The following is a 134,385-nucleotide window of genomic DNA, read 5'->3' as shown; positions in this document are numbered from 1 at the left end:
AATGATGATTTGAAGTGCACTTTTTGTGGGCAAACCTATCATACAAAAGATATATGTTTTAAAAAACATGGAGTACCTGCATGGTTCGTTGAATTGAAGAAAAAGTTACGTGCCAAGGAACGAGCCGCTAATAGAGCAAGTGGAATCCGTGCATCTGTTGCCACTGCTACTAAGGATGTTGTACCTGTTGTGCCCCCTCTAGTGATCTGAGTGAAAACTTGTTGACTATGACTACTCATAGTGAAACCTCAGCCACTCCAAGTAGTATAGGGCGTGTTCTTTTAGCCTCTGATATGGAACATCATACAAGTTGGATTCTAGACTTGGGTGCAACCGATCATATGACTTTTGATAATAATTTATTTACTAGCATGACAACAAGTTCACGGAAATGTATTGCAACTGCTAATGGAACAACAACACCGGTTTTAGGGGCCCGCACTGTGAACCTCACGCCGACCCTTCCCCTTCATCACTACCTGTTTGTTCCCTCGTTGTCTCATAATTTGTTATCTATTCCTTAAGTTATTGAGCAATTAGATTGTGTTGTACTTATGTATCCGATGTTTTGTTTGCTTCAGGATATTCAAGCCAATGAGATATTTGGGTGTGGTACTAAGAGAGAAGGGTTATATTATGTGGATGACGTCGTTCCTGGTAGAGCTAATGTAGTTCGAGCATCCTGTACCAGTAATTTGCAAGAAGTTTGGTTATTGCATCGTCGGTTAGGACATGATTCGTTTGGTTATTTAAGGCATATGTTGCCTAGTTTATTTCATGAACTAAAAGAATCAAACTTACATTGTGAAGTGTGTATTCTCACGATGAGTCATAGTGCTTCGTTTCCTCCTAGTATGAATAAAATATTATTTCCTTTTGATCTTGTGTGCTCTGATGTTTGGGGTCCCTCTCCCATTAGTACTTTGTCTGGAATTAAATGGTTTGTTACCTTTGTTGATGATTGCACTCGTATGACTTGGATTTATGTGATGAAGAATAAAAGTGATGTTAGTATGATGTTTCGGTCATTCTCTCAAATGGTTGCAACACAATATTCCTCTGTTATTAAGGTTCTCCGCTCAGATAATAAAGGTGAGTATATTGGTCCCGAGTTGTCTGGCTTACTTCGGGATCAAGGAATTCTACATGAAACTACTTGTCCTCATACCCCACAACAAAATAGGATTGCTGAGAGAAATAACCGTCATATTCTGGAAACTGCCCGTGCCTTGCTTATTGGTGCGTCCGTACTTAAATGGTAATGGCCTAAAGCTGTCACCTATGCCGTGTATGTGATTAACCGTATGCCATCCCAGGTTGTGGACTTTTATACACCTCTCTAAGTGTTGACAGAATTTGTTCCCGTAGTATCAACCAATACTCTTACTCCTCGTGTATTTGGGTGTGTGGCCTATGTTTATATTCACAAGATTCATCGTAGTAAGTTAGATCCATGTGCTCATTGGTGTGTTTTTCTTGGAATTGCTACTCAACATAAAGGGTATAAGTGTTACCACCCTGAAACTCATCATATGTATGTGACCATGGATATTAGTTTTTCTGAATCTGAGTTTTTTTATGCTTTAATTCCATCACCTTCCAATCACCAGAGGGAGAATACTAGTGGTGATCTTGGCTGGTTGGAAATATGTAACTCAAGGGGAGCATTTGTTGAAAAAGAAAGTTGTGAATGCTCTCAGCAAAAAAGCTATGAAAGCTTTTGGCAAGGCACTGCTGAGAATGGAGACAATGGCTCTCGGCAAGACACTGCTGAGAATTGGATTATTATGTAGCCGCCGAGCACCAAACCCACTGGGTCTTCTCGGCAACAGGCTACCGAGTGCGATGCAAAGTGTTAGCAGAAAGCTGCCAAACCAGTTACGCCGCTCTAGCAACCATTAGTTACCGAACCTACACCTCTCTCTCTCGAGCTCGATAGTGCCACCTAATTTGTCTTCTCTGAATATCCCTGAGGTAAATACTACTGATGCTCATGTAACTAATCCAGATAATATTATGAGTACATATAAGTTGCCGCCAAGGCAAAATCGTGATGTTCCTCCTGACATATTTTCTCCTGAAGGAAAAGTGAAGTATCTAATACCTAATTATGTGTCATGCTCAAACCTTGCACAAGAACGTCAAGCCTGGGTAAATAATGTGGAAGCAATCCAAGCACCAACCCGAGTGGAAGAGGCCTTGAAGGATCCTAAATGGGCTGCTGCAATGGATGAGGAAATGATGGCACTACATAAGAATGATACATAGAAGGTAACAAAGCTACTTGAAGGAAAGAAACCGGTTGGGTATAGATAGGTTTTTACGATCAAATACAAGGTAGACAGATCGATAGACAGGTATAAAGCGAGGTTAGTAGCAAAGGGTTATACTCAAACCTATGGTGTTGATTATCAGGAGACTTTTTCTCCAGTAGTGAAGATGAATACGGTGCGAGTTATGATTTCTTTAACTGCAAATTTGAATTGGCCACGAGGTGATTGCTTAAGTCTGTAAAGTGACCAAATATTGTTTGGTAGATTTACTCTCAAGTTATGATGAAGATTGAGGGATTTACTAATGTTGATTGGACTGGTGATGTGACTAATAGGAGGTCTACATTTGGGTATTTCACATTCGTTGGAGGTAATTTGGTTACGTGGCGAAGTAAGAAGCAAAATGTGGTATCGTGGTCTTCTGCCGAGCCCGAGTGTAGGGGTATGGCACATTGTGTGTGAGATTCTTTGGCTATGAAAGTTACTTTGGAGTCTTGTTTTCAAACAGAATGAGGCAATGAAGTTGTATTGTGATAATAAGTCCGCTAGAGAAATAGCTGCGAATCCAGTACAGCATGATAGGACTAAGCATGTTGAGGTTGAAATACATTTTATCAAAGAAAAGCTGGAGAAGAAGATTGTGTCAATACCGTTTGTGAACTCAAAAGAACAACTTGCAAATATCCTTACCCATGCTGTGTGTAGTAGAAGATTCGGTGATTCGCTTGTCAAGTTGGGCATGAGTTATATCTATGCTCCAACTTGAGGGGGGTGTTGGAATAAGTCAATATTTAGGAGAAAATGAATGTAAATATTTTGTAATTATTAGAGTCATGTTTTAGGAAGGATATTATGTCCTTTATTGTTTTCGTAGAGAACAATGATTGTATTATGTGTATATATTCAAAATATGAAATACATGAAAATTTAAGCCGTAAAATTTCTATTAAAAAATGAGGTCAAACAAAGAGAATTTTCCAAAGCATAAAGCATCTTGTTTGAAAGCTTGCACTACCTAAAGGAATGATTGTAATGTATCGAAACCATTGATAGAGAAAATAAAGCTGGAAAAAAGGTATAAATAATTATAACAATATCGTGGGAAGTTGAATTCGAAATAGCAAAGGAACTTCTACCGCAGAGAATTTTCATTGTGGGAACATGATCAGGTACACCAAGTGTAATAATATAATTAGTTGAAAATTTGAAAAAAAATAATTCTACCAATAATATCATGACACTTGGTATATATACCAAATCATGTTCCCGACACATTGAAAATTTTCTCCTTTTACTGATTGAAACTATGTTGGCCATCCAGTTCCTGTAAAGCCAACATAATTTTCAGCAAGAAAAAAAAAACCTAGAAGAAGCATAGTGGAAGCTACGAGGCACTTTGACAACGTCTAAGAACTTAGTGTGTATGACAACATTGAAGACATAAAGTTCCGGGGATAAGTCTATTGTTTCTGCCATCTTTGTGGGAGATTTGTACGGGGTGTTTATGCTAGTGTGTGCACTTGTGGTAACCAATTAGGGGACTATCATCATTACTTGTTTGTGTGAAATACCTCTAGATCAAATATTTGGTCACGGGAGATTGTATCCATGTGGCAATCCTTGTATTTGTTATTGCTATCGTTATTAATGGAAAATCGTTATCGTTTCTTGTAAAAAAAAATTACAAAAATAAAAATTCCTACATGATATGTATAATATATGTTGAACGCGTCTGAATATCAAAATCATGTAACATGGAACATCTAATTATAATATATATATATATTTAATTTTCTGGTATGTATAATATATGTTGAACGCATCTGAATATCAAAATTATATTTTTTTTATGACATCTGAATATTTGAGAAACTATTTCTTATATGCTATTAATCATGTAACATGGAACATCTAATTAGGGTTTAGGTGTAAATAATATCGTTTGCTAAAAAAAAAAAAGACATACGATTAACTATCATATATAGTGTGTATGACTTTTTATCATTGGTGAAGGTGGATGTTTCAGGTTCATCATTCTACTCCGAAGAGCTAATACGCCTACAAGTCCTCCATTTACAATCCACAACGGTAAGTACAAGTATTATTGTTAAATGGATGATCTTGTCAGTTGTCACTAGCTTTTGATCCATGAGTGTCTACCATAAAAAAGGTTTTGGGGACTCATTTCTCCACTCTAAATTTATTTTTTAATTGGGAAAATTTAAAATAGGTCCAATTTTATAGGTCTACTTCTGAAATAGGTCCAATTTTTAATGACTTTTGACTTTTGAAATAGATTCAATTTTTAGTTACTTTAACCCATATCAAAATACCCCTACTTTTTAATTTAGATCCCATTTTGTGCATTCAATGTAAGAAAGAAAGATATGGCATCATTTTCTCCCATTACCACATCACATATAACTACTTTTCCTGCTGAAGTAACAGAACCATTGGTAGGGATAGGCATGCTACTTGCTGCTTTAGTTTAACGGTCAATCGAGTGTTGTTACTCTGAAACCTATCTGTATTCTGTATGCCTCCACATGGGGATAATGGCCTTGTCCTGAATCCTAAGAAAAGCCAAGACTCGAGTTAAGAAAGACTTCCATGGAACATATTGAATTCATGTAAACCCTCACTCATGTAATTCTATAATTCCTATTGAGACGTAATGTGAGAGATATAGAGTTCGTTTAATTGTTATGTGTTTAAGTACCCTAAACTCCTCATAGGCAAGCTTTTTTGGGTTCCAAAGAGTTTTTATAAACCGACTGTACACACAAAATTACTGCAAAAAATAGTAGAACACGCGCACAAAATAAATTTGTATTTGGATGCACATATCCCACCCCTTATGAATAAAAATAATAATTATTGTTATCATTTTTCCTTTTTTTAGGTTAATTTTATGCTGTAAATAGAATATGAATGTTACATTTTCTTCCTGTACAAGACTATGTACTGTATATATGTGACTCCACGAGGAAAATAATATATATGAGCAAATTCTTGAAAAATAAAATATTGTCTGTATATATCAATATATGTTATGAATATTAATTGTTACACCATAGAAAATTTTGAGGCGGCAATAGAGGTGCCATGGACCCCACAAGTGCCCATAAATAACGACTCTGTGGAGGATTTCACCAATATTAAGCTGTGAGATTTTTTTTCAAGAGGGTTTGAATTTTCAATCTTACTATTTCCCAAGAGTCTTTGATCACCATATCCTCAAGTGTGGACATGTGTTGCCAGGGAGATGCTTTGGTACAAAGAGTGTGTGAATTGTATGAGAAAATCTCAAGCCTAGAGAGCCTCAAACCCTCCCAAGATGTCAACATGCTCTTCACCCAACTCGTCCTGACATGCATACCACCAAGTCCAATCGATGTTTCCAAGTTATGCCGAGGGGTGCAAGAAATAAGGTCAAATCTTATAAGGCTTTGTGGAGAAGCAGAAGGACTTTTGGAGAATCACTTCTCAACAATCCTAGGCTCATTTGAGCACCCTCTCGACCATCTCGACATTTTCCCTTACTATTCCAATTACCTCAAGCTTAGCAAACTTGAGTTCAACATCCTTAGCCAACACTTCACCCGTGTGCCTAGCAAAATTGCCTTTGTGGGTTCTGGCCCTCTTCCCCTTACTTCAATTGTCTTGGCCTCCAATCACCTCACCAAAACCTCTTTTGACAACTATGACATCGACACATTGGCCAACTCAATGGCTCTTCGCTTAGTGTCATCCGATCCTGACCTATCAAAAAGGATGGTCTTCCACACCACAGATATAATGGATGTCACAACTGCCTTGAAAGACTATGAAGTTGTGTTTTTGGCTGCTCTTGTTGGCATGGACAAGATGGAGAAGCTGAAAATTATCGATCACTTGGCGAAATACATGGCTCCAGGAGCAACTTTGATGCTAAGGAGTGCACACGGCGCGAGAGCTTTTCTTTATCCGGTGATTGATCCTTGTGATGATCTTAGAGGGTTTGAGGTTCTCTCTGTGTTTCATCCCACCGATGAAGTCATTAATTCGATTGTCATCGCGCGTAAATACGCATTGCCTGTTCAGCACTCATCATCAATTGATTCTCAGGAGATTAATAATGCTGGTGCCATTAGACTTCCCAGCAAGTGTTGTGAGATTGAAGCCTTCAATCCTTTCCATAAACTTGGAAACATGATTGAGGAGTTGGCCTTCGAGGAGCAGCTTTAATAAAACATCGATCCTGTGATGATTTTTCTTTATATGCCTTCATCCATGTTGCTTGCAGGGAAATAAAATCCATTTATTTGGTTTAACTGATATGTGTTCAATGCGCGTGTATCTGACCTGTGTTTATATAGCTACTTATTATCGTGACATATCCAATATGTGTTATGGAATCCAAAATTATAATAAAATCACATGGAAATTGGATCCTTATTTTGGATACATATTGTTTGTTGTTTCTTCTTGCACTTACGAAAATGAGAAAATCCCAATTCAAATTGTTAATAGTGGAACTAGAGGAGGAATGATTTTAGCATAATTTTAGCACACCCTAGTTTCTCCATTCCTTTCTTCGCTCAAATTGTTAGAAATAAACAAAGTTGTGTGTGGGGAGAAAAAGAATGTAGAATTCAGTTAAGGTTTTTTTTTTTTTTTTTGGGTGAAACTGCTTCAAAAATCTAATTTTGCACCCCTCACAAATGTATTTCTATTTCTAAATATAGAAAGTTTGGAGTGCAGAATGAGAATTTTGGAGTAGTAATAAAAATTCCATTTTTTTAATGAACAATTAGGGATAATGCAGTCAGTTACAAGATGAATTAGCAATATTCCAAAATTAAGGCTGAGAAGGATGTATCTCATATTATTCCAAAGTTTTCCAACCATTGATATATGATTGTGCACTAGCATGCCCATTAATATTTACTCTGACTTCTGTACCCCAACCAGTTGGGTTTAGGTTAAGAAGAAGAGGTCACAGCTTGTACTTATTTCAAATAAAAGTTTGCATTAGAGCGTTTTGAACCCTCGACCTAGCCTACTCATCCTCATCACTAGGCTAATTCATTAACTTAATAAAATTGTCTCTTATGTAAAGTATGGATAAGCATGTAGGGTTTTCTTCACAGTTTGAGTGGAGGCGATACCTCAAAGACGAAAAGATTGAGAGAGACCAGAATTTTGTTGCGTTCTGCAGTCATTTCATTATTATGAAATCTGCAATATTGAGTGATCCTCAGGTGAAATATTTAATGTGTTTTTCTGCTTTTTTGGACCACAAAAGGCTGTCATTGTAGGTTATCTGATAGCAAGTCGTTTAGGAAAACGACAATTGATTTGCGTGGGTCTGTCTAACTGTGATTTGTTCAAAAAGTTTCACCATTCGTGGTTGGTCTCCTCTCCCGATCTTTCTTGCTTTCCCATCACATCCAATCTGAAAAGGCAAAGATGTCTGGTTTTTGAAGCTCCACTAAATTAAACAAAAAAACATTTACCCTAGTTAATGCCTATAAATTTAAAGAAAATTAATTAAAAGGGTTAGGAAATTTTGAGTTTTAACGATAATGATAAAATAAAGAGTAAAATGAATAGTATTATAATTAATTTTTTAATATAAAAATATGATTTTTCGTTAAAATGAACAGTATCAGAAATTTTTTCATTAAAATTTTCTATAATGTATGAGCCCCATTGGATATCAGCCCTCATTGGATATCTTTCACTGTGCTTTGACTAAGGTTATATAAAATCTAGTGACTAGAGATTTCTATAAACTTCCATCTGCAATAAATTACAAGATCCACTAAGTAGAGAGGCATGAATTTCCTCCAATGCTAAATATTAATTAATTATCAAATTAGCAGAAGACGAAATATTGTCAATGTCAGAAGAGAGAACTGCAGAACCTTATATTACAGAAATATTAGGGAAAGGTACAGAGTATAGACTTTGAGGCTACGAGTTCTCGTACATAAATTTTTACCACATTCATTTTCCTATTATATTTAATTTGCTAATAGCTAGCAAAGTATACTTGGGGAAATACGGCATGGAGAATTCGGAATTTTTCTTAAAACTATATTCATTGTTCGGATTTGATCTTATAGCTCATAGCAGTGTACTCTTTCTTATGCAATCAAGTTCGAATCTCTCACCCCTTAATTTAAAAGAATTAGTGCACATAAAATGTCACTTATATGAAGAAAAAAAATCTTAAAACAATATATTGTTCACTATTTTGGGTACATCGATCTAACTTACCCTATCAAAAATATTACATTAACCAACAAGATTTCAGTTAAGTGTACACAAATATTACATTAACTAACAAGATTTCAGTTAAGTGTACACAATATATACAGATGTTGGTGTTGGACAACCTTGTTAATTAGGTTAGAAAATTAAAGAGAAAATTTTCGGCAGGGGCTAGGGTTTGTAAATTGTAAGCTTATGTATATGCATGTCGAGTGTGTGTGTGTGTAGTGTCGAGTGTCGACATAAAGGGAATGTTATCCTGCATAAGTGCACTTAAAATAAGGGCCCTTTTGGTGTGGTGAGTGTTGTCATATGCAGATCTGCAATATCAATCTTTTTCTCCTAGTGTCGACATGGGGTTCATGGGACTATGGGAGAAAAGCACAAATAAGTTTATAAGTTAATTGTATGAGAAAATCTCAGGGCATCGAGAGTCTCAAACCCTCCAAAGATGTCAACATTCTCTTGAGTCAGGTTGTGAACATATGCCACCAAGCCTTGTTCATGTTATTGAAGTGTCCAAAGAAAAACAATTATTAACTCATTGAATTTTTGGAATAGTTAATCAATAGTGAAGTACGATTAATATATAAGACATTATTTCAAATCTTTACAAAACAATATTGAGATTTTATATGTGTTCACGTTCAATTTTAAACAAGTGTACATGATTCCATCACGACTTACATCATAATAAGTCACATTATTTTTTATTTATTTGTATTTTTTCGAAGTATAGCCTAAATCATTTTGATTGATGAATACTTAAAGCACCAACATTTTATTACAAATGGAGTTTGAATTGTGCGTGTTGGTCTTTTTGGGTACATGCATATATAACATCACCTAATAGATAACAAAATCTAATCATGGACACGAGTGAGTTGACAATTCTTATCACCAACAAAAATTGCTCTTCCTCTTGCATCAACTGACCAACTATATGTTGTATCGGCTGCACAAGAGTTTCCCCAATTATAGAAGATTTAGGAGAAATTTTTTGTATGTCACTAGTTTATTACGTGACAATCGTTTATTCATGAATAATACGTTTTTTAGTAGAAAATATTTAGTTGATGGTACTGTTTGTATGAAAGAATCTCTTCAAATTCAGACTCGTTCACTTTGTTGCATGTTTCTTACTTATCAAATAAAATACGAGCTTTTTTACCCAACAAATAAAAAATGCATAAAACAAACATAAAAGTGACAATTTTCTTAACCTATCAAGTACATTGAGCTATTAGTCCAACCCGCCATATTAGTGTCCAACGGGTATATGTACTTCACCACAACTCGACATGTAAAATCATGAATAAAGTTATTAGGCTTGATTCGCTCCAAAACAGTTGCAAAGATTTCAATCTTAAGATTAAATTTGAGACAAAGGTCATAAGACGTCCAATCCACACTAGGCAAATCAAAATTGCTTGGTCGGAAGACATGCACTTAATTGCCACTTAGCTTTGTCGGTCGACATTCATGTGCACGGAAGTCCTGCCTTGCACGATTCATGTTCTGACTTGAATTATATATCTCAAGTACCTAGCAACTAAAGAATGTATCTGGAAATTTGAGTGTTTTAACCATTTAGATTTCAATTTTTGTTTTTAAATAAAGACCTAACAGTTAAAATGATAGAAGCATCGAACCAGTACTATTCAGTTTGTGTATTCTATGCTGACCCATGGCCATGGGCATGAATAACTGTTCATATGTTTGGTTCTGCAATAGTTGCTTAACTGTCATGAATAAGTATAACCACTCTCTTCACGATTTTTTCCAAATGCAAGTTGTTAACGGTTTGGATTGAAGCAAAGTCACTTTTTCAAGACCAGACAGCTAGCAGCCTCCAAAGTCATAAAAATGTGGGAAAACTGCATCATTCGTATAGGCCTAAAATATTTTCAATGTTTTTTTTTTTCGGGTTCCGTATCTTTAATTTTTAAATAGTGTGGGAACGGTGCAACCTAGTTTGATTAGGTTGAGGGTTAATTGATGAGGAAAATGAACAAGTACAAGAGGAAAATGAATAAGTCTCAATAAAATTGTCGAGAATTTCAACATGATTAAAGGAAAAAAAATATATCGCATCAAATTTACAAATCAAAGACCATCCCCAACTAACAAGACCAATTTGATAACAATTTCAATTTTCAATTTTAGGTTTTAGCTTTACGATATTGATGCTTGATTTATCTAAGACCGGTTTTATGTTATAGTCTTAGAGATGCAATTTAGCTCTTTTATGGCTTGATTGAGGAATACTTATTGTATAGATGATTTTGATGTATCAGTTCGACTCGTTGTGAGTTGGAATAATTGGTTGCTAATATCCCCTTTGTGGATGCCTTGATTTAGACCCAATAGAGTTCCAAGACCAACTATTTTTGGCACGTCCAACAATTATTTGCCTTCCTCTCACAAGGGAAGGATATACAACAATTTTTTTTCTGGTAGAGAGAGTGCACTTATTCAGCTCAAAAGAAAAGGATGGACTCAGCCCAAAGGAGACTATCTCTTAAAAAAAAAAGGGGGAGGGTCCAGGCCCGCATTGACAGAAAATATTACTTACATAAGAGAGAGGGATCATAGATACAGAATATACATACATGCAAGTCTTAACATTATTACAAGGTTCACAAATACCATATGAAAAAGAAGACATTAGACTGAAATAATCAAAAGGCTCTAACGCTACTTAGGTCGAATGTTAGAATCGACCAAACACCTGATACAATGATATCACATACCATCATGAACATTTCCAGTTCCAAAACCAGTGTCAAATATCACAGGTCCTCCAATGCTCCCACCGACGCCTTCCATGAGAGCAAACCTCATGTCCTCAGATGGTTTCCAATGTCTCTTCCTCTGGTTTATGAACCAGTTGTTGATCTGCCTTTGGTCCAATCCAGTCATCTCAGACAGCTGCAATTTCTCCTCTTCCTATATACACATGTTTACCATCGTCAAATTTTGAAATAGTCCTAAACACACATACATGAAACTAAACTTCCAATTCACATTATATATACACACACACAAAAAATTTGGGGGCGAACTTGCATTTGAAATAAGCCTTTATGTTCTATTTTAACCATGGCTAGGCTTTTGCTCCTAATTTTCATGTTTGGGTTTTGGATAAACCTCTGCCTATCCTGTATACTATCATATGATGTTTTGTTCATTTTCCAACAAAAAATGATAATTTTCATGTGACATGTCATGATAATTGAAAGACACTTGTGGATATATTATAGAGAGAGCTTCCCATTTCTGTGATCTATGGATGAATTACCCATTATAGTACAAGTTTGTTTTCCATTAACTTTAATTTGAACCAGAAAAGAGATGACATTCTTATGAAATTACCGTAGGATATGGCCACCTATAGTGAATAGTCCACCAATCCAATAGGGTAGTCCTGGCATCCTTCGGTAGCTTCCCTTTCTTTCTTTTCTTTAAGAACTCCTTCCTTAAACTGCTAAGGTAGCCACTGTACTTGTTCAGCAGCATACCTTTCAGTTCCCGATCACCACTAGAATGAGCACCACCGATTTCTTGACTCTCTGCTGCTTCCACCTCCCCACAGCTAAGTTCCTCCTCTGAACCGCCGACCCCTTCATCTGCATTACTAAAAATTAGTCAGCAGTCCTAAGTTAAGCATATAATATTACAATTTACGTGCAAGTCTCACTGCCGACCCCTTCTTTAATTTTGGCACGACCAGTAAAAAATTAATGTATCAAAAAAGGAATCATAACTTAGTGTTTTAGAGAAGAATTTTTGATTGGAGCTGTTATTCACGATCCAAAAAATCGTCTTGCAGTCCTCATGAAAAAAAATGAAAAGAGATAAGTGCATTTTGCAGTGATAATTACTTTTAAGTGAAAGGCCAAAAAGAAGTAGATTACTTTTAATCTTTATTAGACGACCATGACCAAAGATTTATGGATCGTTTAACCCTATCCCCCCATTTTCTTCTACCCAGTAGTACACCAAATTTGCATACTTTGGATGTAGCTAATTAAGTTGACTAGAGTAGGATACTTCTTTCCATCCAAATTCGAGTTTGAATCTTTTTTTATAATTTAATTAGATTAATTAAAATATCTCTCAAATTAAATAAAGTACCCGCAAACTTGAACTTAGATTCGTTCACAACCTCGTCCTATTAGAACCACCCTACTATTAATTAGGACGATTTACTCATGTTTAGAAAATTAGGGATTTTATGTAAAACTAATTAACGGAAGAAATTCTCTCTTCAAGACCTTTACATGATCCGGGCATTCGCCTTAAGTGATTTTATGGCAAAACACAAACTCATGTTTCTCTTCATAAGTGATTTTGGTCCACTCAAAATAACTTACAGACGGTCATAGAAGGCTTTGTGAAATTACTTATGAATGTGTATTACTGTGAGAGTGGAACAAGTGATATCCGAGACTCCCAATGTGTTAAAAGTTGTCTCACATCAGTAAGGGATAATGTTTACTATATGCTTATGTGATCTTAGGCTACTTACTTATGAATGTGTATTACTGTGAGAGTGGAACAAGTGATATCCGAGACTCCCAGTGTGTTGAAAGTTGTCTCACATCAGTAAGGGACAAAGTTTACTATATACTTATGTGATCTTGGGCTACTTCTCATATTGCGAATTAGTTTTACTGTGAGAGTGGAACAAGTGATATCAAAACAGGTTGTCCTCGTGTGAAGTCAAACGGCCACACGCGCTCAACGTCACCCAATTATTATCCATGTGTAGACTTGAAAATCGACCACGTATGCTGAAACGTGTTGAAAATTGTTCATCATCGATGAGGGACATCGCAGTGGAGTTATGAGGTCTTCAGGTCAAGCATCTCACTTTCCACCACCAAGTCACTTCACTTTCAAATAGATCTCTCACTCTTTCTAGGGCATCAGAAACACCATCATGTTATGCTCATCCCACGTGTCATGATTTGTCCATATATAAAACAGAAACCAATTAAATGAAAGCCATGTACAATCTCGTACGCATACAACCTCCTTTGGACTGATGAATAAACAGATGTAAATGCATGTACATACGTGTCTTCTTCTTCATACAATTAGAAGAAGAAAAAAGAAACCAAGAACCTAGACTGGATGAAAGTTAAGGGAAAATGTTTATATAAGCTACTGAGGGTGGCCTAGTGGTGAGAGTGGTTAGGGCTATGATTAGAAGTAGGTTCAAGGTTTGAAACCCTCCAAAAACTAAGATTGAAAGAGGAAAATGTATTTACAGCTAAAGAGATTTATTTACCAGAGTGATTGTCCCAGGTATTTGGGAATGTCCCTTTACAGAGGTTGCTAAGTTGAGTTTGAATGTTGACCAAGAATGTTGTTGCTTCATCGAATGGCTTAGATAGCTCCTCCTTGAATCTATGGAGAACCCCAATATATGATTCCTTGCAAAACAACGAATACATGTAGAATCTCACAAATTTAACCCTAGTTTTCTGTACATTTTCCTTTCTTTTCTCAGCAATCAAACAGAACTTAAAGAGTACAAAATATGACAAAAGAAATAAATAAAAGTGAATAATTAATCAATATACCATGAACTCGTCAAGTTCTGGATCAGCTCCTATCTCACCGCAGGTGCTCATTGGGTGGCTTACCCTTCCAATTTCTTCAAGCAGATTTTTCATCTCCGCTGCTGGTGCTCCAACCTGTAAAAGTATAATATTTTATGAAAAACTCAAAACAACCAGATATAATTAAAACCCTGCATACATGGGCAGAGCTATGAAGAGACCAGAATGATCCTGGCCCATCCTGAATTTATTTTTATTTTTTTTTCACACAAAAAACTAGAGTTATTCCTTTGATTTTCAAAGATTTTTCACAGAATTAGGGCTCCAACTAGAATATTTTCCTTCTTTCTTTCATGGGGTTCAAATTGATGTTGTGACTCCCATGCAATTAACCAACGTCACTGTGAGTTTTGTGGGACTTAGGTGATCAGAAGAGGTAGAGAGAGAAGTAGGCGAGATAACTAGTTTTTACTTTTATATTTGCTTTATTCTCCTCCTCCTTCCTTCCTCCGCTCCCCACTTACAAGGACTTTAAATTGTATCTAAGTTATGATACTGGGCATGGGTGTTGAGTTGAGGAAAATGATGACAAGAAAGACGTCACACCAAACCAAAATAACGGTGGTCGTAGCTTAGGACGCGACGGACCTTTATTTTTCTTATGGTAGGAGAGCATTTTAGGATGAGATTTTTAGACCTCTCCTGAACTAAAATTCTGGCTCTTGCCTACATACTGTTTGCTTAATTAACGAATAAGGCCCAATGGTGAGGGTGTGTGTATATTGATAGTCAGGAGAAGGTTACGTCTAGAGTAGGTTAGGTTTAGAGTTCGAAAAGTCCAAATGGAACCAAAACATTATAAAAGAATGCCTAGCCACTACTATTTCCATTTTCATATTTCAATTTTCGGGTTACAGTGAGTACTTAACACAGGAAATCATTACTGTACTGCAAAAATTAAGTAAAGATAAGAGAATATTCATGCACTGGTGCATTAATTAATTAACCTTTTGCCATTCTAGGTATGCAGCAACTAAATTAGAGAAACGAGGGTGACTGGCTATCTGGGACTTGATCAGATCAGACATATGATCGGATTCTAAACCCTCCGTCCCAAATAACAGCATGTTATGATCATCCACCACATGACCACCGCCATGAAACCCACCACAACTGGCGCTGCTAGTACTAGTAGACATATTTTCAACTTGCTGATGAACATTCACATGATCATCTGAGCATGCAGATGTCACACCTGCGATCATCCTGTAAAATTCCTCCATATGTATATCGTTCTCAATGAAAAATGCCAAAAATTAAGCAACAATAATGTAGTGATATTTGCGAGTGAGGGTGCAAGTACAAGGGAGAAAGAGATGGGTACTCGGAACCAAAGGTTTTTTTTTTCTTTTTCTTTTTGTTTTCTTGTGTGGGAAATTTGAATTTTCACATGGAAATTGACAAGACTTTACTTTCTTTTCCAAGAAAAAACCTGAGAAAAAGGAAAGACATAGAGAGAAAGTGGAGAAGGAACATCAAGGAACTGTTGTTTGTGCGTGGGAGAGAGGATAAGAGAGACTTCTATTACACAGCGGATGGTAGGATGAAACGGTGTAGGGTTTTGGAGCCCCATATTTATGGAGATCCACCAGTCACTTTTCCTCAGTGCATTGGAACTTTGGAATTGCCTTTAACCGTGACATGACATTCTTGCTACGTTGCGAAACCCTATTGGTTTAGAAACTAACCCTGCAATGGTTGATTGGTCAGAGTTTTCAATGTGATCCTCATACAACACAAATGTTACATCACATGTCTCTATATCAATGATGGGTTATATGTATTAAAAGATTAATAATTTAAAAATTAAAATTTTTCATCACTTGTATAAAAACACGTGAAACACGTGTTGTACCATCCATATTTCTATCACAACTAAAAATTTCTTCAAATTTAACTCTTCATCAAAGACTTTACTCTCCTTAGACAACATTTTGCCTAAAATCTAAAATTTTTAATCTAAAAAATTTAGGTTTTAACTCATAAATAACTTTTTTGCTCCAACCATTCTGGCATAAATTTTTTGCCTGAAATTATTAAAGAATAAATGTAGGCTAATTTTTTCTTTTAAGTAAATTTTTTTTTAAAATTATGTACACTATCATAGTTTAATTTTATGAACATTTTAACCTATAAATATAGAATAGTCACAAATTTTTGGTGAATTTTGAGTTAATTTTTTTTAATTATTTTAGTTGTTAGATTTAAATTTGGACGTTATATCTTCTTTTTTTTACCGTTAGATTTGATTATATTCGATCTCAACTGTTGGATTCAATGTATTTTAAATTTAGATTTTTTTTATAAAAAAAAAATTTGAATTTGAACCGTTAGATCAACCAACGGTCCAAAGAAACCAACTGTAGGATTAAAAATAGAGTTGTTGGGCTCGTCTTATATTTTCTTAACTTATTTTCTAAATCTGACAATTTCTTACACCATATGTTAATATAGTACGAAAATGATACAAAGATAATGGATTTCGAATTAACACGATAACTAATCGGATCGTTGTCACTCAATATGAACCTACTAATAACGGGTTCTTATCGGACTTACACACGAGTAGCCCGTATTAACCTACTACTAAAAAAAGGACTTGGATTGTATGCCCTCCCATTTCGGTGCCCTCCCATTTCGGTGCCCTCCTTGTGCCCTCATGTTTGTGTGGTCACGGTTAAGCCACGTCAACATTTTATATTACTATTTCTTTTTGTTTTATTATTTTTATAAAAAAATAATATAAAAGGTTGACGTGGTTTAACCGTGACCACACAAAACATGAGAGCACTAGGAGGGCACCGAAATGAGAGGGCAGACAATCCAAGTCCCTAAAAAAAACCTTACAAGTTACTACAGTAGCAATAATACTTAATCTCACATAATTGAGATTTTAAAAATTTCCAAAGCACATTAAAAATTATAAAGCAATTTAAAAATACTAAAATACATTCAAAAATTCATATTCATTTACAAGTGTGAAAAATGTGAAAAAATAAGTAAATGTTTGTGATCATAGCCTCTACGTTTTAACGATGAGTACATTGTCATTTAAATTTTACCTTACAAACCCTCATGAGTAGTGTTTTTAGGAGGACGTTAAAATAAATAATAATTCATAATAATTAATGTACAAGTTGAAAATGTGAAAGAATATATAAACGCTCATATTTACATCTTCTACGCTTATACAATAGTTACATCGTTGTTTAGATTTTAAAATCCATCAAACCCTCATGAATAGTTTTTTTTTTTTTTTTAGTGCAAAATTCATAATAATTAATGTAGAAGTGTGAAAATGTATAAAAATAAAAAGCACAATCGCTCATGATAACAAGCTTTACAACTTTTGTGAATGACTCAACTCCAAAATCCGACACCATAATCAACAAACTCTATATTTATATTTAACCGTTGATTGTCGTTTACACTCTATTCTTCTCACTGGATTTTGTTTTTCAAATTCTCTTTTTAAAACATGATCTTTTAACAAATGCAGAAAAATGAAGGAATATCATGTTCCAATGTTTACGATTAACTGAAATATGAGTTGATATTATATAATTTGTATAGACTTTATAAACTCCAAGCAATAATTCCACTAACCATAAAACTCTGAGTGTGATATCGACGATTTGAACTCTTCATCTGCTAAAAGATCATGTTTTTAAAAAAGAAAATTTGAAAAAATGAAATTCAATGAGAAGAATGGAGCGTAAACATAAACGACAATCAACGGTTAAATTTAAATTTATGGTTTATGAGATTATAGTGACGAAATTTAGAGTTAACCCCTTCACAAAAATTGTAGACTTTGTCATTACAAGCATTTGTATATATACCAAATATCACTTGTATTTACAATTAAAATACTCTATATGTCATTTTATTTTTTTTCTATTCATTATTGTTATGCGCACACCGAAGTAAGAATGCATGGTTTTCTTCCCTCTTGGTTCACTCAGAATTATCAAATTTTATAATCCATGATTAGCAGATAATAGCCAAATCTTGATTATTATATCGAGGAAGATAATTAATTTGCTAATGGCGTATGTGGAAAATTGGAAATGGTCTACTTCTTAACGGGTTGGATAAAGAGTAACGGATCATATTATCTGTTAATATTAACGAGTCGATTTCGAGTCATGACATATTATTTGTTTATGTTAACAGGTGTTACATGATACGATTCGTTAAAATATCGAGTAAGTTATAAAAACTACGAAAACACAGATATATGAATGCCAAATCTATGAGAAATTATTAATAGTACTATACTACCACGTCATATGTGATACTTCCATTTAAAATTTAACATGTGTACTATTTTATTACAGATGAACTTATAATTTATTTTAAGAAATTAAAAATAAATTAAGTACCTGAAAAAAATACCCAGCGCCAGCGACCCTACCCCTCCGTCGGAATTGGATCCTCTCCAAGGCAATCCCTCGGATCCTTGTGACCGGTGTTAGTGGACCGTTAGATTTTTATCCAACGATTACAAACAGAGACTCTTTAAAAATTATAATAATTATAGTCGTTAGATAAAAATTCAATCTTCACTGACCTCGGTCCGAGGTGGAGGATCCAATCCCCCTCCGTCGCGGACAAGTCCCCATCTCAGTCCACTACCTCCACGGCTCCAACCCGACTTCAAGCCACTGGTGGCCATATCCTTATCTCTTCCCCTCTTTCCCTATACAGATTTCATCTAAGACTAACTCTTAATAGAGTTTAGGGTTCATCCAATATCATGAACACATGAACTTCTTCTCTCATCAATTCTTTATAAACTACATAACGCCAGTAAATTCACCCAATTAAGTGTTTTCCTAATCAAAATCCACTTAAAGGTACTCACAAATCTGTAAGAGACGTCGTTTTACTAACATCGCTGCCACCAAAGGTACTCAGAAATTGCAGAAATGACAGCACCAAGATAGTTAATGGATTGGGATTTCAAATTCGTTGTTATATTCATTGGGTTTTCAAATTAGTACACCAATATGATTAATCCACAAAACCCTTCAGTGGGATTAATCCACAAAACTCTTCAGTGGGTTTTCAATATGATTAATCCACACCACAGCCACGGCATGGAGGCGGAAGACTGGGAGGGAGACTTGTCAGTAGGGATGGGCACTTGGAACCAAAAATCGAAATCGAAACATGAATTGAATCAAACCGCACCGAACGGTTTGATTTTGCAGTTTCGAAACAGGTTCAGTTTCGAAACCGAACTACGGCAAAGAAAACAGTTTGGTTTCGGTTTTGGGTTTTCAAAACCGCAACGAAACCGTACTATATAATAAAATTAATAAATAAATGTTATATTTTAAACTTTTAATTAGTTCAACTAGGTTACTAGACTATCATTATCATCTAATTTTGCACTTTGACTCCTGAAGGCTGAAACACATCTTCATCTCCTTAACTCATCTTCTTAAAACTCATCTTCTTGAAACTCATCTTCAATTATGCGACCTGGTTGCTTCTGCTTGCATCTTTGCGAGTCTGCGACAGTGCTACCTGGTGCAGTTTTGCTAAGTTTTTTGGTGCAGTTTTGATGCTGTTTTTTGCTGCATTTTTTTTGCAGTTTTGCCACTTTTTTTTTGCTGCATTGTTGTTGCTGTTTTTGTTGCAATTTTACTGCATATTCATTAATTAATATATGAGGAAAATAAAATCGTCTTATACATAAATAGTTGTATATTTTAAATTGTACATTTTTTTCTCAAAAACCAAACCGAAACCGTTTGAAACCGCACCGAACCGAACCAAACATGTTGGTTTCATTTTGATTTTGACTTCAAAACCGCATCGCACTGTACCGTAAAAAGTTTCAATTGCAGTTGTGGTTTCACTCGAAACCACACCGCACCCACCCCTACTTGTTAGGGATGGAGGGTGGGATCGCTGGTTTTTTTTTTCCTAAGTATTTAATTTATTTTAAATAAATTATAAATCCAGCTGTGATAAAATAATACATACGTCAAAATTTAGATGGGACTACCACGTATGATGATGTAGTACTGTACTACTTTATAATTCCTCCAAGTCTATTATTTTCCTGTTTTATTTTACCGCCACAAACGTGGTTGGAAAGTGTGCGAACAAGAACCAGATGGTTAGATGATTACACTGCTGTTTAAATTCAGGTAATTTTACCGTCAGTCAAATACCTGGTTGGTAAACGACAGGGATTCTCTCCTGATCTTTTTCATTAAATTTATCAATTCAGATTTTTAAAATTTGATTTAATGATAAAAACAGAAGTATTTTTAAAAATTATAATAACTTTAGTTCTTTGATCAAATTTCAAAGATTTAAATTGGTAAATTTAATAAAGTTGGTGAAAGGGATCTGAAAAGGATTTATGTCCATTGGTAAATGTGGGAACCACAAACAGATAAATAGAGGATTAACCTGCTGTTGCATTTGAATCCACGTAGAAAATTTAAAATTTGACTGGTCTCAAGGGAATAGGTGAATTTGCTGCATGCATGCATGTATGGTGTCATGCTTTCTCTCACACATGTGGGATGTGCACCAATACTTGGATGACCTCAACCTGTCTACACATCACAGTTTGAGACATAATATTTCATTCCTGTCCACTATTTTCCAAGAGATCCATAAGTTGTTTTACGTGTACATTCTTGCAAGTGTTTAGCATAATAAACAATTTTTTTTCGTTATTTTTAATATTTTTTATTCAAATATATAATTTTTTTGAAATGTCATATGAACTTATACATTTTTCTAATTTTTCATATAAAGTAAAATTTTAAGAAACTTGAAACATCAACTTTTCAAATTCTTTAATTTATCATTTTTCTTAACTCCGCATCCAAAATAAGTTATCTACAAGTTTGTTTGAAGGTCATTTCAGACCTTTTAACTCTCCACACCCTTCAAGATTATTTCGGGCATTTCAACTCCATTTAAGAATAGGATGGATCATGCTGAATTCTCAAAATTTGCAATTAGTTAAACTTCATGTTAGTGAGCCTGAGCCTAATGTGCTTTTTAGTAGTTCACCATAAGTTTTTGAAGCCAACACGACATGTATTTTTACTAGCCCAAATTTTTTGGTTCGTACCAAAGAGAATTGGAGAACTTGTGAAAAGGAGGTCAATTTCCGAGACCAATTTATTCCTCCATCTCTCGGTATAAATATATCCTTGTATTAAAATAAAAGAACTTGTGAAAATGAGGTCAAACGTCCGAAGGAACCCTGAACACAAGTGCACATGACTTATTTTGGATGAAAAACTTAATGGGGTTAGAGTAAGATGACAAATTAATGATTTCATGATATAATAAATCACTTAAAATTTTAGTTCATGACAAATTACCAAAAAGTGTATAAGTTCATACGATTTTTCAAAAAAGGTGGAAGTTTCGAACCCGGGATACTTGCGTAGAAATCCAACAACCTATCAACTAGGATATTGAACCACATGCATAGAGGGGAAAACATATAATTGAAGCTATCACATCCTGGCCAGGCCCCCACCACATCACGGGCTCGACTCCACCGTAGCACGATATTGTCCGTTTTGGGCCCCCACCACGCCCTCATGGTTTTGTTTATGAGAACTCACACGAGAACTTCCCAGTGGGGCACCCATCATGGGATTGCTCTCACATGAACTCGCTTAACTTCAGAGTTCCGATGGAACCCGAAGCCAGTGAGCTCCCAAAATGCCTCGTGCTAGGTAGAGATAGGAATATACATATAAGGCTTATATGATCATCACCCTTGAGCGATGTGGGATCTAACAATCCATCCCCTTTAGGGGCCCGACGTCCTCGTCGGCACACTTCTGGGCAGGGATTGGCTCTGATACCAAACTTGTCACATCCCGGCCTGGGCCCCCACCATATCCCGGGCTCGACTCCGCCGTAGCACGATATTGTCCGCTTTGGGCCCCAACCATGCCCTCACGGTTTTGTTTTTGGGAACTCACATGAGAACTTCCAGTAGGTCACCCATTATGGGATTGCTCTCGCACGAACTCGCTTAACTTCAGAGTTCCGATGGAACCCAAAGCTAGTGAGCTCCCAAAAAGCCTCGTGCTAGGTAGAGATGGGTCAATCAACTTGTTTTTATTTGTCAGTTCAATGCTTAACTAATCGGGTCATTATTGGATCACACATTAAGAACCCACTAATAACGGGTCCTTAACAGGTTTCCCACGGGCCACGGGTATCTCATTTCAACCTGATAAGAAAAAAGTTAGTTTGATAATTTTAAACTACTAAAAAACCTTACTACAATAGCCATGGTATTCAAAAACTCCAAAGCACATTAAAAATACCAAAGCATTTTCAAAGTACCACAGTACATTAAAATTTCATTTACAAGTGTGAAAAATGTTAAAAAAAAAAATGCAACGCTCGTGTTCGCATCCTTTATGCTTTAACAATGGGTATATCATCATTTGGATTTTTAGAACCCTACAAACCCTCGTGAAAAATGTTTTTAGGAGGATTTCAAAATATATAAAATACATAATAATTTATGTAAAAGTGTGAAAATATGAAAGTAATATACAAACGCTCGTTATTGCATCTTCTATGCTTAGATGATGGTTACAATATTGTCGTTTAGCATTCCTCGTGATATATTTGATATTAACAGGTCGTGTTGTGTAATATCGATTAAAATTAACTGGTAATATGATCCAATCCAAACTCGACCTCATTATTAATGGTAATATGACCTGACGCATTGCCCATTGAAAAAATTATATTTTAAATCAATAAACAATCAAATGAAAAACGTAAGTGAGATCAAAGAATCGTACGGCTATTGTTGTAGTAAGTTTTTTAATATTTTTTTAATTAATTTAGAATAAAACATATACAAATGCTCGTAATGACAAACTCTACAACTTTTCTAAAGAGGTCAACTCCGAAATTCTTTACCATAATCCCATAAGCCATAGATTTAAATTTAGCCGTTGATTATCGTCTGGGTTTACACTTCATTCTTTTCATTGAATTTCGTTTTTTCAGATTTTCTTTTTTAAAAACATGATCTTTCAGCATATGTAAAAATATAAATAGGTTGGGTCGTTGATATCACGTTCAAATTTTTATTTAGCGTTATTATTGCATCCTCTATATTATTAATGTTTATCATCACAAGCACTTTAATTCTCTATATAATCCTTAACAAGGAATGCTAACACCTTTCCATTTGAACTTTTACTTCTACCTTTTTTGCTTTCTTTCTCATTCTGTAATGTTGCATGGCGATTGAATTATCTATTTTCTACTTTTTAAAATCAATTCTATAAAAAAAAAATTAACAAGATTTGTGATCATTGAATCATCTAACATTATCTCCTAAATAGACAAAACATGTTATTAAGTTAAACAGTGAACTTTGACAACATCAATCTAACAGTTATACGATTTTTAATTTGGTTGATTTTTTGCAAGGTCTATCTTTAAAAGATGAACCGAAAAGTAGACAATTTTGATTCTCGTTCAATATTGCAAAATGAGCAAGAATACCGAAAAAAGAAAACGAAAATGTCGGACTGAGAAGTCTGCTAAAAAATATACACCATCATTGGCATATGGAAAGTCAGAAAGATTACTCAGGCAAATAGTTCACTCCAACAAATTGGCTTCTCCCCTTCAAATTTTCAATGACCAGGTATTGATTTTGGAGTAGAATTATCTCCCTTCTTTTTTTTCCTTCATTTCCCTCCCCTCGTATTTGAACAGTCACAGTTAAACTACATCAACATCTTATATTAAATTTTTTTTTATAAAAAAAAGTAAAACAAAATAGAAAATATGAAAGAAGGAGATGAAAATAGAAGAAAAAAGAGAATCCTAATCCTTTCATTTTTACCTAGAGAAATAGTTTTCCACTGTCAAAGTATAGCCTTCTTTTTCATTTATTCTAAGCCAGCTGGTCTGACGAAACTAATCCATGTTGGCTAGCAGCAAAAAATACAAGGAGTCCCCACCTTTTTGGATGTAATTATATGCTCTCATTATCAAACAAAAAATAATAATTGAGAATTTAAGATAAAGACTACAAAATAGTACATTTGCGTACAAAGGAAATACAAAATAGTCCGTTTTCCTGGTCTGGGATGGCAGCCTCCTTGTCCTAAACTTTTTGTATTAAAAAAAAAAAAAAACTGCAAATATTATGGTTATTATATGCTTGACGAGATTGTAAGTAGTTAATTTTTTTTTTACCGAACAGTAATTAGATACATTATGATCAAATATCAACACATGAACAATGTATTATGTATTCGAACATGAATCCACTTAACTGATGATTAAGATTAACAACTGACGAGGCATTTCTGATAAACTGAACTCTGATTTCCCTTGGAGGCTAGCAAATATTTCATGGTTCCCGATTTACTTCGTGTGCGCTTGGGATAGAAACAAAGGGAAATTCATTTGCTGTGTTTTTTTATGGTAATATGCATGGAGTGCACGTGCTAGAATGGAATTTATGATTTCTCACATGGCAGTCTGCTGATGATATAAGATTGTACAAATAAAAAGGCTGACAAGCAAAGCCACCTAGCGAAGAGAGGCTTACATAAAACAAAAAAATCATTAATTTTAGTATCTCAAATTTATCACTCGTCGACAACAATACATATTGTAGCTGTATTAATGATCACATGCTAGGTTTGGGAGACTAAAGTAAAAGCGGATACAAGTCTTTATTCAGCTAGCTAATCACAGCGTAGAAACTATGTTGTGAAATTCATACTCTCAACAATAATCAAGTGATCAATTTAAAAACGCGAAGATTAAAAGCATACTAAATTTGGGACACTAGGATCAAAGTGTACTCGTTTCAGATAAGTTCTTATTCAACCAGCCAGCCTCAGTAGGGTTTGAGCTAGTAGAAATCGCTTGTGACCACGTGAAATTGAATTCAGATACTGCCATGAAAGAGTACAGACATGAAGAGAAGAGAAAGGCAGCCAGATCAGTTAGGTTAGTAATTGTAGTACTTTCTGCAATATGAAGCAGAAAACCAATAACAGGTGGCCCCAATTGCAGCTGCAAAATCAATCAGAAAGATACAAAAAAATTTCACCGATTTCTGATGATAAACATTGCTTGTTGTCTTTTGAGCATTAGTTACCCTAAAAATGTAGGGTTTATTACTTGCCCTTGCAAGATAAGGCATCTAAGGATTTGCAAGGAAAAGAAGAAATCATGAAGAGGGAAATCGATATGATGGTATGTTAAGTACAGTCCATCAATCATATTGTACCTAAAATTCATGTGAGGGGTTCACATTCATGTGAACGAGTGATGTTTCGATGTCCTGGTGTTAATATTCTAATCTTTCTTCTCGCGCAATTGAAATCATTTCATAGAAGTATTTTTCCTACCGAAGACTAGTTCTCATGACTTTTGTCAAAGCTTGATTGGCCCATTAATTTTTTAGAGTTTTAACGAAACACTTCCGGTACTATTCACTTATAACGAAAATAACATTTTTACTCTAAAAAGTCACTCATAGTACTATTCACTATTTATAACATATTTTTGTCTTTTTTATTAAAACTCAAAGTTTTTAAGCCATTTTCATTAATTTTCCTTTAATTTTCTCCAAAATAACAAAAGAATAAAATGACAAATAAGTGTGCGGAAATCACGACTCAGATTTAATGGTGCATTTTAGCTGCTGATCTCCATAGGTTTTTACCTCAAAGAGGATACAACATTTTAAACATTATGAGTAGTTTTTCTATGATCAGAGATATGGTTTGATGAGGTGTGAATGTGGCTGACCACACAGGGCTCTTAACATATAGCTGTTACCCTATACGCATTTAAGTACGGTATGGTTTACCCTTTTCTCTATCTCTCTCGTTACACTCTTCTCTCTTTCATCACATAAATGGAGAATACAGTGATATGCCGGCCTCTGCGTTTTCTTTATAACCCTAAACATGAACAATTATGGAAATTTAGCAAGGATTTTCTTGAGAGACTACAAACCACAAAGTACATACTACACTGCATAACCCTAGCTCAATTACAGAACATGTTCGATATAACCATTGTACAAAATACATACTACACGACGCATAACCCTAGCTCAGTTACAGGTAGATGTTCAATGTAACCATCGATAAACTGGGCATGGAAGCCCTCAAATCAGATTATCAGAGTCTAGACTAAATATAGAGCTATTAATCCCAAGATACTGCCTAATACTTTACCGCAACGATTACACTTGAAGAAGAGCGACTTCCCTACATACTAACACCCAGCTGCCTTGAGGAAGTTGTCAAAGGGACTAGCAGGAGGCAGCCTCATAGCCAACCAGGGATCCTGTGCCGATGCAGCTCCATGAGCAGGCCCAATGTCACTCGTTATCTGCGTGAAAATTAACATGTTCCAACATCAAATAAAGCATAAAAACAAGTAAACTGCTACATTATACCTAGTTGCTTTCATGAAATGAAAATTAAATATCAGAGAATCTGTAAAACCAAACTGTCCCCGTGTGGTATCGCAACAGTTCTTCCATAAGCATGGCCACAGTCCAATTCACTTTAACAATCGAAAAAAATAAGTAGGGAAACCAAACAAGTTCTGAGACCTTCTGGAGTGCTGCGCGTCCATCTGCAGGAAATGCTGGAAACAATCTGTCACGAACACTGCTCTGATGATTTTCATGGGCCAACCAGTTGGAGAGTTTCTTCCTTGTCCCTGTGCCAAGGGCTTCGCACTGGCTTGCCATGGTGTTGTAGGGGAGAGGTGATGTAGAGACAGCTGTCCCTGCTACTTGACCAGCTACCTCAAATGCCTGAAAACAATTTTGTTCAGTTTTGGTCAAATGTACAAATACATTAAGAATCTGACAACGGTGAAATCTTGTTGAATTTGTGGTTGTGTTGTTTTGTACAAAAAGATGCTTGTAGACAGGGAGGTGAGAAAGGGAGCAAGTGCTTACCGACTCTATCAGCTGTCCAATGCTGATAACATGGGGCGGTATAGAGGAGGATGTAGGTACTCTGGGAATGAAACGTGAGAGGTCAGCAACAGATGCTTCACTTGTCACATCATCCTCCACTGATGAATTTGTTGGAAATTCCTGCAACATGAGGTGGAGTCATTGAGAATACTCAAACCTTCAATGCTATAGCTGTTATCATTGTTGTTTTTCTTAATTGGCATGATACATGGTTGGGATCAATGTGGAACATAGCAATCCAGCAGTAGCAAGGGAAGCTAGACTAAAGAGTATACCCCATCAAATGATGATTCCTTCGAATGGACTGGCATTTGATTTTGGTCACAGTCAAGCATTGACTGTGGGCCAAACATGAATGCATCATCAGGTGTGAATGACTCTGAAAGTTGGTTCGCCACATCTTCTGCCTTCATCTTTAAAAACAAAATCAAACAAATCAGAACGTGTCTGGTTATGCGTGCATATGTTTGAGAGAGAGAGAGAGAGAGAGAGAGAGAGATGGAGAGATCCATAGTAAACCATCATACCTCACAAACCTTTGATAGAAACTGAACTAAGATTTCCATCATGATATTATCTGATTCGTATATTTTGTTCCGCAAATCAGATAGTAACGATGAAGCCATCTCGTTATCAGTAACAGATCCATATTTACTAACATCTGCATCAGGCTTTACATAAATTTGAAGATCGTCACTGATGCCTAAATATGGATCAACCTGAATCTGCAAAGATAAGAGGAGATTTGTTATAATGATAATGTGAAAGCCCCCATCACTTAAAAGCTAGAAAACATCATACTATGATTGCTGCACATACTTTTCAAGTAGCAAGAGTATTCAGCATCAGGATAAGGTATACTCACATCATACGGTATAAATGACTTGAGAAGAGGAATGTGATAGATCTTAGCCGCAAACATCAACATGCCAATCGAGAGTACAAGCATAGATCTTTGACATGCTGGAGGCAACATCCCTGCCAAGCATTTAAGACGTTTAGGCACAAGTTAACCTTTTTATTATCAGAATTAATGACTGTTTAAGGAATTATGCTGCCCATACCATTGTTAGAATCAAGGGATACATTCCTCAGAGACAGCAGAAGTTGAAAGAAGCGAACCATAAGGTTGTCAGTTGGATTCTGCAAAATTAAAAATTCTAACAAATTTGTAAACAATTACAGAAATACTCAACCATGTCGTCGTGGCCATGCTAATAGAGGTATACAAAGGTGAAGTGAGAAGCAACAGAAACATAATACACGACATAAATGAAGAAAAAAGAAGTAACGCTAGAAAAACTTCACCTTCAAATGTGAAGAGATAAGCACTAAAGTAAAAGAATGAGCTATAGCCTCAATATTTGAAGGCAAATTATCCAAGAGATTTGTTTGTATCCAAAGAGCAGACAGCAAGTGTGATATTTGATCCTCATTAAACTTCATAACATACGGATCCTGAGGAAAACAAATGCCCAAAAGTATACTTAGTAAAGCAAGCGAAGTACTCTCCAAATGTTACCAGTTATATAATAATTGAACTTCTTAGTATCTTACCGGCTCTGTTAAGCTGACTGTTCCAGCCGTCCTGTCAATAATTGAGCTAATTTTGTAAACATTAGGGGAATTTTTTCGGTTACACCCCTGCTTCCAGACTTCTTCAGCAGTCTCTCTATCTCTAAAATCATCACAAGCAGTACTGGTCCCGTGCTTTTCGGCTTTGGGGCCATCTTTTTCCTTCCTCAGCTTTTCAAGTCTTGCTGTGATTGATGCAAAGGTAGATGCTGTATTCGACTGCCATCCTCTTGATTGGTATCCAAAACCAGATTGTAAAGATGAAGATTCGTGCCGGGGCTGGTTAGAAGTTGGAATGAGAAGAATAGAAAATATCTGGTGTGCTCCAACACGAACCTCAACATCTGGATGCACCATGACTTTCAGAAGTTGGACAAGAAGGGACTCAGGAAACACCTACAAGATAAAAATAAAAAATGGTTCAGTATGCCGTACTTCGAAGATGATAGCAGAAAACAGTAATGTACATACTTCAATGACATGACTCATATCTAGTAGATATAGTTGCTTATAGAACCATTTTATCACAGTACTGGAAGCATTTTCTTCAATCAAATTAAAAACATGAAATTACACATCCACCGAATTACATCTCCCTTGCGTACAAATCCAAATCCAAATTATGTCATCCAAAAGTATTGAACCAATCACTTTTAGCCTTCCCTAATAAGACTTGCAAGTATGTCTTTAATCAACCAACAGTGAATCTGAGTAATTTCCAAGAAAAAAGACTGAGAAGCAATGCATAAAAAACTCCAAAAGCAACAAAAAGTTTAAATTTCCTTCACCTGCTGTGTACGTGAAGAGATCAACGCTAATGAGATCATATGAGCAACAATCATTAAAGATCCAAGTGTTGCCCTAGCAACAATTCCAGATGGCAGATTCTCCAGAGTTATCGCCATCATGTCAAATAGTGGCCGAACATTGCCAATCTATTAAAAAACCAATGCAGGCTTTTAGTACTAAAAGAAGCACCACATACTGCAGCAAGTATAAAAACCACAAGTATAGAACTTACGCCTCTCGAAATTTCTAGTAAGCAGTCTTCAATGGAATTTTGTAGCATGATATTAATGTTTGATTCTTGCTCTCCAACTGATTCAGCAGTGGCTTGAAGACTCTTCCTCAAATGCCTACATAGGTCAGAGACAAATCCAATTTCTGCCAACACTGCACCAGATCGAATCTGGCTAGCCAAAGCACTAGCAACTTGAATGACAGAAGATTTGAGTTGTGGATCTTGTGAAATGTTTTTGTGGTCAAGATGACGGATCACATAGGTTAAAATCAACTGTTGATTCCCTGAAGCCAAATGCTGACATTAGAAAATAGCACCCGCAGTAAAGGGTTTGAGTACATATGTAATTTTGCAATGAATATCAAGATACCTGAAGCCTCCATAAAGTATGACATATCAGACAAAACCAGCATGGCCAACCCTTGCCGAGGAACCCAGTGGTGCCCAGAATCAAAGTAGACAAACATTGGATCCAATACTCGGCGCATCGTTGTGCTCTCCTTGGATAACTCTATCATTCTCTGAATACAAATTTGAGCCCACACTTTTGGTGTTTCAATCTCTTCTCTGAAACAATGAACAAAAAGTGTTACAAAAGGGCAAATGGATCAAAAGATAGCATAGTTTACAATTACAAGTATCGACCAACAAGTACAAAACTCCTCCCTTTTAAACTTTCAATAACTCCTACCTTGTCAGAAGAGCAGGATCCTTCTTTTCTGGTCGCGGCCTGATGATCTTGAACCTAGGACTAGCATCATCACCAACTACACCAACTCTGCTTTCACTTCGAACCACTTCATCCACCCAATTATGATGTAGCTGCCCTCTCTCATCATCTTCATTATGTGTATCTGGCTCATAGTTATCCAAGGTGACATGAATAATCTGCACTCACAAGAAAAAGGTTAGCAATGCTCAGTATTAATGAAAGAGTGGTGCCACTGGCCTGATATCTGATTTCGAAAAGACTAGTGCAACAACTAATTAGACATTTAAATGTCCCAAAAAAGTTTGTATAAGATAGCAATAATCACTGAAACATGTTTAATAGCTTGAAAAATGATACTGGAAAAAACTAACCTCATCAAAATCAACAAAAATATATGAAAATTCTGCCATGAATTTCACCTGCCAAGGTGGAAATCTATCAAATTAACATTTTCCAACTGAAAACAACAACAGTCCTTAAGAGTTTCGTGAAATCAAATCATAAAACTACCATGGCTGAAAGGCACTGCAAACTTGATGCTCTCAAGCTTTGTTGATCTTCACCACTTTGACGTGCAAGCTTACATACTTTGTGAACCAAACTCTCAATGGTATGCGTGTAAGTGCAGTCTGTCTGTTCAGTGATTGCATCAATAAATAAAACAAGACATTAATCAAATGTATTAATTTTGTACATAAAACTGAATCATTTCAATCATTCATTAACAGAATAAGAAATGTCACGGGTAATATCAACCATTATAAATACAATGACAAGATACATAAGGTAGAATTTATCCTCACTGTTCACAATTCCCCTTTGACAGACAAATTCCATGTATTACACTTAAGATGGTGTGGCATTCATGATCTAACTTCACGCATAATTCTAGAGCATAACATTGAGCTTTAGCTTAAACCGAGAAGATCTTCTAAAAATTCCATATAATGTATAGGGTGGATACCTACATCCACAGGACTTGTGTTATGTCATGTTAAGATAGTCAAATTAAGTTTTTATTTTTGGTGGGACAATAGTCAAATTAAGTTGGGCATAGTTTGGATGACCATAAAGCTGCAAAAGTGGTTTCTTTTTATTGTATCTAAGAGAGTCCATTGTCTACCTATAGACTTGCGACACTACAGCATTGATAGGCAGATCAAACAACTATTTCGAGAGTGTAACTTCGGAATCACCTGACTATAGATGAAATTAGTTAGAGTTTGGCATCCAAGTATGCGCACAGTATCTTGCTTAGAGTTGTCCAGGAGCTCAGTAACCACACTCACCAGACTGACTGCAAAACATGCCCTGACAGATATGAAACATATCAATTCAACAAGAGAATTACATTAAAAAAAAAAAAAATCAAGAGAGAGAGGGACATTTAAAGCACATAAAACATAAGAACATATCCAATAATATATAAGAAAGATACGTTGTTCTTTGCCAATCTAGAAGAGAACAAAGTGAAATTGTGACTTGAGTATAGAGTTTTCCCAGCAAGCCTAATCGTACAAAATTCAATACCAATACAACAATAGTTTCATCCAAGAGGTATATCAAACAGACCCTTTTTCCACAAAAATCAGTAACAAACTTCTATTCAATGGTGAGAGAGAAAGGAAACAGCTACTTACATCTGCTCCTTACACAGGCAAAGCAACTTGTTGTAAGTGTCTGCAACAATATTGATGAATTTGATGTGCCCCAGTCTAAGCTCTTTGTAGCACCTATCTTCAAGATATTTAGCAATCTGTTGAAAAATAAGTAACACCTACTGGATTAATAATAGCCTCAACAGTAAGCAATCAGTTTACGGTAAGCTAACTTTTACCGACCAAGAAATATAAAAAAGGGATAGAAAATTTCATACCTTTGGGATTCGAAAAGGGTTTTTGGCAGCATATTCACATAACTTAACAATTTTTCTTTCATTGGGAGGGCCATCCTGAAATTTTTGGGACACTTAACTTCAGTATGCCAGCTACTGTAAGAAAAGCATACATAATAATAACTAAATTCGATCTGAAATAGACTAGCAACTAGTTCCTTGGGGAGCATGCTCTGTTATTTTCTAGTCACAGAAGCTTTCAACGGTCGCCAATTTTGGCTTAATTGCGTTCTTGGGTCCAAGTATTCTAAACCTTACGTATAGATAATTCGATAGAACAATATTCTCTTTCCAAACAATCAGGTAGTTGCATCATTCTCAATCCGATAACATCATAATCATTTAGACATTGTGTGTATGATTGACAGTCTTAGTTCATAGTTTGATAACACACACACATATGAACATATACCTGGTACTTACAACGAAGAACCATTGGGAAACTAAGGATGATATCCAGGTTCCATCTAGATTTAATAATTAACAGAGAAATGAAAATATAAAAAGTTCAAAGGTAATCCCTTTCAAGCATCAGAACCAACTTTTTTAGTAACTCCATTAGTTCCAATCTAAAATTAAGTAATAACCTTCAAGAACGAGAAAACAGATAAACAATTGGAACGGAAAGTCTGACTATTGTTCCACCAATACCCACACCAAGGCACATGATCAAGCAGTCAAATTACCAACTACTATCTGCCGTTCACAACGTACGTGTCAACAATGCCATAACATTAAAGGGTTTAAGCTAGTAGTGTAGTATACTCACAGGAGCCTTGGGAAAGATTTCCGCAAGCAGCTTTTTGTAACGCTTAACAGGTTGTCTAGATCTCGACCTCATAGCAGGGCAGCATATGCACATGCTTTCACACGCCGGGAACAGCTTTCTAGAGATGAGCCCCATTTCCTGAAAATTTAAAAAGCCTGTTCGATTAACCCAACAAAATACAGTAAACAGCAACTTTACAATCCCAGCCGAAAATCCCTTATCATACATAACAAATGCATATACTGTACATACTCAAACACTGACATGATTAGGTGCAATAAGAAAACAGAAATAACACACAACAAGAAATATCAAAAGAAAGAAGAATTCCCACAATCTTCTTATTAAAGAAGAAACGGATGCTAAAAGGAGAAAATTTGAGACTGCAACGATACAAAAATGAACCAAAATACACACACAAACCGTATCACAAGAAAAACAAATACGAAAAAAAAAGGATCACAACCAACATAAAAGCACAAATCAACAACTATTACTCTAAAAAACAGAAACCAAGTAAATAATGATAACCCAGAATCGAAACCCACATAGAAATCCAAATAAACGTGCAAAGCTTTCACCTTTGAGAGAAGAAACAGAAACCCAGAAGAAAATTACAGAGAAAAACACGAAGAAAACCAGCCAAGAACTCACCTTGTTTTTGCAGAGGCAGATCTGGGTAGGGAAAATTTTACCTCCAATGGGATTTAATTTAAACAGGAAGAACAAGTGAGCATGGGAAACAGAGAGTATGAGCTACTTCACTCCACGTGATGTGGTGTCAGCTTTCTCTCTTCTTTCTCTTCCCTCATTCTGGAAAAGGCACTGCTTTGTTGGGTCTGTCAGAACTTGGTAGACAAAACTATCTTTTATTGGTTTTTTTAAATTTAAATATTTTGCTAATCTAGGAGGTCAGATATTGTCCGAACTAAAATAAGAGGTGAGCTTTTGTTAATTAATCTTGAAAACAGACTAATTTCATTGATTAATTATTTAACTTTTCAAGCTTTTGGGAATGGTAGGGACATAAAAGAACTTACCTTTTATTTGAACTCTTTCTGGGTCTCTGGACTATATTTTGAACTTTCAAATATGTAATGATGAGTAATGGGACCTTTTATCCCTATGTTTTTTAAATTGTGTAGGTTGTCATGATAGCAGTGTTTTAAGTCAATGCTTATACGTAAGATGTTTCAACGTTAAAGCGTTTCATAAATTTAAGGCGTTTTATAGATTTAAGACGTTTCAACATTAAAGTCTAAAAGAGTTAAAATAGTTATCGCATCCACCGATTAAACCGTCTCAAGTGACTTAGTCAATGTGCCCAAAAGCAAAAGTTGAAAAAAAAAAACAAAAAAAAAGCCTATTAAAAAATTTTAGTACTATTTTCTGGCAATAAATCCACAATTATTGTATGTAGTTATTTTGTTCGTTTTTTAGTTAAAAACTTATGTGACAAGAAAGAGAAATTTTGAGCAAAAAAAAAAAAAAAAGAGGAGAGAAAAATAAATAGAGAAATGCTAAAGGGGCTCTTTCAAATGTGAGATTCCTCGTAGACTCTTTGACACCTTATATTTGTGGTACAATATTTTATAATATTAGCATGAGAATTGAAGTTAAATTGTGAGATGAAATAAAATTCATAAAAAATCTCACAATTAAAGAGTTTTTTCATTGTATCTCAAATAATTATACAATATGAGACAAGTAAATTCATTTTTGAAGAAATTTTATATGTGATGTCTTACTCCAAAAAGAGTACAAATAAAGTGGGAAAGCCCACGCTTAATCAAGTTTAGGTCCCGTCATTTAATAGATCATAGTGGTATTTTTATTCATTTGTAAGTGAAAAGTTTTAAGTTCGATTATCGCTAAAGACGAATTTGAACTATATTATTATTGCTCATTGTAAAGCTTTGTCCACTCTTCTACTTCCTTAATGTAGATAATCTCATTTATTTAAGCAAATAAAAATAAATAAAGTTTAGGTCTCTTTCCCAATTACAATTAGGGGGGCCTTTGTTTTTGGGTTAAAAATCTTTCCCAAGAATCTTTTTTGTTGTTATTTTATGTAGATGCTGGGACAAAGAGGATCATGTGAACTTTGAAATTACCTTCATTAATACATGCATCTCATTGGCTAAGATAATAATGCCCATATTTTATCAAAATCAACACCGAGGCCAGTTTTGGTCACTTTCGTAAGAAGCATAATTTGTATGTTATGAAAAAAGTTTTAGTGGGCCTAACATGATTTAGTATATCAAGTGTTATAATTTAAGTGATTGAAATTGTTGATGCACAAAACCGGAGATTTTGGAACAACGTAAATCCGACCGTGAATCTGCAAGTAATGTAAATAACGCAAGATGTATCGTGGTTCACCCCAAGGTTTGGGCTACGTCCACACTGATATCATATTTCTTTGAGAAGTGAGGGGAGTGAGGGAGAGAGCTTCTGAGGGTGAGAGAACTTTTCCCATGGCCTAAGAAATGACATCTCCCAATTGTGAGGGTGATGAGTCCTTTTATAGAATAAGGGCTTCTCACTTATTACATATTTGTCCCTTCCTTTATTACATAATTACATTTGAGTCACCCGACTATTTATACGAGGTCTAAATACGGATGCCCTAAGTATAGTATAAACAGTAGTCCCCCAAATCTTCAATCAAGATAGTCTTTTGGCTGGAAACTTGAAATTCAGTCCATGTGTAGGCCGAAGTAACTAGATGTTGTCTTGAACTGATGCTCGATATGAGGCGGTGCTCAATCTGAAATGATGCTCAACTAGAACTAGCACATGTTGCGAGGCTGCTTGGCTCATGGCTTATGTTGCCTTGGTTGGCTCAGCTTATGGCGTTGAAGGTGAGGGAGTCCATTTTATAGAATAAGGGCTCGCTCCTCAATACATGAATGATGGGCTAGAGTTGATGCTCTCTAATGATGGTGAGGGAATCCCTTTTATAGAATAAGGGATCGCTTCTCAGTACATGAATAATGGGTTAGGAGTGATGTTCGCGGCGAGGCAGTTGCTCAGCTGGTGGTGATGCTCTCTAATGAAGGTGAGGGAGTCCCTTTTATATAAAGGGCTCGCTCCTCAATACATGAATAATGGGTGCTCTCTAATGAAAGTGAGGGAGTTCATTTTATAGAATAAGGGCTCATTCCTCAGTACATAGATAATGGGCTAAGTCCCCCAAGTATTTTTCATGAGGCCCATTTGAGGCCCAATATATAGTACATAATGTAGTCCCCTAAGGCCTTGTTTGGCAGCTCGGACTGTACTGACTATTTCTGTCGGATAGGATAAATAGCCACCGGATAGTACTGACTAAATTAGTCGGGCGTTTGGTGCAGTATCGGACTAATGATCGTATTGTTTATACTGTGTTTGTTTGGTACTGAACCGGATAAGAAAAAGGAAGAAAAAAAATCAAATCTTTATTTTTGTTAGATGAACTTTTCTCTCTCCCCTCCCCAGATTGTCGATCGTCTCCCCAGATTTCAGATCTCCTCCCCTCACTCCCTCATCCTCCATCACTCCCTCCCCAAATGAAAAACAATTTCCATATTAGTTTTAAAAAAATCTGTTAATAAAATGAAAAAAAAAGGAAAAAAAATTGATAGAATAATCGACAAGGGAAGTCGTTTGGTCTTCTCTGATTTCGTTTTCGAAACGGCAGTTGTTTTGGCTGCAGATTTCTCCTTCTTGCTTGCCTCGGAGAGCTTGTATGAGGCATTGATCTTGATCACCTTCCTTATCACCGTCGAACTTTTTAGCTGCACAACGGAGTCTTCCTCCATATGCAAAAGTTGAAGAATGTGACCAGAAATCTTGAATTCGAGCACCATAATTGAAAATCCAGAAGCAAAAATATGGAGAAGATGAAAACCCAGAAGCAAAAAATTGAAAACCCAAAAACACCATAATTGAAAACCTAGGTTTCGTCTGCTTAGCTACATTTTCTTCCTTCTTGGGCTCCTCCGTCGCCGAAGCCTCTGCTGGCAGTTGGGAATGAGGGAGAGACAGAGCAGCAATATGGAGTTCGCGTTGGGTAGGAGCAGAGAGGATCGGAGAGAAGAGCATACGGGAGCGCGAACCCGACTAATTATACCAACCTATTGGAGAAGATAGCTAAGCGGGTGCGAAGTGTATTAAAATGATGGGACCAGATGATGGCTATTTCACCCGCAAAGCACCAAACAACTGAGCCCGTATTGTAATACTATCTGATCCCTTATACGAGCTGCCAAACGAGGCCTAAGTCTTCGGTTAATAGAGTATGTTGGCTGGAGACTTCAAATTGAATCCATGTATGGGCCGAAGTGGTGGTTGTTCGGAGGCGGTATTTGTATACCCTGCACTGAAGCTTTGTAGGTGAAGCTTTGCAAGTGAAGCTTTGAAGCTAGAGCTCTGTAAATGAAGCTTTTGAAACTAGAGCTTTTGTAAATGAAGTTTTTGAAGCTAGAGCTTTTGTAAATGAAGCTTTTGAAGCTAGAGCTCTGTAAATGAAGCTTTTGAAGCTAGAGCTTTGTAAATGAAGCTTTTGAAGCTGATTGACATGAGTGATGCTCATGGATGTTGACATGAGTGATGCTTATGAATGTTTATGTATGATTGATATGAGTGATGCTCATGAATGTTTATGTATGATTGCCATGAGTAGTGCTCATGTATAATTTTGAAATACTGTGCGTACTTTTGATCACCTGGTTGGTGGTAATAGCAGCAGGCTGCTGAATAAATTTGGAGTACTGGGCGTACTTTTGATTACCTGATTGGTGGTAATAGCGGCAAGCTGCCGAATAATTGTGGAGTACTGGACGTAATTTTGATCACCTGGTTGGTGATAATAGCGACGGGGTGCCGAATAATTTTTTGTAGTACTGGGCGTACTTTTGGTCACCTGGTTGGGGCTATTTTGGGCTTATGGGCTTGCGCTCTCCACAGAACATTCCAGCCCATTTATTTTGGGCTTTGCCTTTTTTTATTATTATTATTACCCTCTGATGGGGTTTATACAGATGTCTCCGATAGATAAGAAAAATAAATTACATGTTTTCAGCATGTTGATGGGCATCTTCTAGTCCAACAGAAAGTGGAGACAGGAAACCTTGGTGGGCACCTTCTTATCTTTAATCATGTTATCCCGTGGGATAGTGGAGTAGTGGAATAGTGGAGCATCTTCTTTTCAGCTTTTCATTTTCTGCTTTCTGCTTTTCTTTCTGATTTTCTTTCTATTTCTTGACCCTGATGAGTATGGCAGACAAGGAATGATAATAGATTTAATAATAAGAAAATAATCTTATCTTCGCTTTTGCTTTGCAAAAGTTTTTGCTTTCTTCTTTTCACTTTCCTCTCTTTCTATCTATGAGCTGTCATGTATGTGCACCCTCGAATCTGCAGGTTAGCCACGATGGTGATGCTGTGTTGGCATCGTGCCTTCTGGTAGCATCTTCCAATTGGGTTTTCCTCCTGCGTCGGCTTCAGCTTCTGGCTCAGAAGCTGACTCAAAACCCGGCTTTCGTTTAGGCTCACAGATTGGCTTGCCCAGCAGAGTTTCTGGTAGCATTTTTGAACTGTCATAGCAAACAGTTTGCTGCAATATCCTGACATGATCAACATTCACAGCTTCAAAAAGATGTTCCAAAGCATGCAATTTGAGACGGTCTTTCTGAAACGAGAAGCCGAGCCGAACGTTGTTGCAGCTCGAAAGAGAGGGAACTTCTTTCCATAACTAGCAAGTGAAACTGATCTCAAACCAGTAGTCCTGGATAATGCGAGATTTTGGTGGAATTGCTGGGGGGCAGAGCGGATGAAGGAGATCGAAGATGCTCCAGTGACGGTGGCCATTGATGGAGTTACGGCGAGATCGAATTTTGACGGAGATGGAGAGATTGAGACGGCGAGATTGAAATCCTAAACGAAGTCCTAAACCCTGACCCACAACCTGCATACCGATGATGATTAACCAAAACCCGACGACATCGTCTTCAACTACCCAAAACCAAAAAACCAGAACTCACATCCTGCAGTGGAAACCAATGTCGATGAGCAGTCTGGGGACGCCATCATCGGGGAGAGAACAAAGTCCTAAGCTTTTGCAATGTCATGTGGTAGCGTGGATCTGGGATGACGTCGTCGTGATCTTAGAAGAAGTTTGGGATCTCCGCGATCTTCTTCAGTGGTAGCAGCAACGCCGAGGAAGTGGAAGAACGGCGCCGTTTCCTCGTCACTGAATGTTGAAGACAACATGGAGCGTGGATCTGGAATGACGTCGTTGCGATCTTAGAAAAAGTTTTGGAATCTCTGATCTTTCTCTCCGCGTTCTTCTTCAGTGGTGGTCGTGATGGTACTACAGTGGAAGAGATGTGCTGTGATTCTCCCTCACGGTCGGATTTTTTATGAGGTTCACTATTCATCACCAGCCCACCGTCCCCCGCTGAGCCCGATGTCTTTCTATCCATGGAGATCAGGCTGAACAGCTTGAACACGCCTGGAGTCGCTGACGTGGCGCGGCAGACTTTCCACATTTTGAAGTCAAAACTCACCGACTCGGATGCCTTGGCTCGGGAGAACACGAACTGGGCGGAACTTTAGATTATGGTGGTGCTGGCTCTCACTCTCATGGTTGACAGGGCTTTCAGAAAGAGAAAGAGGATGGGTGGGATGGGTGCGCAAACTGAAAGACAGCGATTTTTAGGTGTGAGAGAAAGAGAGAGAAAGAGAATGAACCGTTGGGTTTTCTGGGAAAGCTTTGAGTTTTTGGTTTCTGCAGATTCACGGCGGAGGTGAAAAATTGAGAGAGAATCGACATAACTTTTCGTGTCGTTTTCCACAGACGGCGTCAAATGTTGATGCACAAAATCGGAGATCTTGGAACAACGTAAATCCGACCGTGAATCTGCAAGTAATGTAAATAACACAAGATGTATCATGGTTCACCCCAAGGTTTGGGCTACGACCACACTGATATTGTATTTCTCTGAGAAGTGAGGGAAGTGAGGGATAGAGCTTTTGAGGGTGAGAGAACTCTTCCCATGACCTAAGAAATGACCTATCCCAATTGTGAGGGTGATGAGTCCTTTTATAGAATAAAGGCTCATCACTTATTACATATTTGCCCATTCCTTTATTACATAATTACATTTGAGTCCTCCGAGTGTCACATCCCAGCCCGGGACGGACCACTTCCCGGGCCCGCTCCACCACCGTAGCACGATATTGTCCGCTTTAAGCTTACCATTCCCTCACGGTTTTGTTTTTGGAAACTCACGAGCAACTTCACAGTGGGTCACCCATCTTGGGAGTGCTCTGGCCTTCTTCTCACTTAACTTCGAAATTCCTACGGAATCCGAAGCCAGTGAGCTCCCAAAAAGTCTCGTGCTAGGTAGGGATGAGAATATATATTTAATGATCACTCCCATAGGAGATGTGGGATGTTACAATTCCCCCCTTAGGGGCCCGACGTCCTCGTCGGCACACTTCTGGTCAGGGATTGGCTCTGATACCATTTGTCACATCCCGGCCGGGGGCGGACCACTTCCCGAGCCCGCTCCACCACCGTAGCACGATATTGTCCGCTTTGAGCTTACCATTCCCTCACGGTTTTGTTTTTGGAAACTCATGAGCAACTTCCCAGTGGGTCACCCATCTTGGGAGTGTTCTGGCCTCATTCTCGCTTAACTTCGAAGTTCATATAGAACCCGAAGCCAGTGAGCTCCCAAAAGGTCTCGTGCTAGGTAGGGATGAGAATATATATTTAAGGATCACTCCCCTAGGCGATGTGGGATGTTACACCGAGTATTTATACGAGGTCTAAATACGGAGGCCCTAAGTATGGTATAAACAAAAATAATTTTTTTTTAAATATACAACTCCTTGTATTTTGACACTTTGCGACACATTGAAAAATCGCTCGTATGTCATGGTTATGGACGTAGCCTTGCATATATTATGTATTTAAAAGGGGTGAACTGCCAATTTAATCTATGAATTATCACCTGAGTGAAAATTAGGTCACTAAACTATTTTTGCATAATCAGTCCTTGAATTATACAAATGTGCCAATTACACCCCTAATATTAGATTCAAAGCTACTATATTTAATTTTCTGTCAGTTTAAGTCACGTTATTTGCATGTGATACACATTGGAGCGTATGTGGGTAATTTTTCATTAAAAAAAATAATATATGGAGTTAACTTTGGAGGGTAAATTAGACGTTAGATTCGCAACCTATATGAAATGTTAAAGGCTTATAGGTGAGAAAAGAACGATATTACACTCTAAAGTGTGTCAAGTAACTTAAGTTGACGAAAAATTGGATAAAATAACTTTGAATATAATAGTAGGGATGAAATTAGCAATTTTTAATGAATTTATGGACTTATTTTTTCAAAAAATATAATTCAGGAACTAACAGCTCTTCACTTATTATTGCGTTGATGGTTGAATTCTTTATTTAATGATTAAAGAATGAGTCAAATCCACGCAGTCTATCTTTATTTAATTTTAACCACAGCAAGTGGCCCAGTGATAAGGGCGCGGGTTCCAGTTCCCAAAATACAAAAAAACAAGGAGGTCCCAATTTCAAGGCTCCAAGTTGGTGAGTCTACTTGTATGTGGCCAAGGGGAGGCTGAAATGCATCTGTGAGTTTTTCTGGCCCCCGGAAGTGGTGGATACCCATGGCTTGCCACTAGTTGTCATTTAAAAAAAAAAAGTCAAATCATCAATCATCACATCATGTAGTCTACGTTAAATTTTTGTCTTTATTTTTTGAGCAATTGATTAGCCCAATTGCTTTCTTAAACAACCAAGTAACCATCAATTAAGGAGTATTTTAATTTGATTAATCTAATTCAAAACTAAATTAAAAAAAAAAAAAAAAGAGCAAAGCAATTTTTTTTTTCTTTTTTGCAGGGAGCAAAACAAATTGATGTTAGAAATGCCTAGAAGACTTTTGTGCCACATTGATTTTTGTTCATTCCAAATTCCTTTTTAGTGTAACGACATCAATAAGTTGTCTAACTAATCCACAAGTCATGATACAAAAAATCGAAGATACAATATTAATTAACTAATTAACATTTTATACACATCGGAGTTTAGTTAACTTGATTATATCATGTGATAGTACAACAATCACATTGAAAAACTTAGGCTAAATCGCGAAAATGGTCTCTGAGATTTGCATAACTCCTCATTTTGGTCCCTGAGATTTCAAATCAATAGAAGTGGTTCCTGAGATTGTCTATCATCCATCATTTTGGTCATTCCATTAAAAACTCCATTAAGTGTCCTGGAGCTCTTGGCCGGAAGTTTGGGCAATTTTCAAAGCTTCGTAACTCAATCGTTTCTTAACCAAATTCGACCCATAATATATCAAAATGAAGATAGGAAAGTGTAGAATAATATTACACTTATTTAGAAGCCCAATAGTTGCCGGAGATGGCCGTAAAATAGCCTCAAAGTTTACTGGTTCGAGGAAAAACTCGTCGGAAATTGGGTAAACTTTAAGCGTTCATAACTTCTTCAATACTCAGCGAAATCAAGTGATTCAGAAACAAAAATCATACTTCTCGACGAGACGAAGAGAATGGTACCTTTTTTACGGCTAAATCTCCGTGGTTTGGCCAAAAAATGGCTCAAAAGTAGCTAACTCGAGATCAAGACAGCCACTTTCGAGCCGTTTTCTGACCAAACCACTGAGATTTAGCTGCTGAAAAGGTATCATTCTCTTCCTCTCGTCGAGAAGTATGAGTTTGTTTTTTAATCACTTGATTTCGTTGAGTATTGAAGAAGTTATGAACGTTTAAAGTTTACCCAGTTTCCGACGAGTTTTCCCTCGGACCAATCAACTTTGAGGATATTTTCCGGCCATCTCCGGCAACCATTGGGCTTCCAAATACGTATAATCTTATTCTACACTTTCATATCTTCATTTTGATATATAATGGGTCAAATTTGGTTAAGAAACAATTGAGTTACGAAACTTTAAAAATTGCTCAAATTTCTGGCCAAGAGCTCCGAGACACTTAACGGAGTTTTTAACGGAATGACGAAAATAATGGATGATGGACAATCTCAGAGACCACTTCTATTGATTTGAAATCTCAATGACCATTTTCGCGATTTAGCCAAAAACTTATGAGTAGAAAAACTTATTAGATACCATTGACTCTGGTATCTAATAAGTTCTACCTACTATTGGATTTGAACCAATGACTCCCGCGATATGAAAGCAATACTCTAATCATTGAGTTAAGTAGGTCATTTATCATCACAAAGAAAAACAAATAGGACCTATCACATTGATGGATTATAAATGTAATATTACTTATAAGCAATACCAATCAAACGTATCAAAGAGATATAATGTTGTAGATGGTAATTTGACTCCTTGTCCACATATGGAGGGTGACTAATTAAGGCAGTCAATCATAGATGGGGACATGAAGAAACAGGTTATCGCCATGAACTTTTGTGGACCCCCACTTGAATGTGACTGAACAATAAAGTACGGTAAGGTCGACCCAACCTAACATAGACGCTCACAAATGCACGTATTTTTCAAGGTCACATGAAACAGCAACAATCTTCTTCCTAACAGTTCCAAGTTCCACCGTAAAAAGCTTTCACTTTACAAATTCAATTTACAGCAAAGTCTCCGACCAGAATAGAAATACTACCGTGGAGGTCGACGGAAGGCAAAATTTTGATTCGTTTTCATCACTCGAGGCAGTACTTTGCACTCAACTTATCAAGCTTCTATGCCTATGTGATTCGAGTTGCCTCGTTGTAGAATACTTCATACCATATCTTATCAAGGTCTGTTTTGCAAGGTATTGGGGTAGTATAATGATTATGCCAAACTCTAGTTATGAGACTAAGTACTGTTCTAAAAATTCGGCAGCGCTAAGCAGTTGGTGACCGTTCCGATTAATGCTTAGACATTTGAAAATTTAAAAATGGCATCTAGACCTGTTGAGGTGCCTGCCTAGATAGACCATCTAGGCACTCGCCTAGCTCGTCCAAATACGTCTAGACACCCATCTAGGTTGCGACTCATTTAGACAGAAAATAGATAATTTTCATTTTGCATTATTTTATTTTTTTTAATAAATTGTAAGAAACTTGTTGAATATTAAAATGAACACAAATTATCATGTTTTCATTATGTTTCAATACTTCATAATATATATTATTTTGTAATTTATGATGTAATTATATATTTTTTAAGTATAAACAAACACTTATTTACACGAAATATAACAGATTTACTTAAATCCATCTAGACGCTAGACCCTAATCCACCGTCCGAGTAACGCTTAGCGTCATTTATAACCTCATAAAAAAACTGAAGCATATAACGGTAGGCAGAAAACTGAGCCTAACGTATCAAAACATAATGAACAATAAAAATCGTGCCACGTTGAAGGACCTTGTTCGAATGACATTTCTGGTTCCTTTCAACCAGATCGAAACCCCTAAGCTTTTTAACAAATCAAGGAATAATTTGAACTGTAAGGATGCATACCGGCCTTGTTCGAGTATGAAAGAAAAATGATGAGTGTGTCAAATCTTGGTACCTTGGTTAAGTTCTCCAAATAATTGATGGCCAAATCCATTTCTTCACTGCCAAAGAAATCATAGGGAGGCATAAGGCATCTCATCAAGCTCAACAAGAAAAAACATACTGATCAGACATAAGCAATACTTACACAAAAAAGGTCGCCACGCATTTGATAATGTTGGGCGGTGAAACATCAACACGTATATAAAATGGGTGTAGCGGAGATGAGGATGCTTCGTTGGATGTGTGGGCACACAAGAAAGGATAAGATTAGGAATGAGGATATCCGAGGTAAAGTAGGAGTAGCTGAAATTGGTTACGGTGGTTTGCAAGAAGGTCTACTGACGCTCCAGTTAGAAGATACGACTACGGGACAGAGGTCCAGGGCCTAAGAGGTAGAGTAAGACCTAGGAAAACTTTGGAAGAGACTCTAAGAAAAGACTTAAAGTACTTGGATCTAACAGAGGACATGACATAAAACATAGCGCAATGGCATTCTAATGCCTTGTTTGGCACACCGTATAGAGCATCGGATAGGACTAATTATAAGGAGCCGGTTGTTTGGTGCCCTCCCGTATAAAATAACCGCCGGATTAATTTAGTCAGTCTGCCTATTTAGTCGGGTTTACACCTGTTTAATAAACCCTTCCAAAATGAGTGGATTATTAGTCCGGCTCACTTCCCTCTCTCTTGCACTTCGTTTCCACGACATCTCCTCTCGCCGTCGTCCCTCTAGCCAACGTCGTTCTCCCCGTCGTCATTCTTGCCGGCACTGTCAACGCCTACGACCTCCATGTCTTCCTCTGCTACAAGATCCCCGAGGTCTGGGCGTCGCGTGTTGAAGGCTCTGGGCTTCTTCTACAACTGGATCTTGCAAACAATCGGGGAAGAAGAAGAAAGGAGAGAGAGGGAGGGAGTTTGGGGGGTGCAACAGAGAGATCTGGGCAAGAAACTGTAAAGCTTGCAATCCGGGCTTTGCTTGAGGTTGTCGAGAGTGGAGGAAAACACATAGAAGTTGTTGTGATGACAAAGGATCATGGTCTGAAGCAACTTGAAGAAGCTGAAATTGATGCCATTGTTGTTGACATAGAAGCAGAGAAAGCATCTGCTGTGGCCGCTAAAAATGGACCACCCAGGTAGACATGATAATACTTTATGGTTAAAACTGATCTCTACAGTTTATCTTAAAATAATAATACTTTAAATTCCTCCTATCCGGTACCAAACACAATATAAATAATATGGTCATTAGTCCGATACTGCACCAAACGCCCGACTAATTTAGTCAGTACTATCCGGTTACTATTTATCCTATCCGACAGAAATAGTCAGTACAGTACGAACTGCCAAACGAGGCCTAAGATTCATATAGCTGACCCCACTTAGTAGGAAAATGCTTTGTTGTTGTTGTTGTAGTACGGGAACAGTTGAGGCATTTTTTAAAATCTGCAGCAATGCAGTAGGAGATATAGACTGCATGGAAAACCAGCAAAACTAACATGAAACCAGTATGGAAAGTCAGAATTAGTTATGACTGCCTATGTGATTACCAACTCTACATACAATTATCTTACTCCTTGATGGACATGTGAACTTGTTCATATAAATGGATTCAAATGGGAACCTCTTGGGATGGCAGTGGTCAACGAAATGGATGACCGTCATGCAAAACAAGCACACTAAAGGTCACCCACTTTGGGACGACAGAAAGAACACATGAATCTTGCATTTTGGACTTCTATGTTTATGGTAGTAAAACACAAGAATACATTTTCAGACCTTCAACAGACTAGCCTGCAGACCACTGTCTCCAGAGAGCCCTCGCCAAGAAACCTCAAATTGATATGCAGTAGTTAGGGGTGTAACGTTTTTCTCCGCAGCTACAACCTTGGCTTTGGAAGCAGCTTGAGAAGCAACTTCTTGTACCGATGCCTTCATCTATTGCTTCTTATTTGTGGTATTTCCCTACAAAACAATCATACAAAAGCAATTAAAAATAAGAAGATAATGCCTTTATGTTAGAGATTTCAATAATAAATATATAAATTATTATGATATATATTATGAAAGGATGTTGCAGTGCGCAGCAAATGTATGGGTGCTGCAGTACGCAGAATGTAATTAGTTGAATGGTTACAACTTTTAGTTAAAAGATATGATGCTTACTCAAATTGTATGAGTAAAATTAAAAGATATAATTAGTAAATATTTATTTTCTGAAAATTCTAAATAGAGGACATGTCTTTTAGATCAACACTTTTAAGAAAAGTTGTATATCTTCAATTAAAATGAAATGACTCGATGAATGGGTGCCTTAATGCCTATAAATACCTATTGTGGCATAATGTTTAATACACATTCAGAGATTTATTTCTACATTCATTTCTCTCTACTCTCTTCATCACATTCATACAATTTCTTTCTAGTTATTTCTAAGGGAATATAGTTCGGTTTTGCTAATCGAATATTCCATACTTTGTTGTATCCTGGAAGTGATTTGCCAAGAACCCTTTAGCAAACTCATTCGAGTGGGGGCAAATAACACTTTAAGGAAACGATTCAAGTCGTACCTCAAAGTCATTATTCGGATTATTCTCCATAATTCTACATTTAATCTAACATTCTTAAAGTGTTATTTTCGTTATGGATAACAAATCTGATAACATGACTTTAAAGATTATCAATCAAGATGTCTACAAGTTAGACAAATTTGATGGATCAAATTTCACCCGATGGAAGGACAAGATGCGTTTCATGCTTACTGTTCTAAATGTCATATATGTGTTGGACCCGAAATTGGAGCCTATTCGTGAACCAAGTGATAAAGACTCGGACAATATTGTTGCCGATCGAAAGAAGCGTGAAGAAGATGAATTGGTATGTCGAGGACACATCTTGGGCACATTATCTGATCGTTTGTATGACCTTTATGCACACATTCAATCTCCAAAGGAAATTTGGGAAGCACTTGAACACAAGTACACAACGGAAAAAATAGGTACCGATAAATTTTTAATGTTTAAATATTATGAATTCACTATGTTTGATAACAAACTCATCCTAGACCAAGTTCATGAATTATTGGTCTTGGTCTCAAAGCTTCGTGAACTTAAAATAGTTATTCCGGATCCTATGATAGTTGGGGCTATTATGGCAAAATTACCCCAAACATGGAATAACTATAGAAAGAAACTTCTACACATGGTGGAAGATATTAGTTTAGAGAATTTGCAAAAGGGTATTCAAATTGAAGAGGAAACTCGAAATCGTGATAAGAATTTTGCAAATCAAGATTTCTCTAAAGTTCACATTGTCGAAGGAAACAAATATAAAAAGAACTTCAAAGTCAAAATTGACAAAGGGAAGTTTAAGAAGACCAATTCCAACAACAATCAAAAGAATGCAAATGATGTATGCTACCATTGTGGAAAGAAAGGCCATTACATTCGTGATTGTAAACACAGAAAAGCAAGTGAGGAATATGCCAATAAGACCAATAGCGCAAATATGGTGGAAAACTCTGGAATTGATAACATTGTTGCAATGGTATCAATGATGCATATTGGCATGATTACCGAACTGAATATGGCAGCGGTAATAAAATCCTCCGATTGGTGGCTCGACTCAGGGGCTACTATACATGTGTGCAATGACAAGGCACAATTCAAGACATATGAAGCATCAACGGACAATCAAGAAGTCTTAATGGGGAATCATAATTCCGCCAAAGTTCTAGGAAAATGAACCGTTGAATTTCAATTTACTTCTGGGAAGAAATTGACGTTGCTTAATGTACTGCATGTTCCAGAAATTAGAAAGAATCTTGTGTCTGCAAATTTATTATGTAAGAACGGTATAAAGACTGTTCTAGAGTCCGACAAGTTAATAATGTCGAAAAATGGGATGTTTGTTGGGAAGGGATATTCTTGTGATGGGATGTTCAAACTAAGTATCAATAATAAAGTGAATTCTTCTGTTTATATTGTTGAATCTTCCTCTCATTTATGGCATTTACGTTTAGCACATATAAATTTTAGATCTTTAAAATACATGCGCACACTTGGTTTTATTACTTGCAATGATGATTATAATGATAAATGTGAAACATGTATTCAAGCGAAAATGACTAAGAAACCTTTTCCAACTACCGAAAAAAATACAAATTTATTAGACTTAATACATTCTGACATATGTGAATTTAATGGTGTTTTAACAAGAGGAGGAAAAAGATATTTTATCACATTTATAGATGATTGTTCTAAATTTACTTATGTTTATTTATTGTCTAATAAAGATGAAGCTTTTGAGTGCTTTAAGTGCTATAAGGCTGAAGTTGAAAACCAAAAGGGAAGGAAAATTAAATGTCTTCGTAGTGACAGAGGTGGTGAATATTTTTCACATGAATTTGATAATTTTTGTGAAGAGCATGGTGTTGTACATCAAAAAACTGCACCCTATACACCACAACAAAATGGTTTGGCAGAAAGAAAAAATAGAACACTCACTGAAATGATTAATTCTATGATGATTAATGCTAATACTCCAAAATATTTATAGGGTGAAGCATTGTTTACTGCATGCCATATACACAATAGAATTACATCTATGAAGACACATGTGTCACCATATGAAATTTGGAAAGGAAGAAAACCAAATTTGTCATATTTGAGAGTATGGGGTTGTGTAGCTTTTTATAAGGCACTCGATCCTAAGAGATCCAAGTTGGGTCCAAGAGGAATTAAAAGCATATTTGTAGGATATGCAGAAAATTCAAAGGCATATAGGTTGCTTAATTTAGACTCGAACATAATAGTTGAGTCTAGAGATGTCGAATTTATAGAAAATAAATTTTATAATGACTACTTAGTGTCTGGAAAAGAGAATGATCAAACACATTTCTCTAATCCGTCTACTAGTCAATCTCAAGGTGAGAAAAGAAAACAGTCTGAAACTGTTAATGAACCAAGGAAAAGCCAAAGGGTAAGAAAAGAAAAGACTCTAGGCTCTGATTTTATTTCATCTCAATCTATTGTATTTTAGTCGAAGGAAATAGAACAAAGGTTCTTAAGAAAATACCCATATTGTTGAATGTTGAGGATGATCCTAAAAGTCTAAGCGAAGCATTGACTTCAAGAGATGCAGCCTTTTGGAAAGAGGCTATAGATGATGAATTTGAATCATTAATATCTAATCAGACATGGGTTTTAGTAGACTTGCCCCAATGATCAAAAGCAATAGGTTGTAAGTGGGTATTTAGAAGAAAATACAATACAAACGGGTCTATTCAGACATTTAAAGCCAGGCTAGTTGCCAAAGGTTTTAAGCAGAAAAAAGAAGTAGACTATTTCGATACATATGCACCAGTAGCTAGGCTCACATCAATTAGAATATTGTTTGCATTGGCATCTTTATATAATTTGCATGTGCATCAAATGGATGTGAAAACAGCATTTTTAAATGGTGATTTAGATGAAGAAGTCTATATGGAACAACCAGAAGGGTTTGTTTTCCTTGGGAATGAAAAGAAGGTTTGTAAATTAGTAAAGTCATTATATGGATTGAAGCAAGCACCAAAACAATGGCATGAAAAGTTTGATTTTGTCATTTTATCATATGGATTTAGACATAACAGTGCTGATAAATGCATATACTCTAAATTCACAAATGATTATGGTGTTGTTATATGTTTATATGTCGACGACTTGCTTATTTTTGGTACAAACATGAAAGGTATATCTGAAACTAAAGAGTATCTAAATTCAAAATTCAAGATGAAGGATTTGAATGAAGTAGATACTATCTTGGGAATTAAAGTAAAGAAGCATAGTAGGGGTTACGCTTTGTGTCAATCACATTATATAAAAAAATTGATTCTTAAGTTTAAGCATTTACAAATAAAAGAAGCAAATACCCCTTATGACCATAATGAAACTTTGCTTAATGATTCTGGTAGGTCTGTTGCACAGCTTGAGTATGCTAGTGTAATCGGAAGTTTAATGTATGCCATGCATTGTACCAGACCAGATATCGCATTTGCAGTAAGCAAACTTTTTAGATACACTAGTCATCCAGGTACTGCTCATTGGAAAGCAATAAATAGAATTTTTGGTTATCTTAAAAGAACTATTAATCTGAGTTTAACTTACTCTGAGTTTCCAGCAGTACTTGAAGGATATTCAGATGCAAGTTGGATAACAAGTGCTAATGATAATAAGTCTACATCAGGGTTGATTTTTACAATTGCCGGAGGAGCAATCTCTTGGGCTTCGAAGAAGCAAACATGTATAGTACATTCAACTATGGAATCTGAATTTATAGCATTAGCAGCAGCAGGTAAAGAAGCGGAATGGATTAGAAATTTGTTATTAGAAATAGAGTTGTGGCCACAACCAATGCCATCCATTTCTTTATACTGTGATAGTGAGGCTACTTTGTCTAGAGCATACAATAAGGTATACAATGGAAAATCTAGACATATTAGCTTGAGACATGAATATGTCAAGCAATTAATAACTGATGGAGTTATTAATATTGTTTATGTTAAATCAAGTAATAACTTAGCGGATCCGTTAACGAAAGCACTTTCAAGAGCTTTGGTAGTTAGTACATCTAGTGGAATGGGGCTAAAACCTTTTACTGAAAATTAGCCACCAATAATGGTAACCCGACTTTGTCTAGAACATCACTAGTTTAAAAGTTTAATGGGTAATAACAAGTTATTGTTAAGTGGTTGTGAAAGCACTGAAAATTATTATATAGCTCATTCCAGGATGATCAGTGCAAGACTGCTACGTTTAGGAGGATGAGTTTTATCTCTTAATGAGGTTATTTGTAGTTATGTCTATAGTAGCAGGGACATGGGAAGGAACCTCACCTATATAAACATAAGAAGTGGTGCCGCTTCTACCAAGAGTTGGGTTTTTTCTTGTAAATGTTTATGAAACCAGGATGAAGCACAAGGCCATAATAGTGCTTAATTAGTTCAGAAATTTCTTTAAGGAAATAAGACATAATCATGTGTGTAGTAATTCCGGTTTTAACATAAGAATAGGTGATTTAAACTTAGGTCACCATCGCATTCGTTATAACTTTGAATTACTTACACTAATTAAAGGTTTAATTCGAAAGACACCTTTATTGTATGCATGATTATATCGGTATGCTTGTGATTAATTATAAAGAGAGAAATGTTATTATATTATTTATCATTTTATTGAAATTGGGAAGGATTGTTAGAGATTTCAATAATAAATATATAAATTATTATGATATATATTATATTATATTTATACATACATACATATATATATATATATATAATGACTTGGTGCTGCATTGTGCAGCGTGTGTGTATTATGAAAGGATGTTGCAGTGCGCAGCAAATGTAAGGGTGCTGCAGTACGCAGAATGTAATTAGTTGAATGGTTACAACTTTTAGTTAAAAGATATGATGCTTACTCAAATTGTATGAGTAAAATTAAAAGATATAATTAGTAAATATTTATTTTCTGAAAATTCTAAATAGAGCACATGTCTTTTAGATCAACACTTTTAAGAAAAGTTGTATATCTTCAATTAAAATGAAAGGACTCGATGAATGGGTGCCTTAATGCCTATAAATACCTATTGTGGCATAATGTTTAATACATAATTCAGAGATTTATTTCTACATTCATTTCTCTCTACTCTCTTCATCACATTCATACAATTTCTTTCTAGTTATTTCTAAGGGAATATAGTTCGGTTTTGCTAATCGAATATTCCATACTTTGTTGTATCCTGGAAGTGATTTGCCAAGAACCCTTTAGCAAACTCATTCGAGTGGGGGCAAATAACACTTTAAGGAAACGATTCAAGTCGTACCTCAAAGTCATTATTCGGATTATTCTCCATAATTCTACATTTAATCTAACACTTTATGATAAAATGATATGGTAACGTATAAATCTGGTAGGAACCTAACAAATGCAGTTGAATACGGCTTCATATGTACTACGAACAGAAAGACAAATCAATTACAACAAAAAAAAAAAATCAAGTAAAAGGGCCAACAGAAGACTAATCCTTGCGACCTTAGTGTGATCTTAGTGTGATCTCGAACTGCAGTTATTTCTGTAATTTGAGTACTGCTTCAGACAGGCTGGATGCCGTTTCCATTTACTTTGGTATCCGACTTTCCCCTACAGAAATTTTCAGTGCACCAGATACCTTCTGAAGATTTGACTGGCAATTAACAATTACAATGAGTCAACTTACTAATTCAATGAAATAACCTATGAATAATCATGATACTAAACAATCAAAAACCAATCAAACTCAAACTCCATCTCGCAAAAGTTTGTACTGGCCAACCAAGCACGAAAACCAGATTCAAGCCTGGATTAAGCATGCAAAGGACCTCTAAAAAGTCAAGTATATCCCATGCATGCCTAACTTATAATAATTGTACTTGCAGTAATAATTACAACGAACAGGAAACGCTAAAATGCTCTCTCACCCTTAATTCATGCACACAGTTCAAGGTTTAAATATGCAGAAGGGTAGGAGATTTAAGTAACAGTTCCATGGGTTAATTAACACTACTGAAACGGCCCTCACGAATATAATTTAGATATAGAGAACCAACAACTTCAGATGTGTGTGCAAATTTGCTTACTTTGTCATACGAAGATTTGGCCTCCGTATACTGTTTCTTGATTTCTTGGTTGTGAAGCTCCAACCTCAGGGCAAACTCAGCATCTGCAGTTGGCTATATTCATTCCATCAGACAGATCAAAATTACAATATCAGAAAAGAAACCATATATGAAACAACATCAGGAAACAAGGTCATTGTTTGGTTTTAAACCAACCCTCGAATGATTCTTTAAGCTTTCCAAGTTCATGCTTTTATATAACGATCATCCAAATTCAACGCCTCTGTGCAGTCATCCTCAGCTTCCTGAAATCTAAAGAACAAGATGAAAGTACACATATGCTCCAGGTCATTCGTGAGAAAGTACCCTGTAAGAGCTTTTACACAAGCACATGGCTTGCCTACATATGAAAACTGTGAACATTTACTGAAATCAAAAGTTTAAAACTTGCATTTTGTATTAGTGCAGAAATTGAATGTTCTTTTCGTAAACTCATGTTACAATTAGTCGTTTATGTGTACGGTTGGTCAACAGTTATAAAGAATGGATAGCCGCGATTATTTATCGATACCCATTTAAATTAATATTTGCACAGTCGTTTACCCGTTGAATAGGTATTTTGAAAATTATTATAAGAGGGTGACTGTAGTAGCTTGACAGTAAGAAAAGTCTAGAGTCCTAACCGCAGCCATTTAGTCAACTAGTCTTCACAGAATCCATTGACAGCGGCATAAATGACTGGATTTTTCTTTTCAATTGAAAGTGGTGCATATTGTGGTTCTAAACGGGTATTATCTATGCCCATATTCAATAATAAATGAATATCTCTATTATCGTAACCGCATACCTGTTTATTCGGCTATTAAATTCTAGAATTTTGTCTCTTTTTTAAAATATAGCATAACTAATGGATCAACATATTTTTCCGCTAAATCAACTGCATCAACACTTTCCTAGAAGAATTTTCTCAGGAACCAAACACAGCATAGCATATCCCACCATACGACAGAAATTGTACACGAGGAAAACTTGACCAGAGACACGGTTTGTGGTGGCGAGCAAACATGGAACCTTACAACTTTGTATAGAATAGGCGGGCTTTTTTATGTATGGTTTTGTATTTAAGTTTCATCTACATATACAGTAGTACATCACCATGTATTGAACTAAATTACATGAAGTGCTGCAGGACCATCCTGCAACGCCAGTTTCGGCGAATCAACGGGCAGATAGAGGAGCCATCTTTTCATGTATTGCCTTGTAACACTGGAGACTGCACAGAGGGAGCTTCGACTGCGAATCCCGGTACCTGTATGGATTTGTACAATATGGTCCGGCACACTTTTCACGGGGAAGAGGGTAACTGAAATCGGAATAAAGCATAAAAACAAAACTAATAATTATCAGATAAACTTCACGATATATATATATATATTTTTAAATGGAGAGAGGTGCTTGAAAACCAGGTTTGAGACGTAATGATCTCCATAAATTTTACATTTGAGGGGGAAAAAGGTGAGCATCCGAAGCCTAATTTTATAACCAGCTGCTTGTCGTCAGAAATTTGAGAAACATTTGAAGCTCAAACGGCTATGAAAAGCCTCCAACAGTCGTGGAGGCTGGATATTAAGGGTTGGTTCAGAAATAAGCACGATGATATAGAATTGTTCAAGACCGAAGAGACGCATAGAAGCTGTATCTAGATTTGGGGGAAAAATTACATATAATCGTAGAAATAAGTATCTAGAATTTTCAAATGTTCTTACCTGCAAGGCTTGGAGTCGAATATGGCTGGCAAGCCCATTTCATTGGGGAAGGTTACAACCGATCCTGATGGACCCATCACCCATCGGACAGAATCTGGCGGAAGTATAAAGGCATTTGCTGCCCTCTCCTGCAAAAGAAATGAATTTACCATAAATCAAGAAATCGCACGATACACAAACAGAGGATGCTATTATGCGCTATCTCTTACCTGTGCCATATCTTCTTGCCATTTCTTTATCTTGTCTTCTCGTTTCTTCCTACTGGAATCTTGGCCCAGAATTTTTCTGATTGCCTCAGCCTAAGGCTCAGCCAAATTTGAAAGAAAATGATAACTACTTCTTTCTAACACATGTATATCACAAGTCAAACAAGAAGCAAACAGACAAGCCAAACCTCGGATTCTCTAGTCGCCTTCTCTACTTGCATCCTACGTCTCTCTGCCGCCTCAGCTTTCTTGATTTGCTGCTCCAGTGCACCGGGTTTCTCCTTTAGCTCTATCAGTAAAAACAACAATTACGATCATGAGAGAAGTCAATGTGTATTCAAGACAAGATAATTATGATACAACAACAACAACAACAACAACAAAGCCTTTTCCCACTAAGTGGGGTCGGCTATATGAATCCTAGAACGCCATTGCGCTCGGTTTTGTGTCATGTCTTCCGTTCGATCCAAGTACTCTAAGTCTTTTCTTAGAGTCTCTTCCAAAGTTTTCCTAGGTCTTCCTCTACCCCTTCGGCCCTGAACCTCTGTCCCGTAGTCACATCTTCGAACCGGAGCGTCAGTCGGCCTTCTTTGCCCATGTCCAAATCACCGGAACCGATTTTCTCTCATCTTTCCTTCAATTTCGGCTACTCCTACTTTACCTCGGATATCCTCATGCCCAATCTTATCCTTTCTCGTGTGCCCACACATCCCACGAAGCATCCTCATCTCCGCTACACCCATTTTGTGTACGTGTTGATGCTTCACCGTCCAACATTCTGTGCCATACAACATCGTTGGCCTTATTGTCGTCCTATAAAATTTTCCCTTGAGCTTCAGTGACCTACGACGGTCACATAACACGCCGGATGCACTCTTACACTTCATCCATCCAGGTCGTATTCTATGGTTGAGATCTCCATCTAATTCTCCGTTCTCTTGCAAGATAGATCCTAGGCAGCAAAAACGGTCGCTTTTTGTGATCTTCCCTAGATTGCTCCGGTCATTAGTGTGGATAAGTATATAAATGAATAGAGATAGGAAAGCAAACACAAGATGTACGTGGTTCACCCAGATTGGCTACGTCCACGGAATAGAAGAGTTCTCATTAATTGTGAAGGGTTTACACAAGTACATAGGTTCAAGCTCTCCTTTAGTGAGTACAAGTGAATGATTTAGTACAAATGACATTAGGAAATATTGTGAGAGAATGATCTCGTAATCACGAAACTTCTAAGTATCGGAGTGTGGTATCGTCTTGACTTGCCTTATCTGTCTCATAGGTAGATGTGGCATCTTCTCTGGAAGTACTCTTCCTCCATCCAGGGGTGGTATCTTTAACTGGTGGAGATGCACAAGGTAATGTATCAATTTCACTTGAAGCTTACTTGTAGTTTCAGGCTTGGTCAAGCGCGATACAAACCATGTAGTAGGAGTCTCCCAAGTCGCCGAGCTAGGGGATCTGCTGAAAGAGGTGACAGACAAGGTAAGCAATCAGAGCTCCGGCTGATTGTTCACCTTCTCCCTATCTTGCAGCAGCATGAAGGATAAAGAGAAGAAAGATGAGAAGAGATGATATGGGATACTTTTGCTTTTGAAGAAGTAACTTTCCACAGGCTTATTCTTGAACTGAGCTGGAGGGTTTTCTGGTTTCCTCCAGAGCCGACTGAAGAATTTGAGGGTCAAAACAAGTCCATCAAATCTAGAGTACGTTCGACCCTACTGATATGGGATACTTTTGCTTTTGACAGAGTAATGGATGTATCGGCACGTGTGCTGTTACGCTTGTCTCCACATGCTTCCTTGTATCCTTCGCACTTGCCCTATCTGTTCCTCAAGCAGATACGGTATCTTCCCTGGAAACATAAGATGTTGAAGATGAGTACTCGAGAGCAATGCCAGGTAAGTAATCAGGTAAGGGGTTCCAGGCAGTCAGTTCCTGGCTGGAAGCTTGATTCCAAGTGCTGACTGATTGCTCTCTTTCTCCTTGTCTTGCAGGTAACAACAAGGCCAAAGGAAAAGACAGGGAAAAAGCATGATATGGGATACTCTTGCTTTTAACCCTGATGATATGAGATATTCTTGCTCTAGTATAGCTTGTTTGCAAAGGTATTATCGGGGGGAAAGAAAGCTGAATATTTCGAAAGGCTTCGTTGGGAGTGCCCTCTCAGATATGAGGAAGGGTTGAACATTTTTGCAGGTCTGCCTGTCCGTTGGGGATGGAGGTCGACATATATAGGAGTCTCCCTAACAACAAGTAGTAATGCTATTCCTTTACCCTGCTTGGTCATAGCACGGTAGTGGGAGCTGCCAGCTTCACATGTTTTAACTCTGTCAGAGCACTTTGAAAAAGTGGTCTATCGTATCTGGCTCTCGAGAAGTCTTCGACAGAATGCCCATAATTTCCGCAAAGCTGAGTGTGCGTGTGACAGGTGCTGACAAGGCTAGAAAAGAAGGTGCCTCTTCGATTTCTGAGATCGGCCCTCGTGGTCTCTGAGCAGCCCAGCTTTTGAGAAAGCGAGCGTCTCTTCGATTGATTCGGAGAACGATGCATCTTCGATTTTTAAGAAAGCAATCATGATGGGGGTCTGGCTCTCGAGATTCAGGGAGCAGTGTCACTTCGATTTTTGAGAAAGTAATCATGTTGGGAGTCTGGCTCTCGAGATTCGGAGGGCAGTGCCTTTTCGATTTTGGAGCAAGCAATCTTGTTGGGAGTGTTTTCTCGAATGTGAGTAAAGGTTGGGCATGTTTGCTAGTCTACCTTGCCACGAAGCACAGAGGTTGACACACAGGGATTTTCGAATTATCCAGCAATGGTACTGTTCCTTTACCCTCTCTTCGATTTTTGAGAAAGTAGTCATGTTGGGAGTCTGGCTCTCGAGATTCGGAGGACGGTGCCTCTTCGATTTTGGAGCAAGCAATCTTATTGGTAGTGTTTTCTCGAGTGTGAGTAAAGGTTGGGCATGTTTGCTAGTCTACCTTGCCACGAAGCACAGAGGTTGACACACAGGGACTTTCCAATTATCCAGCAGTGGTACTGTTCCTTTACCCTTGTGGGTAATAATATGGTAGCTAGACCTTCAAAATTTATGGGTCTAAACTTTGTTAGTGCTGTTTCTTTGCTATTCTTTTACCTTTCTTGGTCAGAGCGATGTAGTGGGAGCTGCAAGCTTTACGTGCTCAATTTTGGCAGAGAACTTTGGCAAAGTTATCTGTGGTACCCATGAGCTATTGTTGCGTGTGGGAAGTGGGTGATTCAACAGTAAGATTCATGTGTTTTCTACTTCCTCAGAAGTCTTCGACAGAATGCCCATAATTTCCGCAAAGCTGAGTGTGCGTGTGACAGGTGCTGACAAGGCTGGAAAAGTAGGTGCCTCTTCGATTTCTGAGATCGGCCCTCGTGGTCTCTGAGGAGCCCAGCTTTTGAGAAAGCGAGCGCCTCTTCGATTTCTGAGATCGGCCTTCGTGGTCTTTGAGCAGCCTAACTTTTGAGAAAGCAAACGCCTCTTCGATTTCTGAGATCAACCCTCGTGGTCTCTAAGCAGCCCAGCTTTTGAGAAAGCAAACGCCTCTTCGATTTCTGAGCAGGCGCCTCTTCGATTTCTGAAGATCCGTCGAGTGCAGATTTTTATAGGGGCTGGCATTAAGTTCCAAAGCACACTTGAATCTCCACCAGTAGAAGCTCCATTCTTGCACTTCTAAGATCTTGATTTGTCCAACCTCTTCTCTCTTCAACACCTTTGAAAATGTCTGGCCCCTCCGACCGTCGTTTTGACTTGAACCTTGTTGAAGAGGCAGCCCCGCCTTCTCCAGACAACATATGGCGCCCATCCTTCGTCTCCCCTACTGGTCCTCTTACCGTTGGGGATTCTGTGATGAAGAATGATATGACTGCTGCGGTGGTGGCCAGGAACCTTCTCACTCCCAAAGATAACAGACTACTTTCCAAACGGTCTGATGAGTTAGCTGTTAAGGATTCGCTGGCTCTCAGTGTTCAGTGTGCAGGTTCTGTGTCTAATATGGCCCAACGCCTATTTGCTCGAACCCGCCAAGTTGAATCATTGGCGGCTGAGGTGATGAGTCTCAAACAGGAGATTAGAGGGCTCAAGCATGAGAATAAACAGTTGCACCGGCTCGCACATGACTATGCTACAAACATGAAGAGGAAGCTTGACCAGATGAAGGAAACTGATGGTCAGGTTTTACTTGATCATCAGAGATTTGTGGGTTTGTTCCAAAGGCATTTATTGCCTTCGTCTTCTGGGGCTGTACCGCGTAATGAAGCTCCAAATAATCAACCTCTGATGCCTCCTCCTTCTAGGGTTCTGTCCAGTACTGAGGTTCCGAATGATCCCCCTCCGGTGCCTTCTCTTTCTGGGGCTCTACCGACTGCTGAGACTTCTCCTAAGCAACCCTTGTGAAGGCTCCCTCTTGTTTGTTTATTTTGACTCATGTATATGTACACATTTGTAGCTTATCGGGGATATCAATAAATAAGTTTTCCTTCATTTCAACGTATTGTGTTAAATACACCAAAACCTTCTTCGCTAAGTTCTTTGAATTTTCTTTTGTTGAAGCTTGTATGTTGAAGCTTTCTGAGTGGAGCATGTAGGTTGGGGTAGTGTTCCCTTAATTTCCCGAGTGAGGAAAACTTCTCGATTGGAGACTTGGAAAATCCAAGTCACTGAGTGGGATCGGCTATATGAATCTTAGAACGCCATTGTGCTCGGTCCTGTGTCATGTCCTTCGTTAGATCCAAGTACTCTAAGTCTTTTCTTAGAGTCTCTTCCAAAGTTTTCCTAGGTCTTCCTCTACCCCTTCGGCCCTGAACCTCTGTCCCATAGTCGCATCTTCTAATCGGAGCGTCAATAGGCCTTCGTTGCACATGTCCAAACCACCGTAACCGATTTTCTCTCATCTTGCCTTCAATTTCGGCTACTCCTACTTTACCCCGGATATCCTCATTCTTAATCTTATCCTTTCTCGTGTGCCCACACATCCAACGAAGCATCCTCATCTCCGCTATACCCATTTTGTGTATGTGTTGATGCTTCACCGCCCAACATTCTGTGCCATACAGCATCGCTGGCCTTATTGCCGTCCTATAAAATTTTCCCTTGAGCTTCAGTGGCATACGGCGGTCACACAACACGCCGGATGCACTCTTCCACTTCATCCATCCAGCTTGTATTCTATGGTTGAGATCTCCATCTAATTCTCCGTTCTTTTGCAAGATAGATCCTAGGTAACGAAAACGGTCGCTCTTTGGTATTTCTTGATCTCCGATCCTCACCCCTAACTCGTTTTGGCCTCCATTTGCACTGAACTTGCACTCCATATATTCTGTCTTTGCCAGTTTTAAGAGCCCTTTGACGAGTAGTGACTGTCATCTCCTTATTATATGAGGATGATTCAACAAACTCCTTTCTCACTTTTTTCATTTTAGTATTAGGCTCGCCATCGGAAACAGGTTCTTCTTCCTCTTCAACATAATCAGTAACATCAGAAACGCTTCCTACTCTGAACTTCTTACCGTCCTTGCCCGATCTTGGTATGCCATAATCTGCCAAATCTACACTTGGTCCAATACCACTCCCCTTCATCACTGTTGAAATCTTCCTTTCTTTTCTGGTTTTCCTTTCCTCATCCTCATTGTACTCTGCAGTATAATCTGAGGTGACCTTAGATGTTTTGAGTTTTTCAAGGTATCGAACTTCCATGTCATCATCATCAACTGCATCCAGGAAGCGTCTCTTAGGGACCCGTTTACTCTTGCGAACAAGTTCTTCAACTTTCCCAACATGAGCAACACTTTTAGATGTATCCTTCTGTGGGACTCCTCGTAACCCACTTTCTTTATCGGAACTAAGGGAAGGATTGTCATCTGAGTCTTCCTGCAACAGTGATAGATTTAAATATAGTCTTAATAATCCTTAATCTATATATGACCTTATTAATTAAACAACTAAACCATTTTGTGTAAAAGAAAGTTTGAGAACCTAGGAAACCAAAGAACTCAAGGAATTTGATTGCATAAGCCAAAAAGAAGTAACTAAAAACGAAGGATTTCCAAGGAATTAGAACAGAAAACGGCAACCTAGCAATCAAATATCTAATAAATTTTGAAAATTTTAAGTTATGAATCTTTCCATCTTATTATCTAATTTTCGTAAGCATTTTCTGTAAATGCAGTCCATATTAACATGCTACCCAGCTCAATGTGTCTGCCTGGCCTATGTGGATATTGCAATACCATGGAAATCACATCCAGATTTGTGTCACACAGTGCTTGTCAAATTGAGTAAGTCTGGAAGAATATTACAAGGCAGACTAACCTGAAGAATCAACTTCTGCCGTGGTCGAGGGGTATCTGAAATGCGAGATGATTTTACAGAAGATGGCCCAACAGCAGATGCACCATCAGATGAAGACTTGGCCTGAATTGTGCGTGTAACACCACCAACTTTAAGCTTAACCATTTTCACTTTATTCTCATTCTCTGAGCAATCGGAAACAACTCCAAAAGGCCCAACGTTGTTGGAGCTTTTCCAATTAGCCGGGGCAAGGGCACCCTTGCTGGACCTTTTGGATTCAATCCCCCTATGCCTATGCTCGTCACTGCCTCGAAAAGAACCATCATTTGAAGATTCATCAGATTCTCCGGATCCTCCCCCCTCACCGTTATCCATATTCTGGACAGTCTCAGCCTCCAAAATGTTACTAAATGAAGCCCTTGCGCTGCATAAGTTCAAATCAATATCTTTCTTTTGAGTAATTGAACCGCCATTGTTATTCTCATCACTTTTGCTTACATCTTCTGAAGGAGTTGATGACACATTATCACGACAATCCAAAGGTAGCTGTGACTCATTCCGAGGACGACGAGATGTGTTACTCCTTTTCCTTCTCACAGCACTGCTTACATCACTGAATCCCAAACCTCCAAAACCCTCCATCGTAATAGCAGAGGTGAAACAAAATCCTAGTGCTGCCTTTGTTTTCCCATAATGGTAGCTGAGATAGTCATGAGTGAAAAGTGATTGTAAATATCATACACATCATATGTTCATCATCATCCTTTCATTGCCTTTATCCTATCATACGGTGTTGGGCACACAGCATAAGAATAACGATGGACACTGAAGGATATTCGCTTTACATCTTGAATCTTGCAAACATTGTAACCGAAATAAGACAGTAAGAAATTAAAGAAGCCCTTCTCAATCTTCAATTAGTAGTCAACAAAACATAAATAGTTCAGAACAATTTATTCTCCGTGTGTAGCTAAGAACATGGTAGTTACAAAAATTAAAATGTCAGCCTTAACTTAGCCGAATGGTTCCAGAATCAATTGTAGTTTCCTAAAACTAAACAATGATCATAAATTCATTACAAAAAGAGATCATCAGAAATCATCTTTGCGCCAACGAACAACAATGCTTCCACTGAAAACACAGCCATGGAAATACAGTATCAAGGTTGATTTCGGAAACCTATCTCGAGAAACCAAAATTCAGCAGAAATCAATCATCCAAAATTCTCAAAAGGGAGAATTATATTAACATATTGAATTCCCCATCAAAATTCAGAACAAACCCAAATTAGAAACACCCACTGTTGCTTTAACCAATCTAAAAAACACCCACAATTGAATCAACCAATCTACCAAAACACAATCCATAGAAATTCACATAAAAGAACCCCATAATTGAACAAAAACCAAATAACATAAAACCACACAAATCACAGAAAAAATAATAATTTGAAGCAATAGACTAACAATCGAAATACCCAGATGAGAAAATAAAATAAAATCAACAAAAACTCAACAGAAAGACCAAAAAAATCGAAAAGATTTTACCTTTAAATTGTGAAACGAAAATCCTCAGAGAACCTTGAGATTATTATCACCAACAAGATTGCTCTGATCGAACCAGAATTAAAAGAATACGAATTGGGTTTTGGTGAATAGGTGGCGTAATGTGATTGGAGGACGAGAGGTGCGGAGGAGGAGGAGGAGGAGGAGGAGGAGAGCTGGGTGAAAGTTATGGTTTTTGTTGCAGGGGAGGGGACCAAAGTTTTCACCATCGTTGTAGTAAATTGAATAGTGCTGGGTTTTTTTTTTTTTTTTTTTAAGCGCCTTGTACGTTAACCTGTACCCTCTATTCGAGTTCTCCAATCGGACCGTTGGGTTTGGACCAAGGAGTGCGTAGGCTAGTAAGCGACGCACCCCGTGCATATTAGCTGTCTTCATTTTAAGGTTTTCTTTCCTTTTTCCTCTTATTTTTCCTTGCTATTTTTCACAAGTAAAAATAGCTATTTGTTCTACTTTTCCAGCTTGTTTGAGAGTTAAATAATGAATATTTACAAGGGATTTATCGAAACATATGGTAACTGTAAAATTAATAACCATGAGTTCAATTTTACCGCCACGAAAAAGACTTAAAAGACTCTAGAGAAAACGAACAAGATTTATAGACAATTTTTATAAAATATGAGCGATATTGAAAAAGTGAAGGATTATTTATTGTTTGGTTTAGAACTTGAACACTAGAATGACATTTTCTATTTAGAAATAGCCTTGCTTGGTCAATTTTATGTTCAATTAGTCATATGATAAAGAATGCATGAGTTATGTTAGGGTCAGTCGTTCACGTGCGAATGAGAAATTTTTCATTATAAATTAGTGTGAGACTCACTTTTAAACAACGAATGCTCAATCCTTGAGAAACTGAACTTAACAAACAATAAAGAGAAATAAGAAAATTAGTTTCCGTAATTTTGTGGTGCGAAACTATGTTATTAAAATGTATATTAAATTCTTACACTAGCCTCATTGGCAAAACACCATTTCTTAAAGTCACTTATTATTTCTTACAAATGTGGGTTGGAATAATTGATGAAAGTGTACGTCTGATTACACTCAGGTTTGAATCACTTCAATATTCATTATAATTAAGAGACTTGTTTTCCGGCCACTTTCTGTTTAGAAGAAATTTCAATAGTTTTACAGCTCATTGAAAACTTTTTTTTTTTTTTGGTCAATAAAGCTCATTGAAAACTTAAAGTCTATGTGTTCTGCTTCCATGCTACGAGCAATTGATGACCTTAATTTACGAAACCACAAGAAACACAACAATTCAAATCAATACAAATCATTCAACACTTGTAACATTTAATACTACAAAGCATAGAAGAAATTTTCTAAATCTACATAAATAATCCAAAAATGCTACTAGCTCAAACGTCTAACAGATTAAAATAGTTATAGCTATTGTGTTGTCATAAAAACATCATTTAGAGTTATTTTTTTATTTTTGTTCAAACGATAACATTTCTAAATTAAATTGTTAGTTGTAAGAAAAGCAAAAGATTGGTGGGGATTAAACCCGCATCAAAGTACATAGATTTAACTACTTATCACCAGTGCGATAAACGCTATTTGCAGATAAATTTCGAGCTGGACATTAGATTTCTTTTCATTTTCTACTCAATACTTTTTTGGGGAAAACTAATGAAAAAAGCTTGAAAACTTTAAGTTTTAACGAAAATGACAAAATAAAAGGTAAAGTAAATAGTATCATGATTGATTTTTTAATGTAAAAATATGATTTTTCGTTAAAATTATTTACTTTTTCTTCGTTTGAATAAAATGAAAATTTGATCAAGTTAGTTGGACTACACTGTCAGACAGCAATCTTCTCATCTTGTCCAATCCTAGTTGACACGTACGTTCCAAAGAGTGGCCCCACGTTTGCTGGTCTCGTGGGACCCACCCAATGAACTGGAACCGACAGTGTTGTTGAGTTACGACCGTCCCCGTGAGAAATGAGGAAAATGGGCATCCGAAGCAGACGGGTCAGGAGGGAGAAAACCGACGTGGCTGACGCAGCCACCGCCTGCGACGGGGCAGAAGTATGTGTCTGGTTGACAAGACCGGGGACGTTAGAGTGACCGCTCTGACGACCATTACCAACGATCAATCAGTCAGTCACAAAGGACCCTGGTGGGGTGACGTGGATGACAGATCCGACGGTTGACAGCGACTCTGAGGCACCTCTTTTCCTAGACATCACATACACGACAGTAGCGCGCGATGCGCGGGTGCTCTCTCATTCCTCCTTTTGTGCACCCAATTTTGTCATATCAAATGCTCTCTTCGAATATTTCACCTTTTTCTTTTCCACTTTACCTAATTAATTTTTTCTTTTTTCTTTGGGGACTGGATAAGATATTTTGTAATCATTGAAAATTGACTTTAATTAAGTCCGTTGTTTTTTATGCCAAAATGTGAAATTGACAGAATTAGACAAGATGAATTATGAATCCACAATAGAGTAGATTTTCTAACATATCTTTATACATAATTTACAAATTTGTCTTACAAGTCTCTGCCTTTTTTCATATATATTTCAAGAAATATTTTGCAAATAAGCTGTGAGGATAGCATGGATCGTTTGAAACTGCTTTTAAAATTACTAAAAACGTATTTGGTGAACATGTTTTTGAAACCAATATTGAGTAAAAGAGCTATTGAATCCTAAAAACACACTTCGTGAAGTGCTTTTAAAACCCAAAACCATTTTCTCTAGAAGTGTTTTCAATCATTTTATAAGCACGTTCAAACGAGTCTGGAATCTTGACACAACCATAATCATAAAGCTCATTTACTAATATACAAGAAAATCATAACTAGCAAAACTCATAAGATTACATTGACTCCAGGCACCATACCAGCAGATCATCATTTGACACAAAAGAATTAACGTGTGACCAACTAATATGTGCCTACATCACCTATCTAAAATTACAGAATCTTAAAGACCAAGTTAACATAGAAATTTATGCTATATATATGTGGTTGTCTCTAATAAGATCCACCAGGTAAACTTCCTGGTCCTCCAAGTGTTAAAAACACACCAGGAAGATCACTTCTTTCCTTGGCTACAGATGGATTGGCTCGAACGGGCGAAAATGGTCGAGTCGCCTGAGGTTGCCTGAGGCCTAGGCCGGACCCCGGCATGGAATTCCTCATTGGCTGCTCGGATAGCTTCAAGGGTGGCTCCAAATGATTCGAGTTTGGAAATGGTTTTGCCTCAGAAATGGGAATTTGGCTTGTTGAAGCGAAATTTGGCCGTCTTGAGATGATCTCGGGTCCCTGGTTTTGGCACATTCAGTTGCATAAACAAAGTTAACGTTGATTTGCAAGCACGTTAGTGAATGGGAAGTGTGATTTTCGGACAATTTTTTTCTCCCCCTGCACACCTTTGTTGACGAAAATAAAAATACATGTGTAGAAGGAGAAAAGGGGCGCGCAGAAATCACTTCTCTAATCATTATGTGTCGGTTTTACAATGTAGTTGAAATAGGGAAGCTTACTGGTGCAAATAAGACTCCTCTATAAAGCCTTCCATTAACCATCGCGGTCATTAGGAAACCTGAGTCGAATGCTCCATCAACTTTGCCTTGAACCTCAGCACCCATCTAAGAAGACACAAAACCCCAATCAAAAGCCGAGCATGGTAAAAAGAAGTAGAGTTTCTGTCAATTACCGAAGGAAAGTGAAATTAAAGGAATGCATACCATGTTCTGAATAGGCCCTGCCTCAAAGTGTTTCGATTCTACCGCTTGAAATTGCATACTTGGTCTACCAAAGTTGGCATGAAGATACGGTTCTCGCTTTGGTTCAGTTTGATGCTCTCCTAACAAGTTAAGGTCTGCAGATCTTCGTGCAGAATTTCTATTATCTTTATGGTTGCTTGTGACATTGGGAGATTGGCTATTGCTCGGACTATGATTGAATTTCTTAAACAGTTGAAAACCTCGAGAACCTGGGGAGGAATCAACAACTTTAGGATTCGGGATCTGTTCTTGATCCGAGTGTGATGGTGACGAATGCTGGGAGAGTGATAGAGAATGCTCCTCTTGCTCTGATTCGAGGTCTATTGATTTTGTACTTGTGGTTCTTCTCCTCTTTGGATGTAAAGTATCTACATTTATGTTTGCGAATGAATACTCGTTAACAATGATTTCGTGTATACCTACTAGAAAGGTATGAATTTTATACTATATGATTTCGTGTATACCTGATTTGAACCGGAGAGATTGTTTGGGTTCTGATTCTGGTTCGTGTGTTGTCTCTCGTACTGCTACATGATTCCCCATTAGCATAGTTTTCTGCTTTAAGCATTTACAAAAACACTCCTCGTCATTATCAAAACATAAAGGATGCACTAAAGTACTGCACTATTACAACTTTTGTACCGTGTTAAAATCTGCTCCTTTTGAGATCCTCCGCCTCTCTTGGTTCCAATGGCTTCCAAAAGTTTTGCACATAGAAACATTGTAACGACCTTTGGGATGTTCTGCTCCAAGATGCAACACCAACAACTCATTCAGAGGGCGCTCATCCTCCCCACACCTACAAGTTGAAACCAGAAATTAAGATGGAACCGAACTATATGGACACGGCCAAACTTAAGCTGTATAATTCACATAGCTAATTACCCTCCATAGACGGCAATGTCAGAATCTGTAACAACAGCAGTATGAGAGAATCGCCCTTGTGGCTGTTGGCCGCATGTTTCAAGTTGAGTCCACGAACAAGTAATCACATCTAGGACCCAAACATCGTTGTAATAATGTTTGTCTCCAACCCCTCCAATGACATAAACCTGCAATTTTTCCTGTAGGTCAATTGCTTTCTCTTCTGAGAATAAATGTTACAAGGTGATACTTTAACTTTGCCATATACGAAATCGGTCATTTACTTTGATTCAAAGATGGATAATTACCAAACTAGCGCTAGAAATGTATTTTTTTCTGAAAAGATACATAAATTTACTTGCCTTTGTCCCGATACTAACAGTTGCATGACCTGCCCTGGCACCCGGTGAAGATCCTTGAACAGCCAACTGTTGCAAAACCACCACAACCTCCATTAGACTCAAAAACTTGCAAGAAACTGCACATTATTCATATACTAAACTAACATCAAAGTCCTGACAGAATAAACGGAAACCATACCCTTGACCAAGTCAGTGTGTTCATGTCAAGCATATCTACGCCACCATAATACCTATCACCACGGTCCCCGCCATATACAAGAAGCTTCTTCCCCATCGCAATTGTGCTATGACTGTCTCGAGGAGCAGGAATATCGCCCTTCACCTCAGGAGAAGTCCATCTCATGGTATTGAGATCTAGGACATGAAGATCATTCAAGTAATTTCCTTTACCTTCTCCACTACCCCCGAATATCACTAATTTATCGTCACCAACAAGGGTGGCAGTGTGACTTTCGCGGGGTGAAGGTGGAGTACCTGTACATTCTGGCCGTGTCCATACTTTGGTCACAAGATTCAGTATATGAAGATCATTTACCTTCTTGGAGCCATTTGTTCCCCCGAAAACTATCATCTTGTGCCCTAGAACAACGGCACTATGGCTGTCTCTAGGACCAGGCCCTTGACCAGTTGACACAAGAGTGTTCCAAACCATTTTCTCAAGATCAAGCACAAGAACATCGCTGAAATGCATGCCGCCGCAGCATCCCTAAATTGGACAAACTACAAGGATGAGATCAAGATATAGCAAAACATCACATGATTGTCATCTAATAACCCCGATTTCAACATATGGAATGTAGGATTTCATAGTCTGCTACAAGAGCCAAGCAATTATCGATGTTTGATGACGTCTAATATCTAAGAAATAGGCCTAATAAAGGTTTAGAATTAGTAAAACAAAATATGAATTATGAAACTTTTTCGACTCAGAAAAATGCATACTACGAGCCAAGTACATATACTTTTGCTTCAAATTTATTTCTTTAATTTCCTCTTAATAATGTCCAGAAATTAAATTTTCCAAACAAATATTAATGCAGGAAAAGGAAAAACTAATTTCTTTTTTTTTTATTTAAAAATAAAGGAAGAATGAAAAATGAAATATGGTAATTACTACATCAAGGAAAGCTGGAAGACAAGTATCAGCTTCCGCATAAGTGTCCTTACTAATAAGAGAAATATACAGGAATCAAGGAAAAAGCATTCTACCATTGTCAAAAGAATTAAAATCGGAGGAGAAACAAGGAAACCACAACACCCAGTTCAAAAAAGCAAGTCTGTCATCATCCAATTATAGCCATATTCCAGATAACAGGAACAAGAAAAATAAATATATTACTTAGAGTTTTGACCAAAACATGCATCAAGGAATCGATTTTTCAGAAGAAAAAACATTTCTGCATTATGTCATACTTGAAAAACAGAAGAATTAATACACGTACATGAGCATACATAATATATATATATAAGCACATAGATAAATATCATGCAGTGGAAAATTATTAGAAACGAAGAAAAAGGAGCAAAAGTTAATTTTCATGGAAGAAGATTTAAGCATACCCCAAAAAAATACAAAACCCCATGAGAATAGCAGGCAGAGTGCCCCCATCTTTCAGAAGGATTAAATCCCATGATCTTTGGATAGAGCCACATTGCCTTCTTCCTTGCAGCTTCACCTCCCAAAGACCCCATTTTCTCTCTCTCCTCTCTCTCTCTGGCTTCTTCTCTCTTATCTCTCTCTCTCTCTCTCTCAAGACTTAAACTTGAGTATATGTATTACTTGAACACAGTGTTGGACAATGATGTAGAAATTAGAGAGGGGGAGAGAGAGATGAAAAAAGGGGTAAAAAAATAAAGGACATGAACAAGGCAAAGTGATGTATCAACTATCAGTATCAAAAGACATGAAAAGATGGGCGCTTTCAAGTCCAAGTCGCTGTGGCAACCAACAAGCAACCAACAGAAGCTCGTGGTGAAAGAAAGATCATTTCTTTTTCCCCTCCAGCTAAGGAAGGTTTGTTATACGCTATTTCAAACTAATCAAACGCTTGTTTTAATTTTTATATATGACACAATTTTATAATATATTTGAGATGTTGCTAAGTGATGTTTTTGAGTCAATTATACATTGTTGTTTGTTATAACCTTTATATGTGTAGATATTGTTATAGTGATGTTTTCAAACTAAACAAACACTGCTCTTTGTTTTAACCTTTTTTATGTGACACAATTTTATTATTTTGAAATATCACTGTAACGACGTTTCTGCTATTTATTTAAATTTTTTACATGATGTGGTTTTATTATTTTATACACTATTATAATGGCTTTTCAAACTAATCAAACACTACTATTTGTTTGAACTCTTTCGACACATTTTTATTAATTTGGGATATTCTTACAGTGACAGCCTAAGTTGTAAGATTCTCTACCTAAGATTCTCTACCTAATTGCGTGCTAATTAATCAATTAGTCTTGCTTTCATGTTATTCTCTACAACAAGTACATATATATTGAAATGAATGGGGGATATTTTTTTGGTCGAATAGATGATAAGTCTATATGCTTGGATGGAATTTCCTACAAGTGATGTAAAATCATGGAAATGTGAAATGTATGGTTGTAACTCTTTTGTTTGTTTTTCCTTGTAGTAATTATCTATGAGAAATAGTAAGAAGAGCCTTTCAAAGTGAACTTTTTTTAAATGTTATAAAACATCACAATTTAACGTCAATATTTATATTAACATTATAAAATATTACATAAAAAATACGAAATAGCATAAAATCTATAAAGAATTCAACTTATGAAGAAATTTCCTCATCATTTCTCATTATCTAATGTACAAGTCAGTCTCGTCCACTTTTCACACTTGTCAAAGCGAAATGATGTTTTGTGGGGGGCAGTGGGTTGTGGGGAATGATGAACAAAGTGTTTGGTTTAGTTCAGGTAATCTAGAGAAGAGAGCATGGGTCATGGAGAAGAAGGTAAGTGCCCTTTTTTTGGGTGAGAAGAAGGTAGCTGCTTTACTTTCTATTTTTATATACGATAATGTTAGATAAACAAATTTTTTAAAAATAAATTTGTAAATTAAATGATATAGTTATTGATAATTAAATTATTACGTAAGCATTATTAAAGTGTTTATTTTTTTGTTGATAATACATCATTTAATTTTTTTTTTTTATGAAAAATAAATATGTCATTTAATTTTAAAATTTGATCTCTTTAATACTATTCTTTTATAAACTTACAATGGTATTTTAAAAATATATTTTATCTATTATTTTTCTTTCCTTATTTTTTTCCTTAGTGTGATATGATATTGGGATTGATGGGAGTGGATCTCTCTCTCTCTCTCATAAATTTTTATTTTTCAATTTCAAGGTGCGTGGGTTTTGAAGTTATTGATATCCTGCATCTAGAAATGTGTCTCTTGTTTCAAAGGGTTTTTGGGAGAAGTGTTGGTGTGTTGGGTTTTTGTGTCTATGGGAATTCCTTTTTAGTTTTGGGGAAATGGGACTGGTGTTGGTTTTAGCTCAGAAAGGCTCGGGTGTTTTCTTGAACCTAACAGAATCCTATTCGGATACTTTTTGGTGATTTCTGAAAACTCGTGAATTGTGTTTGTTTATTGTATATCATATGATCAGTTTTTATCAAATATTATTTGTGTTTAATTTTAAATCAAAATATTTAAAATAATTTTTTACCTCACGATGTACAACAAATGAACACGATTTACGAATTCTCGAAATCCTCACAAATAGGATCCGGCTTCTTCTTGAACATTGATCTCTATTTTTCTGAAGAGAAATGACAGTGAGACTCTCCCAAAAGTCGAAATTTTCATCCTAAACCTCATATTTTCAGTATAATAATATATTTAATGCTATACTGTAAAATGATGGGTAGTTCATGAAAAATTTTCTTTTGGAAAAGTCCCTTCACATTCCTCTTTTCTGAAAGTTGCAGTTTCTCCACATACGAGAGAGAGATTCATAGTTTTTTTTTTGTTTGTTTTTTTTTTTTCCTCAGATGAAAACTGAGATTGCAGCTTAACTGTTCACTGTTAATTTCAGCCCAGACCTGCCTAGAACCAATGTAACCAATGTCTCGTGATTTGAACCAAACTTTTGACTTTTTCACAGGAAGTGAAAAAGAATTTGATTCATCTTATCCAACGAAAAAACAAAAGAATTGATTCCAAAAGTAGGAGAAGCATTAGATGAGTAGGTTAAAATGTGATTTTCTCTGCAATTTACACATTTAGAACCGTTAGATCAGACACTTGGGTTGAATCTAACGGATTGAAGTAATGGAGTATGTCGTAGGTAGACCCTCAAGTTCAATCTGCAAAGAAAGAACAGTTTTCTAATTTGCCTGTTATTTGGAAATGATTGTACGTATTTAAACTCTCGTATATAAGAAAGAAATAAGTTTTAGAATCCTGTCTTGTTGTAATAGTAGAGAACCGAATACTAATCAGCTAACCTTTTAAATCTTTATCATTGTATTGTATTTCAAATGTGTTGTAAATAAAGAAGCGAGTTTTCAAACTCGATTTTGTTATAATAGAAGAGAATCGATATTTTAACCTAATCTAATAATTCTAACCCATATTCCACCCAAGCTAACCAGTTAACTTAACTGAGAAGTACAAACTAGGCGGTTCTTAGCAACTTTTAAAATATCGACAAAAGATCACTAATCCAAACTGGAGATTCTTCAAAAAAACAAAAGTTCAAATCAAGGTTGTAGTTCTAACTGCCTAGACATTATAGAGAGATATGATGCACATTTCAAGCCAATATAGGGAGATATAGCTATGTATGGTAAGAGATGAAAGAAAATTAATTCTACAGTATTCTTTATAATATTAATTTTTAAAGAACTAAAATATAATCAAAGACTACATTTAACCTTTCATAATCCGAGATAATTGATATTTAAAAAATGAATAAAAAATAAACTTTGAATTATCGTGTAACATTTTGGACGGTCAGAGAGTCAAGAAGATAAAAAGGACATCTTCCAAATGAAAACAGTTCTAGCATATTAGTTATTTATTCTTTTTTATAAAATAAAATAAAATAAAAGTAAAAACACGTGAAGTATGTGTAAGTAGATTAATTAAGCGAAGTGATTATTGAAATGAAATCATGAATGACAACTATCTTATCAGAAGTAAAGCAAGCATTTAGTTTCTCTTAATTTTGAAAAACTAATGATTATTAGTCAAAAATCAAAGCCTTTCATTTTCAAGTGACATATAATTTTGTTGATAAAATGTTGAACAAGCTATCAAAAGTAAAACCTTTTTATAAAAAATTTATCACCTCATAATTTAACGTTGATTGATGGTCAATATTATAAAACATTTGAGAAAAAAATAAGATGGTAGAGAGTCAATAAGGAGTTTCACTTTAAGAAAATTTCCTTAGCATTTTTCAAGTCGATAAATTAATTATACGAGTTCAAATCCTCTGCACTAAAAAAAGTTATGGCCTCTCTAAAAACGTGACACTTATCCAATCACAAACGAACCTCAACTAGGTTAACTTCTGGAAATTAATTATACGAGTTCAAATCTTCTGTCCTAAAAAAAAGTTGTGACTCTCTAAAAACGTGACACTTATCCAATCACAAACAAACATTAACTAGATTAACTTCTGTTATCTGCAAAGTTTGGAATAAAAAAAAAACAAAAATTAAACGTGTCAAGTTTTTAGAGAGGTCAAAGAGAGTCCTCAACCTTTTTTTTTTGAAAAATTTGAAATAGGTCCAATTTTATAGGCCTACTTTTGAAATATATTCAATTTTTAGTTACTTTGGACCCATATCAAAAGACCCCATTTTTTTTAGTGAAACGTTTTGAACATGAAGATGGTCAAATTCTACAACATTTCATATTTTTGACGACGGCTACTAGTCTACTACTATGACCTGATGCCTAATTGGTTACAAGGACTTTTATTACCCGATGAGTAATTGGTCTTAGCGATTTTATACGGTGATTATGAGTTTTAGATTTTAAATTTTTTAACAGTTAGATCATTGATGAAAAACATTAAGATTTGACGATTAAAACACTTAAAGTATTTTATATTTTGAAGTACCATAAAATTTTTGTTAGTACAAACCGTATATACTGTTGTAGAAAATATTATTAATGTTTATACTATGATGTATTTGGCGATTGTGATATTCACAACACAAGTTTAGTTTCTGATAACTGTAAAATCAAATTAAAAACACATTGTTTAACCAATTATTTATCTTATTTTTCATATTTAACACATTACAAGATCATATCACGTAATTTAAGAGATATAAATTACAATACATAACCGAATATACTCCATATTTTACCCTAGATTCAGAGGTGCTGAAATCAATAGTCTTTGAATAAATAAATTCAATTAAAGTGTTAATATATCCATGCATGGCACAAACACTAACATAGGAGTTTGACGGTAACAGTTTTATTTATGTGTTCTTGGAAGAAGAGGTGAAGCAAGCGTGACGGGTACGTGCTGTTACTGTTAGTAAATTGGAAACCCAATGCCCCCAGATGTATAGCAACAACATAATCCGGTTTTCTAAACTTGCACCCTCCCAAGAAAAAGAGAAGAGTTTTGTATTTGTATATGTACGAGGGAGATGCCACAACGCAATCTGGCAAATTTCTATGTCCACTGTCAGGACTCAGGCTCTCACTGCCTTGCATGCATTATTGTTATCGAAGTTTTTGGCATAGCATTAAACGAAGATATTTTTCAATGTTATCGAAACACAAGACGATACAAGGCGTGTCATAATATAACTGAATGGATACTGAAAAATATCTTATTTCCACTTATATTGTGAGGTTAAGCTTATACCATTTCCCTTTAGTGTAGATAATATCGTTTGTTTAAAAAAAAAAAAAAAGTAATCGTCAACAAGCCCTAGTGGGAATAATTTACATCAACAAAGTCAAGTTCATTTATTTGTTTTTTAGAGCATCTCTAATGCAAGGACTCAAATATTTAAGTCCAAATATAATGCAAAATATCTCAAATGCACATGAAAACTTATATTTTGCTTTCGAGGTAAAGTGGGACCAAAATTTAGATTTCAATATGAGATTTTAGTTCAATGTAAAACTCCATGTCAACTAGAAAAAAATATTAATCAACCAAGAAAAATGAGATTTGAGTATTGAGTCCAATCATCTCCAATGTACATAACCCAAATTGTTTCAATGTTTTCTCCTTCAACGCAATGACTCAAATCTTAAAACTCAAAATGAGTCTTAAGATTTAAGTCTTCACATTGGAGAAGAAAACTAAAATACGTAAATCTGCTACCTTTTTGAGACCCATATATGAAAATATAGGTCTTAGCATTGGAAATGCTCTGAAGAGATGGAGTTTACAAACTGTTAGTCGGTGGGCAAAATCTTGAATGTAATCGGAATATGTTCCCTCTCTCATCATATGATATGTAAAATCCATCCCTCCAATTACAACAGTCTGTGCAAACAAGGGCAAAAGATGGATGCAAGGAATCTAGAAGCTGGTTTTGGTACAGCGGCTACCCGTTTGAAACTATTGATGCAAACTACCACAGCTTTTCATCTGTGTACACGTACCAAAGGGATCGCTAATGTTTCAACTTTTGGTGCTTTTTCTTCTGATTTTTTACTGCATTCATGGCTTTAATGACAAAGCCATGATGCACCGGGGGAACAAGATGCAAAGTTACCATGAACGAGGGAGCCCCCGGAGGAATATTGGAATACGATTCACTACGATATTTCAGCAACCCTGTGACGACATTCAGTTCGCACTTCGAATAAAGCGTGATTGCCGGGGGAACGATTTTGAATAAAATCAAATGCTTTACAAATGTTTCAAAATGTATGTACAAAGTTGAGCCTGTTGAAGCTAATCCGTATCTATATGAGATATTATACAAAGGCGTGCTACAGATTCTAGCCAAGAAAACGTATGAACTGTGACCATGAGCAACAAAATATACCTCACAGTACACGTCGGCATCGTAAAAGGTCTTGCTATTATATCTTGGTTCTGATTACGTATAACAGCCTTTGCACCAGGCCCATAGAAAGTAAAACTGCAGATGGTGCAAGTTCATTCAGACTTGGCTGACATGTAAAATGTACAAGAATTAATAGCCTCAATCATGTAAAAAAGACTACTTACATCAAGTTATTGACACCGAGCATCAAAAGAGAAGAGACTTCTTTGTTCGTCTGATGGATTCAACAACCACCGGCAGAACATCCACGCTGCCCCAACCACCGAAAGGAGCGATAACACTGCTAGAAAGCCAAAATGTGACACGTCATTGGCAATTATTGCAATTCCCCACATTGTAAACTCTGCCAGACTAGCAACAGCAACTTCTGTTGTGCCAATAATATTTGCTTTGGATGATGGAATCCCAGTTTGAAGAATCTGTGCTGCCACAACATCGTACGACATGTGCCCCAGCCTTGATAATACCTGCATACAAAAAGGTACACGAAAATAAAGATAACAAGAAAATGTCTAAAAAGCGTGACAAAAAGCACCTGTTCTCCAATATTCTCTCTAGTACATATAATTGCAAGTGGAGCATCTGCCACTACAATTGAAACGTTTGCTTTGATGACTAGCTGATGCAGGCAGCAGTCACCACTGAAATCTCCTCACAAAAAGAAGCCTCAACATTATCTAAATTATGTACAGATATAGCAGATCAGTCTAAGAATCCCCAAATCTGAAAAGAATTCCACATCATGCTCTCAGATCTAACCTAATATCATAAGTCCCATTCCCAATCGATTCACTACTTGATTTTCTTAGCAGCTCATACGTAACTATCATCCGAATCCCAAATCTTGTTTCTTAACTATTAAGTCCTTTCTTCATAAGCTTTTGTATTTCAGTTCACATTTAGTCTCTTAATCTCATATAGGAAAAAAGAATGATAAATAAAAATTCTTACAATCAAACACAAGAAGAATAGAAGGGGGCTCTGCTGGGAGGAAGATCCACTACAATAAACAGCAACAGCAACGGTGAGAAGTGAAGCTTGAAATATTAATCCCGCTGCTCCTGCCTGGAAAAGAAGCTCCATCAGCTATAGACAGACTATAATGCGACAATGGACTGTAACATGATAACAATGCAAATTAGCCAACCTTTAAGATGCCAAGTCGCCTGACCAGGCTTGCCGACACAAATGTCGCTGCAACACCCATAAAAGCACAGAGTCCACTAAAACCCCCAATAATAGATGGATTTAGACCTGTTGTCACAATACCTTGGAGTTAGAATGGGGCTTACAAAGAAGCCAACGAAAAGGTTTATATAACCACAGCAGAAAAGGCGTATACATATCTATAATTGAAAATCGATGATGAAGTCATATTCACACTAGAGCACGATTTAAGTGATCTCCTTTTTTTGCCTACACTCTGGATGTAATAAACAATATGCATGAATCAGTAGGGTTATTGACTTCTAGATGTTGTGCTTAAGAGCTTTTTCTCATCACAAATGAAATTTATTGTTATTAACACGTGCATTAATTGGGTATATTTCAGGGTGGCGTGCTATTGGGTCCGACTCTCTTGGGCCGAACTTCCTTATTTTTCCTTCCATGTATTCCTTTCCCCCACCCACCCCCCCGTGCACGATGAATAGTGTTTACTCCTAAATGCATGTTGATAAGAGCCTGTTCTAACCGAGCTATTAGGTGCTTTCAGAACCTGGGCCTTGAATTAATTGCAAAATAATGAAGGCCTTTCATAAAATGCATGTAAAAGGCGACAAATTTCAGACCAAAAAATATAAGGCTAAAAGGCATGACAAGTACCACTCTGCGTTAGAAATGCTGTCATCAAACTGCCTGGAGTGAGTACAACATTAAAATAGAGCAGTACATAGGCTAGGCTAGCAGGAAGAACTGGTTGCTGCATGTACTCCTTCCATCCAAGTTTAATAGCTGCCACACCTCTATCCACTGATTCCAGAAAACAGAACCAGTTGGGAGCTTAGGACAGTATCAGAAGTATCTTTCGATTACAAAAGAGGTGGTCAGACTTCCTTATATAAAAGATAGAAGTATAAATTTACCTATATCATTGGTATCAAACAGAGATACTTCTGTAGACGTTCTACAACAAGTTTGTGAACATTTTGGGCGGTCAAGAACCCCACTCGAAAGCTTGTTGGTCAAACATGCGAGAACAATCTGAGAAATGGAAATTCTTAAGTCAATAATAAAAGTGACAATTTTGAAGCAAAATATTGAAACTGAGTAAGGAGAAGAGAAATTACCGCAAAAGGCAATGACCACACCATCAAACCTCCAGAAAATTTCAAGCATGTTACTGGGTCATAGTTAGATAGAAGAATGCCAAATAGTGATGCTCCGGCAATCTGTAAATACAAAGTTATAAATCTCCTCAAGCTTCCCCCAAAAATATCATTTTTTTCTTTAAGTTCTAACCTAAAGTAGCATCTACTGGAATTAGCCCAAATATTATCTAGAATAACCATAACCATGTGCCTAGAATTTGTAAACTCTAAGGAATATTTGCATATTAAATTTCAAATAAAAGGGCAAATATTTCGCCATTAACCACATATGAAAAATCCATGGAGGTATTGTTAAAGAATAAATGATCATAAGATTAGAAAATACCTCACAGAGAAGATCGATTCGATTAAGAACAGCATTTGCTTGGGCAAGCGCAATTGGCCTGTTCACTCCTGCCAACTGTTTACATGGGAATGTTTAAGCCAAAGAAAACTTGGAAGGATATAAAACTATGTGCGTGCATGTGTATGAGTATCCTAACGAAACAAGGAAACGACAAAATGACAGTACCAGCACCACCCAATCACGCTCCATAGCAACCCCCAATGCTACACCAGATAGCCTCTCCACAGCCCCAGCTAGTACAAGTACAATGAACCAAGGGCGGTGAATAAGGGATGACACAGAAGGAGGAACAGAATGCGCATAGATTATCAGCGCCGCAGATAACAACTGAGCAGCTGCCTGAATGAAAGAAAACAGTTAGAACACAAAAGTTTGAATATTCGTCCTGCATACATCTTTGGGTGCAGTGCAAACCAAACTACTCACCTGGATAATATTAAGACAGTTATACGCAAGTACTCTGGGGAAATGATCCATAAGTGTGCCAACTAAGGGGCCTCCAGCAATTATCGCAAGCTGTTTAAAATGAATTTGAGCTAGTTAGGAAGTAATGTTTCCTACCGCTTTTTCCTATATACTTAATTTATCTCAATAGCAACCTTACTAAAGAAACCCATGAACGCCACTGGTAGAAGGCTTGGATATATCAATGCGATAGCAGAGGGCCAAGAAAAATTCCAAAATTGCTCCACTAAATTTCCAGCTAGGCAACTAGCATAGAGAGCTGAAAAATTATGCCCGTTGGATCAGAAATCACCTCAAGGATTCCAAATCATTCACATCAACTATTTTATTATTTAAATGACACATCAAAGACAGCTTAGGAAAGATACATCACCACGCTTTACTTGAACTATCGAAGGAAGGCTCTTACCATATAATCCCATTGGATGGGCCGGAGTAGCTGCAAGCGTATGTTGCTCCTCTTTTGATAAAACCTAAGCAAAGGAAAAAAAATGACATTATAAATCTGACAAGATTTAACAGTAATGCAGTACTGAAATGGCAATGAAAAAGAAAAAGAAAAGGTTCATGGACCATCTTGTAACTTACAGGCAGTGTCGTCAAGAGACAATCTACGTAAGTATCTTCAGTTAGTAAACTCAAAGATTCGGTCTCAAGCATATCAACAATTGGGACTGAGCAACCAGAGCAACCAGGCTCTGCAACAGATGATTCCTCCTGGACCTCATTGTCAGTAGCCACATGGTTGAAGTGTACATCGGTGTTGGTTATCGAACACCTTGAACTAAAACTGTCGAATCTGTTATCCAAGGCACAGGAAAAGCAACACTGTTCATAAACACAAGATTCGTAGTGTTTTTTCGATTACAATGTTGCCTTTGCTTTAAAAATTTTGAACTGAACTCTTGAAAGGGTCCATCTATTTATTTTATACAAACTTAAAAAAAACCTCGATAGATTTAAGTACAAGTCCCACTATGATATAACAATCCAAATTCAAACTTTCTGCCCTTCTAGTTTCTCTTATTTTCCCTACTCATCCCATTCTCCTTCACTTTTCATCAATCTAACAAGATTATCATAAACTTGATTACATATTTGATTACCAAACCAATTGAAGTAAAACATTTCAAAATTCCATAACTTACTTCCATTTTCTTTCACGTTCACAAGCAAACCAAATGACATACAAACAAAAACCACAAAGCTTACCTCTGAGAACCCACAGAAAGGTGCCTCAAGCCCAACCATCTGCCAGAATCAATTCGATAGCGAATTCGAGAGGAGGGCCGTGGCTGCCTCGATGAAACAGAAGCCCGGCAAGCAGGGAATAAACTAGTAGATGAATTGAAGGAGAGAGAATACTGTGAGAGAGTAACCCCAAAACCGCTACCCGAAGCCATTGATTCTGTTGGCTCCAAAGCTTCAAATCCCAGTTGGGTTCTTGCCCACTCATGCGGCCTCCACAACTAAGCTACCGTTTTGCTCAGTTTCTCAAATTTTCTCAGAAAATCACAGAGGGCACCTCGCAAAGCTTAAAAAGAAGCTTAAAGTATGGTCTTTTGGGGTTAATTTTTTTCTGGATTGTAATTCAAAAGATAGGAACTTGGTTCAGATAAATCAAGATTTTTCTGATGTTTTGGGTTTGCCTTGCAGAATTGTAGCCAATAACAGATGGGTTTCTCTCAGACTCCATGAACTACAACAACAACAACAACAACAACAACAACAACAACAACAACAACAACAACAACAACAACACCTTTTCCCACTAAGTGGGGTCAGCTATATGAATCATAGAACGCCATTACGCTCGGTTTTGGGTCATGTCCTTCGTTAGATCCAAGTACTCAAGTCTTTTCTTAGGGTCTCTTCCAAAGTTTTCCTAGGTCTTCCTCTACCCCTTCGGCCCTGAACCTCTGTCCCATAGTCACATTTTTGAATCGGAGCGTCAGTAGGCCTTCTTTGCACATGTCCAAACCACCGGAACCGATTTTCTCTCATATTTCCTTCAATTTTGGCTACTCCTACTTTACCTCGGATATCCTCATTCCCAATCTTATCATTTCTCGTGTGCCCATATATCCCATGAAGCATCCTCATCTCCACTACACCCATTTTGTGTACGTGTTGATGCTTCACCGCCCAACATTCTGTGCCATAAAAACATCGTTGGCCTTATTGCCGTCCTATAAAATTTTCCCTTGAGCTTCAGTGGCCTACGACGGTCACACAACACGCCGGATGCACTCTTACACTTCATCCATCCAGCTTGTATTCTATGGTTGAGATCTCCATCTAATTCTCCGTTCTCTTGCAAGATAAATCCTAGGTAGCGAAAACGGTCACTTTTTGTGATCTTCGCTAGATTGCTCCGGTCATTAGTGTGGATAAGTATATAAATGGATAGAGATAGGAAAGCGATCACAAGATGTACGTGGTTCACCCAGATTGGCTACGTCCACGGAATAGAGGAGTTCTCATTAATTGTGAAGGGTTTACACAAGTACATAGGTTCAAGCTCTCCTTTAGTGAGTACAAGTGAATGATTTAGTACAAATGACATTAGGAAATATTGTGGGAGAATGATCTCGTAACCACGAAACTTCTAAGTACTGGAGTGTGGTATCGTCTTAACTTTCCTTATCTGTCTCATAGGTAGATATGGCATCTTCTCTGGAAGTACTCTTCCTCCATCCAGGGGTGGTATCTGTAACTGGTGGAGACGCACAAGGTAATGTATCAATGTCACTTGAAGCTTACTTGTAGTTTCAGGCTTGGTCAAGCGCGATACAAACCATGCAGTAGGAGTCCCCCAAGTCGCCGAGCTAGAGGATCTGCTGAAAGATGTGACAGACAAGGTAAGCAATCAGAGCTCTGGCTGATTGTTCACATTCTCCCTATCTTGCAGGCAGCAAGAAGGATAAAGAGAAGAAAAATGAGAAGAGATGATATGGGATACTTTTGCTTTTGAAGAAGTAACTTTCCACAGGCTTATTCTTGAACTGGGCTGGAGGGTTTTCTGGTTTCCTCCAGAGATAAGGCCGACTGAAGAATTTGAGGGTCAAAACAAGTCCATCAAATTTAGAGTACGTTCGACCCTGTTGATATGGGATACTTTTGCTTTTGACAGAGTAATGGATGTATCGGCACGTGTGCTGTTACGCTTGTCTCCACATGCTTCCTTGTATCCCTCTCACTTGCCCTATCTGTTCCTCATGCAGATGCGGGATCTTCCCTGGAAGCATAAGATGTTGAAGATGAGTACTCGAGAGCAATACCAGGTAAGTAATCAGGTAAGGGGTTCCAGGCAGTCAGTTCCTGGCTGGAAGCTTGATTCCAAGTGCTGACTGATTGCTCTCTTTCTCCTTGTCTTGCAGGTAAGAACAAGGCCAAAGGAAAAGACAGGGAAAAAGCATGATATGAGATACTCTTGCTTTTAACCCTGATGATATGAGATATTCTTGCTCTAGTATAGCTTGTTTACAGAGGTATTATCGGGGGGAAAGAAAGCTGAATATTTCGAAAGACTTCGTTGGGAGTGCCCTCTCAGATAAGAGGAAGGGTTGAGCATTTTTGCAGGTCTGCATGTCCGTTGGGGATGGAGGTCGACATATATAGGAGTCTCCCTAAAATCAAGTAATAATGCTATTCCTTTACCCTGCTTGGTCATAGCACGGTAGTGGGAGCTGCCAGCTTCACAAGTTTTAACTTTGTCAGAGCACTTTGAAAAAGTGGTCTGTGGTATCTGGAAAGCTGATGTTGCGTGTGAAGATTACAGACAAACTTTATCCAAGGAGATCCAGCTCTTGAAGTTGGGAAAGTGGTGCCTCTTCGGTTTTCGAACAAGCAATCCTGTCGGGGATCTGGCTCTCGAGATTCGGAGAACGATGCCTCTTCGATTTTTGAGAAAGCAATCCTACTGGGGGTCTGGCTCTCGAGATTCGGAGAGCGGTGTCTTCGATTTTTGAGAAAGTAATCATGTTGGGAGTTTGGCTCTCGAGATTCGGAGGGCGGTGCTTCTTCGATTTTGGAGCAAGCAATCTTGTTGGGAGTGTTTTCTCGAATGTGAGTAAAGGTTGGGCATGTTTGCTAGTCTACCTTGCCACGAAGCATAGAGGTTGACACACATGGACTTTCCAATTATCCAGCAGTGGTACTGTTCCTTTACCATCTCTTCGATTTTTGAGAAAGTAATCATGTTAGGAGTCTGGCTCTCGAGATTCGGAGGGCGGTGCCTCTTCGATTTTGGAGCAAGCAATCTTGTTGGGAGTGTTTTCTCGAATGTGAGTAAAGGTTGGGCATGTTTGCTAGTCTACCTTGCCACAAAGCACAGAGGTTGACACACCGGGACTTTCCAATTATCCAGCAGTGGTACCGTTCCTTTACCCTTGTGGGTAATAATATGGTAGCTAGACCTTCAAAATTTATGTGTCTAAACTTTGTTAGTGTTGTTTCTTTGCTAATCTTTTACCCTTCTTGGTCAGAGTGATGTAGTGGGAGCTGCAAGCTTCACGTGTCTCAACTTTGTCAGAGAACTTTGTCAGAGAACTTTGGCAGAGTTATATGTGGTACCCATGAGCTACTGTTGCGTGTGGGAAGTGGGTGATTGAACAGTACGATTCATGTGCTTTCTACTTCGCCAGAAATCTTCGACAGAATGCCCATAATTTCCGCAAAGCTGAGTGTGCGTGTGACAGGTGCTGACAGGGCTGGAAAAGTAGGTGCCTCTTCGATTTCTGAGATCGGCCCTCGTGGTCTCTGAGCAGCCCAGCTTTTGAGAAAGCAAGCCTCTTCGATTTCTGAGATCGGCCTTCGTGGTCTTTGAGCAGCCCAGCTTTTGAGAAAGCACACGACTCTTCGATTTCTGAGATCGACCCTCGTGGTCTCTGAGCAGCCCAGCTTTTGAGAAAGTAAACGCCTCTTCGATTTCTGAGTAGGCGCCTCTTCGATTTCTGAAGCTTTATCGAGTGCAGATTTTTATAGGGGCTGACATTAAGTTCCAAAGCACACTTGAATATCCACCAGTAGAAGCTCCATTCTTGCAGTTCTAAGATCTTGATTTGTCCGACCTCTTCTCTCTTCAACACCTTTGAAAATGTCTGGCCCCTCCGACCGTCGTTTTGACTTGAACCTTGTTGAAGAGGCAGCCCCGCCTTCTCCAGACAACATATGGCGCCCATCCTTCGTCTCCCCTACTGGTCCTCTTACCGTTGGAGATTCCGTGATGAAGAATGATATGACCGCTGCGGTAGTGGCCAGGAACCTTCTCACTCCCAAAGATAACAGACTACTTTCCAAACGGTCTGATGAGTTGGCTGTTAAGGATTCTCTGGCTCTTAGTGTTCAGTGTGCAGGTTCTGTGTCAAATATGGCCCAACGCCTATTTGTTCGAACCCGCCAAGTTGAATCATTGGCGGCTGAAGTGATGAGTCTCAAACAGGAGATTAGAGGGCTCAAGCATGAGAATAAACAGTTGCACCGGCTCGCACATGACTATGCTACAAACATGAAGAGGAAGCTTGACCAGATGAAGGAATCTGATGGTCAGGTTTTACTTGATCATCAGAGATTTGTGGGTTTGTTCCAAAGGCATTTATTGCCTTCGTCTTCTGGGGCTGTACCGTGTAATGAAGCTCCAAATGATCAACCTCTGATGCCTCCTCCTTCTAGGGTTCTGTCCAGTACTGAGGCTCCGAATGATCCCCCTCCGGTGCCTTCTCTTTCTGGGGCTCTACCGACTGCTGAGACTTCTCCTAAGCAACCTTTGTGAAGGCTCCCTCTTGTTTGTTTATTTTGACTCAAGTATATGTACATATTTGTAACTTATCGGAGATATCAATAAATAAGCTTTCCTTCATTTCAATGTATTGTGTTAAATACACCAAACACTTCAGACTCCATGAACTACGAAGAAAAAATGGGTTTTTGGGTGTGGAATTTATGTGGGTCAATTGAAAGAGAGGGATTTGGTGATAAAAAGTTGGTCACTTCAATAATTTTATGGGGGCATATTTTTTGTGGGTTTTAGCTTGGTTTCATGGCCTTAGAGCAACTCCAGTGTAGGAGCCCTTCCCCCAGGCTATTTACTATTTAATCCACCAAGTGAACAGTAACTGCTATTAATGAACAGTAATTACCATGGCAATTACCTTTTGCATCTCGTGAATAGCCCTAGCAATTGATAATAAAATATTATTATTATTTTATTTATAATTAATATTATATTATTTACTTTGTATAAATTAATATTATATTATTAATTATATTAATATTATATATTCCTCCTTCCTTTTCTCTACAGATTTCCTTCTTCTTCTCTGTGATGACTCTCGGTTCCACAACAAAAGAAATGCACCAACACCCAAGCTTCACAGATCCAGGGCCAATAGTCCAAAACTCATCCATCTGCAGGTAAAAACTCAGTCTCCTCCAAAAGCTAGCTCTGATTATAATATCTGAACTCCATTTTTCACCAATGGTCATAAACAAAAGTTGAAGAAAAATAAAGTAAAACCCATCTATGTTCCCACTGATGCACAGGATCGGGCTCCGATGTCGTGGATGACTCCCACTACTTCTTCCAAATCTTCATCTTCTTCTTCGTCTTCTGCAACTTCCCAGAAATACAGAGGATCCATACCGTCCGCCTAAAAAAAACGGGTGACGTCGCCCTGACGTCACACCCACTCGGGCTCTCGGGCTGGCACGAGTTGCCAGGCCTCTCCTTCGGGCTGGGCCTGTCCCTCTGGCTGCCACACGCTGGACCTCTCCCGTCGGGCTCTATGGCACTGTTCAACCCACTGTCCCCCGAGTTATAGCTCCCGCTGGAGCTGCTCTTATCCATGCCTGGAGTTTTCTGAGTCCGCCGCGGAAAGTTCAAAGTGGTCTTGTTATGTCGCATTGTTTGTGTTGTGGCTCTAAAATTTCATGGGTGAAAAGAGTTTGAAGGTGTGGGGTTGGGGTGTTTTATACGTAAGCATTCAGAATATGAGTCGGGTCATCAACTCACTATTACAACAAAAGGACATTTATAACGCTAACAAGATGTAACATGTTTTAAAGTTTCCAATGATCGACATTTTAAAAGTACGTGCAACCAGGAGAGGATGGAAATACAGACCACCTGAGTTCAAAAAATATACGTGTGGAGGTTTTTCGAGAATTCTTCAAATGTTTGGTACGAATCCTTTTTGTGCTTATTAAATGTTTAATGTAATGCATGCTAGACATATGTTGACATGTTGCATCGACAATACTTGACAAATTCTTTTTATATCACTCATCAAATTACTTCGGTATATGCCAATATCTGTTGACATGTGCACAACAAGCCCAATAAGTAAATGAATTTTTTTTTATGCATGCTTCGCACTTTGTTCCTATCTAAAAAACTTGTATTTAACATCTCCCAAAGTTCAAATCTTGGATATGTCACCACGTGCAGCAACATATTATATATTATTGTACTAATGCATTTTACCACTTTTTAGCATAGCACATTTTGATTTGCATCACGAAGAAGGTGTAGGGTTGTGTTTGGTACATGGAATGCGGAAGAATTTCGTGTTTCTCGTTGGGTTAGGAAAAAAATTCAACAAATAACGCTATCGTTAAAATAAATAAATAAATAAACAAATAAACACAACCCAAATGAACATAACAATGTAACAGCATAGTTTATTTAATTTAATTTAATTTGCACATAGTCATATAACACTAACAAGATGTCACATAATTCAAAGTAACATCTAAAAGAAACTCAGATAACATTCCATAAACCACATAATAATACATGTATTTTTTTTATGTGGTTCAGAAGATTGAAGTAATGAGACATAACAAGAATTGAATCATTATTGATACAAAGGGCCTTTAATTTTAATTTGCTTAAAGGCATTTTATACAAGGGCCTTTAAATGTGCTCATTTTAGACAATGTTTGTGTTTCCTATAGGAAAATTACTTGTCATTCGCTTATGATTAATGTGTTTTTACCATACGAACATTATAAATAAATCGTTCATATTCTTTATCATCATCTAAAAATCATATTTGTAAAAAATATTTCAATTTAGAGATCGTTTAGACATTTATATACATAACAAATGAACGGTTCATCTTTAAATAATGTTAAAAACATAAAGTAGTTATAATTACAATTTCGTACGATAAAAACATGTTAATCATAAATAGGAAAACACATAAATTCCCGACACAAGCAGTATACTAAAAAATTTCCATTCCGAAGCTATAATTGAGTTGTGTCTCGTAACTGAGGTGTTATTCACCCCTGAGTTGGAAAGGAAGATTAGTTTGGGATACAAAAGGCTTTGGTCAAAGGTGTTAGTTTCAACTTTCATGGGGTTACCGATTACGTGTATATACGAGAGAGTATCCTCTTTGTAAGGATCTTGGATCTTCCAATCATATCCGTTCTCAATTAATTTTTATCATGTACTACTTATATTTAATTTTATATAAAACATCTACAGTGATTTTTTGACGTACCCGGTCCTTCCAAGTGTATGTTCACAAGTTAATCCATCTTGCAGCAACATATGCATAATCTGCATGTCTATATGTCGACATCTGGCTTCTCTTTTCGGGAAATGTACAACTGGAGTTGAGTGGAAGCCATTAAAGTAAAGCCTTAGAGTTGATTGGAAGCCATTAAAGTAAAGCTCTCTCTCTCTCTCTCTCTAGACATGGAAATAAGTGAGAGCGAGAAACAGAACATGAATTCCAATGTGACAGTTTCTGAGTCTGATGGGAAGAGCTTGCTGGAGAACTCGGAGATTGACAGCTTCTATCAGAGACTCAATAAGCTGCATACTTCATCTGGGCTCAACCTTGTGTGAGTTTTGCTATTTTTGCAATTTTTTTTTAATTGTTTTGGGCTTCTAAGTTTTCTTTTTTTCCTGTTTTTCTTATTATTTGCTCAAGTGGGTTCAAGCAAGGATTTTTTTGATGGGTTTTGTTCACACAAACACACAGATATGCATATATGTACATGTATGTATGCATGCATGCGTGCCATGTTTGGTATTTGAGAAACTTGTGGGGAAGAAAAAAGCAAAAGTTAGAATCTTTGTTCACAAGAAGCAAAGTTGGAACTTTCTAATTCCGAAATCGGAAGCTGCATATTAAACCTCCTTGTACTTACTTATGCATGTGGAATATTTGGGGAGCTTATGTGATTGGAATGGTGAATACTGGTTCAGTTAATTTAACCTGTTCCCAGTTAGCGATATCTGATTGGTTGCATTGTGCAGTTTTGATCTCAGACAATCAATGCTGGACTTGCATTTGTGTTACAAAGAAGTTACTGCAAGAGGAGGGTTTCTTCAGGTAGTTTGTTTCCAATCATTTGATGATTATTTCGTATTTATGTAGTGAAAACCAAAAAGAGAGTCCATTACCTCGTTCGTGTTTTATCGGATGTTCCAAAAGGGACTAATAATTTGTTTACTTTGATTGTGTTGATTTTGAGTCATGGAACGATCAAGTTTTCTGAAGTTCCGAACTTCCAGATTTGGGATTATCTAGTTTGAAATTAGAATGTCTTGGTTGTTTAGGAGAGAACATGAATTGTTGAAGCGCTTAACAGCGCGTTCCTATGCAGTTACAGAATCATTTATTAGATGAAGTGGTTTTCAACTTTTCACCTTAAAATTTGAAGGGATGAAGTTGCAGCACAAGATATTAAATAGACCTATAACGGTTACTTTCCAGGTTACCGCTGATGAGAGATGGGGCGAAGTTGCACTCGCCTTAAAATTGGATTGTGACAGTCTGCAGGATTCTCAACCTCTCTTAAACCTTTACGCACTCGTTCTCTACCAGTATGAAAAACTTTACTACTACAGGGAACCTCATGCAAACGCTGCTTCTACTCTAGGTAGAGTAGCTACTCCTTGCCAATTGTTCTCGAGCCTATTTTTATATTAGACAAGCTCTAGAGAAATGCATGTTTTCAATATGTTCGTATTACCTTTGTTTTTCTGATTAGGATAAAAATATCAGGTCATGCCAGTTTTTATAATATTGGGGATGTCTCAGCAATGGAAGGGCAGTGTAGGGATAATTCATCTCAGATGTTACCGAGTCTTGAAAGTTCTCATGTGGAGAAGACGACGCCCAAAGAGAATTGTCAACCAATAGGTATGTCACCGTTGCTTACTTGGTTGATTGAATTCAGCAAACTAAAAACATTACATGTTGCAGCCGTACATTTAGTGGTATTATCAAACTTCTGAAGGAACAGAGAAGGTCGTGGGGCCGATTGTTTTCTTTGTGATGCAAAATTGTGAATTCAGCAAACTAAAACATTACATTTGGACATTTGATTAGGTTCTACATCTGCAGAACAGAAGCAGTTCCCCCAGCTGCACTCCCAGAAAAAAGAGATGAAAAAACGTGGTGGTTTTCCACGAGGGACACAAAGTGCTTATACCATCTTCCTCAGGAAAGAATGTGAGCGGTTGAAAAGTTCTGCTTCGGAGCAACTTAAGGGTCGAAGGGTCTTAGACTTGGCCGTCAGTGCATGGAGGTGCCTCTCTGAGAGTGAGAAACAGGTAGAGTTACTCAACTTTTACATAGTCTACGTTAATGTTCAGCCACTTGGTTGCATTCGTTTTTATATGCTATTTTATTCCCTTGAAGCTTTCAAACTGTGCAATTCGGGTCCAGTGTAATCGGAAAGTTTATTTGCTTAAACTGAGTCTGGAAGCAAAGTTAACAAGAACTTATGCATTTGATTCCCAAAATTTTATTAGTCCTCGTACAACTGATAGTGTTGAAATTTTAAAAACATATTTTTCCTAATACCGCAGTGTGGTATTTGAAACGTCTTCCTAGTTATATCGCGAATCTTTTAGATAAACCTCTTAAAGAATTAGAAGGACAATCAGTAATTTATCAAGTGGAAAATGTTTGGCGGCATGACTATTTAAACACAGGCTGATTATTCCTCTCTTTCTGCAATTGATGTCCTTCCTCTGAGTGTCGGTAGGTGTAATTGTGTTTATTTATTTTTTCCTTGCAGCCATATGTTGAGGCAAGTAAGAGGGTTAATGAAAAAAGAGTGGCTCAAGAAATGATGGTTGATGAGGAAAACCAGGGCATGCAAAATGCAGAAAGAGGAAAGAAGCCTTCACGTTCATGGAATGGGAACTGCCGCGCGGCTTTGCAATCTGATACAGAAAAATCATGTGTTCAAAATCTAGCAGTGAACTTTCAAGAAAGTCTCCTAGAAGGGATTGACTGGAGTAAGTAATGTGGTTCACCCAAGGACTCAAGAATTTCAGCTGGGGTTTGTTTTTGAAATCGAGACTCTTTCTATTCCGGGGAAGGTAGGTCTTGTACATTTCTTATATATGTTACAATCTTGCCGGTCTTTTCGTGTATATTTTGGAAATCCGTTCCCCCTGGATGGAAATGTGGTAGCATAGCCTTTATATTTTTGGTGGTGAGCGGCTGCAGACGGGGTTCGAAAATGCATCCTTAGACCCTTCCCTTGGTGTAAAGAAAGGTTTTTAGCTAATCGTCTTTTGTTTCAACCGCTACTTTTCTTCCATGATATTTCTAAACAATCTCTCTCTCTGAAGAGAATCTTCTCTTCTTAGAGGCATGGAGAATGATCGACTGTGTTTACAAATGTTTGAAATGACAAAGTTAGTTTCGGCACAGAGAAAATGCACCGCGTAGAGGACCGATGGATGCGCGAGAAACGAGCTTACCCCCGAATTTTGAAATTTTGGTTACAGGTTAGATCATTGTATCCTAGTGGACAAACGCCTATGTAGGTAAGGGCGAACTTTTGTTAAAATGTCTTGAAGCTAAATGGAAAACAAAGAGAGTTCATAGCTTTCAGGCGGAAAACGCACCAGTCTCGGCAATAATTTCGCTATCACTTACTGCCTGTCACAATTGGGCCTAGATGTTAATGAGATTTTTTTATGTCACCAATTCATTACGTGTAATCGTTTATTAGATGAATAGTGCACTGTTTAAACACGTTTGTAAGCATTTAATAGACGATGATAGTACTCAAAACAAATCTCGGTTACATGAAAGAATTTCTCAGTAAATCTGTAAGTTAATTAATCCATTTTACATCAACATGCGCATAATCTGCATGTTTGTAAGAAGACATTTGGCTTTAGTTTTGGGGATTACAAATGTTGAAGGAGAGCAGAGTAATTGAAGTGAAAGCTCTCTCTCTGTGCAAACATGGAGGCTGAGACCGAGACACAGATCATGGATTCCAATGCGACGATTTATGTGGCTGATGGGAAGAGCTTCCTGGAGAACTCTGTGAGTGAAAGCTTGTATCAGAGACTCAACAAGTTGCATAACTCATCTGACCTGAACCTCACGTGAGTTTTCTCAATTTTTGAGGGTTTTTGGCGTCTGGGGTTTCCTTGTTTCTCTGTTTTTCTCTCTATTTGATTTCGAAATGTGTCAGAAAAGAATGATTCTTATGATGTGTTTTGTTCATATCATATAGGCTGTGGGGGGGGGGGGGGGGGGGGAAAGCAAAGTGGGAACCTTGTAATTCAATGCGAAGTTGCACGTGGATATATAGGCAGCTTATACACACACACACACACACACACACACATAAATTAACGTATCATATTATTTTAGAAATGAAAGGGTAAGCATATTGATTCATTTTGCTAATAAGCCGTTATCTTCTGGCAGCTTTCAGAGCCATCAGGAATCGTTATGTGCGAAAAATAGTGATGTTTTTTTTTTCTAGAATTGCATATGCCACTTTGAATCTGCATCACTTGAAATTACATTTGTTGTACCGTATATTAGCCTTCAATATTGGGACCTCACTACTTAACCATGTACGAGGGGAAGGAAACCCTTATTCTATAAAAGGATCCTTAACCCTCACTTTAGGAGCAGGGCAAAGAGAGCAAATCCTAGCCTCTATAGCCTCCATGTACATCGTAACCCTCAATTTACATAGTGAAACTCGTAACCCTCAATTTACATAGTGAAAATGGATCGACAGCAGTGTGAATGTAGCCCCAACTTAGGGTGAATCACATTATATCTTTGTATTCTTGTGCGTTTGTGTGATTTACGGTCGGATTTACGTTGTTCCAAAGTCTCACTGATTTTGTGCATCAACAACATTATAATCTTGTAAATACCATGGAAAATCAGAAAGTGAGACTCGGTTTTATTCCTTATCAGTAACAAGCTTCGATTTAAAGTTCTCTCTCTTTATTTGTACAAGAAGAATTTTCATAGCTGATACAAACAAGAGTCGTCTTATCAGATATCTAGACAAGGAAGAAGCTGAACTTCTTACTTTGGAGCTGAAAGGGGTTCGGCCTCCCGTAGCAAAACAAAAATCCTTGAGAAGACGATCATCAGCTGACACACAGACCGTTACAGTTGATGGTGGTCCATATCCAACGAGGGCAACCTGTTTATTAAAATATCAGTACCCGAAGGGTATCATTTTTCAAAGGTCCCCACCCCTCTCTTCATTTCAAAGAACTTATACTTGTAGTTTTCAACTTACTACTACTGCTTCGCAGTGGTTTCTCATCCTATTTGTCAAATTTTCTGGTGTTGCATGGCCCTTTCGGTATTTGTCACCCAAAGATTCTAAATGCAGGAAGCTCGCAGTAAGTTTAGCGTCGAAACTGAGCCTGAAACCACGGTTTCCATTGATCCCGTGGATGGATATCTTAGTCCAGAGGATCAGCAATTCTTCATTTCAAGAGACCTCTCCCTCAGCTTCAACGGGGAGAATAAATTGCAAGGTATCGCTTATTTTCGCGTACAAACCAATCAGGTCTGCCAAAACAATCGAATTGCACGAGCTGTTTCAACAAATGTGAATTGAATCAAACTTTGCTTGTCTTGCAGATTTACTATTGCAAGGAAGATGAGTAAATTGCAGGATAAACTTTAGGTGGTTATATAATTAAAACACAAACAAGGAGTTGGCTGACCTGATCGTGAAATAATAGCCATTGGATGCCAAGCACAATGATGTAGGATGCAACAACACCAAAGTCTTCTACAAAGCATCTAGTCGGATACAACTATTTATGCGAAGTGTTTATTGTGTATCGAGGGTTTGCAGGGACCTTAGTATTTATATTGGCTAAGGTATTAAGGTTCTGTCCATAAAGGAATCCCAAATCCCACCTTTTTAGCCCATCAGTTAGGTGTCATAATCACATAAAATCAAGGACTCCATCAATCTTACTTGTATTACAAGACACCTAATATAAGATTGATATCTTTAGGAAATCAAATCACAATATCTACATTAATCTCCAATATTACATTCAGATTATATGTTGTAGACCATTTAGGGTTGATTTACATCGGAATAAATCCAACAGAACCAACCCGGAAGAAAGCACACTTGCATGTTGTTGCATCAAAACATATAAATGTTGACTAATCTGACTAACATGGAACTTGGTAATACGTTGTAAAGCCAAAAACTTGAACAAGCAACTTACAGCTACCGGATGCGCACTGACAATATCTCCTACAATTATTTGTTCACCGCAATATCTTCTACAATTATTTGTTTGGATGCCAAATTACACATAGCAGCTATGGTTACTAAAAAGTATAAAACAGTTTTGCCCTAACTAAAGCATGAGATTTCCTAATTGTGTTTCTTCTTTTACATCATTATCATTATTGTTAAAGAGTTTTGCTTCTAACTAAACAACCGTCCATGTGACTTACCATCCACAAGCATGTGGCCCCTGTGGCCGGATGGTCATCCGTTGATGCATGTGAACAATATTATCGAACCCAAGCCTTTGCTTAGTTGTTATTTGTTGTCATTAGTTTAACATAAAACACCATGATTATGGTTCTTGGGACAAGCAATGGATGGATTGCTCACCAAGACACGCACACTCGTGCGCACCTGTCTCCATTTGATCAAATGATGGAAGTGTGATCACTAATGAGGATTAGGCACCTAATTAGGGTACCCGGAAAACCAAATATAATTATTTAGGTTAGAATCAATCTTTGACAAAAGCTCTTTAGACTTAACCAAATCATGTGAATATGGACCATGTTTGTTTAATTAAATTAGATTAAATAATCACTCGCATTATAATATTAGAAGATGACAGCTTAAAACGTGCTTCTGCCACCAAATTCCATGTTTATCTTCTTCCCAACATTATTCTCTGAGTGTTGAATATTTAGTCCATTGCACTATCTAATTGGCTCTATGCATCCACTTGTACTAATTTCATCCTAATTCAGTTGTTCAAACATTTGAACTTAATTTTTAATTTCGTTTAGAAGATGTGATTATGAGACGGATGCTTATAACAAAAGGGATAGAGAAATACCTAGAAAGACTTTAAAAGAGATTTTAAGAAAAGATATGGAGTACTTGAAGCTAACGGAAGACATGGCGCAAAACTGAGCGCATCGCCATTCGAGGATTCATGCAGTCGACCTCACTTAGTGGAATAAGACTTAGTTGTTGTTGTTGTACTTCAAATTAGGGTTGTTCACAAAATAAGCATCTCAAAACTTCAAGTCGTGTCACAAACACTTACAATACAATTTTGAAGAGAAAAGAAAAACTCATGATGGACTCAATTGTTGTTACACCTAACCATTACTTTTCTCAACACTAACAATTGATGATAAGTGGGGATGAACAAGAGCTGCTAGATTTTTATTTGAATCTTCCTGTCACAACAGACTCCTTAACTTCGGAAATTCCTTACCAAGATCCCAAATCCCAAATGGGTGATTAGAGGTGGAAACAAAGCTAGGATTCAATAAACAATGGCAGAAGTAACAAGACTAAAGATGTGATAGTTTTTTTTTTTTTTATAACAGTTAATTCTTAAAGTGTCTCTCATTAGCATTAACAACTGTGAGAAAGAACTCTTCAACTGTCTCTCTTACTATTTAATCTATAAGAGTTGAAGTCTTCAAGTTTCATGATTTTCCCCAAGACGATTAATAGTTTTAGGAAACCAAATGGAACCTTGACCAGCAAGTTTGATTCAGATTGGAAATGCTGCTACATTGTATCAAAGTCAAAAACCTAACAATTTAGAAAAACACCCCCCCGTGACAGATGAAACCAAAGAGATATAGAGTTTGCTTGTCAAATTAAACATCATAATTATCGATTAATGAGAAAAAATATAATTAAAAAAACTGAATGACAAACATTTTTAATAATAAATTGAAGAAACCCCATGTTAGGGAGCAAGGATGCACCAAAACCAATCAAGGGTTTCTTGTCTTATGCAGTTACGACTCACAACTTACAGGTCTTTTGGTTCATCTTTGTGATTCAGTTATTTAGTCCCAATCAACTTATTTTATTTAGCGGGGAACACCAAATGAAACCACATTGGCTATTTTTTCAATTAGTTTAGAGAAGGGATAAGTAAGAATATTGCGGAGGATGCAAAGGAAATTGTATAGTGAATTAGCAAATCCACAATAAACTTGTAGCTTAAGTCGTTAAAAACAATTAATTCTGTAACTGAATTTTTATATTCGATGCTCGGATAGTTATTGTTCCTTGATTAACTCGAGAAGATATTATCTCACTATAGTCAAGGTTGAATCTTTTACCTCATACGACAATTGTCATTGCGTATTGACCCGGACCTAAAAAGTTTGGGTGAAACTAAGTGGAGGTCCAATTCGATTGATGTTGAAGAATCAGCGGATGAGTTATGGTTAGGGGTAAAATGCCACTCGAATCCAAAACTAACTGGTTCTCCCCGAAATGCTTTGATGCGCATCACTTGGCTGGTCATCTAGGGGTAAAACACTGTTTCTATGCAGGTTGCGAGAGTGATACCAAATCAAGACAAACTTTGAATACAAAATATGACCTCAAAATAATAGAGGTCAAAGTCGGCTAGTGAGACAATATCAAATCAACTTCATCGTAAAATTCAACAGTAAGTATCATTTTATACCTTAAGAGGAAAAAGTGAACCCGTTTATAACTGTTGATGTATAGTGTGGATTATTTTATGCTAGAAACTTCCGGTCCAAGTGTTTTGCACTGAATTAAATATACACTAATTTTAATTAAACCCTTCTTTCTGGCAATGAGGTCTGTCTCACACAAGGAGACAAGCTTTCTGGCAAAGTAATTAGTTGGAGGATCTTTCTTTTTTAAGATTGTTTATATCTTCCAATTTGTGAAATCAGGCCTCTTATCTGCCTACATAACACATGTTCTATGGTTTAAGATAATCTAATCAATCAAATGTTGCCTAATTGATAAGATTAATTGGAAGAATTATTGTTATTAATTAGTAGATGAGATATTTAAATAAATAAATTCAACAGTGGAAATCAGAAAGGTCGAACTTTGTCACAATAAAAATATTGTTCTTGTGTGACCAAAAATCACGAGTTCGATCTCTTTACAAAGTAAAAATAAGACTGTGTACGATAGATTCCTCCATCCTCGCAAAAGAAAAAACTTTGTTAACTTAGGCTCGCTCATTTTAACGAGGAAACCAGAAAAACAAAAGGAAAAGAGCATGTTGGAAGATGAAGAGGTGAGGCAGGCAATGTGGATCGAACCCGGCCACATCCTTTTAAATCAGGAGGTCGGTCCAAACTCCAAAGCCGCTGATAGAAAATTACAAAATAATGGCCCAGATGATTGAAAGCGCCATCAAAACAACCACATGCCTCTCTCTCTTCTCTCTCTCTCTCTCTCTCTCTCTCTCTCTCTCTCTCTCTCTCTCTCTCTCTCTCTCTCTCTCTCTCTCTCTCTCTATTTGGGCATTACCCACTAATCATTGCTAAGCTAAAAGACAAATTCCATTGGTCCCCGGAGCCAATTGATGGAAGCCAACACATTTTGTGTTTTTTTAAAATCAGCTATTTCCACATCATGGATCTACCAAAAATAACTCCATAAATAAAAACCGAATATATTTTCTCAAGTGTCATCTGTGGATATTTCTTTTTCGTTTTGCAAGCGATATTGGAGAGTGGAGAGTGAACTTAAAATCTTAGCAAAAAGAGTGAACGCGCTTAACCGGCTGAGCAATACGCGTTTTGTATTATCTCAAGCTTTTTAATATTATTTCATTTAACACATAATTAAGTAATTTCTCAATTGACAAAAATACATGATAGTCGCTTTCTAGTTGCTAACAAATTGATATTCATATATATTAGAAAGCTGGATTGTATTCAATTTTAACCGTTGTAACCGTGTCGTTATCGTATCTACCTTGAATTAATCAATACGCAAAACGATATAAAAATAATGATACATTAACTCATATTTATTTATCGCCAAAATGAGAACAGTAGTATTACAAATATAATATTAGTTGAACGATATTAATCATGTCTAATAGTGTACACAATAAATTATATATCTGTATTCATATCGATTTCAAGTTATAACGTTTAATGTTCGAGATTATCACCCCAAATAAACTACTATACTATATCAGTCAAGACATGGAACTATTTAAGATTTTATTGATTTAACACATTCGAAATTTTAAAACCCTAAGTAAAAAAAAAAATAAGTTGACTTAATGGAAGATTGCAAATATTATAACAAAAGAAGACATACCGGCCTTGCAAGACAAGAGTCACGACGACCTGACAGACCCATGTTTTTCGGCATATTTTCCGGTGACATGTTGCCCTAGCAATCGTTTAATTTGGACCGTGGATTGAAGCTTTCACTCTATGATTTGGTAAATTCAAAGTGCATTTATAATATAGGGCAACCTCAGTCGAAAGTGAAACATCTATCGTACTTGACAATTGGCATTATTCTTACTTTACAAATAGAATGTTTCGATAACTTAAACTTATGATCATTCGACCACTAAAAAACAATTTTTTTCGTTGCGCAAAAACTCACCCGTAAAGTGAATATAACATATTTGGTAAAAAAAAAAATATTGGAATTCAATGCGGCACGTTTGAAATGCATTTTATCTTTTCTTAAGAGACGTGAGGATATGTTTCACCTGCCAGGGTGACGTACAACTCAAAACATTTATATCACAGAACACATTTCCAACTCTCCTTAGACAAAAAAATATTTTGGTGTGCCAAAAAAGTAACTCGATACATTAAGTGTAATTTAATACAATTGGATGAAAACTTTAAAAAAACAATTCTAATCAATTGTAGTATGAGACTGGTGTACGGAGCCATGATCTCGGCACAATGAAAGTTTATCTGCTTTAGACTTTAGTTGCATCTAATGAAGGTTTACCTGCTGTAGTTGACCTAATTAATTTTTCAGTTTTCTCATTTCTTATTTTTTTTATACATAAGCAATATCAGGAAAGAGAGAACGTATGACAGAATTCGAATGCATGAGCAAATACTTTCAACCATTTAGAATCGGTTTGAGATTGCTTATGTAGAAAGTTTTTTTTTTAAAATTTTTATAATAAGGACGTTAAAAGTTTTATAGCACTTGGAAGTGCTCTATCAAACAATGTTTTTACGATTCATAAGCACTTTTAATGATTCATGTGAAACATAGTTACACAAACACAACTGTGCTAGATTTGTAAGAGTGGGGAGACCAAAATATAAATACCTATACAAAACTACATCATTGCTTTCGGTTGTTAAGAAGCATTTTTAGCTTACAAAAACAATCTCAAACAGAATCTTAAATTACAAACCATTAAATTTATTTTAATCGTCTTATGTATCTTTGTTCGTAAGGTTCTATGATCCAATCAATGAACATTGATATGTGAATTTTATGAATCACACGCAAAGAAATGTCGCATTCATTTAATTGAAAGTGAAACAACCAACATTCAATATTAGAAAAACAAAATTAAAGGAGCCCACAAAACATTGTCCGATTGATGAAGATTGCACATGTTCCCAATCACTAGCATGTTCAACGGGGAGGGTCTCTTTTGTTCTTTACTACTAGTGCTCTATTATTTTTCCATTCAAACTTCAGCGTTACGCTGCTAATTCATCCCAACGTCTTTTTATTTTATTTTAAATTTATTATTATTAAGAGGAGGGATGAGACTCGACTCAACTCTATTATAATAATTAAGGAAATAAGAGAGTTTTGAACCCGGAATGTATGGGTGAAAACCCAATACGCTATCCAGTATGATATTGAACCATATGCACATCATCCCCATGTCTCATAACTTCCATTTACCAATTTGTTTGTTTATTGTTCTTAATATTATTAAAACAGATTAAATCCCAATAAACATCTAGAAATATTTCTTTCAAATATGAAAATGAATTAAAAGAGAAAAAGAAAATTGCGAAGGCTAATGCTCTAAACATAGCCTTACTACATCCGAGTCGGGGCACTCTCACAAAAACATAAAACTGTCATATATTTTAATCTCATTTGACCTTGTGTCGTTTTCAGTTCTCACCCTATTTGAGAGATATTCTGGTGAGGAACAATAAAAGACGGAAATTTAATTTCTGTTACATTAGTCATTAAATAATTAAACTTTGTTTTACAGGGTAATATGAGAGGTGACTGAGGTAAGTCCTGATGTCACGTATAAAATTACTGAAATAAAATAAAAATTAAAATAGCTGATGAATAAGATGTTGAGGTTCTATCCAAGTATCCCGAATTTGAAATTCTTATCTTTGAGTTATTATAATAATTTCGTACCATTTTCCCTTAGACCATCTCCAAAATTTGGCTTTTAGCCCAGAAACATCTTTTATGCTCCAACCCTTCTAGCCTAAAATTTTAGCTCGGAATTATTAAATAATGAATTTAGGCTTTTTTTTTAAATCAATTTAAAAAAAATGTAGATTATTGTAAATTAATTTTATGAACATTTTAATCTAAAAAAATTTAAATTCCAATAAACATTTGGCACTTAGCCCGGGGGGAAAGCTGGGGGATATTTGGCCTAGAAATAACATTTGGTATTTAGCCTAAAATTTTAACATGGGTTAGAGAGTGTTTGGGAGGGGGGTAATTTGGCTTTTTAGCTCAGGTTTGAAGATGGTCTTAATAATAATAAATAAATAAATATTTTAAAAATACCCAAAATAAATACTCTTAATGAAAAGGAGGAAAAAGAAAAGAGAGAAAAGAATAGATAGGTGGAGGAGGGAAAAAGGAGGAAGAGAGCGGCAATAAATGTGATTAAGGTAACGCCGCGTGGTTCCCGTGAACTGCTTTTATATTTACTCTCAACCCCTCCCCACTCTCTCCCATTCCCATTTCTCCTCTCTCTCTCTCTCTCTCTCTCTCTCTCTCTCTAAAAACCTCCACCCAAACAAACAACTCAAACTCCGCTCTCTTTTTATCACTTATCAGGTATATAGATACAATCCTATATGTGTGTATACACATATATATGTGTGTGTATATGATTTGTTCATCTTCTTGTTTTCATCATCGTAATATAACAATCGTTTTCTATGATTATATTTGCAGGGGTGTGCGTATATATATATCGGTGATTGTTGAATTGCACTCTCAACATATTTCAATATCTTCTTCCATGGCGGCGTCGATGATGTCGAACTTTGACGGAAGCCTGGACGCGTTGTCGATGGAGTCGAGCCGGAAAAAGCGGAGAAAAACCGGAGTCGTTGAAGAGGATCAGAATCGGAGCTTAGAAACCGGAGTCCGATGGAGATCCGAGACGGAGCAGCGGATCTACTCGACGAAGCTCGCGGCGGCACTTCGTCAGGTGCGACGGAGATCGTCTACGTCGTCGGCGGCGGTGGCGAAGGTAGCGGGAGGCGGGAGAGACGTGAAGGAAGCGGCGGACCGTGTTCTGGCGACGGCGGCGAAGGGGACGACTCGGTGGAGCAGGGCGATTCTAACGGCTCGTCTCAGGATAAGCAAAACGATTCACAAGCGGAGAAAGGCGAGGGTGACCGGGGACAACAGGTTGAAGAAAACGGAGGTTAGGAGAGAGAGGATAATGTTACCAGTTGTGCAGAAAAAAGTTCGGGTTCTGAGCCGGTTGGTTCCCGGTTGCCGAAAGACGTCGCTGCCAAACCTTCTAGAAGAAACGACCGATTACATAGCGGCTTTGGAGATGCAGGTCAGAGCCATGGCAGCTCTCGCCGAGTTACTTTCCGGTTCGCCAGTGAACCGTCCCGGTTCGAGTGTCAACAGTTGATGCTGAGAGCCGGCCGCCTCGGCTTATTGTGCCAGGTGTTTTTTCCATTTTGTAATATTTATAAATATTTTAATCTTGTGAAAATTTTATTTTCTTGTATTTTATTGTATACGTAGCTTTTTCTTTTCTTCATTGCCCCGCTATCATTTTTTTCTTTTTATTTTTTAACCGTTAATTTATTGAGTTGATGGAGTATGCCACCTAATTTATTCTCATTTATCAACAAACACTGCTAATTAAACAGCGTGCCTCCGGCTTTTAATTTTTGTCGTTTGCTTTTAAAATTGTTAATAGCGTTCGAAAATATTCGTGTTATGTATATATATATATATATATATATTATTATTTTTTAAATAAAAAAAGAAATTTTACTATTTTCCTTAGATATGTGCAATTTTTAAAATATGGGCATCGGTGGAATTATCTATATGTAAATTTGTGAAAATATCAATGGATATATGAATATCAATTTCGATATTGGTTGCTTTCAATGAAAATGATGAAAATTTAAAACGAAAATTTAGAGAATGTCAAGCACTAGTTTTGATGAAATAAAAGTTAATAAGAATTCTCCGATATTTAATTGATATGTCGGAAATATTAACGAAATATGTCGATTTTAGCCAAAATTTAAGAGTTTCTTTGGTATGTAGTGAAGTTTAGACTTCAGCCCCTTCTATATCTTTATCTGATTTTCAGATATTTTCACGGAAATATCGACTATATCGAAGAAATTTCAAACATTGAATACATGGGGATCATGCTTCATTTTACTAAACTTTAAATAATTAGCCTTCTTTAATTTTAATTATTGTAGAATATTGTTTATGTAAAAAAAAAATTCGAACAGGTTATCAACAGAAGAAGTGTGGTTAGTCTTGCGTTTAAAACTCACCTAAACCAATTCTATTGTTTTCTATGCAGAAACAAAAGCCATAAAGGGAAAGTGATTAGCTCCTAAGTGCGATTAAGACTAATGATGCTACGATTATATTCTCTACTTTACTTTGAAGCTAGGCAAATAATATAAGGGCTAATTTTGCGTACTTGGAGCAGTGTGGTGCAATTATAAATCGAATTTTCTTCTACATAGTTTAAATTAGTTCGGATAAAAGGAAACGACATAAAGGTCTAATTCATTTTGGGTCGATCTTTCCCAAAATGAGAAATTAACCAACATTTTTTTATTCATTTAGTTTTAAATCAAAGTTGAAAGCAGATTTGAATTTAGTCAAGTTGACTGGAGTAATGTGCCCTCTTTTTGCACTCATGTTCGGATCTCTCATTTCGTTTAGTTTAATGTCAACTATCGCTTCCGTAAAAAATCAAAGTTGAAACCCAAAATATTATACAAAATTTACCTTACTTTTGATTTCAATGAAAATTTGCAAAATGGTAAGTTTGGCTTGTTTGAAGTAAAAAATTGGTCTTCTTGTAAGTTTGTAATCAAATGATGAACTGAAATCGGTTCACCCGACTCCTGACTTTAGAATGTATAAAATAGAATGTATCTAATAATGTGGTCTAATATCATAGTTGATAGGGTGTTGGAGTTCCATCTATGTGTCCCGGGTTTGAAACTCCCTCCTCCCTTAATTTATTGTTATGGTTTGGAACTCCCCCCCCCTCCTCTGAATAATAATATGAGGGACTTTCGAACCCTCCCCCCTCTCATATTATAGTTTTTTTTTTAATAAACAATATTATCTACACTAAGAAGGTGGGGGAGTGGACTAAGCCTCAAAATGGGTTAGCAACAATGTGGTTCAAATTCATCTTTAGAGAGAATCGAACCTAAAATATCTTACTTATAAAAAAAGCGGAATACACTAGATCCTAATACTAAATAACAGCTCTTATATTAGAGTTAAGTACAATGAACTCTCTCACTATTGTGGTCAATTAATTATGTCTTTCCCTTAAGGCCCACCAGATGAATGATGGAGATTAGAGACCATGTATGCTTAATCTCTTCCAAACCTTTCTCCTTTTTACAAAAATGGACCTGCAGCTTAATAGCTGATCGCTTGTATTGTATGGCACTCAAGATTTCTATTTGTCTCATATTCACCAATAAAATCCTTCACTTCAAGCAAGAATAATGCTCCACGTACCACATTTACTGATTACTTTGCTAATCACTTCTTTAATACACGTGAACTCTATTTGTATACATGAAACTCACATGTATTGGAGAGGTGATCAGAAATGTGATCCAAATAGCTGCACTCTTCAAAGCAAATAATTTGCAGCTCGGTTAGTAGTAGTAGTCTTTCATGTACCACATGATTATGCATTTGTCTCCTTTCTATCCTAATATCGCTTGTACAGACACCATACCTTCTAATAATTTAGAAGATAAAGTGAAACTAACTTCAGAAGAAATTAAAAATAAAAAAAAAACAAATTCTTGCATGGGTGGGGGGAGGGGGATTCTCTTCCAATTTTGGATATTTCAGAAATAAGAAATCGGGTGTAAGGAGGAGGTGGTCGGAAAAAAAAAATGAGCCCCACTTCCACAAAATTGTAGGCCAACTTGGTCTTACAAGATACAGCCGCACATCATGTGTCTCAGGGACCCTACAATTCCAGGGGCACTGGCCCTCCAACAAGTCCAAACCCTAATTCCAAAAGGCATGCATGTGCGTGTAAAATAAAACCGTCACATGCTATTCGAAGCAGGATATACCCTATAATTACGGGGCACTCAAAAGTATTGCTCCACAAGCATTCAAATGTTTAGTGTGGGGGAATATTTATACAAACATTTTGGTCCAAAACAAGGTTTTATAGGGCATGTCCTACCACCAAAATGTCACTCTTAGACATTTCATATTCCTATTATTGGGAGGGGTTAGCAAGTGTGGCTACGGTTCGAGACACGTGTCGCGTTGCGAATGGAAACGGGGCTGAGGCTAGGACCATCCCTATCAAGTTGTACCTGTAGAGATCAAAAGGGTTTTTCGAATCAAGGACCACATATTTTGTGTTCTTGTTGGCTATGTCAATGCATGCTCTGTCTGTTTTATCGAATCACATTATTTGTGTGCTTTTCTTTTCCCCATTTATTTCTTCATTTCAAACACACACACCATATACTCACATGCTTCCATGTGCGTTCTTTTAAAACCTATCCTTTTCTTTCCTTTACTTTTGTTTTTTAATTATTATTTTGAGTCGCATGGGTCTACCACACGAGAAATATTTACCTGCGTTATGAGGAAGAGACAATAAAAAATGCAACCAGAGTAGCTTAGGGACTGTCTAATAATAATTTCGTTTTCATCTTTTTTTAAGAAACAAATGAATAAAAATTGAAAACTTATTTGGTAACAGTTAGGGTTTACAAAATTTGGCTGGGTTTTCATTTTTATTTAGACTATTTAAAAAAACGAAAACTGAAATAGTTATCAAATAGACTATTAGCTTATAACTCTAGTGTAGATTAATTAGCACCACTTACAATTTTGAACTCTCGTACATTGTTGATGCACAAAACCGGAGGGGTCTTGGAATAACGTAAATCCGACCGTGAATTTGCAAGAAATGTAAAGAATACAAGATGTATCGTGGTTTACCCCGATGTTTGGGCTACGTCCACACTGATATTGTATTTCTCTGAGAGGATTGTGAGGGAGAGAGAGGGTGAGAGCTTCTGAGGGTAAGAGAGCTCTTCCCATGGCCTAAGAATTGGCCTCCCTTAATGAGGAGAGTGAGGGGTCATTTTATAGAATAAGGGCTCCTCACTTATTACATATTTGCCCCTTCATTTATTACATAATTACATTTGAGTCCCTTGAATATTTATACGAGGTCTAAATACAGAGGCCCTAAGTATGGTACAAACAGTAGTCCCCCAAGTCTTCAATCAAGAGAGTCTTTTGGCTGGAGACTTGAAATTCAGTCCATGTGTGGGCCGAAGTAACTAGATATCGTCTAGGATTGATACTCGATATGAAGCGGTGCCCAATCTGAGATGATGCTCCACTGGAAGTAGCACATGTTGCGAGACTGCTCTGCTTGTGGTTTATGTTGCCTTGGTTGGCTCGGTTTGTGGCGTTGAAGGTGAGGGAGTCCCTTTTATAGAATAAAGGCTCACTCCTCAATACATAAGTGATGGGTTAGGAGCGATGCTCGCGGCAAGGCGATTGCTCAGCTGGCGGCGATGCTCTCTAATGAAGGTGAGGGAGTTCTTTTTATAAAATAAAGGCTCGCTCATCAGTACATAAATAATGGGTGCTCTCTAATGAAAGTGATGGAGTCGCTTTTATAGAATAAGGGTTCGCTCCTCAGTACATAAATAATGGGTTAAGTCCCCCAAGTATTTTTAATGAGGCCCAGTTAAGGCCCAATATATGGTACATAATGTAGTCTCCCAAGCCTTCGGTCAATAGAGTCTGTTGGCTGGAGACTTCAAATTGAATCCATGTATAGGCCGAAGTAGCGGTTGTTCGGAAGCGGTATTTGTATACCGTGCACTGAAGCTTTGTAGGTGAAGCTTTGCAAGTGAAGCTTTTGAAGCTGGAGTTTTGTAAATGAAGCTTTTGAAGCTGGAGCTCTGTAAATAAAACTTTCGAAACTGATTGACATGAGTGATGCTCATGAATGTTTATGTTGATTGACATAAGTGATGCTCATGGATGTTGACATAAGTGATGCTCATGAATGTTGACATGAGTGATGCTCATGAATGTTGACATGAATGATGGTCATGAATGTTTACGTATGATTGACATGAGTGATGTTCATGAATGTTTATGTATGATTGACATGAGAGATGTTCATGTATAATTTTGGAGTACTGGACGTATTTTTGATCATCTGGTTGGTGATAATAGCGGTAGGGTGCCGAATAATTTTGAAGTACTGGAGGTACTTTTGATCACCTGGTTAGTGATAATAGCGGCAGGCTGCCAAATAATTTTGGAGTACTGGACGTACTTTTGATCACCTGGCTGGTGATAATAGCGGCAGGGTGCCGAATAATTTTGGAGTACTGGACGTACTTTTGATCACTTGGTTGGTGATAATAAAGGACCTGGCTCTTTTGGGCATCTGGGCCTTCGCCCTAGACATAACATTCCAGCCCATTATTTTGGGCTTGCCGTTTTTTTTTTAATTTATTTTTTTATTATTATTACCCTCTGATGGGGTTATACAGATGTTTATGAAAAATAAGAAAAATAAGTCACATCATTAAAAAATAAATCCGACCTTCAGCTCAATAGGTCACGCCCATAATGCCATCACCACCGCAATTATGTATACTTTTTTTATCTTTTTTTGCTTTTTGCTTTTGCTTTTGTTTTTCTGCTTTACTTTTGTTTGTTCTGCTTTGCTTTTGCTTTTCCACTGCACTCTTTCTGTCTCTTCACCTGGCAGACAAAATGAATCATAATAATAGGAAGCTTATCTTTTTCTTTTCTTCTTTTCTCTTTTCCTTTTTCTTTTCACTTTCCACTGCACCTTTGTCTCTGCGCTTCGGATGAAAGCCTTTGCCGCCACCAACTACACCTCCACGCCAGCCGACGTGGCGAACTCGAACAACACCCTCGAAGCCACCATCGGCGACGTGGAAAATATCGAGAAGTTCTTCGGCGAGTATCTCATATCAGAGTAAAAGTAACTCAAACAATACCTCTCTTAGCATATTCTCTAGCTGCCTTAGTTTCCCATCAGCCTTCCCATGGTTGATTTTAGTAGAATCCTTGAAGTCGTTAAGAGAATTCTCCAGCTGGCGTAATCGAGTCTCCAGCTACGAAATTTGTGCACTGAGACCCTCCACCGCGTGCTACAGATTGCCAAAATGTTGGTTCATCTTTGGCTCAATCACCGAAATTAATGTCGAATCCTCGTAAGCCTGGACAACATATTTGCTTCCAGATTTTGCAAGGTTAAGGTAGTCCATAGAACTGCCACTCTGTCGTGCGGGGCGGAACTGACAGCTGGAAACGGAGTCGTTGTCGTCGTTATTGAATTGTTGAAGGTACGAAAGTTGAGAGAAATCCTCGGAGTGGGACTGAGAGAGTTCCATGATCTGCTTATCCATGAACTCCGTCGTCTTCATCGTGCTAGGAATTTTCTCTGAGATTTTTCGATGCTTTTCGTCATGTTTTGTGAGAATCCAAACAGCTGATTGTGTAGTACTTAGTGGCCCGATGGAGATGCCTACGGAGAAATGACCAGCGTTTGAAGCGGAGCCGCATAGGCTGATTCCTCTACTGTTCTTGATATGTCTGCTTTTGCTGCTGCTGCTGCTGGAGCTTTTGGAGGGCTAGGGTTTTGGCTCTGGTCCGTACTCCGAGAGAGGACTGCGGCGAAATGGAGACCTCCATCACGGCTACGCCGTCGAAAATTTTCGATTTCTTCATGTATTTCCCCATATCTCAGGCCTTTTCGGCCTCTCTACGTTTTCTTCGAAGTTGGAATTTGGAGAGAGAGAGGTGATGACAACTGACGGAGGCGATATCTATCAGAGAGAAAGGAGAACGAGAGAGAGAGATTTGGATCTTTTCTGTTTCTGGGTTTTTGTGATTTTGCAAATTCACGGTGGAGGTGAAAATTTGAGAAAGAACTGACACAACTTTTTGTATCGTTTCCCACAGACGGCGCCAAATGTTGATGCATAAAACCGGAGGAGTCTTGGAACAACGTAAATCCGACCATGAGTCTGCAAGAAATGTAAAGAACACAAGATGTATCGTGGTTCACCCCAATGTTTGGGCTACGTCCACACTGATATTGTATTTCTCTGAAAGGATTGTGAGGGAGAGAGAGGGTGAGAGCTTTTGAGGGTGAGAGAGCTCTTCCCATGGCCTAAGAATTGGCCTCTCTTAATGAAGAGAGTGAGGGGTCATTTTATAGAATAAGGGCTCCTCACTTATTACATATTTGCCCCTTCATTTATTACATAATTACATTTGAGTCCCTCGAGTATTTATACGAGGTCTAAATACATAGACCCTAAGTATAGTACAAACATACATCGTCTTGGTTCCGTAAATTTAAAAGTGAAACATAGAGGTATACTTTATGAAACGAATATAACTCTTCGAAGCAGACAGTGGGGTAGTCACAATGACTAGAATGTTGGATATATGTCAACAATCTATGATAATTTATATATGATAATAAATAATAAATGCAATAGGAATTAACAGAATATAAACTAGAATACGAATTATAAAAACAGACAACTTGAAGATCGAGGCTTGCGTACCGCAATGTCCTTGAAACAGAAATTTCGTCCCTACTCTGTGCTTGTAGTTCTACGGACGTCTGCTTCACCAGGATTCAACGATCAAGTTAAAATTCCAGCACCGGAAAAATTTAACTTCTGGCGAATTTAGTGTGGTTCTCTCAGTAAGAAGGTTTAGGAATGTAGAGGATGAAGTTGATTGTTTTCTGTATTCTAAATGTCATGCAGATAGATGTATATATAGCAGATGGATGCCTATTTGCAACAGGTATGAGAATGGGGTGTGACTGTTGGGAGACATCTCTTCAGAGGGGTGCTTTGCTCTGTGTTCAGAAAGAACTCTCAGACTTCATCTGAAAGGATGAGTCTTTTCATAAAAAATAAATAAATAATTAAATTCGAATTTAATTAAAAATAATTAATTAAATCCAAAATATAATTAATTAAATAATTTAATTATTAGAGCTTGGTTTAGGGTTTAGGTTTAGGCCCAATGCCCATCTTTTGATAATTAATTATATACTATTTATAATTAATTATATATTAATTACCAATTAATTAATACACCCCAAAGCCCAACCCCAAGGGTGAGCCCAATTTTAGTCTCCATGCCTGTTACTCCAATCACTTTTTATAAAGGACAAAACCTTATAAAGTGATAAAAACTTTTGGAATGGCCAATGTGGGACAACATTTTTTTTACTCAAACTACTCAAATTTCCAACATAGAACATATGTACTATTTTTTACTCACACGAGTTTAATCCTCCTCTTTGCACTCTATAGTAATTTAAAGTAAAATACCGTTTGTATCAAAATTTCGATTAATTTTCCTCTTCCTCTAGCTAGCTAGCTAGTTTGCATCGCCACCATTCATCAAGGCTTTAAGGTAAATCTTATCCAGATTTTGCAAGCATACAATTAAAGGAAAACTAATGAAAATGACTTGAAAACTTTGAGTTTTAATGATAAGGATAAAATAAAGGGTAAAGTGAATAGTATCAGGATTGACTTTTTAGTGTAAAAATGTGGTTTTTCGTTAAAGTGAACAGTACCGGGTGCTTTTCGTTAAAGTTCCCTACAATTAAAGGACTAATAAAGAATGTATGACCAATGGAAAATCGTACTATTCATAGAGATATAATCAATATCATGTAATTTCATGATAGCTGGTCGCTCAAATGGTCCAAACAATTTGAGCTCAGGAGGGTACGGAGGTCCAAGACATAGCCTTCAAGTTCGGTTTTACCATTTAAATTGCAACACCTGTTCCAACTTGGCATGCAACGTGTCGTTTTCTGGATGGGTACCTGATTCTGACATGGATAATGAATGTGCCAAATTAGCCTGCGCTGCTCACTTGCAGCCAAGTGACATGTCGCCGTCGGACCAAATCATCAAATAATGCCCGCATATTCTTCTGCATTATTTTTCTCATATTCTTTCATCATCCTGGTTTCTATCGATTGACGGACCTTGATCAGGTCACATATGCAAACAGTTACATCAATTTTGGCTTATGCCTCAGCATTATTTGACATATATAGCTGATTTTATCAGTTGTAAAGTTTTTATTTTTTTTAGAAAAATCAGTTTGGAAACTCAGCTGTATTTCTGCATACTTTCTTCCATATTCAAGAACATATATATATTTATATATATCAAATCACTTTCAATTCTAATATTTGCATACCTCTCAAGAGTTAAATATCAGAGTGTGTAACGAACAAGATTACAAAATAATAAGAATATTATTAAACAAACGAGAATGCCAAAACGGCTACAAAACCCTAAGAGGCTACATTGTTACTAGCTTATTATTCATGCTAAACTACAAGCTATATTGAGCAAAACCTAAGAAACCCTAACTCGGATGGGGTAGGCCCAATTCCTAAACTAACCCCAAATACTAAAATAAACCTAAATATTAATATTTTCCAACACCCCCCATCAAACTCATGGCGGATACGACATGGGTTTGCAAACAAGCAGATGTGGATTGGCTCCGTTAGGCGGATTGACAGTCATGCAAACTTGACTTGACTTGATTCTTGATTCTTGACTTAACTTGATTCTTGATTCTTGATTGCAAACTGGCAAACTGATTCTTGATTCTTGCTGGCAAACTGATTCTTGATTCTTGCTGGCAAACTGATTCTGGTTCCAACTAGCTAGAGTTGAGAGTATGGAAAGAACCCGTCACTAAACGAACGAGATTTCCATATCTCAATTGTACGAACAAATGAACAACACCAACAACTTGTGTGGGCCTTCAAACAAAAAGCCAACGTTTTTTCTTTTCTAATTTTTTCTCTCTCTTTTTTTTTCTCCCCTCGAACTTTTTCGAATGCTTTCCTTCATCAAACCTAATTTTTTTTTTTCTTGCATTGAACCAATCTTCCCCTAGAACAATAGCAACAATACATGGGCCCCAAAACCTCAAAACAACCATTTTTTTTTCTTTGCCCGTGTGGGCCTCAAACGAACAACCAAATTTTTTTTTCCTTTTTTTTCTTTGCCTTCTTCCTTCTCTGCGTCCTTCTTCCACGCATACAAACTTATTTGCGATGAAGCTGCAAACGGTCAGATTTGTGCAGGGATTCAGATGGTGGTTGTGCAAGGCAAAGACGAAGTCGATCCAAGCGATTCTTAGGTCTGGGCTTCGTAAAAAATTGTAAGGGTGGTCGATCTGGTGCAGAACGGTGCGGGATGCGGATTAGATGTAGAAGTATGGGACAAGAACAAACGACAAATAATATGAGCAACGAATCTAAACTGGAAAAAAACACAGCAGAAGACGACAATCTACGAACAAATTGACATCAAACTGATAACCAACAAATAGACAAACAAAACTAATTCAAACAAATTGATACCCATCATGAGCAGAATAAATCCCAAAGGATCAAGCCTGCTCTGATACCAAGTTGAATATCAGAGTGCTCAACGAACAAGATTACAAAATAATAAGAATATTATTAAACAAACGAGAATGCAAAACGGCTACAAAACCCTAAGAGGCTACATTGTTACTAGCCTATTATTCATGCTAAACTACAAGCTATATTTATTGAGAGCAAAACCTAAGAAACCCTAACTCGGATGAGGTAGGCCCAATTCCTAAACTAACCCAAAATACTAAAATAAACCTAAATATTAATATTTTCCAACATCAAGTTCAATTGAGTTGTATTTCTCGTATGCCAATATTTTTGTGAATGTCTATGTGAATTTGTACATTTAACGTTTAAGATTAGGTTGTCATCGTAAGTTTTTTTATTTGTAAAAGGAGCTAACACTTAATTATTTCATGCACAATGTATAAAACAAAATATTATGGACATCTACATTGAAGATAGTGTTCCATTTTCATTGGTAAGAACGGTTTCCATTATTCTTTTATGTCTTTGTGTTGATTCATTAATCCTCTTGTGTTTCTTGGTTCATATGACATTCAAAAAATTTGTTTATTGAATTTGAGCGCATGACTGAAACCACACATTTGATCCATTTAGTTATATATATATTTTTTAATACAAGTGATATCTTGCTTTTAATTAAGAGATTTTTTATTAGCACCCCATATTTTGTTGACTATACATTAAATTGCTCATAAAATGACTATTTAAGCCCTAAAATGTTCTAAAAATTAAAAAGAAGATTCTAAATGAACCCCAAGTTCTTTCTTTAAGTCATGCCTAAAATTTACTTCTACGCTCTCACATAAGCAATATGACTATTTTTCCTGAAAAGAATGAACAGGTTTTCCATAAAAGTTTAAAAACTCAATGTGAAACTCCATCACTTCAATATTATATACATACAATTGCAAGACTTAAACCCTTTTGCCCTCGAGTCAGTTTGGATGAGGCTTGTGTCATTTCGTCTTTGCTTTAATGAAAACCCATTTCAACTAAAAGAAAAATTGAAGTATGAGAATTGAAAATAAAACTGGAGGAAACAAGTTTGTGAAGACGAATACGCGGGTTTGATGTGGGGTGTATATGAGGAGTTTAGGGTGTGAGGGTAGCTTGGGAAAGAATGCGGGGTGTATTAAGATATTTTTTAATTTAAAATGTAGATGTGGGGTGTTTTTAGTACATGAGGTGTAATCAACAAAATATGGGGTGCCAATAAAACAAATTACACTTTACCACCGCAGGTTTGAGGTCCATTTCAACCTCATACAACATCTTCAAAACATTTCACTTTCATACCTCAAGCACTATTTTATTTCAATATAATACATCCGTTACATTTTCTATCCATTGATCCGTTAAGAGCTGACGTGGCTGCCACATGGTAAAAAAAATAATTTTGTACATTAAAAATATTATAATAATTTACCCTATAAAAAAAAAATATATCTGAAAACCCAGAAACCCATTCCCCTGACCCCGACCACCTCCCTCCCCTCCACTCTCTTCACCTCCCCTCCCATCCAAAAACCCACCCCATCCCACCATATTTATGAACTAACAGGAAAATGATTTCAGAGTTGAATAAAAAGCTCAACTTCGTTTTGAGCTTCTCTTACCAATGTTACAAATAAAACGGGTAAAATAAACCTTAGAACCCTAATCAAATCAATTCCAAACTCTTATATGAAAATTTGAGGGATTGCAAACACCAATTCAATCACCAATCGAGACTAAAATGCATAAACTTCAACAAATCCAATTACAGAGAGAGAGAGAGAGAGAGAGAGTTGAACCTTGCATTGGCGAGCATTGTTGTGATTAAGCCACTATAGGAGGCAATCCTGGTGTACAAACTTGATGCTTCCGCTACAAGCACTCATGTACCGTAGCGGGTTATCAGCGTCGCCCATGTTTTTACAAATCCGGCACATGTCCTCCTCCTCTTCCTCATCGTTGTACTTGACCGTCGTCGCGGTGGTGCTCGCTTCGTTCTCTTGAGATGACGACGTCTTGACAGTGTCAGTTGGGACATCCCGGTCAGCGGATGGTGGTGGGGCTAGGGCGATCTCCATGGGCTGGGTCAGATCAGGTCAAGGGTGGGTCGGAGTCCGCGTTGGGTATTGCCGATCGATCCTCGGTGGGGGCGTTTCAAAAGATGATGAAAGATGGGTGGGTTTTTAGGTTGTGGGGGAGGTGGGGGTGGGGTGGGGTGGGTTTTTGGATGGAAGCGGAGGTGAAGAGAGTGGAGGAGAGGGAGGTGATCGGGGGAATGGGTTTCTGGGTTTTAAGTTTTATTTTAATTTTATTTTTAATAGGTTAAATTATTATAATATTTAATGTATAAAAAATTATTTTTTTGCCGGCATAAATTTGTTAGCCACGTGGCGCAAATATGGCAGTCATGCCAACTTTTAACGGATCAATAGATAGAAAATGTAATGGATGTATTATATTGAAATAAAATAGTACTTGAGGTATGAAAGTGAAATGTTTTAAAGATGTTGTATGAGATTTTAATAAACCTCAAACCTGAGATGGTAAAGTGTAATTTACCCTTTAATTAAACTAACTGCAATTTTAACTCAAATGTATATAATACAAACACATGCGCTTTAATAAATGCGATGACGCGCACCCTTAAGTTAAAAGATTCAAGTTTGGATATGGATTTCAGTTAAACAAAATTTGATTGAACCTAATTGCAATGTGTACCTCTATATTCCACACGAGAAAGAAATCATATAAGTTAAGGATTTGCCAACACCACATATGTGAGGGCAGCAGTAAACTACAAAATAGAGGAAGCACTTTGGAGTTGTCAAAGTCCACAACCACTCCATAAAGGAAGGCCCCAACAACATTGGACGCACTTGGAGTTGGCCCCCAAACCCAAAGTAAGAGGACAAAATGTGTGTCAAACAAGCCTTTTTTGGCTGGGGACCCTGCAGCTGCAGGTGCACTGCAGACACTTTGTTTTGTGGTGCTCTCCATAAAATTAGATAAGTGGCAACTCGTGGCACAACCTATGAGCATTGAGCACACACAAGCATTATCCATCTCTAATCTTCTGATTCTTTGTCTTGTGACAAAGTTGACCATTAATATCACATTACCAAAGTTTTTGGGGACCCTGTTGTTATTTTGCCGCACGTGGCCTCTTGGTGGCAAAAGAAAAAGACCTCTAGGGTTTTGCTGTGCTCTGCTGCTTCACTTGTTCCCAACCATTATTTACTGATGTAGGTCTTGGTTGGCATTTCGTATAGAAAAACTCTTAGTTGGGATAAGGATTCAAAAGTAAAATGTTACGGCGGATCCAAGAAACTTTCATGTTAGAAAAGATGTTCAAACACCATTTTCTCCATTTCTGCCAAACAATCTTAATAACTCACGTAACTCAACCTTTCTTTTTGAATTACTTAACCCTTTTAAGATTTTTGTAAAACAGCTTATCCTCGTGACATGTGCAATTAAAGTGAGCTTTCATGAAATTTCTGGAACATCATAGGTAGCAAAAAGGGGTAGTAACAACGGCTATTGTCAATTAATAGCTTTTTACTCGCCCTAATGTAGATCCACCACTAATTGTTATTGTGATTGTTTATAACAAACCGTGCTACCAAACAAAGAAAATAGCAGTACAGAAATACTGAAGATTGTCTTTAAATTCTTAACTTTAGAGAACTAAACAAGTTGTCCCAATGAAACCTTTTGACATTAACACTAAACTTTCGATATTATAAACATAAATACATCTGAATGATTTTGTTTTTATCTTGAAAGGAAATGGAAGCATTGAAAACTCTCGTGTTTTTCTCCAACTTTATCGTCACTTCCTCTAAGTTTTGGGGTGAGCAACTTATGTCAACTATCTCCATCAGACCACCATGAAATGAAAGCATTCGCCAAGAAAAAGCAGCAGTTCCGCAAGTTTCAAACAGTCAAAACTCTAGGAATTTCAAATTTCCAAATCAGAGTGACTTGTTTGCCAGATCAAATTGGACGAAATCGAATTGGGAGAACTAGTCTTGAGTACTTGGACGAAATCGAAAATTAAACGGAGTCTGCCTAATACTTCAACAAATTAGACCTGCACACATGTATTTCCTGCTCCTCGATTAATTAGGCCTGCTTTTCTCTTCCTCTTAACTTCCTCCAAATTGTGGGGTGAGCAAAATATGACAACTTTCTTCAGTTTTTGAGCAGAGACTCGATTAATTTGGCCCGTTTGAGAGCTCTAGCTAGGGTAAAGTTATTCAGCTCTCAAAATAAAAACGCGATCAAATAATGGTATTTCCAATTTGGCATAGTATCCAATGTCCTCTATAAATAATGATATTTGCATATTGACATAGATTTGCTAGACTCCCAGCCAGTCATCTCACGTTTCGTTGAGTAGTGAAACCAAAGAACTAAATCACTGCCCAGGTGGGAAGTTAATGAACGTAATAACGCTTGTGAGAAATGAAACACCATCCATGCTACCACGTATAGAGATCTAAACAAGACTGACAAGTTGTCCAGATGGATCTGTCAGCATTCACATTTTTTCTTGAAAGAAAATGGAAGTATGGGAAAATACTCTTGCTTTTGTCTAATATCATCTTAAGGTTCTCCATGTTTTGATGTGAGCAAATAATGACAGTTCCTCAGTTGCTAATTCAATTCCCCTGAAGTTGTTTGGAAGTTCCACTATGGTAAATGTCTTCAGCTTCTTAACAAAAGCAAATTTTGTGGGTTCCAGTATTCTATATCGAATCCCGATATCTGGAAAGGCAGAAAAGAAACAAGCAAAGTAATCGAAGTCTCCAAATTGAAAAAGATTAAAAAGCACTATATTCTCCTGAATCTAGACATGATAATAAAAAGAGAAGTCAAGAAGAGGAAGACAAGTAAATAGCAACATAAACTTCAACTTACATAAAAAGTAAAATTCAGGGTAAATAGATATGCTTATAGCAAATTTTGCGTGTTCCATTCCTCTTAAAAGAGAAAACATTGCCCGTTCTATCACAATAGTGATGACAATATCCATACACAAATTACGAATAAGATCTAAGACCATCTCCAACTGAAGGGTTCAGAGGGCCGAAAATAGCCTGAAAATTGTCTCCAACCGAGGACTAGGCTAAATGGCTCGTGAGCCCCATGGGATAAAAAAGGGCTAAAGGGCCAACTGGCTGGCCCAATCCAGCCAGCCTCGGGCCGGGTTGGATTTTTCATTATTAATACATTTTCTGTTGGATATATCTGACAATATTGTCCTTTTTTTTGGGCCAAATTTTTTTAAAATTTTTTAAAAAAAGTTTCCCTTTTTTTCATATTACTATATAAGCCATTCCTACACCATTTTTCACATAATTTTCACTCTTTTTAAATTTAAGTTGTTGTAGTTTTTAAATTTAAATAATAAAGTATGTTTGGCCCTATGGCCATTTAGCCCTCGGTTGATGACGATTTTTTGTTACATGGCTAAAACGAGTTCTATGACCCTTTGGCCCTCAATTGGAGATGGAGACAAATATAGCGATGTACTATCATTAAAATATTAATATCTTGGAGGACCGGAGGGTTAAAACGAGTCATTTGACCCTCGTTCGGTTGGAGATGGCATAATGGGACTGGCATGGATCCTTCCTTGTCGATGACCCACAATTGTAAAGAAAAACCGGTTCAAATCGCAAAAGAAAATATGTTTGCGGATTGCAAAAAGAAAGAGGGTATAAGGTTATGATTTTCTACCTCAATGGCAACTTCGTTCAGAATAAGACTTTTAACCACGCACAAAGTGCCGAAAAACTTACAAACACTGTTAAAATCAAAATGTTCTAAAGGATTTAAATGAATCTCGGCTTTTTCTAAACATTCAAACTTTCCAAGATTTGGGTTATTCATCAAATTCCCAATCCACATCGAAGAATTTGATGGTATATAAAGACACATGGCAGTAGGATTAAATATAAAGACACATGGCAGTAGGGATAGTGATGATTGCCATGTCAACAAAGTTAGAATCTGGTGGGATTTGTTGGAAGATTTGGATAAGATTAGCTAAGGTTTGGCTAAGATAGCTATGAGGGGTTACTTAGTCATTATATATAAAGACCCTTTATGTAGCAACCGACTGTAATAACTTTTATTTGCTTTTCTAATACAAATTCGTATTTCTCAGTAGCTCTTATCTTTCTCTTTACATTTCTTGGTTTTTCTGGGTTCTTCAATTTTTCATTTTCACAAGAGATTTAATCTTTGCAAATTATCATAGATCACTCATAATAGTTAATAGAATTCAGATGTGGAGCAAAAATATTCAACACTTCGATGATGCTATTTTGGACAAAATTTCCAGGTGATGTATAGGTTTTCAAGTTTGTCACCAGAAATTTTTAAGCGTGTCAAGCAGATGATCAGGCTTAGTACTCAGTAAGCCAAAATCTTTCCAGAGACAAGCTTTCGATGGTGAGGTTTTTATCCCATGAAGTTGTTCTAGAACGTAATTCATGAATGCATTTGCAGGAACAGGAGATCCATTTGATGAACCACTCATCTTCTATAGTAATACCAATCAAGCTCAAGCATTTGAGATTTGAGCAAAAAGAAAGGAGATTTATAAAGTTTAGAGGTAATTTCAAATTCATTATAACATTTTAAAGCATTCCAAATAACTACCAAACGTTTTGAAAATTAAATATATGTTAGGTTTACTAGCGCTAAGTGATGAAATGGACAAAGCGAGTTATAACCCTTAAGTCATTTATGGAGCTTTGAATCTTCAAATTGACCAATTTAGCCGATCAAATTTACGATTTAGCTTGGCTTAAATGGATTAATTTGGAGAACTGGAGCTCCAAACACGACAATCAATGAAACCAACTTTAGTATTTGTCCACATTATCATTCAATGCTACAACTGTTATCACTTAATGTTGGTAAAGCCCACTTAACAATTAATTTTAAGTCTTGACCTAATAACCACATCTCTCTCCATATGTAAAATGAAATTCTTTTGATTTCTCAAAGGAAAATTCAAACTACCCAAACTTGGCAGTGCAAACTGTAATTAACTTTAGGGCTGGTTTGGAAGTGCTTTTAAAATGACTAAAAACGTTTTTGGTGAAAATGTTTCTGAAACCAATCTTTAGTAAAAACGCAAATGAATCCTGGAAAAGTACTTGAAATGCTTCTTGAAAAAAGCCATAGTTAGAAGCATTTCAAGTACTTTTGGAACATAAAAACATCTTCTCTAAAATGACTTTCAGTAATTTTAAAAACAATTCCAAACGAAATAAGCTAACATCAAAGCAAATGCCTTTCCCTTGCCTACGATAAATAAATTACCAAGAGGAGTAGCGTGGTATCACATAATCATAAAAAATTGTGTGATTAAAAGTTAAACCAATTACATTCGTCTAGATACCATGTAACTTTCATGTGAAATGAATTCCAATAAATTAATTCCCGAAACTCAGCCGCTATATATATTTGAACACGTGTATTTGCCTACCTTACAAATAATCTCATCGACATTTATAAGAGAAGAATTATTTGGAATTTGTCAGCATGTTACCTTACAATATCCGGTCAAAGTTGGGTAATTTTAAAGTTACAATTCATGGTGTTACAGTAAGCGTAAGTGTAGTCGAGGAGTCTTGTTTCCTTCCTACGAAAGTATCACATTTCAGGTCACTTTTAAGCACTGGTTTAAAGGATAGGCTTGTTGTTGGAGTTGATACTATGACGGATACGTTTCATGGTTGGCCACCAGATGGAGGTGACTCACCAAATTTGGGCCTCAAGTGCAGCGGGCCCCTCCCCCACACATTTTTCCACCAGGTCTTGAATGCTTACACCTCCCGTGGGCTTGAGTATAACGTTAGCAGTATAATACATGAACATACTTTTCAGGAACATACTTAGTCAATATAACGTTAGCAGTCAAAAAGACAATTAACGTTCCCCATGCATTGGGATGGGAGGTATCCTCGATTAATAATTAGTTAGCCCAACAGACTCGTCTAAATACCATGTTACAAACATGTAATTGAATCCCTACTTAAATTTAGCAAATTGGTCCAGTTAATATACATCTGCCTATATTTAGCCGGTGTAAATATGAGAACTTTCAGTCTTTCCATGCTCATCCCATCATAGCCTATATATAACGGGGTTATTAGTAAGAAGGAAATATAAACAAACCGATTGATCAGTTCTTTCTCTTTCATCATGTTGCCTGTCCCGCTCCTCTCAGAATTGGGTAACTATGAAGTTGAAGTTCATGGCGTTAAAGTGAAAGTGAGTGTGGTTGAAGATGGTCGTTTGATTCGTGAAAAAATATCAGAACTGCGGGGTTTCTTGAAATCCCAAGTCCCTGTTATGGGACTTGACGTTAAGCCAGGATCTTCGTGTGCCCAAATGGTGCTTGTTTGTGCCGGATGTCGTTGCTTGATCGTCCCAGGGCTAAAGGAAGCACATGAGTATTATCCTTGGCATGGTTTTGTAGCTGAACGTAGAGTAGAAGAACTTGAGCATCTTCTCGCTGATGACACTATAGGTTTTGTGGGCATGCGACTGAAATTAAAACTCTCCCAGACCCTTCATTATAGGAAGTTTAAGATAGGTGCAGACCTGGGTGATTTGGCAGCCAAGGTACTGCAGAAACCCAATCTCGCAACATGGGGATTAGCGGAGTTGGCAAGTGAAGTTGGTTTTGATATCAAGCCAGTTGTAGGCACATCCTTAGGTGGAACATGTGTTGTTCCTGATTGGAATGCCACAGTTTTCTCTGATGAACAGATCAAGTATGCAATTCATGATGTTTATGCTTGCTACCTTATTGGCAAGAAGTTTTTGGACATGCTTTAAATCCGTTCGTTTTTGGAGCTTTTGGGCATGATAATAAGTATTTATGTTTCTTTGTATTTGGTTTCGTAAATGATTTTGAAGGCTTTCATTTGTGAGGGCCTCTTTCTTTTCCAACAAAACTACAATGATATCAAATATTCTCTTTTCTCTGCTTCACTTTTTCTTCCGACGTTTCAACGTTTTACATCTGATTTTTCATGTAAATTTATAGCAAGTTCTAGAGAAATAACTAAAGGTCACGTTAAAATGAAAAATCATGTACGCAATTCCAAAAAAAATTGGCAGATCAGCAACAAATTGGTGCGTATTGTGCCATAATTTGCCCGGCAAAATTAGAGCTCGTTGACTCGAGGAACTTTGCCCGACAGCAGATTTCGACGGGGCCAAGTGTGTAAACCGTTGGGCAAAGGTCCACAATGACCTATAAAAAAGTGACTAAGATTCTCTCATCCTCTCACATTCTTCATTTTGTCTGTATCTATCTCTCTATAAAAAATTAATATAAGATGTTGACGTAGCTTAATTGTGACCATTCAAATATGAAGGAGAAGGAAAAAAGAGGGAAGAAAATCCTACTTCGAAAAGTAAAACCACCTACACAACTTTTGCTCAACGACTTTCTTATATGTGCCTAACGAATTAGTCCATCGGGCAAAATGGGACGGCCAAATGGGATAGCATCATTACCGGAGGCATAATGGGATGGTCAAGCATATATCAACTAGTTATGATAATTAACTAAATTATATGAAAACAGGCACAATGTACAAAGAGTGGAATCAAGTTGGACAATAGAAGTTGTGACCAACATTTGAAAACAGAACAAAAATGTTGCTAAAGATTTAGAGAACATTCAACGTCCCATTACTAATAAACATCAATATTGTCCCCAATTTAATCACATATGCAAACCAATATGTGCGAGGTTATAAGAGCGATTTAATTCATCAATTTTCCAATGTGAAACTTTGCAATTTACGAACAAATGTCCTGTCAAATAAGCAAAAGTTAATGAGGAAGAGTTAACAAACCGGAGTAACGTGCGATAATACATAACAAAAGTTGAGGAAATTTTCTTTTGTAAAAGCAGGAGTAAAATGATACTTAGAGCACTTCCAGCGTGCTCTTTAGCTCGCTGGACCGCCTCCATTTCCAATCCAGTTGCCTCCCAAACTAGCTCCAGCCCATTCGGGCAATTGGGGAGCCCATGGGAGAGGGTAGGCCGGAGTCCAAGGCCAGAGTGCCTGAGGGGAAATGATGTCATGCTGAAGTCAGCCACGTTCTAAATTTTTGTGTGTCGGGCGCTTAGGCAACACGTGCATGGGGGCGTGTCTTGATCAAACGATGGGGCCCGCATGTCTGGCCCACTCAGTCATTTTGAATCTGTTCCGTTTGATTTCCAGATCAACGGTCCAATTTTTTCAAATTTAAAAAAAATTTATAAAAAGAAAAAAAATCAGAAATGTTTGGGTGGGCCATGTGTCTCATTCTGGACTGTTGGATTTCAATTTTTTTGTAATCTGACGATCCAGATTAATTAAGTTGATAGTGTTTTTAAACTAATTAAAAATCCAAATTAAATTTAAAAAAAAAATTATAATTTTTTTAAATAAATACCTTACCATTTTCTCACATTGTACACCACATTTCAATATTTTCAACCATTCTAAATAGGTAAGGACATGTCGCGCGACGAAATTGATTAAAAATCGTATTGAAATCTATTCACAAAAATTTTACTTTCTGATAATGATACGTGGCGTAATGAGATCGGTTAAAAATCTTATTTGAAATTTAAATTTAAATTTTTTATTATTTTATAAAATAAAAAATACTAATATTTTTGTTTATACCATACTTAAGGTCTCCGTATTTAGATCTCGTACAAATACTCGGGGGACTTAAATGTAATTATGTAATAAAGGAAGGGGCAAATATGTAATAAATGAGGAGCCCTTATTCTATAAAATGACTCCTCACCCTTACAATTAGGGGAGGCCAATTCTTAGGCTTAACCCCTCATCCTCTCAAAGCTCTGACTCTCATTCAGAGCTTCCTCTCCTTCACAATACTTTCAGAGAAATACAATATCAGTGTGGACGTAGCCCAAACCTTGGGGTAAACCACGATACATCTTGAGTTATTTACATTTCATGCAGATTCACGGTCGGATTTACGTTGTTCTAAGACCTTCGGTTTTGTGCATCAACATTTGGCGCCGTCTGTGGGAAACAACACGAAAAGCTATGTCGGTTCTCTTTCATTTTTTCATCTCATCACCATGAGATCTCACCACACTCTACCGTGAATCTGCAAAAACCCAAGAAACCAAAACATCATTCTCTACTCTCTCACTAGGGCAGAGCACAAAAGGCACTTTAAATTTCGCCACAGAAGACCAAGTTTTCTGTCAACCATTGAAAAAAAAAGTTTGTATATTGTTAGGGAAGTTAGGGTGAATTGGGGAAAAAATGGGAAGCAAAGGTCGAATCCCGCCTTTTCACATGCGTTGACCGCTTCATGGACCGAACCCATTTGGCCCGGGCATACGGCCGCCCCATGGCGCCTACCCTCCGTTTGATATGTTGCCTCATCCTCAAAGTTATGGAGCAGAAGTTGGTTGCACAACATGTGGAGATGCAGAGGCTTGTGGTGGAGAATCAGAGGCTCGCCGCCACCCACGGAAGCCTGAGGCAAGAGCTGGCGGGTGCCCAATATGAGTTGCAGATATTACAAGCCCATATATGAGCTATTAAGTCTAAGAGAGAACATCAGATGAGGAGCCTTGTGGATAGTATAGCCAAGATGGAAGCTGACCTAAAGTCAGCCGAGCCTATTAAGGCGGAGCTACAAAAGGCTCAAGCTGAGACCTAGAGCTTGGTTGTTTCAAGGCAAGAACTGATTGCCAAAGTACAACAACTCGGGCATGATCTTCAGAGGGCTCATGCGGATGTGCAACAAATTCCAGCTTTAGTTGCACAACTTGATGGACTTAGGCAGGAATATCAGCTCTGCAGGTTCGCTTCAAACACCACCCTTCCTCCTCAACGAGGATCCAACGGTGGCAGAGCGAGATCCATGTCACCTGCTCTCGCACCTGCACCTGCAAATCACGTGCAGTGGTACTACCCAGAGTACGGCAACTGCACCTGAACCTGCAAATCCATGTCACCTGCTCCCACACCTGCACTTGTAAATCACTTGCTCTCGGGGTACGGCAACTGTAGACTCGAATTGCCATCCCCACTATTTAAAAAAAAAAACCCAGAAGTGCTTCTCCTCCCCTGCTCATTCTATTAGCAACCCAGAAACTCGATTTTTTCTTCGTCTTCTGCTTCAAAAGTTGTATGTTGGTGACCCTTTCTAGTGGGCACTGTCCAGTTGAATTTTGAAGCTCAAGAAGTGGCAAACATCCTACTTCACCACTCTCTGCAACCACAGCGACACTAATGATTTCCGCATCGTAGCCCACGATTTGCCAAAGGACTACAGGTTCCAGAGTTGTCCATGGATCATCAGATCCCCAGCAAAGTCACCGTCTCCTTCCTCCGCCCTGTGGTTCGATTCTCGCCGACATCGGAGGAGTTAGGTGATGTGTATGGCACCAGATGAGGAAAAGCTCACCTGCCGCAACCCTCTCGATTTCCCGATTGAGTGGGAAAGGCCGAAGCCGGGTTCCTGCATCTTCTTTACAGGGCCATGTGAAATCAATTTTTTTTAGAGAAAGCAAAAGTGGAATAAAGGTAAAATGGAAAGAAAGAAAAGCGCTATGATGGGGTTTTTACAGCTGGAGTACACCAGCTTGTGTTCAAACAGCAGAAAAAGAAAAAGGATGAGGCATATATACCAAAGCTGCTTATGTCGGTGTAGATCTTGTCGGCAAGGTTGAAAGAAATATTCCCGAGGATGACCCAAGAAACCCAGCTGTGATAGCTGATAATGTCGGAGACAATGTTGGAGAGATAACTGGTATGGGATCTGATTTTTTGGATTCTATGCTGAGCATTGAATTGCCTGTGCACTTCCTCAACCAATACAGAAGCGTTGTTTGCCATCTGCCAAAAGGGAAGAGAGAAAGCAAAAGAGAAAGCAAAAGTAAGGAATAAACACCCTACCAGAATAATGTGATTTACTTTTCTTGGCAGATGTACAATGTAAATTATTTTTCTTAACTTTCAGAGACATCTGTATAAACCCCATCAGAGGGTAGTAATAATATAAAAAAAAAGGCAAGCCCAAAATAATAGACTGCAATGTCATGTGGAGGGCGAATGCCCATATGCCCAAAAGAGCCAGGCCCTCTATTTTAACATTTCATGAGCATCACTCATCAATCATACATAAACATTCATGACCATCATTCATGTCAACATTCATGAGCATCACCCATGTCAACATCCATGAGCATCACTCATGTCAATCAACATAAACATTCATGAGCATCACTCATGTCAATCAACTTCAAAAGTTTCATTTACAGAGCTCTAGCTTCAAAAGCTTCATTTACAAAAGCTCCAACTTCAAAAGCTTCATTTACAGAGCTCTAGCTTCAAAGCTTCACTTGCAAAGCTTCACCTACAAAGCTTCAGTGCAGGGTATACAAATACTGCCTCCGAACAACCGCCACTTCAGCCCATACATGGATTCAATTTGAAGTCTCCAGCCAACAGACTCTATCGACTGAAAACTTGGGGGACTACATTATGTACCATATATTGGACCTCAACTTGGTCTCATGAAAAATACTTGCGGGACTTAGCCCATCACTTATGTATTGAAGAACGAGCCCTTATTCTATAAAAGGAACTCCCTCACTTTCATTAGAGAGCACCCATTATTCATGTACTGAAGAATGAATCTTTATTTTATAAAAGGGACTCCCTCACCTTCATTAGAGAGCATCGTTGCCAGCTGAGCAACCGTCTCGCCGCGAGCATCACTCCTAACCCATCACTTATGTATTGAGGAGCCAGCCCTTATTCTATAAAAGAGACGCCCTCACCTTCAACGCCACAAGCCGAGCCAATCAAGGCAACATAAGCCACAAACAGAGCAGCCTCGCAACATGTGCTACTTCTAGTTAAGCATCATTTCAGATTGAGCAATGCCTCATATCAAGCATCAGTTCAAGACAACATCTAGTTACTTCGGCCCACACATGGACTAAATTTCAAGTCTCCAGCCAAAAGACTCTCTTGACTGAAGACTTGGAGGACTACTGTTTATACCATTCTTAGGGCCTCCTTATGTAGATCTCGTACAAATACTCGGGGGACTTAAATGTAATTATGTAATAAAGGAATGGGCAAATATGTAATAAGTGAGGAGCCCTTATTCTATAAAAGGAATCCTCACCCTCACAATCAAGGGAGACCAATTCTTAGGCCTAACCCCTCATCCTTTCAAAGTTCTGACTCTCATTCAGAGCTCCATCTCCTTCACAATACTCTCAGAGAAATACAATATCAGTGTGGACGTAGCCCAAACCTTGGGGTGAACCACGATACATCTTGTGTTATTTACATTTCATGCAGATTCACGTTCGGATTTACGTTGTTCCAAGACCTCTGGTTTTGTGCATCAACAATTTTATTGCCTATTGTCATAACTATTCAGCTTAAGGATGAAGATGCAAAGGACAATTACTGTTCATTAAAAACAATTATTATTTACTACAATGATTCAATTGCCAATTGCCTTAGGTAGCCTTCCTAAGGGCCTTTTAAGTCTAAAATAAAACCGAAACAACAAAAACCCTTTTCCAAACAAAAGAAAATCTCTCTTAAAAACACAAAACCGGGAAAAATAGAAAACCCAAAACAGATGCAATCACCTCTCTCTCTCTCTCTGTCAATATCCTTCCTCCCCATCTCCGTATTGGACGCGATCAAGTTAATTCAGTCACCGAACTGATTTAATTAATTAATTAATTACCAATTGGAAAATAACCTAGATGCCACGGCGGAGCTGGAGATGGAGGCGGTGAAGACGGAGGAAAGGCAGTCGTACTCGGTGTAGGCAATCCCACCGGACGACGTATCCTGCAGGATCAAAAAGCTAATGGGGGGCCTCCGAGCTGAGTTTGGCGGTGCCCAGATCGAGCCCCACATCCCCCTTGCGGGTTCGCTCCGTCTGACGCGCGAGGCCGCGCTCGCCAATCGATCTGACCTATGTTTGCGTGCGTTTGTTGCTAAAGTCGATTCCGTGGTTACTAGGGTTTCCTATTACCATCCTGTTGCCCTCGTTTTTCATCTGCCCGAAGAGGGAAATATACACTATTTTCCAGATTTATTTTCTTTTTTTATTTAGAATATTTGTAGTAGTGGACTTGGTGGTAATTATACGAATCAAATTTATTTACAGCATGTGTGAAAATTTATTTTCTCAGGTCGAGATGGAAACTGGTGTGGACTTCAATCTGTGGAATCGTAAGTTGCTGGCATAGTAGGAGAGCTCGTTAATTATTAATGTTTTTATTTTGCATTTTAATCTATCTGTTTTTGTGTGGATTGAGAGATAAATTACTGATTCATTTGCATGCTTGTGCAAGGGAAATAATTTGTCCTGCGATGTTACTGTAATTGTTTTGCAGCTCCATTGCCACAGATGAGTCTCCTCTATGGGCATCTGACAGAAGAAGAGAGGAAAAAGCACAAGAAAAAGTTTATATTTTGGATGAGAGCATTACTGCCTTGAGCTTCCCAGTAACTCACATTGCATTGTACCAAACTAATTACAAAGATAAAACTCTCAGATCTTGGGAGAAGATTGCTGAATACCGCCTCTATTTCAATAATTAGATGTATGGATTATATGCTTAAGTTGTGGCTTGTATTTATATGACTATCCCAGTAGACTTAATTGTATAACTTGCACACCCTCCCTTGTCGCCTTATGCCTCTATTTATACTAGTGAAGTAGGTTTTTCTTGCCTTACAAGTAATACAACAAGTCATAAAGGGATTAGATCTCCCAAATTCTATTGGAATCCTACTTCTAGATTTACAGAATTACACTCCTAAATAAGAATAGCACTCCACCTGAGTGTGTAAAACTTAAGAAGTAGTTGCATCAAGTATTCTCAGATGATTGTTGAAGTCTTCAATCAATATAGGCAATACACACGTGAATCTAGATTAAGGTTGCATTAAGGAAACATATACTAACAAAAACATGACAATGATAAAACCTAAAGCGGGACAAAACTTAAAGTATCAAAGAAAAAGGTGAGAAGTGCAAAGTCGAAGCTTAAAGAAACAAGCGGAAATGAATGCTCACATCGGCGTATGACTAGTCCAAGATAGGTGCCTCATTAAAACCTCGTCAAGTTAGCAAAACTCAGTGGGACAAATGCTCCTAAACTAAGGTAAAAAGAAAACATTAAGGTCAACTCGGTATCCTCCATATATTCCCCCTGAGTTCGACAAAACTCCATAATTAGACTTCTATCGGTGTAAATCGGACAGTTTACACATTCCAATTTTGTAGACAAGCTTCTGAAAATTGAACTTGAGCAATGACTTAGGTGAATAGATCGACGAGATTGTATGGATCTTGTAATGCTCTTGTTGTTGATGTGAAAAGAAGAACTTCGATGTAATATGCTTGGTATGGTCTCCTTTGATGCATCCATTTTAAATTCGATATATACATGCGGAATTATTCTCAAATATCGCTGTTGGGACATTAGTGATAGATGATAATCCATAAGTGCTTTGCATATGCTTGGCAACGGCTCACAGCTATGTAGACTCAAGAGTTGTCTCTTAGGATGAGAGTATTCAGCATGGTTCGAAGACGTAACAACTAAGTTTACTTGGTAAACCTTGAAGAAATTGCAGTCTCACCAATGGTAAATACATAAACCACCAAGGATCTTATCATGTGTGTCTCAGATAAATATCTAAAGTCAACATAACCAACAAGGCAAGAATCAACGTTGGGATCAAGGAGGCGGCGGCAACACTCATAGTTGAGTAGGGTACCCTATTAAGATATCATAGAACGTCTTTAACACCTTTCAGTGTATACGTGTAGGCGCATGACTGTGCCTCGCTATGAGCTTCACATAGAAGGATATGTCCAGCCTTGTACACTGAGACAAGTATAAAAAAGCGCCAATTGCACTTAAATATAGAACTTTAGGCTTCAAAACCTCTTCATCTTCCATCTTTGGACAATGTGGTCTCGTTATGCACCAAGCGTACGGACGACCATGGGAGTACTTGAAGATAACATTTTATCCTCGTTAAAGCGGCGTAGCATACACTTTCTTGGTGTAGTTCGACTAATGGACCAGGATATTGTTAAAACAATGCTTGATCTCAAGACTTAGACAATAACGTGTTTTCAGAAGATCCTTCATCTCAAATTCCGGCTTAAGGTGTGTGATAATTTTCGTTCCTCAAAGTCCCACTGAGATTCATGTCATCAATATAGATTGCAAAAATTGCAGATCCAGAACTAAACTTCTTAATAAAAACGCATGGGAATAGTTCATTATTCACATATCTCTAACTAGTCAAATACTTGCATAAACGGTTATACTAAATTCGTCCGGTTTGTTTCAACCCATATGAATACGCAGTTACCACATCTATAAGCTACATTTCAAGTCTTTCAGAAGCTACCAGACTTACAAGTTAATGGAACGTTATCACATCCATAACGAGTGAATGCGTATCCTCATAGTCAATCACATGGCGTTGAGAGAAATCCTGTGTCACAAGGCATATGCTTATATCTCATTGTTTCATTCTTCTCATTATACTTCCTTACTAAAACTCACTTGTAACTAATCGGTTTCACATTGAATGGAGGGGGAAGAAGACGGGTTCTGAAGAGCTGTTGGGTGGACGGGAGGTGGCAATGAGGAGATAAGAGATGGGAATAACAACGGGTAGTGTGAAGGGCGGCTTCTAGTTTCCCCCTGAATTAATCTTATTTCAGGTTTTTTATTCTTAATTTAAAGCCCTTTGCTTGAGAACAGAGAATTTGCGTCAAACTCAGCGGAATGGACACCATATGAGCAAATATCAAGCTTGGATATATGTGATCTTAGAGATATGAGGGGATAGGGTTTGACTTCCATATGCTTTGGGTGATCCCCACAAATTCCATGTGGGTTATGTTGTTGGAAGAAATTATTAGGGTCTAGAGTGACTTTGTGAAATCTGGAAACGTGACGGAATGGAAGGCCTAGTGGTGGCCGACATGGCATTGCTCGTCGGAGTGGGAGGCTTAACTACAGCCGGGATCTAATAGTTTTCATCTCCAACACAACTACCATTCTCTGCGAATCTGAACTTTCCGGCTACCAAAATTAAATTATGCTCTGAATTTTTCAAGCCCATGTACCATTTTGACTGCAGAGAAAAGCGAGCTAAGGTCCTATGAGGGAAGCTTGTCGAGCTCGTCTATGGCGGCTTTGGCGTAGAGGAGGAGGAGGAGGAGGAGGACAGGGAGAAAAGGTCCCATCGTGGAATATCATCGTCTTTTCTTAGTTTTGACATTTATATAATTAAATTGTTGTAAAATCAACAATATGTGTGCAATGAAACATAAAGTAATGAGACACAATATTTACAAGGTTGGCAAGTGTGCCTACGTCCTTGGGGCAACAGTAGTATTTTCTTTTATTACGTGAAATAATAGGAGTATAAAAATAATTCTTATTATTTTCTCTCTTCTCTTTAGCCCAGCTCACTGGTATTTTATTCTGTATCTCTCTTCTTTCTCTTCTTCATCTCCTCTCTCTTCTTTTCTTTTTCTCTTCTTTCCTTCCTCCGGATGCTCTCATTTTATAAGCAAAAGATTATTGTAGCTAAACTATTTGATTTACAAACTTTCTTCATAAGAATAATAACTTATCTGAATTTTCTTTGGATGAATAGTAAAGAACTATTCATGTGGGCCATCCACATATTACATTACAACACTTCCCCTTGGATGACTATATGTCAATTTCGATTGCCTCGTTAAAACTTTGATCTGTTTTGGATGCTCCCCCTTATGCGTATCTCCCCCTAATTTCGAGTTCTTCAATTTGGCTAATTACTAAGTTGATGTAATCTAATACCATACATGATAGTTGAAGTGTTTTATTTTGAAGGTGGTTTACAAGCGCTCCAAATTTTAATGGTCTGCAAGTATTAGCCAATACATTCATGACTAGCTTCATGGATACATGTATTTATGAGAGATATGAAGACGCAACAATGAATCCTTGCTTCCTTGATCGTTGCAGAGTCGATCTATTTCCATATGTAAATACAAATCCTTTCTTAGAGTGATTTGTATGTAGGCTAGAGAGGTATTCAAATTTTTCTTGCCTAATAAGACCATGGCTGTTAGCGAGTTTTTGGAATAAAACAAGCACATGTCTATAATTTCCTAGAGATATTAATAAATAAACTTTATTTCATTGCAATACCCATTTGTTGGTATTATGCTCCACATGAAGTGTAACATCTTATTTGCTCAATACAGTAAGGCACATACTTCATTAAGATATGGTACTCTTGGACCAAATGCTATTTCATCATTTCCTTCATGAGGATGAATGATCTTTCTTAATGTCTAAATATTGGTTAATCATTTAAGTATTCAACTTATAATCTTCAATCCATATGGTTTTTTTTTTTTAATACCACAAACATTTTGGATAAGATTTGTGTTGGCATATTATTCAATCTGCACCTCGAGACAAAGTTCATTTCAATGCTTTATAATCTTTCTAGACTCTTCAGGAATCTCATTCTAATATTATCAACTCTTGCAAGAGATTTAGTATGTTGCAATAACATCATAAAGATAGTACTCACTAAGGCAATTTATACGATCTATTGATATTGAGTACATAATTTATGCTTTACCTTTCCAAGGCTTTCTTCAAGCAGTCTGAATTATTTAGGGATTTTCTACACTTCATAACACATTCTCCTTTGGAATTTATACAGAACCACTTGTTTTCATATATACTTAAGGGATTTATTTATGAAGATATGCTTCAGGCATTTCATAAAGCTTCGTGTAATATATAATTTTCCATTTAAATGAACAAGTTTCACAATGGCAAATCATGTTTACAGGAGTATATCATAATTTCAGGTTTCAACTAGGAACCTTGTGTCATATCATGTTAGTGTAGTTTAGTGTATTACAAATGCCCATATGTAACCTTTTGGGTTCGACATCATTGGAGATTTGTACAATAGGTCCATTTTTCCACGTTCTTAATAAATTGTAATGGAACTGCCTTCCTCCATTTTGGCCAATAATTTTGTTTTTTGTCAACGAACAAAAGAACGTAGCTCAGTATCAACACAACTATTTGATGAATTTAGTAGCTACTGTAAAACCAAAATTAACATTGGTAATCATCAATTCGTGATCTCATAATTCTCATGTGCATGCGCATGTATATTTATAAACATTTCATTACTTTGGATATCCTTGCCTCTTTAAGGGGCTTTACATTGTCTCTTCTAGGACAATCATCACTTATTAGATGAATTGTTTGAGAATTTGGATTATAACCTCCTTTAGAGTATTATAGAGCTTGGATTTTTAATCTCCATTTCTGGGAAGTTGAATAATTGGAACCTACACATCAATCATGCTTTAGGCATGAGATATATTAAAATTGTCATGTCCATGGATTAACCTTTTGGAACTTGAATCCATGCGGCGACTGTTATGCTTCGGGCATACAACAGTTCAGTAGTGCCAATTCTATGAATAGTTTGACTGAGACTTCAATTTGTGCAGCATCTCTGTAATTTATAATCAATTAGTAATTTTCATTACCTTTTTGTACATCACGTGTATTATATAAACTGGTAGTGTTTGTTGGGGCTGTGAGTAAAATTCTCGTCATTGAACTTTGGTCTTCCATTCACTCAGTTAGCTAACAATTTTCTCCATTTGGACTTCTGTGGGCTCATCGTTGATCCCTCTGCTTCAGTCTCTTGCACAACAGAAGTGGTGCACAACCTTTGCCTTTGAATGACCCTTTAAAGCATCAATTCTTGGTGACTCATCCATACTTGGCAGCTTCAGTGTAAAGAGCCAACATTGTACCAATTGTCTTACGACATTGGTGACTTGAAACCCAACTCCAACAACAGTTGAAGATGACTACTTGAGAACAATGCAAGGTAAACAACTAGGCAAATGTTCCAGGTAATCAGTTCTAGACCAGAAGTTTGATTTCAGGTTCCGACTAATTGCTTTCTTTCTTATTATCTTACAGGTAAGAGTAAGGGCAAAGAAAAAGATAGGGAAATAGCATGATATGAGATACTCATGCTCTTGACCCTGATGATATGAGATACTTTTCCTCTTAAATGAAAACAGTAGAAGGATTTGATGCTGATGTAAAGCTTCTCGATCAAAAATATTTCTTGTTGAGAAAATGAGTTTGGCATTTTAAGGGACTTGGTTGAAGATGTATTCTAAGAGAGAATGAAGAGTGAATATGTTGAGAAGTTTAGTTGCAAATGCATTCTTGGCAAGGAAGATGAGTTTGGCATTTTGGAGGTGTGTCTTGCCATGGAGGACGAAGATCGACATATATAAGGATTTCTTAATAGCATGTAGTGATGCAGATGTGGCCTTGTCACCCACGCTTGTCAGCAATAGTGATATAGTTGGAATAGTGAACTTTATGCGCTTCAACTTTGTTAGAGACATTTTGACATATTTATCCTTGATATCCAGAAAGCTAAGATTGTGTCTGAGAAAATGTTGACGAACTTTATGCAGGAAAATTCGGCTTTTGAATTCAGATAGTAGTATCTTTCGATTTTTGAACAAGTGACTGTGTTGCCTCTCATTTTATAGGGGTATCAATTGTATCCAAAATGCACGCTTTGAAGATTGCCTGCCTGTGAAAATTGTTTATGTTGTATTTCTGAGATTTCACTCTATCCAACCCTTGTCTTTCATCATTTTTTAAAATGGCTTGCCTATCCAACATTTGTTTAGATTTGAGTCTTGGGGAAGATGCACACGTCCTGCACCAGGATAATATATGGCTGTAGACATCGAAATTTCGGTAAATAAATGTTGACCGACAAATCAAAGTGTCAACGCTCATGTATTACATAAATTTTACACGTAGCGTGTGACTCAACGAAAATTGAAATAAGTTGGAAAAGTCATCAAATAGGACACGTGTCAACACCTGGCAGAAACGACTTATTTCATCTGGAATATTATATTCAAAATTAGGCCTTGGAAAATTCTATAAATACAAGCCCATTTCATTCATTTGGAAAACCAATTCATATTACACCTTGAAGCTCTGAAGCTCTGAAACTCCGAAGCTCTCAAGCATCCAGGTTCCCGAAGAATCAAGAAAGCTTTCTTCGTTCTTCGTTCATCGTTCTTCCAAGATCAAGCCCCGACGGCCCTTGAAGAAAGTGTTCTTCGTTCATCGTTCTTCCAAGATCAAGCCCCAACGGCCCTTTGGATCAACAATCATCCACCAATTCAAGATCAAGCCCCGACGGCCCTTGAAGAAAGCACCATCGTTCATCATCCGTTCATCCAAGATCAAAGCCCCAACGGCCCTTTGGATCAACAACGTCGACAAATCCATACATCCAACCGTTCTTCAAGATCAAGCCCAAAAGCCCTTGAAGACCCGTTCATCACTGTTCTTCAAGATCAAGCCCAAAAGCCCCCTTTGAAGATCCGCTCAAATCCACCTTCAAAGATCAAGCCCACGGCCCTTTGAAGAAACTTCCAACAGTTCATCCAAGATTAAGCCCCGACGGCCCTTGGATCAACGAAACATCCACAATTCAACACCTTACGGAGATCGAATCAGAGGATCAAAATAGAGAGAGATTGTAACCCAAAATCATCAAACACCAAATATTTTGTTTGTGCACGTTGTTCTTGT

The 134,385-nt window shown here is 37.3% G+C and overlaps 11 protein-coding genes and 3 long non-coding RNA genes across 23 annotated transcripts; 7 read left to right on the top strand and 7 right to left on the bottom strand.

The window, feature by feature from the left end:
• Positions 1 to 5,423: 5,423 nt before the first annotated feature.
• Positions 5,424 to 6,719, top strand: LOC103433868 (nicotianamine synthase-like). Its single transcript, XM_008372154.4, has one exon. It carries the CDS (start codon positions 5,523 to 5,525, stop codon positions 6,498 to 6,500), a length of 978 nt encoding a protein of 325 aa, XP_008370376.1. The 5' UTR covers positions 5,424 to 5,522; the 3' UTR covers positions 6,501 to 6,719.
• A 4,366-nt stretch (positions 6,720 to 11,085) lies between these two features.
• Positions 11,086 to 15,703, bottom strand: LOC103433870 (homeobox protein knotted-1-like 1). The gene is made up of 5 exons (XM_008372155.3): positions 15,109 to 15,703; positions 14,123 to 14,236; positions 13,828 to 13,972; positions 11,907 to 12,160; positions 11,086 to 11,480 (listed from the first exon to the last, which is right to left on the bottom strand). Exons 1-5 carry the CDS (start codon positions 15,382 to 15,384, stop codon positions 11,277 to 11,279), a joined length of 993 nt encoding a protein of 330 aa, XP_008370377.1. The 5' UTR covers positions 15,385 to 15,703; the 3' UTR covers positions 11,086 to 11,276.
• Positions 15,704 to 26,176: 10,473 nt separating this feature from the next.
• Positions 26,177 to 33,993, bottom strand: LOC103433867 (protein SEMI-ROLLED LEAF 2). The gene is made up of 20 exons (XM_008372153.4): positions 33,787 to 33,993; positions 33,133 to 33,270; positions 32,346 to 32,420; positions 32,110 to 32,225; positions 31,666 to 31,780; positions 30,980 to 31,102; positions 30,841 to 30,888; positions 30,449 to 30,645; positions 30,128 to 30,324; positions 29,758 to 30,041; positions 29,525 to 29,671; positions 28,719 to 29,132; positions 28,470 to 28,619; positions 28,226 to 28,304; positions 28,027 to 28,139; positions 27,689 to 27,886; positions 27,437 to 27,574; positions 27,141 to 27,281; positions 26,787 to 26,993; positions 26,177 to 26,560 (listed from the first exon to the last, which is right to left on the bottom strand). The coding sequence occupies exons 2-20, from the start codon at positions 33,265 to 33,267 to the stop codon at positions 26,444 to 26,446; spliced, it is 2,994 nt and encodes a 997-aa protein (XP_008370375.2). The 5' UTR covers positions 33,268 to 33,270; positions 33,787 to 33,993; the 3' UTR covers positions 26,177 to 26,443.
• A 20,431-nt stretch (positions 33,994 to 54,424) lies between these two features.
• LOC103434072 (uncharacterized) lies at positions 54,425 to 63,446 on the bottom strand. 8 transcript variants are annotated; one of them, XM_070820799.1, is made up of 8 exons: positions 63,178 to 63,400; positions 62,129 to 62,330; positions 61,652 to 62,054; positions 60,610 to 61,210; positions 55,506 to 55,606; positions 55,321 to 55,410; positions 55,112 to 55,239; positions 54,425 to 54,708 (listed from the first exon to the last, which is right to left on the bottom strand). In XM_070820799.1, exons 2-8 carry the CDS (start codon positions 62,185 to 62,187, stop codon positions 54,564 to 54,566), a joined length of 1,527 nt encoding a protein of 508 aa, XP_070676900.1. In that variant the 5' UTR covers positions 62,188 to 62,330; positions 63,178 to 63,400; the 3' UTR covers positions 54,425 to 54,563. The 8 variants fall into 8 exon arrangements, with proteins under 8 accessions (XP_070676900.1, XP_070676897.1, XP_070676902.1 ...); XM_070820796.1 differs by having other exon boundaries at positions 61,652 to 62,484; positions 63,178 to 63,446; XM_070820801.1 differs by having other exon boundaries at positions 60,850 to 61,210; positions 61,652 to 62,484; positions 63,178 to 63,446.
• Positions 63,447 to 65,955: 2,509 nt separating this feature from the next.
• LOC103434071 (acyl-CoA-binding domain-containing protein 4-like) lies at positions 65,956 to 70,170 on the bottom strand. Of its 2 annotated transcripts, none has more exons than XM_029099006.2 (9): positions 69,725 to 70,170; positions 68,343 to 68,870; positions 68,165 to 68,230; positions 67,824 to 67,990; positions 67,581 to 67,737; positions 67,403 to 67,493; positions 66,900 to 67,306; positions 66,696 to 66,800; positions 65,956 to 66,474 (listed from the first exon to the last, which is right to left on the bottom strand). In XM_029099006.2, the coding sequence occupies exons 1-9, from the start codon at positions 69,854 to 69,856 to the stop codon at positions 66,184 to 66,186; spliced, it is 1,944 nt and encodes a 647-aa protein (XP_028954839.2). In that variant the 5' UTR covers positions 69,857 to 70,170; the 3' UTR covers positions 65,956 to 66,183. The 2 variants fall into 2 exon arrangements, with proteins under 2 accessions (XP_028954839.2, XP_017187277.3); XM_017331788.3 differs by having other exon boundaries at positions 67,403 to 67,496; positions 69,725 to 69,946.
• Positions 70,171 to 76,011: 5,841 nt separating this feature from the next.
• On the bottom strand, positions 76,012 to 81,032 carry LOC103433866 (solute carrier family 40 member 3, chloroplastic). Its single transcript, XM_008372152.4, has 14 exons — positions 80,561 to 81,032; positions 79,937 to 80,147; positions 79,758 to 79,821; positions 79,483 to 79,607; positions 79,310 to 79,399; positions 79,049 to 79,222; positions 78,863 to 78,937; positions 78,496 to 78,597; positions 78,292 to 78,409; positions 78,032 to 78,178; positions 77,355 to 77,461; positions 77,159 to 77,272; positions 76,372 to 76,674; positions 76,012 to 76,282 (listed from the first exon to the last, which is right to left on the bottom strand). Exons 1-13 carry the CDS (start codon positions 80,749 to 80,751, stop codon positions 76,378 to 76,380), a joined length of 1,815 nt encoding a protein of 604 aa, XP_008370374.1. The 5' UTR covers positions 80,752 to 81,032; the 3' UTR covers positions 76,012 to 76,282; positions 76,372 to 76,377.
• A 6,876-nt stretch (positions 81,033 to 87,908) lies between these two features.
• LOC103433865 (putative high mobility group B protein 11) lies at positions 87,909 to 90,914 on the top strand. Its single transcript, XM_008372151.4, has 6 exons — positions 87,909 to 88,204; positions 88,623 to 88,698; positions 89,083 to 89,248; positions 89,374 to 89,511; positions 89,701 to 89,924; positions 90,395 to 90,914. The coding sequence occupies exons 1-6, from the start codon at positions 88,056 to 88,058 to the stop codon at positions 90,623 to 90,625; spliced, it is 984 nt and encodes a 327-aa protein (XP_008370373.3). The 5' UTR covers positions 87,909 to 88,055; the 3' UTR covers positions 90,626 to 90,914.
• Positions 90,915 to 91,439: 525 nt separating this feature from the next.
• LOC108173173 (protein SUPPRESSOR OF QUENCHING 1, chloroplastic-like) lies at positions 91,440 to 93,383 on the top strand. Of its 2 annotated transcripts, XM_029101413.2 has the most exons (4): positions 91,440 to 91,727; positions 92,648 to 92,842; positions 92,993 to 93,140; positions 93,247 to 93,383. In XM_029101413.2, exons 1-4 carry the CDS (start codon positions 91,582 to 91,584, stop codon positions 93,271 to 93,273), a joined length of 516 nt encoding a protein of 171 aa, XP_028957246.1. In that variant the 5' UTR covers positions 91,440 to 91,581; the 3' UTR covers positions 93,274 to 93,383. The 2 variants fall into 2 exon arrangements, with proteins under 2 accessions (XP_028957246.1, XP_017187248.1); XM_017331759.3 differs by having other exon boundaries at positions 92,648 to 93,140.
• Positions 92,975 to 93,439, bottom strand: LOC139195367 (uncharacterized). Its single transcript, XR_011580209.1, has 2 exons — positions 93,333 to 93,439; positions 92,975 to 93,200 (listed from the first exon to the last, which is right to left on the bottom strand). It is a non-coding gene; the product is annotated as an uncharacterized lncRNA (long non-coding RNA).
• Positions 93,440 to 100,506: 7,067 nt separating this feature from the next.
• LOC103433864 (transcription factor bHLH149) lies at positions 100,507 to 101,630 on the top strand. Its single transcript, XM_008372150.4, has 2 exons — positions 100,507 to 100,681; positions 100,802 to 101,630. Exon 2 carries the CDS (start codon positions 100,869 to 100,871, stop codon positions 101,496 to 101,498), a length of 630 nt encoding a protein of 209 aa, XP_008370372.3. The 5' UTR covers positions 100,507 to 100,681; positions 100,802 to 100,868; the 3' UTR covers positions 101,499 to 101,630.
• Positions 101,631 to 110,347: 8,717 nt separating this feature from the next.
• Positions 110,348 to 113,811, bottom strand: LOC114824431 (uncharacterized). The gene is made up of 2 exons (XR_011579838.1): positions 113,411 to 113,811; positions 110,348 to 111,385 (listed from the first exon to the last, which is right to left on the bottom strand). It is a non-coding gene; the product is annotated as an uncharacterized lncRNA (long non-coding RNA).
• A 3,917-nt stretch (positions 113,812 to 117,728) lies between these two features.
• Positions 117,729 to 119,167, top strand: LOC114824430 (uncharacterized). Its single transcript, XR_011580208.1, has 2 exons — positions 117,729 to 118,037; positions 118,131 to 119,167. It is a non-coding gene; the product is annotated as an uncharacterized lncRNA (long non-coding RNA).
• A 181-nt stretch (positions 119,168 to 119,348) lies between these two features.
• On the top strand, positions 119,349 to 120,476 carry LOC114824527 (uncharacterized). The gene is made up of 2 exons (XM_070820280.1): positions 119,349 to 119,493; positions 119,863 to 120,476. The coding sequence occupies exons 1-2, from the start codon at positions 119,349 to 119,351 to the stop codon at positions 120,474 to 120,476; spliced, it is 759 nt and encodes a 252-aa protein (XP_070676381.1).
• Positions 120,477 to 126,252: 5,776 nt separating this feature from the next.
• Positions 126,253 to 127,297, top strand: LOC114824429 (cyclic phosphodiesterase-like). The gene is made up of 3 exons (XM_070820347.1): positions 126,253 to 126,741; positions 126,866 to 126,904; positions 127,069 to 127,297. The coding sequence occupies exons 1-3, from the start codon at positions 126,537 to 126,539 to the stop codon at positions 127,170 to 127,172; spliced, it is 348 nt and encodes a 115-aa protein (XP_070676448.1). The 5' UTR covers positions 126,253 to 126,536; the 3' UTR covers positions 127,173 to 127,297.
• The last annotated feature ends 7,088 nt before the right edge of the window (positions 127,298 to 134,385 follow it).

This window comes from Malus domestica, chromosome 04 (genome assembly GCF_042453785.1).
Source record: "Malus domestica chromosome 04, GDT2T_hap1".
Classification (NCBI taxonomy): Eukaryota; Viridiplantae; Streptophyta; class Magnoliopsida; order Rosales; family Rosaceae; genus Malus; species Malus domestica.
Note: the sequence above shows the minus strand (reverse complement) of the source record. Positions and strands in the feature narration are given on the sequence as shown.

Coding starts and splice junctions, on each gene's coding strand:
- LOC103433868 (XM_008372154.4), top strand. CDS start 5,523: ATGTGTTGCCAGGGAGATGCTTTGGTACAAAGAGTGTGTGAATTGTAT.
- LOC103433870 (XM_008372155.3), bottom strand. CDS start 15,384: ATGGAGGAATTTTACAGGATGATCGCAGGTGTGACATCTGCATGCTCA. Junction 14,237..15,108: donor CATACCTAGAATGGCAAAAG/GTTAATTAATTA, acceptor ATACTTTTACAG/GTTGGAGCACCAGCAGCGGA. Junction 11,481..11,906: donor ATAGGTGGCCATATCCTACG/GTAATTTCATAA, acceptor ATGTGTATATAG/GAAGAGGAGAAATTGCAGCT.
- LOC103433867 (XM_008372153.4), bottom strand. CDS start 33,267: ATGGGGCTCATCTCTAGAAAGCTGTTCCCGGCGTGTGAAAGCATGTGC. Junction 31,781..32,109: donor TGCCTGTGTAAGGAGCAGAT/GTAAGTAGCTGT, acceptor CATATCTGTCAG/GGCATGTTTTGCAGTCAGTC. Junction 30,042..30,127: donor ATACTTTATGGAGGCTTCAG/GTATCTTGATAT, acceptor ATTTGGCTTCAG/GGAATCAACAGTTGATTTTA.
- LOC103434072 (XM_070820796.1), bottom strand. CDS start 62,272: ATGGAGGGTTTTGGAGGTTTGGGATTCAGTGATGTAAGCAGTGCTGTG. Junction 55,411..55,505: donor AGGCGACTAGAGAATCCGAG/GTTTGGCTTGTC, acceptor GCTGAGCCTTAG/GCTGAGGCAATCAGAAAAAT. Junction 54,709..55,111: donor TTCGACTCCAAGCCTTGCAG/GTAAGAACATTT, acceptor TTCCGATTTCAG/TTACCCTCTTCCCCGTGAAA.
- LOC103434071 (XM_017331788.3), bottom strand. CDS start 69,856: ATGGGGTCTTTGGGAGGTGAAGCTGCAAGGAAGAAGGCAATGTGGCTC. Junction 66,801..66,899: donor CAGGGCCTATTCAGAACATG/GTATGCATTCCT, acceptor GTGTCTTCTTAG/ATGGGTGCTGAGGTTCAAGG. Junction 66,475..66,695: donor GAGGAGTCTTATTTGCACCA/GTAAGCTTCCCT, acceptor TGCCAAAACCAG/GGACCCGAGATCATCTCAAG.
- LOC103433866 (XM_008372152.4), bottom strand. CDS start 80,751: ATGGCTTCGGGTAGCGGTTTTGGGGTTACTCTCTCACAGTATTCTCTC. Junction 80,148..80,560: donor CTTTCTGTGGGTTCTCAGAG/GTAAGCTTTGTG, acceptor CTTGGATAACAG/ATTCGACAGTTTTAGTTCAA. Junction 79,223..79,309: donor ACTGTCTTAATATTATCCAG/GTGAGTAGTTTG, acceptor TCTTTCATTCAG/GCAGCTGCTCAGTTGTTATC.
- LOC103433865 (XM_008372151.4), top strand. CDS start 88,056: ATGGAAATAAGTGAGAGCGAGAAACAGAACATGAATTCCAATGTGACA. Junction 89,249..89,373: donor AAACGCTGCTTCTACTCTAG/GTAGAGTAGCTA, acceptor TAAAAATATCAG/GTCATGCCAGTTTTTATAAT. Junction 89,925..90,394: donor TCTCTGAGAGTGAGAAACAG/GTAGAGTTACTC, acceptor TTTTCCTTGCAG/CCATATGTTGAGGCAAGTAA.
- LOC108173173 (XM_017331759.3), top strand. CDS start 91,582: ATGGAGGCTGAGACCGAGACACAGATCATGGATTCCAATGCGACGATT. Junction 91,728..92,647: donor TCATCTGACCTGAACCTCAC/GTGAGTTTTCTC, acceptor TCGTCTTATCAG/ATATCTAGACAAGGAAGAAG. Junction 93,141..93,246: donor CGGGGAGAATAAATTGCAAG/GTATCGCTTATT, acceptor CTTGTCTTGCAG/ATTTACTATTGCAAGGAAGA.
- LOC103433864 (XM_008372150.4), top strand. CDS start 100,869: ATGGCGGCGTCGATGATGTCGAACTTTGACGGAAGCCTGGACGCGTTG.
- LOC114824527 (XM_070820280.1), top strand. CDS start 119,349: ATGACGGATACGTTTCATGGTTGGCCACCAGATGGAGGTGACTCACCA. Junction 119,494..119,862: donor GCTTGAGTATAACGTTAGCA/GTATAATACATG, acceptor CGCTCCTCTCAG/AATTGGGTAACTATGAAGTT.
- LOC114824429 (XM_070820347.1), top strand. CDS start 126,537: ATGGGGGGCCTCCGAGCTGAGTTTGGCGGTGCCCAGATCGAGCCCCAC. Junction 126,742..126,865: donor TTTTCATCTGCCCGAAGAGG/GAAATATACACT, acceptor TATTTTCTCAGG/TCGAGATGGAAACTGGTGTG. Junction 126,905..127,068: donor GGACTTCAATCTGTGGAATC/GTAAGTTGCTGG, acceptor ATTGTTTTGCAG/CTCCATTGCCACAGATGAGT.